Below are 125922 nucleotides of genomic sequence, written 5' to 3' on the forward strand. Positions count from 1 at the left end.
GTTCGTTATCTAACTGCTGCAGAACAGCCTCTACTTTCTGGGAAGGCTTTACAATAGATGTTGGAACATGCTGTGAGAAGGATTTGATTGTATTTTTGAGTCCCACCCGAGCATCTCTGAGGTCAGGTGGTGGTGTCGTAAGATCCAAATTAAAAGTTACCATTAAAAGTATTGGACGGAGCTCCATCACCACTCCAGAGAACACCGTTACGCTGCCTCGCGGCCTCCAATGCCTGTGGGCATGGTGGACTTAGGTGTCAGTGTCCCAGTCTATGGGTCAGTACTTTTCTACGGCTGTGGGTGGGCATTTGAAGACCAGTGTGATGCACTTGAAGCCTGGATCCAGATCTAGAATCATCATTCACAACTGCACAATCAATACCAATGAGTGCCAATCTGGATCCAATGGTTCCTGTCCAGGGTGGATCTACATATTAGGCAGCGAGCGAACAGTCAGTCAGCTCTTGAAGGTGATGAAGGTGATGAAGCAGGAAAAATGGGAAAGCATGAGAATCTGAGACACTTTGACAAGAACCAAACCTAGACGACTGGGCCAGAACAGCTCCAAGACATCAGGCAGGTCTTGTGGGGTGTTGCCGGTATGCAGTGGTCAGTACGTACCGAAAGTGCTAGTCCAAGGATCCAGGGTCATGAGCTGCTAACGTATTAAGGAGTCCAGATACCACAGGACTCTTGTGGAGTCCATCGCCCTCAACCGGTCAGATCTGTTGCAGTGGCACATGGGGGATCTACTCAATATTAGGCCGGCAGTACTAATGTAATGGCTGATCAGTGTGTATTTAAAACTAAAGGAATATATGACAATATATTGTCCGGTCTAGCTTTAATTCCAGGGAAGAACCCTGCACTCGGCACTGTAGGCCACTGTGGCCACAGTGGGACGTCCCAGGGAGCTCCACATTAGCGGTGCTGTTTGGTACACAAACTTAATCTGAGTCAAGAACGCGGCCAGACATCACTAATCAGGATGTGAAACGCGCCGAAGCTGAGACTTCGCTGCAGGACCAGGACGGACAGTAATCGTGGTAAATGTTATGTAACCGGCTTACACACGTATAAATGTTTATAGGACTCAGAGCACTGCTTACATTTCCAACCACTTCTGACACGGTGTGATTATCAGCCACCTTCACAGGCAGCACGGTCAGACTGGATGTCACTACTGGGACTAGTGGACATGACCGCTGAACCCTTATTAGATATGGACCGACCAGTCATAACATTAAAACAGGTGAAATGAAGAACATCGATTATCTGGTCCCAATGGCATCTGCCAAGGGATGGATATTCACAATATGGACAAATGTATTGGGACACACTTGTTGTTTCTTCTGAAATCAAGGGTATTGGAGTCTCTACTGTCCAGAGAAGAAGGCTTTCTACCAGATCTTTTGGAGGATGGAGCATTGCTGTGAGTCAGGATGTTGAATGATTGATTGCCATCTCACCTCATCATCCCCAACTCATCTGAAAAGTACTGGATGGAGCTCCACCACCATCATTACAGAGAACAGAGTTCTTCCACTGCTCCACAGCTTCTCAATGCTGGGGGGCTTCTCAATGTTTATCTGCTTCAGAGAGTCCTATTGTATTGGCAATATGTCTATGCAGGGACTAGATAAGCTGTGTGCAAGCATTTGCACATCTGTGTCAGCAATGGAGGCAGGCTTCAGTAGCTGAATGCAATCATTACAAGGGGTGTCCACAAATATTCAGACATATAGTGTATATTAGGCAGCAAGTGAACAGTCAGGTGAATGGGCAAGCGTAAGAATCTGAGAATCTGAAGGTAACAGGCACCCAAGTTCAGAGACGTTCATGGAGGAGCCACCCACCTCACAACGTACAGGACTCGGATCTCCTGTCCTGTCCAGTTGTGTGCAGTAGATAAGACGCGAGAGCGAGACTTTACCTCACTTTGCATAAAAATTCTCTTTGAGTAAAAACGGCTTCATTTGCATGTAAAACTAAAAAAAATAAAATAAATCTTCTTACAGCTGATATGATTGCGTAACATTTCTTGCCATAAGTTGCAGATTAACGTGAAAATCACATTGGCTGATGTTTAATTTTTACATAACACTGCAGGAAAAGCTCATTATAACTGGAAAAATAAAAAAATTAAAAAAAATAAATGAACGAAAGATGACCAACATCTGTCTCAGCGCTCTAATCTGATCAAAAAAAAATTACTGGAATTTTCAATTTTACTAACCTATGCAAAATAAGATTATCCTGCCTCGGTGTGATTTCCTGTGCAGACCACTCACACACAGGGAAACTAAATCACACCAGATTTAATATCCAAGACAGTGATCATGGCCTTAAGAGAGGCCAAATTCCCAGTCATTAAAAATGTCCCATTGCTTTGGAGATCATCCTGTTTACACTCGCTAAACAGACTCCATCAAGGCCACCACATGGAAAGTTCTGCTCACGCCCTTACACAATGGTGGTACAGTATATCCCAACCCATAACACTGCCTGGGGACGGCCTGAAGGAAACAAGATGGGGAAACACACCACAACACTGCTGCCAAACCCTTTTCCTGGAGAACCGCCACTCCTTTAGGACTTCAGTTAAACACGCATGGTCCGGTATTGGTATTCACGCTTTACTGGGGTCCCACTGATCCATTAATCTGAGAAACTTACCCTACACTCTTCAAGTGTATATTAAAGAGAAATGGATGCATGAGTGTAAAGAACCCAGTTAAACAGTTCTTCCCACTCACACAGTTCCACGACATACATGTGACCAGGTTCTCTATTAGGTAAAGTACTCTCATTGTCTGAGCAATCCCTCAAAGAACCATTTGTAGCACCTAGATTTTTAAGAGAGCTTCTATGACATCAGTCAACTGTATTAATGGTTCCTCTTTGCTGCAGGAACAGCCTCTACTCTTCTGGGAAGGCTTCACACCAGGTTCAAACATTGCTGTAAGGATTTCATTGCATTAAGCTTATCCCAAAGTGTACTAGAGGAGCTCCATCTCTCCAATTCTACTTCTAGCTTCTGATACCAGTCTTCCATGTCCAGCTGGCCACTGACCTTTCAAAGACTCATTTGTGGTGCCCATAATACGTCAGATTTTGGTCAAGTGCTATTTGAATCATTTAGGTCACTCCTTCAAACCTCAGGTCCAAGCCCTGACCTTCACACCCATGTGTTCATACAGGTCCTGACTAACTCCATGAGTGAAGGTGAGAAGGTGAAACCGCAGCACCCACATTTACATTATTCTGACACCACTCAAAGGATGGAAACCAAGGCCGAGGTTGTGTAAACGTTATCCAGCCGACGTAAATGGAACAAAGTCTGGCTGGAACAGATGGAACATTCCACCATTTCACACAAAACTGACAGCAGATGAAGACATTATGGAGAAAGCACCTTTGAGAGAAGCATTTCTGCTAATGTGGTCTCCAGGAACACTGCTCAACCCATCAGTGCGGACATACTGAGGTCAGGAAGTCAGCAGCCCTTACCATTCATCCATGAAAACACATGACTCTCTGTAGTTTAATCAGCCCATCATTAGAGAATGGTGCTGTAAGACCTCAAAGCCAGAAGTTATTTGGATTTTCTATTCATATTGAGAACAGATGAGGACCATACATAAAGGTCATGGGCAAATGTGCAGTGTTTACAGTGCATCCACTCAACATGCCGAAGAAGAAACCCTGGCTTTGTAGGCAAAACTCTAAAAGCTTGAGGAAACGCTATTAAGAAAACTTCTCCAATATATGCATCCAATACTTTTGAGAGGTGACCGTCAAACCCCCTGACCTTACTAATTCTCTGGTCATGGAATGCAATCAAATCCTCACAGCAATGCACCTCAAATCTAGCACAAAGTCTTCTTCTCTGGACAGTAGAGACAGCTACTCCAACAAAAGCAGGATCAACACTTTATTAACCTAGATTTCAGAAGAAACCATAAGAGAGGGTGTCCCAATACTTTTGTCATAAAATTAATGACCCACTTAAGTATAACTACACTATAAATTCACAAAAAAAAAAGGATTTGCACAACTAAAAATGTTAACAGCAGTATTCCCAGAAACCTTACCTAGCAAGCAACCTACCAAAACATAGCTAGCTACCTAGCTTGCTAGCTTAAAAAAGGAGAGAGCCACTATTAACCTGGTGTGAGTGGAAGATCCACACAAACTGAGGAGTTGCCCGGCCTGGGTGTCCAGGGTCATTAACCTAATAGCCCCGGCTGCTATTCACCTGGCACTCTTACCCCATTGAGCTTCCTCAGGACTGCTAGAAGCGCAGCTCTACTGGAGAGCCAGGATGGAGAACCACAGCTCCATGGCATCTCCCATGCACTGCAAAAGAGCATTGTGTGCAGCATCATACATGAGCATCACACAGCTAAACACATGCTCACACCTGAAACTGCCAGTTGAGACCTCCGTACATCTCAGCTGCTGTAATCTAGGCCCCATCAGGCGAGCTGCAGCATACAGCAACACAGCAGCTCCTGCCCTGGACCTGCAACACTGAGGCGCCTCAGGCCTGCTCTCCGCTGCTCTTCCAGGCCTTCCAGGAACACATGAAGAGCAGGCGAGAGCTGATCACCAGCTGCTCTCCTTTTTAAGAAGGGCTTAATTAGAGCAGGTTAACCAGGAGCCACGTTCAGACCTGTAACCACAGAGTAATCCAATCAAGAGTGATATAATTAGGAGCAATGGCTTCTTTCACACCCCCTCAACCCCTCTCTCGCGCCCAGGTGTGTCTCACAGGGATTGCAAGCCCCGCCTCCAACCTGACTTCATGATCAGGAACTGAGCCATGGACACAGAAAGTGACACGTTCATTGACTGGGACCAGTGATCTGCAGGTTTTGGGGTATAGCCACTGATCCAGTACCTGTGGGGCTTGTTAATTAGGCTAATTAGGCTAATTAATAGCCTGTTAATTAGTTAATGATGTAAGTCTGGTGGGCAAGATGAGTAGAAGGACGGAAATGCCCACAGTGTGGGGACACTTTTACAGTTCTCTCACCTACAGCACAGCCAAGCCACTAACAGCGCCACCTGGTGGACATTTCCCACAGTAGGATTAACCAAATTCTTACTGCTTAATGACATTTAAAATTAAATAACAACATTAGCTTGTAATCAGGTTCTTAAACTTTACTGTAAGAAATATTGTACTGCCCCCTGCTGGACATTAGTTGCTAATGCATTATTTATGCTCCATAATTCATCATATTTGCATCTGTTGAACATCACTTACTAGCAATATTAGTAAGCAAAGGCCATAGATGTTTTAGACACTAGATTAGACACTAAATGGACAAAAGTATTGGGACACCTGCTCATTCACTGTTTCTTCTAAAATCAAGGCTATTAAAAAAAGAGTTGATCCTGCTTTTGTTGGAGTAACTGTCTCTACTGTCTAGAGAAGAAGACCTTCTACTAGATTTAGAAGGATGAGCATTGCTGTGAGGATTTGACTGTATTCAGCAGCAAAAGTGTTAGTGAGGGCAGGATGCTGGATGATCACTACTTCACCTCATCATCCCCAACTCCTCCCAAATGTTTTAGTTTGCCTACTGCCAGCCATGGACTAGAGGGGTATACACCCCCCCAGCATTGAGGAGCTGTGGAGCAGTGGAAGAACTGTGTACTTTTGGGAAGACCTTACTAACTGAGATGTCGCTGCATGCAATCGAATCCTCACAGCAATGCTCCTCCTCCAAAATGTAGTAGAAAGCCTTTTTCTCTGGACAGTAGAGACAGTTACTCCAGCAGGAGAAACTCGTTTTAAAACCCTTGATTTTAGAAGAAACTGTGAAAGAGCAGTGTCCCAATACTTTTGTCCATGTTGTGTAATTCTCCTCTTTCATGAATTTTTCTCTGATCTGTAGAAACTGTTTGTCCAGTAGATGGCAACAGTGGACTGCAGCCTAAAGTTTTTTTTTTTAGCACACACACACACACACACACACACACACACACACGGTATTAAATAAGATGGTTTAGGTGAAGTGTATGATAGAAGGTGCGTTCCATAGAAGGTTCCACGCTGCAGGGGGCAGTAAGAAGCAAGGGTTTTGCCCTCAGAGCTCTTCTTCCTTTTCTTGCTGGACCTCCACAAGATCTATCAGAGGGGAAAATAGGCAAATATGTCTTATGCAAAAGTTTGAATACACAACTTTTGTTGTTTTTACATTGTGTCCAAATGTGGTTTGATATATACACTATATGGACAAAAGTATTTGGACATCGGCTCATTCTTCTGAAATCAAGGGTGTTAAAAGAGCTGATCCTGCTTCTGTTGGAGTAACTACTCTACTGAAGACTTTCTAGAATTAGCATTATTAGGCAGCATGGAGCCAATAGGGTCATGATGTTGATCTGCTCCAGAGAGTCCTATTCTATTGGCAGTACTTCTTCTCTACAGGGACTAGACAAGCTGTGTCTGTGTGTGCATTTGCACATCTGTGTCGGCAAAGTAGCTGAATGCATTCATCAGAAGGGGTGTCCGCAAACATTTGGACGTGTATAATGTGTATATAATCGACCGCATGTCAAGCCATGCAAAGCCCAGACTTTATCTGGGTCTCTGGCTCCATGCAGGGCCCTCCTTGACCACTGTACCGCTAATCAAATGAGTACAGCCTGTACTGACCGATCGACTGAGCTCAGACCTCTCTGATGAAACACACCTCCCCACCCACCCCTAACTGACCGAGAGAGAGAGAGAGAGAGAGAGAGAGAGAGAGAGAGAGAGAGAGAGAGAGTCTTCTGGAGATCAGGATTAAAGTTCAGGTTTGAAAGGTTAAAATAAAGGCTTCTCTAATCCTGCTTTTGACTCTCACAGTCACGGTGTGGTGGGAGCTGCTGGGCTCATATTGAGGCAGTAATCACGAGCTAGACGGCGCTTTCCTCAGAGCTCACAGGGAAAGCCAGAGGCTACACTGAGAAGCTGAGAGACAGCAGAAGTGGCACGGGATCATCTTCCGTCTACAGCTCCTCATCAGTCTGTTGAGCTCCTGACATTAAATATTCTCCCACAGATATTAGAATTTAGTGCAGAACTGACAGGTTAAGTGAACTCGGTGTGAAGAGGGAGAAAACACACCATCTTTCTCCAACAAACACCAGCTTTCTCAATCACCAACATTCTCCAACACCAACATTCTCCAACAACCATCAACTGTCTACAACAGACGCCAACTTTCTCCAACAGACACCAACGTTCTCCAACAGACACCAACGTTCTCCAACAGACGCCAACTTTCTCCAACAGACACCAACATTCTCCAACAGACTCCAGCTTTCTCCAACACCAACATTCTCCAACAACCATCAACTGTCTACAACAGACACCAGCTTACTCCAACAGACACCAGCTTTCTCCAACACCAACTTACGCCAGCTTTCTCCAACAGACACCAGCTTTGTCAATCATCAACATTCTCCAACACCACCATTTTTAACACCAGCTTACTCCAACAGACACCAGCTTACTCCAACAGACTCCAGCTTTCTCCAACACCAACATTCTCCAACAACCATCAACATTCTCCAACAGACTCCAGCTTTCTCTAACAGACGCCAACTTTCTCCAACAGACACCAACATTCTCCAACAGACGCCTACTTTCTCCAACAGACGCCAACTTTCTCCAACAGACACCAACATTCTCCAACAGACGCCTACTTTCTCCAACAGACACCAACGTTCTCCAACAGACGCCAACTTTCTCCAACAGACACCAACTTTCTCCAACAGACACCAACATTCTCCAACAGACACCAACGTTCTCCAACAGACGCCAACTTTCTCCAACAGACACCAACATTCTCCAACAGACGCCAACTTTCTCCAACAGACACCAACGTTCTCCAACAGACGCCAACGTTCTCCAACAGACGCCAACTTTCTCCAACAGACAACAGCTTTCTCCAACACCAACATTCTCCAACAGACCCCAACTTTCCCCCAACAAACACCAGCTTTTTCCAATGGACACCAGCTTTATTCAACAAACACCATCTTTCTCAATCACCAGCATTCTCCAACATTCTCCAACACCACCATTTTTAACACCAACTTTCCCCAACAAACACCAGCTTTTTCCAACATCAACATTCTCCATCAAACACCAGCTTTCTCAATTATATAGAGGTTATTTCAACTATACCAAAGGTTCCTTATCTCATTTTCAATCTACTGAAAGGTTTTCCATGGAAACTAAAGGTGGTTGTTTTGTGGCATCGCTCACCATAGCTCTTAATATTGGGTGCATGTGCAGTATAGACCTGTAGTTTATCATTTCTTTACAAACCGACCAATGAAGAAAGTATCCTATAATAGTCTTCCGTTAATCTTGTGCTAAGAAAAATAAGATCTCGTGCCTATATTCTGGAAGATTTCCCTCGGTCAGATAGTTAGGTTGGTCAGTTTTGCCACATTTTAGTGTAAAAGGTACAGAACAGCCTCATTCTGCATCCAGACAGCACAGATGAAAATGCTGCTGTGGCTGTTCTCCTGAAAATGCTAATGTTATCACACTGGTACACAGTCACTCCCACACAATGGAGAGAGAGTTATCCAATACGGAAGGATGCAAACACACAATGCTGTGGTTTCTCCGCCTCCGTCAGGTGCCGACGTCTGTGTTTATCTACAAGAGGAACATCTGCTATGACGGCAAACGAGCATTCAATGCGATTCTCCCGTTAGGCCGGAAGTTGCCATGTGAATGACTTTCTTTAATTAAATGTGAGTGTGGTTTTACAATCTGGTGAGTGTCGGCTCCGGGGACTGATGCAGAGCTGAAAATGTGACAAACTAGACGACATCTCATTTTGAGAAAGAGAGAGAGAGAGAGAGAGAGAGAGAGAGAGAGAGAGCAAAACACTCCATTAAAGAAGTCAATCCATGAAAATGAATGAGCTCTCCAGTGTGGGTCAGATGAAACAGCAACACAGAGGCAGTAATTGGGGTTATTACTGACCACCCACTGCTGCACCTCATTCAGCTCCACATTCACTATTTCCCTGGTGGGGAAAACCACTAAATGCTTCATCATAAAGGCCACTCGCTGGGGCTGTCCCAGCTGCAGCAGCATGGGCTCCTAACACACCCCCCAATATAATCACAGCTAGTGGCCTGAGGACAGAAAGCCTGGTGTTATGGACTGGACTATACAGTACCCTTTAAAAAACAGCCAACCAGTGAGCCGTGTAGCTCCACCGTGACCTCGCAGTGAGACTGACCTCCACCCCGTTGTCTGTCTACTGCCCCCTAAATGTGTTCGTTCATAACTACTGTACTGGAGCTATATTTACATTCTTAATTAATTCATATTCACCCTAATGAGAGACTGTAGCTCCGCCTCCTCAGTGTATATCACAATACCTACATTTAGAGCGTTATTAATTATTATTCACCCTAATGAGAGACTGTAGCTCCGCCTCCTCAGTGTATATCACAATACCTACATTTAGAGCATTATTAATATTCACCCTAATGAGAGACTGTAGCTCCGCCTCCTCAGTGTATATCACAATACCTACATTTAGAGCGTTATTAATTATTATTCACCCTAATGAGAGACTGTAGCTCCGCCTCCTCAGTGTATATCACAATACCTACATTCAGAGCGTTATTAATATTCACCCTAATGAGAGACTGTAGCTCCGCCTCCTCAGTGTATATCACAATACCTACATTTAGAGTGTTATTAATATTCACCCTAATGAGAGACTGTAGCTCCTCCTCCTCAGTGTATATCACAATACCTACATTTAGAGCGTTATTAATATTAATATTCACCCTAATGAGAGAGACTGTAGCTCCGCCTCCTCAGTGTATATCACAATACCTACATTTAGAGCGTTATTAATATTAATATTCACCCTAATGAGAGACTGTAGCTCCGCCTCCTCAGTGTATATCACAATACCTACATTTAGAGCCTTATTAATATTCACCCTAATGAGAGACTGTAGCTCCGCCTCCTCAGTGTATATCACAATACCTACATTTAGAGCGTTATTAATATTCACCCTAATTAGAGACTGTAGCTCCTCCTCCTCAGTGTATATCACAATACCTACATTTAGAGCATTATTAATATTCACCCTAATTAGAGACTGTAGCTCCTCCTCCTCAGTGTATATCACAATACCTACATTTAGAGCTTCATTAATATTCACCCTAATGAGAGACTGTAGCTCCGCCTCCTCAGTGTATATCACAATACCTACATTTAGAGCGTTATTAATATTCACCCTAATTAGAGACTGTAGCTCCTCCTCCTCAGTGTATATCACAATACCTACATTTAGAGCGTTATTAATATTCACCCTAATGAGAGACTGTAGCTCCGCCTCCTCAGTGTATATCACAATACCTACATTTAGAGTTATTAATATTCACCCTAATGAGAGACTGTAGCTCCGCCTCCTCAGTGTATATCACAATACCTACATTTAGAGTGTTATTAATATTCACCCTAATGAGAGACTGTAGCTCCTCCTCCTCAGTGTATATCACAATACCTACATTTAGAGCGTTATTAATATTCACCCTAATGAGAGACTGTAGCTCCGCCTCCTCAGTGTATATCACAATACCTACATTTACAATCAGTGGCGATTAAGTTATGTTAATGATATGCTAATGAGTAACCACGGCAGCGGAATTTTCAACAAAAGGAAGCATCAGAAGCTCAGAGAAGCCTCCCTTCTTTTTTCCTCACTTTAACCTCTTTTGACCTTTGGAGCAGCCGTTCCGCACTAATGAGGAAACGGAGGTTCGGGCTGCAGCGGGCCGAGACTCGGGCCATGGGGTCTGCTGCATTATTCAGTGTGGGAGATAAGGAGGGAGCGAGTGAAAGAGCAAGTGAGAGAGAGAGAGAGAGAGAGCTGCTTAACCTTCAGCAGTGAAGGCCAGAGTAGGTGTGAGTTTGGGGAACGAGGCTGTAACTCAGCCTGCTTTACTACAATAGAAGGCCAAAGCGGCCCTGGATGAATGTCAATAAGGGGGCATGCTGATAAAGTAATCCCTGAGATGTGTGTGTTTGTGTGTGATATGAAGAGAGAGAGAGAGAGAGAGAGAGAGAGAGAGCGAGAGAGAGAGAGAGAGAGAGAGAATGTTAAAGGGGTCCAGCAGGAAAAGGGAAACACTGGGGGGTTAAAAGACCACTCCGTACATTAAATAACAGCACAGTCACTGGTTCCCGGACTGGGGTACGTTCACCATCAAATGTAGGCCCAAGTGACATTCGGGGTTTTAAAAAAAAACACAATTGCCCTGTAAAGAACCTGGTGTCTAAAGTTTACAGTGTTAGTAACTGTGCTGCCTATCCCAACGTTCTAACTACATGTGCCCAATATAGTCAGAACTATTTTACAGAAGCTCATTTTAGATTCTTCTCCTTAGTAAACAGAAGGTGGCACTGTTGATGGCTAAGAATCAGTTATGTTCTTGATCCATAATTTTTACTATAGTACAGTTTCAGCTCTTTAATTGAGTTAGATTGGGATACAGTACCCATACTTTCACTATAGTACAGTTTCAGCTCTTTAATTGAGTTAGATTGGGGTACAGTACCATACTTTCACTATAGTACAGTTTCAGCTCTTTAATTGAGTTAGATTGGGATACAGTACCCATACTTTCACTATAGTACAGTTTCAGCTCTTTAATTGAGTTAGATTGGGATACAGTACCATACTTTCACTATAGTACAGTTTCAGCTCTTTAATTGAGTTAGATTGGGATACAGTACCCATACTTTCACTATAGTACAGTTTCAGCTCTTTAATTGAGTTAGATTGGGATACAGTACCATACTTTCACTATAGTACAGTTTCAGCTCTTTAATTGAGTTAGATTGGGATACAGTACCCATACTTTCACTATAGTACAGTTTCAGCTCTTTAATTGAGTTAGATTGGGGTACAGTACCATACTTTCACTATAGTACAGTTTCAGCTCTTTAATTGAGTTAGATTGGGGTACAGTACCATACTTTCACTATAGTACAGTTTCAGCTCTTTAATTGAGTTAGATTGAGATACAGTCCCATACTTTCACTATAGTACAGTTTCAGCTCTTTAATTGAGTTAGACTGGGGTACAGTACCATACTTCACTATAGTACAGTTTCAGCTCTTTAATTGAGTTAGACTGGGGTACAGTACCATACTTCACTATAGTACAGTTTCAGCTCTTTAATTGAGTTAGACTGGGGTACAGTACCATACTTCACTATAGTACAGTTTCAGCTCTTTAATTGAGTTAGATTGGGATACAGTACCGTACTTTCACTATAGTACAGTTTCAGCTCTTTAATTGAGTTAAGTACAAACAGAAATATGGTAGGGATTGACTCCCAGATTCTTCTTCTTTACCACATCTGTGGTATGATTTCACTCTAACGAATCCTTTAACACCTTAATTTTTGAGAATATGTCTGTGAGCGATATCGCACTGAGGCAATAACACCAGTCCTGATTGTGACTCTGATAAGTCACGCTACACGGTGACTCTATAAGCCATATCAGCACCAAAATGAGCTGTATATTGAATTACAGGGTAATCTCTGTGATCGCTATCAGCCTCATGGTGCAGTATTTCTTTAGACACCATGGAGGAAAGTAATGAGATGATGATGGGAAATTTGTGGCCCACAGGTGGCCTTTTTCTCCAGTTTTCCCGCAGTAGTTTGTCCGTATAAGAATAATTAGATTGGGCTTTTGTTTTCCTCAGTGCAGCAGGAGTGCACCAAGAGCAGCACTTTCCTTTAAACTTCTCAAATAACCCCCCCCCCCCCCCCCCGCCTCCCCCCCCATCAACCAAACTCTCTGCTGGGTCTTCTACAGAGGTGGATAAAAGGAGCAGCTGGTGGAAAGGCTTCATGATTTCTCCTCCATCCATGAGCCGTGAGCATGTGACCATGGACATTATACTGCAGGTGTAATTGCACAGACATTCCCTTAAACTTTAACTCGGTTCAAATTGCTGGCGGCTGAATTATATCTGGCACAGAGGAGGAAGAGATGTGCTGTCTGATTTTATTGCACCATTTACATTTTACTCTGCATAACTTCACCCTGCCTTTGGCAGACGATGATACTGCTGTTATGTGTGGCAACAGCATGAACTGTTTATAGTCATGATGAGGGTTATGCACTTGATTCAAATGAGTCACAACAAATCATTACTGCCTTTCAGCAACAATCTGTTTTATTTAGTCAAGAGAAGTAAAATCAGAACGGAACAGAAATAAACTCAGAATTAAATGAAAATATTTCTTATAAGTGAACAGAAATAAATTCAGAAATAAATTCAAAATTGAACAGCAATAAATTGAGAATTAAACAGAAATAAATTCAAAATTGAACAGAAATAAATTCAGAATTAAACAGAAATAAATTCAAAATTAAACAGAAATAAAGTCAGAATTAAACAGAAATAAATTCAGAATTAAACAGAAATAAATTCAAAATTAAACAGAAATAAAGTCAGAATTAAACAGAAATAAATTCAGAATTAAACAGAAATAAATTCAAAATTAAACAAAAATAAATTCAAAATTGAACAGAAATAAATTCAGAATTAAACAGAAATAAATTCAAAATTGAACAGAAATAAATTCAGAACAGAAATAAATTCAGAATTAAACAGAAATAAATTCAAAATTGAAAAGAAATAAATTCAGAACAGAAATAAATTCAGAATTAAAGAGAAATAAATTCAGAATTAAACAGAAATAAATTCAGAATTAAACAGAAATAAATTCAGAACAGAAATAAATTCAAAATTGAACAGAAATAAATTCAGAATTAAAGAGAAATAAATTCAAAATTGAACAGAAATAAATTCAGAATTGAACAGAAATAAATTCAGAATTGAACAGAAATAAATTCTGTTTTTGCACTCCGGCCAATTCAGAACTCAACAGAAATACATTTAGCATTGAAAAGATTTTTTTAGACCTGAACAGAAACTAATTTAGAAATAAATTAAAAATTGAGCAAAAATTAATTCAGAATAGAAATTAATTCATATTTGAACAGAAATAAATGTCAAATTGAACAGAAATGAATTCAGAACTGAACAGAAATAACTTTAAGGCAAGTCAGTCAAGTTCTCTGCACCTAGACGGATTGCATCAGAATTGATGGAGACACAACCTGTAACAGAAAACAACACGTAAACAAGTAAATCTGCATGATTAATAAATATGATATGATTTTGTGACTGCTCACTAAACTACGTTAGAGGTGCCACAGAATGGAAAACTGTATTTGATATCTCGTCATTGCTGAATAATAAGAGTTCAGTAGATGGACGTGACAAACCGTGAACCTCCACCACTGTTCCTGTTGTGTGAAGACTGTTCCATCACAGTCTTCACACATTGTATTTACACCCTACTACACCCTAATCTACACCCTACTAGAGAAAATCTTTTGAGGCTAAACGCAGGCTAGGCCAACTGGGTCCCAGTAACAATAAATGTACAAACTCACTCAGAGCCCACGCCCACCTGGAGCCCACGTTCCACTCGTGTGAGCCCCACATGAGACTGCTGGCTGGGTAAATGCATTGTAAGGCACCTTTAAACACATGATGCTGAACAAGAAACATTCACCTACATCAGTTACAGTAAACAGTAATTGGCATTCCGGCATTGACCATATGGTCATTGCAGCAGGTGGCCTTGCACACAAATGCAGACGTGCAGATGGAGATGATGAACTCAGCCACGGACAAAACCAGCAGCACTCCGGCCATCCCACACCAAAGACCCTACGAGTTTTATAAGAAAGATTTTAGAATAAAAATAACACAAAGGTCTCGCTACATGCCTGAAAAACAGCTGTACTAATCCCAAACATATACATAAAAAATGTAAAATTGATATTTATATCGAAACATGTCCAAGCTTGGCAAATCAACATTATGCATTGACTTCCATTCAAAGTTAAGAAGTTTTTTTTTTTTTTTTTGTGCAGATGCTACGTTTTTGCGCTGCAACAATTCACTGACGCTTCAATGTAGGTGCAAAATGTTGCTGAATATGTGATTCAGAAAATCATTAATATCAGAAATAGTAGTCTAGGACCCATACTTTCACTATAGTACAGTTTCAGCTCTTTAATTGAGTTAGATTGGGATACAGTACCATACTTTCACTATAGTACAGTTTCAGCTCTTTAATTGAGTTAGATTGAGATACAGTACCATACTTTCACTATAGTACAGTTTCAGCTCTTTAATTGAGTTAGATTGGGATACAGTACCATACTTTCACTATAGTACAGTTTCAGCTCTTTAATTGAGTTAGATTGGGATACAGTACCATAGCATACGTATGTGAGTCCCAACCATGATTATGGTAGTACATCTGAGTTCTAATCAGTACGACATCCACAGACAGCAGGATTATGGCTATTCCTGCAGCCACAGCACTGAACACGTTCATTATCAGGGAGCTTCTCACCTTCCAGAGAGGAGAAACAGAAAACACCAGCATGGTATCAGCAACGTCTGATAATACACACACTTACCTGACACTTTATTAGAAACGTTATTGTGACATTATTGTGACTTAGGGGTTGAGGCAGGCTGTATGTGCGGAGGGGACTTCATTAGGGCTAAAATAAAGGTCAGAAAACAGGCAGGCAGACTACTCTAGCTGCTGTTTGTTAACTGCTCTTGGTTGGCTTGACATTAACCAACAAATGGTGAATGTTGGTTGTTTTTGTCTCTGCATTTATGTTTACGTACCACACATAAATTAGCTCTCTTGCTTGAATGAACAGACAGAGCACCTGAGGTGATATACTGGCATAAAAAAGAATAAAAACATATTAAAATATTAAAGAACAGTAAAAAAAAAAGTATTTAAATATTAAAGAAGACTTTAAAACAAATTGAAAAAGTAGTGAACCCACCAAACATGCTCCCCAGAAGGTGATGCCGCTGAAGATGGACATACCAATACCAACATAGCTGGTATACAAAATGCCAAGCATGAACGTCATGACCCCGATCATGATCTGCACAGTCTGTAAAAAACAAGAGACAAGGATAAAATACCTTGCATAATAATAATAATAATAATAATAATAATAATAAAGCATAGCAGAGCTTCTTTACCCCCAGTGCTTTTGGATCTCCACTCAGTAGTTTTCTAACTGGGCCTTGAGAGATGGCTCCATACTCTGGGTCATTCTGTCCAGCGTCAGCTGGTATCACATGGGTCACGATGGTGAAGCCGTTTCTTGCGTTTTCAGTAGGTACAACACTAGTGGCCATTTTTAACACAAGCTGCTATGAACTGAAAAAAATGAAATGGGGCTAAGATAAGAATTCGAGTGATAGTTAAAGAAGGTAAAATGAATTTCCCAGCAGCGAAACCCAGAAATGTGGTCAAATATGAACACTGCAGTATTCGAACTTAATCCCAGAGGGTGTAAAAACATGAGGTCAGTGAACACAGCTCAAACACAGACAAAACTCTAGAATTAGAGATCTTACAGTTTCAGACGAATCGGATCAGCACATCTCTACTAATGAAGACTTATCTTCATTACAAATACATCAAATACACAAACACTATTATTCAATTTTTTTTTTTTTTACATAAAATCAGAACCAAACCAAAACTGAATAAGAAATAAGGAATAAGAAAAGAGATTTACCAGAAAAATAAACCTCCCTTTGCTGCGTGTTCACCACTCTTCATCGGTCTGAAAATATTTGAGGCTTTGAGATTGTGGCTTGTGCTCTTAACCACTGGATTTTTCCCCTTTGACTTTTACACGCCATGAAGACACCCACATGTTTGGACCCACCTATAATTAACTCTATATAACATTAGAATAAACCCAAATAAACATAAAATCAGTGGTCAGTGTGAGTGTCTACCTGTAATTAACTCTATATAACATTAGAATAAACCCAAATAAACATAGTCAGTGGTCAGAGAGAGTGTCTACCTGTAATTAACTCTATATAACATTAGAATAAACCCAAATAAATATAAAGTCAGTGGTCAGTGAGAGTGTCTACCTGTAATTAACTCTATATAACATTAGAATAAACCCAAATAAATATAAAGTCAGTGGTCAGTGAGAGCGTCTACCTGTAATTAACTCTATATAACATTAGAATAAACCCAAATAAACATAGTCAGTGGTCAGTGAGAGTGTCTACCTGTAATTAACTCTATATAACATTAGAATAAACCCAAATAAACATAAAGTCAGTGGTCAGTGAGAGTGTCTACCTGTAATTAACTCTATATAACATTAGAATAAACCCAAATAAACATAAAGTCAGTGGTCAGTGAGAGTGTCTACCTGTAATTAACTCTATATAACATTAGAATAAACCCAAATAAATATAAAGTCAGTGGTCAGTGAGAGCGTCTACCTGTAATTAACTCTATATAACATTAGAATTAACCCAAATAAACAAAAAGCCAGAGATCAGTGAGTGTCTACCTGTAACAAACTTAATATAACATTATAATTAGCCCAAATAAACATAAAGTCAGTGGTCATTGAGAGTGTCTACCTGTAAAGCTCTATATAACATTTAAATAAACCTAAATAAACATGAAGTCAGTGGTCAGTGAGAGTGTCTACTTGTAATTAACTCTATATAACATTAGAATAAACCCAAATAAACATAAAGTCAGTGGTCAGTGAGAGTGTCTACTTGTAAAATTCTATATAACATTAAAATTAACCTAAATAAACAAAGTCAGTGGTCGGTGAGAGTGTCTACTTGTAAAATTCTATATAACATTAGAATTAACCTAAATAAACAAAGTCAGTGGTCAGTGAGAGTGTCTACTTATAAAATTCTATATAACATTGGAATAAACCTAAATAAACAAAGTCAGTGGTCAGTAAGTGTATACCTGTAATTACCTCAAAATAACATTAGAATAAACCCAAATAAACATAGTCAATTGTCAGTGAGAGTGTCTACCTGTAATTAACTCTATATAACATTAGAATAAACCCAAATAAACATGAAGTCAGTGGTCAGTGAGAGTGTCTACCTGTAATTAACTCTATATAACTTCAGAATAAACCCAAATAAACATGAAGTCAGTGGTCAGTGAGAGTGTTTACCTGTAATTAACTCTATATAACATTAGAATAAACCCAAATAAACATAAAGTCAGTGGTCAGTGAGAGTGTCTACCTGTAATTAACTCTATATAACATTCAAATAAACCCAAATAAACATAACGTCAGTGGTCAGTGAGTGTCTACCTGTAATTAACTCTATATAACATCAGAATAACCCCAAATAAACATAAAGTCAATTGTCAGTGAGAATGTCTACCTGTAATTAACTCTATTTAACATTGGAATTAACACAAATAAACATAGTCAATTGTCAGCGAGAGTGTCTACCTGTAATTGACTCTATATAACTTTAGAATAAACCCAAATAAACATAAAGTCAGTGGTCAGTGAGAGTGTCTAACGGCAAAACTCAATATAACATTAGAATATACCAACATAAACATAGTCAGTGGTCAGTGAGAGTATTTATTTGTAAAATTCTATATAACATTAGAAATAACCCAAATAAACAGAAAGTCAGTGGTCAGTGTGTGTCTACCTGTAATTAACTCTATATAACATTAGAATAAACCTAAATAAACATGAAGTCAGTGGTCAGTGAGCATTTCCTCTGCTCTACTTTCTGACAGGAAGCTGCTGGAGGGTCTGTGCAGCTGCAGAGCAGATTTTGTGGTGAGCTGAGACTGACTTGGTTTTGCTCTGTCCTGACTTTACTGCTAGAAGTCTATTAATAACAAACGTGCAGTAAACTTCTGCACAAGTGATGTCTGGGCTGGCATTACAGGGGTACACTGGGGGAACACTGACTATTTGCGCAGATTAAGTGGTTCCCACCTCCACACGGCTGCTATGATGCTGATACATGGTCACTTGGGTGGAACAGTTTTTGCCAAGTGGTTGCTATGGTATACCTGATGGTTGCTATGGGGTTGCTAGGTAGTTACTGGGTGATTTTTAATTATGTTGCTAAGTGGTTGCTAGATGGGTGCAATAGTGTATATAATACTTGGTGGTTGCTATGGAATAGATTAGTTGTTGCTTGGGTTTTTTTGAAATGCACAACCATAATAACAGTGCAAGCTGAAGGCTATACTGGCACAAAGACGGGCGGCAATAATGACCATTTTTTAAAATGTATTTTTCATTTTTTTTGCAGTTACAAAACAGTACACAAGACACAGATATCATATTATTTTTCAAATTTGGCCAACTGTTTATTAATATGTCAATTTACAGAGCAAAACAATAATCTATATACAAGATATATAGATATAGGTTGCAAGAAAACTTTACAGATATAAAAATATAATTTATATACTAATTATACTAATTTCATGTTATTGATTCGCTAGTTTATAGTGGACTATCAAGAAATGAATAATAAGAGAAGCTCAATAACAAGAAGTGTATGTTTAATCATATTTTGGGGGGTTGCCTGCAGGTTGGGCAGTCGCAGTGGGGTTGCTGACCACCACCATCATCTGGAAAAAGAAAAACACTGTGCATTAAAGCCACACTGAGACCATCAGAACACTATCATGATCATATCAGTATACTCAGTGTTTACCATGGTGTAAAGCATGGTTCATACCATAGGTTCTGTGCAGCAGGTAGCTTTGCATCCAAAGGCTGAGATGGAGATGGAGATGCAGAACTGAAGCAGAGTGAGAATCAGCATCACTATGAGAAGCATATTGGAAGCCCGCTGAAACAAGACCCCAAATCATCAGTGTGTCATACTTATCATTCAGTTCTATTAATAGAGTTATCATAGGAGACGCAATCTTTAAATCTAGGCTAAAAACATACTATACACCCAAATGTTTGTGGACACCCTTTCTAATTAATGCATTCAGCTACTCTGACTTGCCGCCTACGCTGACACAGATATGCAAATGAAGTGGAACTGTGTTCTCTGGAATGATGGATTCTGCTCCATCCAATACTTTTGGGATTATTTGGAAAATTTGAGATGAAGTGGGGGGGTGATCATCTAACATACCGACCTCACTTATGCTCTTGTCACACATTCAATCAAAGTCTCACAGAAGTGCTGCTTCAAAACCTAGTAGAAAGTCTTCTGCCCTTTTAACACAACTGACTTCAGATGAATCAATAAATGAGCAGGTGTCCCATTACTTTTGTACATATATTGTATGTAGTCAAAGATGTGGTAATCCCTAATGGGTAAATCATGTGTTTGGAGTGTGTCTTATTCACTCAGGTTTATTGACTGTGGGATTAAGGGGTGTTCATGTTTTAGGTAGGGTCCATGTCTGTGCTACCTTCTGGCTCTTTCTTTAAAGCCAGGCTTTCATAGCTAAATGACATCCTCAACTCTTTTTGACAAATTGTTGTTGTTTTAGTGAGGTGTTAAGGCCACCATCAGCCACCAGATCAGATTTCCAGTTTTTCAGAGGAATTGAACATCAAGATATTCTGTCAATTGGTGTTTTGATGATGGCGATTGTCCAAAAGCTCTCATAGGTGTTGAAATGGGTTGAGATCTGCTGACTGCCAAGGCCACAACATACGGTTTAAATCGACTGGTTAAATGTTATTAGGTTTTTTGTCCTAATCTAATGCAGGTGAGGACCAAAGTCCAGCACAGTTTGTTGAGTTTCCTGCCGTAGCACACCAACCAAACCTGATGATTAGCTTATGAGTTAAAACCGGTGTGTCTTGAGTATGAAAGTCAAAAAATTGTGCAGGAATCTCAGGAAAGATCCCCACCCATGATCTAATGATTGTGTAAGAAGAGGAAAACATGCAATTGATTGATGATTGATTATCAGTTACACTGTAATATTACAGTAAAGTAAAAGTACATACAGGCGTGCAGTAGACACAGGGACTGTAATTGGATATGCGGAAATCCACCAAGGCTAAATCAGCGCTCAGAATAATAATAGTTATTGCTGCAATTACAGAGCTGACCACATTCATCCCCAGTGAGCCTTTTACCTTCATGAGAGGGACAACAGGGACAAAAAAACACAATTTACAAACAAGCAGTGGTTTATACTTCATTCTGTTCTGTACATATTCTTATTGTCACTTCAAAAAATTAAATTTTTCCATGTGAATGAACCACCTCACTGAATTTGAAATTAAAATTAGAAAAGAGCAATACACCAAATACACCAATCAGCCATAACATTAAAACCACCTGCCTAACATTGTGCAGGTCCCCCTCGTGCATTGTGGTATGTGGACACCTTCAGACATTAGAAGCAGATCCTGAAAGTTGTGAGGTTGGACCTCCATTAGCATCTATGAGCCTTGGGTGTCCATTGATTGATCCTTGATTGTCCTTCATTGGAGCACTTTGGTAGGTGCTGACCACTACATACCGGGAACCCTGCCTGGTATGAACCTGCCAACCTTGACAGATGCTGTTGAAACCAGAGCATCAATCTTATTCACTCCACCTGGCAGTGGTTTTAATGTTATGGCTGATCTATCTGTCTATCTATCTATCTATCTGTCTGTCTGTCTGTCTGTCTGCCCTGATGAAAGTGATATTTACATACCACACAGGGGTGAAGCTTGTTTCCTGCTGCAACCGCCAGAGAGCCAGCGCTGATGTGCTGAGGAAGGGAAGTCACTGCTGCTTTACATGGGTCACTCCAGTTGTTGGATATTATTTGTGGAGATGCTCACGTAAAAAAACGGTACTTACAATCAAAGCTCCCCAGAAAGCAATGCCGCTGTGCACGAAAGCAAATACATCATGGGTGAGTGCGATGCCTGACAGAATGACGAACACCCCGATCATTATTTCCACAGTCTGCAGGAGGACGAATGGTTAGATCAGGATTCAGAACCTCTGAACAGCAAACTTCTGCTCAGCTTTAGCCAGAACACATCACATCAGAAAACTCTGAACAAGAATCTTAGTCTTAGTCATAGTCTTAATCTAAAGTCTTAGTTCTAAGACTTAAGATTTAAGCTTAATCTTAATCTTAATCTAAAGTTTGGTTCTAAGATTTAAGACTTAATCTTAGTCTTAATCTAAAGTCTTAGTTCTAAGATTTAAGACTTAACCTTAATCTTAATCTAAAGTCTTGGTTCTAAGATTTAAGACTTAATTTTAATCTAAAGTCTTGGTTCTAAGACTTAAGACTTAATCTTAAGACTTAATCTTAGTCTTAGGCCTAATCTAAAGTCTTAATTCTGCTGATCTGCAGAATTGTTTCAAACTGTCAGTGTAAAACTGGAACTGCAGCAAAATTACTACATTTATTTTAATTTATTACTAAATGATTATTAAATATATGGAGATTGACTGGATAATTATGGCATATAAACCTTTACATATCTCTAATAAACATCTGCTAAATGATTAAATGCGAAACAATAATAATAATAATAATAATAATAATAATATTATTATTATTATTATTCTTATTAATAATAATAAAAACGATGATTTTACCCCCAGAGCTTTCGGCTCTCCTTTCAGAAATTTTCCAAGTACGCCTGAAATGAAGCTGGTCCCAACATTACTGGGGGGCACTGTTACCGCAGTGGTGAACCCTTGTCCAGCCACATTCTGCACCACTGAAGCTGGAATTTGCTGTGTGATCACATGAGTGACCATAGGACCTGGACCTGCGATGCTGGACATCCTGGAATGTCTGTGGAAATGCATAGAAATGTTGATCCTCCAGGCTATTCATTATAATGTCCAACAAAAGACAAAAGACCCCCCTCAGTGATATTTGGGGGAGGGGTAGATTACTTATTCTAATTAATAAAAATAGTGCTATTTAAAATTTTATAATTTCCTATTTGATTTTACTCATATTTAAAAAGCAGTGATAATGTTTTATTTAATGATCATTTTTCATAAATCAATAATTACAAATGAATAGTATTTAAATATTATATGAGGAATATTTTATAAATATGTAATAATATGCATATATTACATAAAACATTCAAAATATATTTGAATCAGTAATTAAGACTGACTAATATGATCAAATGTACAGTATTAATATAGCAATTTAAAAATACATGTAATCCATAAAATGATTTCTCTTTTAACCCATATATTACATATACTTATATTATGTTCGCTCATAATTCATATTCCATAAAGAAATGTAAAATATTTGACCTGATAAGAAGAAAACCGACGTGTTCTGGCTCTGTGTTCTGTGGCGTGACTGGTTTTCTGGTCCTGCTTTACATACCTTTTAAAAGCTGGCCCTGTGCCGGGCCACACGGAAGCAGGTGTTAATAACTGAGTCATTGTTTCTGTGCTTCCTTGTGATCCTGCAGGAGAAACTGGTTCTGAATTCTGTAGAACAGCGACCTGTATCACCTTCCACCTAAACCAGCAGCTTTAGAATCACACTGATGACGCAATGCCTGGGATAGGGAGTGTTAGCTACTGTACCCCCTGCTGCCCCCATCTACATTTAACCTCAAGTGGTCAAGTATACTTGATGTCAAGTATCACTTTACTGAACACCCTGAACACCCTGAACACCCTGAACATCCTGAACACCCTGAACATCCTGAACATCCTGAACACCCTGAACATCCTGAACACCCTGAACATCCTGAACATCCTGAACACCCTGAACATCCTGAACATCCTGAACACCCTGAACACCCTGAACATCCTGAACACCCTGAACTCCTGAACACTATTGACACTTTACTAATAACAATATATGCACATGTTGATTTAGTATCTATCTGTCTGTCTATCTGTCTATTTATCTATCTATCTATCTATCTATCTATCTATCTATCTATCTATCTATCTATCTGCCTACCTGTCTATCTGTCTGTCTATCTGTCTGTCTATCTGTCTATTTATCTATCTATCTGTCTATCTATCTATCTATCTATCTATCTGTCTGTCTATCTATCTATCTATCTATCTATCTATCTATCTATCTATCTGCCTACCTGTCTATCTGTCTGTCTATCTGTCTATTTATCTATCTATCTGTCTATCTATCTATCTATCTATCTATCTATCTGTCTGTCTATCTATCTATCTATCTATCTATCTATCTATCTATCTATCTATCAGTGTACAGAGCAGCTATAGGGTTAAAAAACTAGGGATACACAGATTCGATATTAGGAACTGATATTGGTCCCGATATTAACAAAATTAGCTGTATCGGATACTGGATAATTAGGCCGATCCATGGCTGAACCGATCCTTTCACTTTAATCTGTTGGTGTGAGACTGCACTGAATGTGCAAATAAATAAATAAATAAATAAATAAATAACAAATGAATGGCAATTTAGTAAATTGATATCTGTGTTTATTTATTATATTATATAAAGTAATGTTGAAGTCAATCCTGATGCTTTAAGTCTCTCCCACATGGTGAGGTATATGGTTTATAATTCAGCAATGGTATCGGACTGGTATCGGGTATCGACCGATATGTAAAGTTTATGTATCGGTATCGGAGCGGAAAAAGCCGGATCGGTGCTAAAAACTGGACAAAAATGGAGATACATGGTTTTTATAGCACAGCAGAGCTATACAAGACTTGTTAATAACTGTGTAACGACATATGAACTACCCTTTTAATAACAGTGTAACTACAGGGGCTGTATTCATTGTTACAGATGCATTCCAGTAGTGCAGTGTAACAGTGTTGTGTGGCTATAGATGTGTAATAAAGTGAGGATTACTGTGTTTATATAAACTGCTGCGTTTCCTGTTATAGTTCTGGAGAATTACACTCATGTATTTGCATTAATGGCAAAACTAGAAAGAAAGTTGATACACCCATGTGTTTATATAAGCTGGGATTATGTAATAGGACTACACTGACAGTAGTTACACTGTTATTACATAGGTTGTGTAATTACACAGTTATTACACACACTTTACAATCTGTCCGACATGCTGGTGCCCAGCTCACTCACTCTCGCCACCTCCTGGCCACTGGGAGGACGGTAGGCCCAGGTGGAGGGTGGAGCTCTCTGTCTAGCTCGTCTACCACCTGCACAGAAGCAATTCCGTGTGTGCTGATCAGGTCAGGAGGGTTAGGAGGATCGGTGGGTTTCTTCACACGCCTCAATCCACACACAGCTTGTCTAGTACCTGTAGAGAAGTACTTCCAATAGAATAAGACTCTCTGGAGCAGATCATCACTGATGACCCTATTGGCACCATGCTGCCTAATGCCAGGAGTGGGTTAGTAGAGGGGTATAAAGCCCCCCAGCATTGAGCTGTGTTCTCTGGAATGATGGTGGAGCTCCATCCAGTACTTTTGGGATGAGTTGGGGCTGATAGTTGGGGTGGTGATCATCATCCAACATCCTGACCTCACTAACTTTCTTGTTGCTGAATGCAATCAAATCCTCACAGCAATGCTCTGCTCCGAAATCTAGTAGAAAACATTCTTCTCTAGACAGTAGAGACAGTTACTCCAAACAAAGCTTGATTTCAGAAGAAACTATGAAAGAGCAGGTGTCCAAATACTTTTGTCCATGTAGTGTATACAGTACATATTACATGCAGTGGATGCATCGCAGCTGTAGTTCTGAAAGCTCAAACCTCAAGCACACATAAGACATAAATATAGGCTGGTCATAAAAAGCAGGCTGTGGCAGCAGTAGACTTTCACCGTGAGTGATAAAGGATACGGCATGAGATTACAGGTGAGTTTAGACACCATTAACATTGATTGCTGGGAAATCATGCATCATCATGTTTCCAAAGGTCATTAAAAAAAAAAAGGGATGGTCTGTATGGGAAAACTGGCCTAGATACTTCTAAGTATCTACTAAGAGCTCCTTAAAGAAGAAAGCTGAATTCTACAGCAGGTAAAAACCAAGCTCTCGGCTCTCGGCTCTTGGCTCTCGCTTGTTTTACTAAACGGATCTGTTGCCATGTCTGGGAATTATGAGAATTATGAGATAATCTGCAGTGGGATAGTACGATATTCATTCAGATACGATTTTCATTTGGCTAGTCCAATCTAACGGACAATGTAACTATAATTATTCAGTTAATAATTGCTGAATAAAGAGTATTTATGAAATATGGATAGAAGGCCTCTGACATCATGTAGTTTGGCGGTATATTCACGGATCCGGCTGTCTACTGTAAAATCATCGCCTGTCAATATTACAGCCTGGGATAGCATGTATTAAGTATTTACGTTGTTGTTTTATATATATATATATATATATATATATATATATATATATATATAGTAAGTATAACTCTTTGCTTGCTGTTAATTTGCTTAGGTTCAGTTCTACAAGCCTATTTACCACCCTGTTATTCTGAACCAGAACTGAACACCCTGATTTTCTTTTTTTGTTGGGTTAGTGAATAATTTGATAAGCTCTGCTCTAACTGGCTGGTTTATGGCATCTCGATGGCTCACACAGAAGTCCCATAGCATAGCATGGTTTTGTTTTTAGCACTGTAATAAGAACACTGTCACTGAGTCTAGCCAGATACGGTGCAGTTAGCTATCTGAAAAGATGCTAAAGCCGGGTTGACAGGGGTTAGCTTTTAGTCTAGCATGGATACCTCATCACGTCCCCAGCTTTCGCTTCCCCTGTGCTTGTAGAAGGAGGGTGAGGGCTTCTTCTGTGGACACTAACAGCCTAAAAGGTTTCCTTAGCAATCTGCATTCCTATACCTAGCTGTAGGCATAGGTATAAATATGGCAAGTCCAGACTGTGATGTAACAGTTTGGGGGTTTTGGATTTGGCCCGTTTTACAGCTCTGTTTTGGTTCTGCTGGATGTTCTTTTAAGGAGGAACAGGAAGTTCCCGGTTTGTCACGTCCATGTACTGAACTCTCATTATTCAACCATGACAAGATCAATACAGTTTTCCTTACTAGGGCTCCTAATAAATTGTGTGGACTCAGCATCAGCACTTCAGGTCTAAAGTGATGTTATTTACTTTACTTTAATTAAAGAGTTTGGTGCAGAATATGAAGACAAAAAACCACCACCCATACAAAGCGGTCCTTATATGAACAATAAGCTGTAAATCCAGACATCATTCTTCTAATGTCTCAAAAAACAATGCATTTCCATGAACGCTATACGTCCAAATATTTGTGGACACCAAAAACAAATACATTCAGCCACTTTAAGTTACACCCCTTGCTGACACAGATGTGCAAATGCACACACATACACACACAGCTTGTCTTGTGTAGAGAAGTACTGCCAATAGAATAGGACTACTCTCTGCAGCTGACTAACATGAAGCCATTGGCACCATGCTGCCTAATGCCAGCTAGAGGATGGAGGGGCATTGAGGAGCTGTGGAGCAGTGGAGGAACTGTGTTCTCTGGAATGATGGTGTTGGAGCTCCATCCAGTACTTTTGGGATGAGTTGGGAAGTTGGGGATGATGATCAGCATCCAACATCCTGAACACACTAAAGCTCATGTCAGTAAATGCAATCAAATCCTCACAGCAATGCTCCATCCTCCAAAATCTAGTAGAAAGTCTTCTTCTCTGGACAGTAGAGACAGATACTCCAACAAAAGCAGGAGAAACTCTTTTTAATATCCTTGATTTCAGAAGAAATGCAGAATGAGCAGGTGTCCCAATACTTTTGTCCACCTAGTAAAGTCTGTTCTGCCTACAGGAATTTAGCCCCACCTGTTCATGTGTGAATAAAGTATAAAAAAGACACAAAATGATTGTTGGAATATGGCCCAACGTAGGACGACCAATGAGAACAGAGGCCATTTACATATATCAGCTGTCATATATATATATAGAACTGTGTTAGCAAAGGAAGTATATTATTAAATATTACCTCAATAAAAAGGTGGGAGGGGGTCTCCTGTTTTAGATGAGAAAATGAATTAGTGCTTTATTTTAATTCGATTAATTTAATGAATTAATTAAGTCATTATTGAATTAATGTGATTAAGTGTAAAACAGCTGATTTACACAATTTGCATGTCGTCCCGAGACCAACACAATGGTGATGTGCTTTCTTACAGGTCAAGACATCGGCATCAAGGATGTCCACGACTGCTGTACTGGACAATGACCCAAGAAGCTTCATCACTGTGACCCAACTGATCCCAAATGTACAGAACGGAGCTGGGGCTCAGATCCCCGCCACTGAGGTCCATATTGTTGGACTCAATACTGTCGGGGTGCCCGTTGTTCCTCCAACGAGGAGCACTAACACGGAAACGTCAACTTCTGATATGCTTGGGAGATTCCTGAAAGTACAGCCAAAAGCACTGGGGGTGAGCTTTCACTGCTTTCACTGCTATATTTGCTTTCACTGCTATATCTGCTTTCACTGCTATCACTGCTTTCACTGCTATCACTGCTTTCACTGCTATCACTGCTTTCACTGCTTTCACTGCTTTCACTGCTTTCGCTGCTTTCACTGCTTTCGCTGCTATCACTGCTTTCACTGCTTTCACTGCTTTCACTGCTATCACTGCTTTCACTGCTATCACTGCTATCACTATCACTGCTATCACTGCTTTCACTGCTATCACTGCTTTCACTGCTATCACTGCTATCACTGCTATCACTATCACTGCTATCACTGCTATCACTGCTTTCACTGCTATCACTGCTATCACTGCTATCACTATCACTGCTATCACTGCTTTCACTACTTTCACTGCTATCACTGCTTTCACTGCTATCACTGCTATCACTATCACTGCTTTCACTGCTTTCACTGCTATCACTGCTATCGCTGCTATCACTGCTTTCACTGCTATCACTGCTATTGCTGCTATCACTGCTATCACTGCTTTAACTGCTATCACTGCTTCCGCTGCTATCACTGCTATCACTGCTTTCACTGCTATCGCTGCTTTCACTGCTATCACTATCACTGCTTTCATTGCTTTCACTGCAATCACTGCTATATCTGCTTTCACTGCTTTCACTGCTATCACTGCTATCACTATCACTGCTATCAATGCTTTCACTGCTATCACTATCACTGCTATCACTGCTTTCACTGCTATCACTATCACTGCTATCACTGCTTTCACTGCTATCACTGCTATCACTGCTTTCACTGCTATCACTGCTTTCACTGCTATCACTATCACTGCTATCACTGCTTTCACTGCTATCACTGCTTTCACTGCTATCACTGCTATCACTGCTTTCACTACTTTCACTGCTATCACTGCTTTCACTGCTATCACTGCTATCACTATCACTGCTTTCACTGCTATCACTGCTATCACTGCTTTCACTGCTATCACTGCTATCGCTGCTATCACTGCTATCACTGCTATCACTATCACTGCTATCACTGCTTTCACTGCTATCACTGCTTTCACTGCTATCACTGCTATCGCTGCTATCACTGCTATCACTGCTATCACTATCACTGCTATCACTGCTTTCACTGCTATCACTGCTATCACTATCACTGCTATCACTGCTTTCACTGCTATCACTGCTTTCACTGCTATCACTGCTATCGCTGCTATCACTGCTTTCACTGCTATCACTGCTATCACTGCTTTCACTGCTATCACTGTTTTCACTGCTATCACTATCACTGCTTTAACTGCTATCACTGCTTTAACTGCTATCACTGCTTTCACTGCTATCACTATCACTGCTTTAACTGCTATCACTGCTTTCACTGCTATCACTATCACTGCTTTCACTGCTATCACTGCTTTCACTGCTATCACTGCTTTCATTGCTTTCACTGCTATCACTATCACTGCTATCGCTGCTTCCACTGCTTCCACTGCTATCACTGCTTTCATTGCTTTCACTGCTATATCTGCTTTCACTGCTATCACTATCACTGCTATCACTGCTATCACTGCTTTCACTGCTATCACTGCTATCACTGCTATCACTGCTTTCACTGCTATCGCTGCTTTCACTGCTATCGCTGCTTTCACTGTCAACTTCAGCTGCCTTTAACTTGAGCAGCTTCGCTTGTGTCAGTCCTGGTTTGGCAAACCCAGACTGAAGTTGCTCTGGATAAGAGCGTCAGCTAAATGCAGTAAATGTAAACACTGAAGCTTCTGCTAATTGCCTTCAATGTAATGTAAATCTAAGCTGAGCTGAGTACGGGTGAACAGGGATTAAGGGTTTTACAACTATTCTAATCTGTATTTCATTTATATCACATCCAAATACGTCTCTGTTCTTCAAACAGGCTGTCCAGATCATCATGGGGCTGGTATCTTTGGCGTTTGGCATTGTTTTGGAAATATCTTCAGAGTATTCATCAGCTACTGCAAGGATGACCATTCTTTTATGGTGTTCTCCATTTGTACGTGCCGAGTTGATTTCTTTTATTATACCTGTAAGAATAAGCAGATCCAGTGTCTCCCAGGACTGAGCGCACATCGCTGGAACACACTGGAATGGATCGGTTCTTAAGGTTAAACTTTTCCAAATCCTTTCCACTCCTGCAGCACATCATCGCTGGCTCGGTGCTTCTCGCAGCAGGAATTAAACTCCGGCGCTGTTTGGTGAGTCAGAGTTTTACTCCCTTTTTACAACTCCCTTTTTAGAGTTTTACAGCCTGATCTGCTGGTGAAAACGCTGGTCCTCACTGGCCGCTTGTTATTGTCTTGTAAAACTGGACTCCTCTCAGGACGAAGAAAAGACTGCAGGTGACTCTTCTTAGAGACGACTCGTCAAAGCCAGCGTTACTGAAACCAAGCAAAAACTACAAATCTGTAAAATGCAATTTGATTACCTTAATCTACACCTTAATCTACCTAAACCTAACCTTAATCTACACCTTAGCCTAACCTTAATCTACACCTAAACCTAACCCTAAATCTACGTCTAAACCTAACCATAATCTACACCTTAATCTACGCCTAAACCTAACCTTAATCTACACCTAAACCTAACCTTAATCTATGCCTAAACCTAACCTTAATATTCACCTTAATCTACGCCTAAACATAACCTTAATCTACACCTTAATCTATCCCTAAACATAACCTTAATCTACATCTAAACCTAACCTTAACCTACGTCTAAACCTTACCATAATCTACACCTTAATCTACACCTAAACCTAACCTTAATCGTCACCTAAACCTAACCTTAATTTACACCTAAATCTTACCTTAACCTACATCTCAATTTACATCTAAACCTTAATCTACACCTTAATCTATGCCTAAAGCTAACCTTAATCTACACCTAAACCTAACCTTAATCTACATCTGAACCTAATTTTAATCTACAACTTAATGTACATCTAAAACCTCTTAATCCACACCTTATCCTAACTCTATAATCTTAACCTACATCTAAATCTAACCATAACACACACCTTAATCTACACCTAATCTTAACCTACATATTAATCTACAACTCAAATCAAATAATGTTTGTTGTTTTGTGAAATTAAAATTCTTGATCACTCCTTCCCCCTCTCTCGTAGGTGATCGGCTCACAGAGAATAAACGTGTCCAGCGCTATAACTGCAGCAGTAACAATCTATTTCCTATCGGAGGACCTGGCAGTAGAAAGTTACCCCCCCTGCAACTATCCTCAAAATAACGAGAAATGTGACGTGTACCGCAGATTTACGGTACGTGCTGGACTCTTCTTGTTGTTATCTAATACTGTAAGTGTAAATGACTCGAGTTGGATTCCAACACGGCTTCCAAAAGCTCTACTCAAGAATCCTGTTCTGTTACATTTATATTTACAGCATTTAGCAGAGCTCTTATCCAGAGCGACTTACAAAAGAGCTTCACTGTTTACTCAAAAAGAACCTCAACCTCATAATTCAAAGATCCTCCAATCTTAGACTATACTAAACACAAGTCAATATGGAGACCATAGTACTCTTCTCTTCGCCTGAGTACTCTCAGAAGAGGATGAGGGTCTTCAGTCTGGGTTTGAGGACAGCGAGCGTTGGACACCCAGGGGAAGTTCATTCCACCACTTCGGTGCAGGACAGAAAAAAGTTTGGACGCTCATCTTCTGTGGATCATAAAGGATGGCGGGTCGAGCCGAGCCGTACTTGAAGCTGGAAGGGCTGGTCCAGACTTGGCTTTGTAGATCAGAGTCAGGGGGTTGAATCTGATGACCTGGGCAGCAGCTACAGGAAGCCAGTGAAGAGAGAACCCAGCAGAGGAGGAGCTACATGAACATGGAGCTGAAGTTAGAAACGCTGAAGACGACCCGACCCGTGCCGCTGCGTTCTGGAGATGTTGCAGAGGCAGCTGCACAGAGGGAGACCAGCCAGAAGAGAGCTGCAGTAGTCAAGTCTTGAAGTGATGAGAGACTGAACGAGCACCTGGGCGACTCTCTAGAGAGGAACGGTCGAGTTCTCCGGATGTTGTACAGGAGAAATCTGCAGGACCGAGTTACGTTTGCAACATGACTTGAGAACGATAACTGATCATCCATGACTACACCAGCTTCTGTAGAAGGAGTGACCAGTGAGTTCTCAAAGGAGATGGCCAGATCGTTGTGAAGTCCAGCAGTTCTGTCTGGGATGTACAGCAGCTCTGTCTCGCTGGGGTTGAGTTTAAGGTGGTGAGCCACCATCCAAGCAAAGACGTCAGCGAGACATGCAAGCAAATGATCAGATATTCAGTGTCTGGATAATAAAGCCATTTCTTTAATTAGGCATTAATGAGAATCTACTTCTATTGTCTTTTGCACAACAGAATCAAGTCAATGGGATCAGTGGAGTGCTGATGCTTTTCTCCGCGTTCCAGTTCATCATCTCCAGCTGCATCATAGCGCTTTCATGCAATTCCACCTGCTGCACCAAACCAACGGTAGCAAAGACCTTCTTAATGTGCACTGCTTAACTGTGTCTGTTGTCCTGGTACATCTAACATCTCTCAGCACAGGAACTGAACTGTGTTAGGCTCGGGTTCTTCTTAGGATCCTCTCTTTGGATCCTTTTGGTCGGAAATAAAACACTGCAGTTCCAATGTGAGAGGAATTGGCTACAGTAAAGCAGTCCAGAAGATGAACCAGCACTAGAATTTCTTGACAATAGGTTCCTTTTTTGAAGGTTCCTTAATAAGGTTCCTCCAGTTTCAAATCGAAGAACCTCCACAACCTCCACTCACCTGTTTTATAGTGAACATGGAATCTACGTAAATCTACGTACACTGGTAAAAGTATAAGAAGCTTAAGGAATTTTTTGAAGCTTCTTAAATTTGAAACTGTGGAGGAACCTCTTAAGGTGCTGAATGTTCATTCAAATAACATCCAAGAAAATGTTTTTAGCAGATAGTTCATTCAAAGGACATCCAAAGGTTCCTCAAGGGTCTTGCATTTTTAACAGTGTAGATAGTGCACATCTGTTTTTCGGTAGGTAGAGCAGATCTATTAAAGTGCTATGAAAGTTTCCTTGAGCGATACCATAGGAGAACCACTTTTGGTTCCTTAAGAGACCTTGTTTGTAATGGGGATGTGATGAGATGAGTGTGAAGAATCTTTAAATTGGTTAAGAACCTGTACATCAAGGGTCCCAAAGTGGTTCTTCTATGGCTCAAGGACCTTTATTTTAAGAGAGCAATGCTGAACAGTATGCCAGTATGCTTAAACTCTCTCTCTCTCTCTCTCTCTCTCTCTCTATTTTAAAGGTATCTGTTGTAACTGAGCCTCCAAATTATGCAGCTTATTACGCAATGCCCAATTCATTCCAAACTTCCAGTGGCCAAGGGGTAAGAGCAATCTATGGGCTATCAGTGTGAGGGTCTACTTTGATGTTTGATGTTTCTAGGAAAATTCTTTCAATCAGAAATCACCAAAGATAGACTCTAAATCACTGCAGCCGTATGTATCACCTATCACTTTACTAGGATGGTCAGTTATAGATGCCCTGTACATGCATGCTCACCTCACATTCAGCTAACATTCAACTGAATGTCTAAAATTTAACTGAACTCTAAGTTGAATGGAAGTGACTGTCTGTTGAATGCAATCTAACACCTAACCCCAACCCTAATCTTACTCTGGAATCAACCCTACATTCTACACCTAACCCTAACCTAAAAGATAAATCTAATTCCAAAAGGTTAGGTTTAGGGATAGAATTAGGTTTAGATGTAAGGTTACGTTTAATAGACATAGTTGTTTAGATTCATCTTTAGGGTTCAGCTGCATTTAGACATTTAGTTGAATGTCCGAGCTGAATATCAGGTGAACATTTACGAGGCGTCTTAAATGGACCATCCAAGTAAAGTGTTATTAGCAAATACTTTTTTCTGTAAATGTAATTTAATAATTAAACAACTTGTGCTGGAATTGATTGACAATCAAATACACTATTTTATTAGACATGGACCTACAGAATGCAGCAGAATGAATGATGACTATCTGTATTTTCACAGAATGTGTTCTTCATCGCAAATCCTAGCGTGAATATGAACAACCCAACTTTGGAGGATCCTCCAGCATACAGCAGAACATTGTCATGAAAAGGATCTGGAGGAATAGAAAGTGGACAGAACCTTTACATCTACTGGATGTTCTTTAGACTTTAAATATTACAAAAGTGTCTTTATGGCTCTTTTAGTGGAACAGTAAATCTGTTTCGTATATTATTATTATGTTACTTAAATCTAGGTTTCCTTCATATTTGATCAAATACTGAAAATTTAACATGTCTGGAAATTTAACATTGAACTTTTGTACAGAACTGTACGACCAAGAACAACAATTTAATGAATATAATGAGTCACGCTTGTACAATGCTTTCTTTCAGGCTATGATCTTTTGCACACTGGTCATGTAAACCTGTGGAAATATTCAATAATAAGAACTGGAAGATTAGAATTTGATTGGAAAAGACTGAAAATTTCAGGAACTTTATTTATTTAAATTGCTTAAAGTGGGGTAAACTGGTGTTTTTTTTTTTTTTTTATGTGTTCTCTTTTATGTGTGAAGAAATGATCATATGTGTCGCTGCCTATGTTAGCCAGGACACAATTACAACAAAAAAAGGTTAAATAAGGTTTCTCAGTTACATGATAAGATGTAAATAAATATAATAAAACTATATAATGTTTAAGTTAAAAATCAACAACAAACAACATTGTTATCGTGAACTAATATTTTCACAAACCGGACATTTATGGCATTTAGCTGACGCGCTTATCCAGAGCGACTTACAAGGTAACTCGTATTACAACGGTGGGCCAATGTAGCGTTAGGAGTCTTGCCCAAGGACTCTTAATGGTGTGGCACAGCACAGTCACCCAGACTGGGAATTGAACCCCAGTCTCCCACAGGGTGTGGTACCAGCCGGTTGTAGTGTTACCTGTTGCGCCACATCAACCACAAACCTTAGTGCATTTAGTAAAGTGATCAGTCTGTCTACTTGTCTGTCGTCTCACCTGGAACCCAATGGGAGCCAGTGCTGCAGTGTTATGGCCAAAAAAAAAAAATCAGAATAGTTGTTTACTTGTTTTTACAGATTTTAACAGCCATTTGATGTCCTTCACAACCAGCATACAACGTTAGAAGAACTCTCTACAAGATGGCTTTAAGCTTTTCCACATTTGGAATCAGTCCATACTGTTATACTTTTGGAGGTTGTTCAATTGGAAACTGTGGAGGAACCTTTTCTTAAAGGTTCCTCAAAGCACCTTTCTCCACAGCTTCAAAATATAGAACCTCCAAAAGTTCCTCAATGAGTTCACCATGCCCCTCAAAGTCGTACTTTTAAATATCTCATCATTTCAATGCAATCAATACACCAACCAGCCACAACTTTACAACCACTTACTGGTGAATAACATTGATGGTCTGGACAAGTGTAAGAATTTGAGACACTTTGACAAGAATCAAACTGTGATGTTCTAGATAGACGACTGGGTCAGAACATCTCCACTAAAACATCAGCAAGTAGGTCTTGTGAGGTGATCCTGGTATGCAGTGGTGGTCAGTACCTACCAAAAGAGCTCCAACCAAGTATCATAGGCGCCCCAATGCTCACTGATGCTCATGGAGGTCCCGCCCACCTCACACTACTACCTTCAGAGGTCCCGCACAGTTAACGCCCTCCTGGGTCAGAGCTGTTTTGGCAGCGAGAGGGGGGCCTACTCAATATTAGGCCAGAGGTTTTATGTAATTTGTTACATAATGTTGATTGTATCCGGGACGTGAGTTAAATACAAGACTGGAGTGTGATTACTAGACCTTCATACTCCTCACACCCCTCTACCCTCTCCCCTACAGTTCCCTAATGGCTAAATGTGTCTGAAGGTCTTCTTGGGTCGGTGTGTTTCTGTGTCATTTAACAAAAGGCCTGATCAACATAATAAAGGTACATTTACATATTTTGTCATGGCAACAAGAGGCCTTGATGTCACCATGACTGTCACCATTCCCTGGACAGTAGAGACAGTTACTCCAACAAAAGCAGGAGAAACTCTTCTTAATTCTCTTAATTCCAGAAGAAACAATGAGGAATATGCAAGTGTCCCAATACTTTTGTCCATTATCTGCATAACATCAACTCTTACAACTTTTAATATCTATTTCTGTTTTCACCAGGTTGGAGAATAGAGTTTATTTATAAAGGGTTCTCAGCTGGAACAACGGCTGAATGTGGAGACAGATTTGGAGTTGAGGGCAGGGTTCGAGGGCGCGTCAGGTTCCGTTCAGAGTTAGGGAAAATGACAGCAGCCCTAATTGATGATCAGCTGAGTCTAAGCAAAGTGCAAGGTGAACGTCTACAAAGCTATCCATGCTATCCCAAGACGGCGTTACCAGATCACCATGCCAAGGTGACGCAGAGCAGAAGGCAGAGGGACTGCTTCAGCTTCAGATGGTAAAGAAGCTGCTGGTGAATAGGGTTGGTTGAGCAGGCCAAGACCTACAGTGCCCCCCAGAGGGCAACTGTGGTAGACGTGTGGTGAGCTCCATGTCTCCATGTTTGTGGTGGAGAGATTCAGCTGATGGGAGGAGGCTGATATAATTGTGGATGATTGGTTGACTGTGGGCTGGAGTTCATGTTGGAACTGGTATCTCATGCTCCAGAACCAGACGGCTGTGGACGTGGTGAGGAAGCACTCTGTGAATGCAGAACCGCAGAACCGAAACAGAGCAGTAAGTGTTCCTTTAATCTGTGTTTTTTGAGGAGGAAGAGGAAGAGGAAGAGGAGGGGGTCGTCTAGCCTTTGTTGAGCTTGTTTGGCTCTAAGGTCTTTCCTGGGGATTTACTGGAGGCTATTTTGCATATGTTAGTATCTACAATAAATGACGGTTATAGACACCTCATGATTGAATAACAGGAAGGGAGGGCTGATGTTTTGGACAGTTGAGCAAATAGATAGTGTCTGGGCAACAAGTGACCAGCCTGAAAACTGAAAAAAGCTTAAAATGACCAATAAATACATTTTAGGGGCAATAAAAATACATACATATATTTATATTCTAAATAATGGGAATCATACATATATATATATATATATGTTCTAGCAGGGCTGAATATCTGGTGCACCTGCTACAGTCGTGACATCTATGACAGCATGTGCTGGTGGTTCAATGTTGGGGCAAGCTGAGGAGCTGAGGAGCTGAGGTAGAGGGGGTGGTACGTGGAACACGGCGGACCACCTGAAATGAGGAAGTTGCCATAGGCGGCCGTTCTTCTCCACTGATGTGGGCAGATTTACTGCAGGCCGCAAGTTTATTTATTTATTTATTAATTCAGAATATATTCCGCTCTGTAGAGCTCTGCTGGGCCCGTCAGGACACGGGAAAGCTTGACCACGCATCTGCCCTGTGATCTATATGGGCCAGGCCAGATTTTCTGGAGAGTTTAGACCTCTTAGCTAACTGTTTATTTATTTGTATATTTACCCTTCTGCAGGGAGCATCCTCTGCGATGATACTATCAGCTTATCAGAAGATCCTACCCAGTGATTTACTGAGGCAGCTTTACCCATAAATCCAGAGCATGGTAGCTCGCATGCCTCAGCAAGGCAAGAAGCTCAGCTGTAATGCAGTACAGTGTGTAGCAGCAAACGTGCAAGACTTTGAGGCCTTGTCGTGCCGTGAGTGCAGTGGTGGCCATTCAGCTTTACTGTTAGTGACCGCTAATCCCATTTTCAGAGTAGTTTCAGTTCAGTTCCCGGCACTTTTGTGTGTGTGTGTGTGTGTGTGTTTAAGCTACAGCACACTGAAGACAAGCTGAACTTTTTTGCAGTGAGATTGGACTGAGTTGACGGTCAAGGCTGGTTGTCTGCTCAGATGTTGCGTCCAGACTAAGTGTGAGAGCCTTGGGTTGGGCTGCTGATGCTGGGGCTGAAAATCTGCCACTTGTGTGTGTCCCCTGCCACTCAGACGCATCTCACCAGTTAACGGGACGTAATCCTTCTGTACTGTTCTGGTTGTGCATTAAATATGAGACTGAGTACTTTTCTGCTCATAATTGACCAAGAATGAGGTTAAGATATCAAACTGCTAATAATAATAATAATAATAATATTTTATTCCCATTTACTTCATCTAGAACGAAGCAAGCATCAGAATAATCTCTATCTGAGTTGTATACTTTCCCTTAAGGCTCACATTTAGTGTTTATGCACTTCCATTTCCTCTGTAAACTTACCTTGGAGTGAGGGGCGTCTCACCTGTCCTGTCCTGTCCTGTCCTGTCCTGTCCTGATCTAAGGACGGGGGTGGGGGGAGTTAGGAAGTCTGGAAATAGACCCAGCATAGTTCAGGTTAGTTCAGGTGGTCACCGAGCCCACCTCACCTTACATGCTAGTAACTCACCTTTGAGGGGGCGGGGCTCGCACCCGTATCAAGCTATAACTTATATAAGCTGGGCGGGGGCAGGACACCCCCCCTCCCCCCTCCCCCGCGCCACACTGAATTGTATTGATTTAATACCTTTGTTGGAATCTCTTTATTTTTAAGTGTGTGTGTGTGTGTGTGTGTGTGTGTGTGTACGTGCGTCACGTGCCAGCCTCGCACGTCTGTTTCGTTTTTGTTTCTTCCTGATTCCGCTTTTCTCCCGCCGATGGTTTTCGTCTCCACCAATAGCCGCGCTCGCTGCGTGTGACGTATTCCTTCCCTCCGCCAGTGGACTGTGAGTGGGGGCGGGATCTGGGGCATGGCTCGCTCGGCGTGTGGTCGTCAGCGGTCTGCGAGCTTAATTGGGTGGTGTGAGACTGCACTGAATTTACATATTTGCAATTTTTTTGATCGATACTTGTATGATTGACCAAGTTACTTATTTATTCTCAGGTTTAGCTGCTAGATTTTATTTTGAATTACGCTAACTAAATATTAAAAAATAATATTGATGACTGTTTGTGTGTTTGACAAAGTGAAACTACTTATTTTTATATATTTTAATATATTAGCTTGACTTTTTTTGTTGTTGTGAATTTGAATGCTGTGTCCTGCACAGTTGTTTATGTTCGTGACAAATAAATAGCAATTTATATCATTATATCTTTATCATTAAGGATCTATATCATTGTAATTTACGTCACATTTATGTCTATGTGTTAATTTGTTATGTTTTGTTTTACAAAGTTAGTAATGTGAAGATTAAGTCAATCCTGATGCCTTTAGTCTCTCCCACATGGTGAGATATACCTTCTATTAATTCAGCATTGGTATCGGACTGGTATCGGGTATCGACCGATATGCAAAGTCGGTATTGATATCGGAACTGAAAACGCCGGATCGGTTCATCCCTAGTAGTGGGTGTCTTAGTCTCAGTCCAAAGAAAGTGACCAATAGCTGTGATCTCTGTTGAGCTCATTTGAATAGAGAGTTAAAGAGCTGGTTTAACAGAAGGGGTTTATGCTTGGGCTCTACTCAAAATGCTGTGTCCTAGTCCTGGACTAGGCTTAATTCCTGTCTGGAAAACATACCCAAAGTGAAATGACAAGGTCTTGTCTGTTCCTTCTGAGGTTGTCAGTACAGTTCACTGTAGCCTCCCAAAATTTCATCTGGATAAAATTGAATTGTATTTTAATTAAAACTTGAAAGCCCTTTATAGTTTAGGAGCTAGTTCTGATCCTAATCGTCTCCTCGCTGTATTTTGTGCTTTTCAGAGAGATCTTTGGATTTTATTATAGCTGCTGTTTTTCCACAGGTTAATAAATCTTCATTAAGGATGTCCACCGCTGCTGCATGGGGCAATAACCCAGCAAATGGCTTAAACCAAGGATTTCCAGTGGCTCCAACAGGGCAGCCCACAGCTGGAGCTTGGCATGCTGGGTACCCTACTGCTGGGGTGCCTGGTGGTGGGGTCACTGTCATAGTCGACTCGGCAGGTTTGAGACGTCGGATGCTGCCACCAAAAGCAATCGGGGTGAGCCATTTCATTCCCTCAACGATGGCATCCAACAGAAATTCTCGAAATGACAGAATAATAAAGTGGACGTTTGCGAGGACCCCTAATGGACCCCCCCTGGCATGACTGTTGCTAGCAGGTTAAAGAAACCCTGCAGTTAAGATGTCCAGAAATCTGTGAATTAGCTGAATTTAAAAATGTCTGCTTCTTAAATAACACTTTTCTTATGAAATGTTTTTTAATGTATTTAAATAAATGTTTCATTTAAAAATGTTAAAAATGCGAGTGTACTTACTAAAAGTTGGTTATAAAAAATCTAATTACCAAGTTAAATCAGATTTTAAGTAAAGTAACCTGTTATTAATCATCTGAATTTTAGGATCAAATGTTTAAACTTCATTTCTGTCTAAAAATACTTTCTAAAAAGAAAGAAAATTCCGTAAAAAGTCAGTTTGTCCATCAGTAATTAATAGTGCTTAAGAAAACGATATTAGTCTATAGTATTGTTGTAACAGTATGATATAAATGTTAAGTTTTAACTAAAATAGTAAAAATATAGAAAAAAATAACTATGACATATATATGTCTATATATGTATATATATATATATATATATATATATATATATATATATATATATATATATATATGTGTGTGTGTATGTGTGTATATATATATATATACACACACACACACACACACACACACATTTACAACTACTTCAGTGTTGAACTACATAAGTGAACTATAATATCTGGATGTTTCTTTTTTCCTCAGACTATACACCTGGTGTTTGGGGTGATATATCTGGTCTTTGTCACCGTGTTCGTAGTGTCCGCTCCAGTTCCTCTCTATATTGGATTTGTTCTCCTCACCGCTGTGGCCGTAAGCTCTGAGTTTATTTATCACATGTGCACGAGGTTTAAGCAGACCCAGTGTTCCTCAGACCTGCTCTCTGAGAAGCCTGTCGTACTTCAGCTCATTGCGACGCTCCTGCCTGAGGATTGAACTGTTGGGCCCTGGGGCTCTAGAATGTGCAGGACGGGAATTTCAGGTGCACGGCTGGGAATGGGTGGTTTTGTTCCATGTATTTATTTTTTGTTTTGTTTTTTCAGCACCTCGTCGCCGGCGGTCTGACTGTTGCCTCACCACTGAACAATCCCAGTTCCTCTTTGGTATGTCAGTGTCTGTATTCATTACAGTGCTGTTAGTTTTTAGACACTTCTTAACCATTGGTGGGGATGTTTTGTGAATCCGTTGTTCTTGAAGCTTCTAAATGCTCTTATTATTAAAGCGACGACTTAGCAATATTTTATCAAAATAAACAAATTTTAAAAGCTCAGTTTTCAACTTTTTTGAAAAAAAAATTAATCACTTAGCTTAATCAACCAGTCTACACAATGACCAATAAATTAATCAAGAGGGGTACAATTTTACTCTGCCTTTTTAAGCAAGTAAGATTTGTACAACTTTAATACTTGACATTACTTAACCTTTTCTAAACAATTTAAACAGGTTTTAGCTTTAGTACATTTTTAATTTTTAATAAAATGTAATAATAATCCCAATCCAAATTTCTCTTTGGTATGTCATCATCTCTATTCCTTATAGTGTTGTTCATGTATTTAAACTGCTGCTGGCAAAAGCAAGAGAACATTATTTTTTGATTATTTATTGGCAATAAATTTGACATTTATTATATAGTATAAACTTGTGAATTGAATTCTGGATTGAACTGAATGTAACTTTTTGCATGGTTATATATAGGGTACTATATATAAGTAAATAACTTCTTAAGTAAAGGACAGTCTTCAAGCACAGTCTAAAGTCAAGGGTTAAAACTTTACATCAATTTTTAAGTAAGTAATATTTGGACTCTTGGCAACGAAGTATACAAACTGCTTTAACTTCAATAGATTATCATTCAAAATGTAATAATTCCTAGAAATCAGGATTTCTAGGGAATCTGGATCACAAACATGATTCATTTTATATACTAGATTTTTGTGCTTGGTCATTTAATACTCTAGAAGTTTAATTTCAGGCAAGAACATTTAATTTTCATTATTTGAAAACATTTATGAGAGAAAATGACACAAATGACTGGAACTCTGAATATAATGTAAAATCTATACTTAACAAAACTGTATAAATCCATTCTGATCGACTTCTCCATCTCTTCCAGGTGAAATACTCTCTGTGGGCTAGTGTAGCCAGTATTGCAGCTACAGGAATACTCATTATTATACTGGTTTTTGGCTTTGTCAGTGGTCTGTCAAACAAATCTTGCAGCAAATGGGATTCCTTTGATTGCATTAGCGCTAAGGTACGTGCTTGTTGCATGAAGTCACAGAGTTTAAATAGTTTTGAGCGGCGTTTAGCTTGATACGAACCTCCCGCAGTGTGAAACTGTGTGTTCCTGTTGACAAAAGACCGTCTGAGATCTTCAGACATTGCAATCTTGATATGAATGGGAATTCATTTGTGTTTTGATGTCCCACTGTCCCTCAGCATCAGTTCACAGCGATCCTAGGATTCCTGATGGTGTTTTCGCTCTTCGTCGTCTTCAGCTCCATGATGTTTACTGCGTTGAGATGCAAAGGCTGCTGCCCTGAACCAATGGTGAGAATCCCAGTACCTGAGAAACCTGAATTCCGGTGCCCTATGTTTCTTGTGGCAGTGACTGCAGAAAACCCACTCATCGGTTGTTCATGTGGCTCACTGTTTTGGGCAAATCTGTGTACATGCATCACAAAGCTATGTTATTACTACTACCTCTAATGCAACTCCTACTACTGCCATTATCACAAATACTACTGTTGCTACTGTAACTATCATTTGTACTATTTCTGCTACTCATGCTGATGCTACTGCTACAGTAATTCCTGCTACTGCTATTACTATTATCAAAATGCTACTATTACTACTACTGCATATGCTGATGCTACTTCTACGGTAATTACTTCTACTACTTTTACGGTAATTAATGCTACTACTTCTGCTGCTACGGTAATTACTACTACTACTACTTCTGCTGCTACGGTAATTACTACTTTTACTGCTACGGTTATTACTACTTCTGCTGCTACGGTAATTACTACTACTACTTCTGCTACGGTAATTACTACGTCTACTGCTATGGTAATTACTACTACTTTTACTTTCTACAGTAATTACTACTTCTACTGCTATGGTAATTACTGCTACGGTAATTACGGCTACTACTTCTACTGCAACGGTAATTACTACTACTACTTCTGCTGCTATGGTAATAACTGCTACTACTTCCACTGCTACAGGAATTACTACTTTCTACTGCTACATAAATTACTGCTACAGTAATTATTGCTACTACTTCTACTGCTATGGCAATTACTTCTACGGTAATTACTGCTACGGTTATTACTGCTACTGCTACTGATCCATGATGATCTGTCTTTCTCTCTCCGTTTTAAAGGGACCTTTTATCACTGTGCCGGCAGCAGGCGGCCCTCCAATGCCCTCTTCATTTCAAGGTCATGCTGGTCAACAGGTAAAAGATCACTGTGCTCTTTCAGTATTAGGGTCCACTTCTTTACCAAATGAGAACTTTGTATATCTAAGTATAGAATTAAATAAATACTGAAAGCAGCAGCATCCTAGTTATAGTCGTAGAAAGGGAAACCCAGAGTAGCATGAGTAACTGGTATCCATCATTTCACAGAATTTTTACGCCGATAATTCCGACGTCAGCATATTCAACACATTCCAAACCCACCACGACCAGGAGGTAAAACAAGGCTGTGGGTCTACTCCGTCACAGCAGAAGAGCTTTTCTTTATGTTGATTCTTTGACACATTTCTTTGACTCGACAAATAAATCTAGAAGCTAAGCTAATTCACTGTGTATCTAATAATGTAATTAAATAAATACTTATGACTGCACAACCAGCTGCATCTCAGCTCTATTCAGGAAACCCAGGACTAGTAACAAATATTCTCTTGAATTTTTTTTAAAGGGCTCGTTTGGCAGCAATAATCCCAGTGAGAGTGTGGACAACGCCTCTACAGACGATCCTCCGTCGTACAGCTCCTGCGTCCTCAAATCGGACATTTGATCATGGCAGAAATCGACCTGGAAGAGAGCTAGACGTATTAAGATGCTGTCATGATGCTTTTTTTCAGCTTCTAATGTTTACAGCTGTTGTAATGCTGTAGATGTTCGTCACTGCTGTCACATCGAAACCTTGAATGAATGTTATTTTTCATTTTGGAAGACAAATGGACCAGCAGGGTTGGTTGGGATGTACCACTGGTGGTGGTACTGCTTTATTTTAAGTGGTCGTTTGTAGATGATTAATTAACTCTGGATCGAATTAACAGAGTATCAGTAACACATCAACAGAAGATCAGTGCAAGAGCAGCAGTGAAGCTTCTGAATCCACTGAGGTAAATACTTAACCTAACCCTGGCCCTAACCTTAATCTCAACCCAAAACCTAATCCTAACCATCATTCTGATCCTTATCCTAACCTCAACCCAAAACTTAATCCCAACCATAACCTCAACCCAAAACCTAATCCTAACCATCATTCTGATCCTAATCCTAACCTCAACCCAAAACTTAATCCCAACCATAACCTCCACCCAAAACCTAATCCTAACCATCATTCTGATCCTAATCCTAACCTCCACCCAAAACCTAATCCTAACATCATTCTGATCCTAATCCTAACCTCAACCCAAAACCTAGCCCCTACCCTCATCCCTAATCCTAACCTTAACCTCAACCCAAAACCTAATCCTAACCATAACCTCAACCCAAAACCTAGTCCTTACCTCAACCCAAAACCTAATCCTAACCTCAACCCAAAACCTAATCCTAACCTCAACCCAAAACCTAATACTAACATCAACCCAAAACCTAGTCCTTACCCTCATCCCTAATCCTAACCTTAACCTCAACCCAAAACCTAATCCTAACCATCATTCTGGCCCTAATCCTAGTTCTAAACTCATTCTAACCATCATTCTAGTCCTAACCCTCACCGTAACCTCAACCCAAAACCTCATCCTAACCATCATCATAGATCCTTAATCCCAGTCTAATCCAGTTTAGATCCAGTTCCAGACTGGTGTCAGCAGCAGGTCTTGAGATGGTCAGTATTAGAGCTGATGATTGATGGATTGGACACTGGTTCATTCTACTGCTCTACTGAATGTATTCAGAGGCTTCACTGCTGCTCCATCACAGAGATGTTACTGATCAGAGTCTGATCAGAGTCTGATCAGAGTTTGATGAAGTATCACCCAGGAGTTAATTATACAAAACAAATTGAGTAAAAATAATAATAAATACATTAATAAACAATCTGAGACTGTGAGCACCTGAACACACATTCACAGCAGCTCTTCTGCATACTGAAGCTACAAAATGTGGAAAAACGTGAACCAATCCGCTCTTTCCTGAAGTGCCTTTAGCATCAATACAATGAGCTCTAACTGTCAGCAGGTTTATGTGCCGTCTGTATGTTTACGTGCCTTTACTGCTTATTTTGGGGATGGGGGTTCTGTATTCATGAAAGTACTAGCGCCCCCTAGTACTGGCGAGCAACTGAATGCAAGAGATCCACCCACTCATAGTGCCTATATATATATATATATATATATATATATATATATATATATATATGTGTGTGTGTGTGTGTGTGTGTGTGTGTGTGTGTGTGTTGGTGTATGTGTATGTTAAAATTTTCCCTTTTTCTCCCAATTCAGTTCTGCCAATTAACCCACCAGATCGTAGCTCCCTGTAGTGCTGCCACACTAGGACTTAAAGACTTCCAGCCATCGCCTCTTTTTGAGCTGCTGCATCACCAGGCTCAGAGGAAAGTATTGGGTCCTCAGCTGCAGCATGCCAGCAAACAGACACCTCTGCCGGCTAACATCTCTTTAACAGTGATGAGGGGAGAGAGCACGGCCAATTGTGCTCTCTCCGACTCCGGCTGCTGATGGCAAAGTGACATGGCCCGGGATTCGAACCCTTGACCCCCTGGCCCATAGCGCCTGTGACCGCTGAGCCACTCTGAGCCCCAGATTCAGCCTTTTAAACGTCAAGTAGAGTAGAGTTCTCGAGTTTGGGCAAGGTCAAAACTGAAACAGAACCTCTGACTCGAATTACGCAGCTGCTTAGGGCCCCAACGCCACCAGGGGGCCCCCAAGAGCACCAAGATACCATGATAAAAAAATATCTATTTTATATATTTTGAATATTGAAAGAAAATATTATTACACAGGTCAAATCAATTTTTATATTAATTTTAATGAATAAATAAATGAAAAAATGAAATGAAATGAAAATCTGCTTAGGACCCCATAAAGGCATACTTTTTGCACGTTTTTGCACCTTATGTATATACACACACACACACACACACACACACACACTCTGCCTGTTTTGGTGGATGTGGTGGTGTATTTACTGTTTCTGTGTTGTAAATGATTTCTGTGTGGATTGAGGCTTTAATAAACTCAAACTTGAAAGTCTTGCTCCAAAAAGGACTTTTATTTTGGAAAGCCAATGGCAGTCTCAGGAAGCTTCACTGAGTGTGCGTACTAGGAATTGGGAGGTGTGTTTAGAAACCACGGCCAATTGTGCTCTCCCTGACTCGGGCGGTTGATGGTGACCCCGGGCCGTGGTGGAAGCACATGAACTTGATCTTCCTCATAAAGAACTTTTATTTTGGAAAGTCAATGGCAGTCTCAGGAAGCCTTGATAACTGTGCACTGGCTGATAATTGTGAGGTGTGTTTAGAACTGATTCCAAAGGTCATGAACATCCAGCTAGGCCAAGAAACAAAACACGGGAAAAAACATCTAACGACTCTTTGAGATCTCCACCTTCTACCAGGACGGATTTCAACTCAGGTAATAAACAGTTATGGTAGTAAAAGTAGGTCGAGGACGAGCTTTTATGTCTTTTTACATGTTGTCAAAACTAGATGCGAATTGTCTTCCTACGGCTGATACACAATACGTCTGATTTATAACCGACCAACAAGTTTCTTTATTGAGATATTGAGTCTTCTACCAGTTCTCCAGTCCAGACACAGAAATTTTAAGTTGTAGTTTGATGTGTAAATAGTAAGTCTACTGTCCACTAAATGGACAAAAGTATTGGGACACCTGCTTATTCATTGTTTCTTCTGAGATCAACGGGATTAAAAGAGTTTCTCCTGCTTTTGTTGGAGTAACTGTCTCTACTGTCCAGGGGAGAAGGCTTTCTACTAGATTATGGAGGAAAATTGCTGTGAGGATTTGATTACATTCAGTGATGTGAGCGTTAGTGACGTCAGGATGTTGGATGATGATGATCACCACCCCACCTCATCATTCCCAACTCCCCAACTCATCCCAAAAGTACTGAATGGAGCTCCACCACCATCCATCATTCCAGAGAACACAGTTCTTCCACTGCTCCACAGCTCCTCAATGCTGGGGGGCTTTATACCCCTCTAACCCACACCTGGCATTATTAGGCAGCATGGTGCCAATAGGTTCATGATGATTGGCTGTACTTCTCCTCAGGGACTAGACAAGCAAAATTTTCCACCCTGTTATATCGCCTCTACACTAAGTACACTAAGAAAGGCCTACAACCCCATATTGTCCGGAGGTATCTTTGATTGGGGGATTTGTCTAATGGGTGGGCTTTATGGAAATGTTGAGTCAGGACTGTAATACAGTTCGACATTCTAGTAATTATTGCCATTTGTTCTGATAATAAGGTGAAACTGCCGGTTTCTCACAGGTGTATACATCTCCACTGAGGATGTCCCCTACTGCTGGACCGGACAACAACCCAAGAAATGGCTTCATGCTGGTAACCCATGTCATCCCACCCACTGCAACAGGGCAAAATGGAGCTGGGCCTGCTGTCGGATTCCCAACTGCTGGAATCTCTACCATTGAGGTTCCTAATTCCACGGGCCCTAGTGTCACGCCAGGCGTCATACGAGTAACGGCCCCTCCAGGCCAACTTGTGAAATTTCTGAGAGCCCAGCCAAAAGCAGTTGGGGTAAGAGATTTTACTTTATTGGATGGAGCACCACCATCCATCATTCCAGAGAACACAGTTCTTCCTCTACTCCACGCCTAGGTTTAGGCAACCTATTTCTCACCTTAACCTCAGCCTCAATCCAACCCCAGTCTAAATCCAGGACTAACCCTCACCCGGCAGAGATTCAACACTTGTTTAGAAGCTGAACATCTGTAGATAACTGAGGAGGCCTCCTAATAAGGTGTCAGCAGCGTGTCTACAGCAGTTGGTTAAGTGTTTGGAGATCTGAAACCAGAGATATTGACCACAATTACAGCTAATATCATATCTTTCCTATGTTTTAATGACAACAAATAAAAATGTACCTATATCTTTTTCTGTTTCTCCTTAGGCGGCTCAGATAATGATCGGGATCATTACTTTTATGTTTGGCATCGTGTTGACGGTCTCCGCCCCTTCAGTTTCAGCCTACAGTGGAATTTTTTACTGGGGATCTTTAATTGTAAGCTCTGAGTTTATTAATTATTATTAACATACATAAGCAAAGGTGTCAAAGGTGTTCACATTCATTCCTCAGGTAGAAGTGAGTGGAGATACGAGGGTTTAAAAGACTTCTATAGAAGCTGAAGTATCAACTGAAGCTTTTTACTCCAGTAAAAGTGTAAAAGTACTGGTTTCAGAACCACTTCAAGTAGAAAAGTAAAAGTAATGGAAGGAAAACAAAGGCCGAAAGCTTAGGCCGAGCCACAGGGGTCTATAGTGCACTACCCCCCCCTAAAAGCCATAATGAGGAGAATGATCTATTAAAATGTTGATGTTAAAAATGTTGGGCTGCACTAGGCTCCTGTTTCAGCTGCAGATCTGCCCATTGAAAATGAAGCATTTCAGTAATATCAGCTCTATTAAAGGAGCGTCTCTGTGCTCTACTGAGCATCAACATGAGCTTCATGGAGGAAAATATGAGGAGTCGTTGTCTAGAAGTTTTGTAAAGCTGCAGAAAGTCAGACTTCAGAGGCGTGTGATCAATAAGCTCTACTGGAGTGTAAATGTGGGGTGCAGGTGCAGGACTGGGATATACTGGAATACATCATTTATGCAATTAATGCAGCTAAATGTGACGTTCCTCCACCCCTTCAGTACATCGTCACTGGCTCTCTGACTGTTGGAGCAGAGAACAACCTCAGCTTCGGTTTGGTACGTGAACATGTTCAGAAGAAGCTGTTGCTGCTCACAATACATCAAAAATGATCTATGAAATAAATGTTTACCTAGCCACACCGTAGTAACCACCTAGCGACTACCTATCCACCTCATAGAAACCACCTGGTATACCATAGCAACCACTGTCACCAGCCCTCTGTCCTGTAGGTGAAAGGCTCCCTGGGAATGAACACTTTCAGTGCCGTAACTGCGGGAACAACCGCCGTTCTACTGTCAGCGGACTTTACAGTAGGTCTCGGATACAGACCATGCTATGGCTCCTGGGGTTTCTATGACTGCGAGTCTTTTAAGGTATGTGTTCATCATGCTATTAAACCAGTTATTCATATTCAGACCGGCCCGAAAACTACACTATATGGACAAAAGTATTGGGACACATGCTCATTCACGGTTTCTTCCGAAATCAGCGCTTTTGTAACTGTCGCTACTAGATCTTGGAGGAGGAGCATTGCTGTGAGGATTTGATTACATTCAGCGATAGAGAGCGTAAGTTAGTGAGGTCAGGATGTTGGATGATGATCAGCACCCCACCCCACCTCATCTCATCATCCCCATCCCCCATTATCCCATCCAAAAGTACTGGATGGAGCTCCACCACCATCCATCATTCCAGAGAACACAGTTCTACCACTGCTCCACAGCTCCTCAATGCTGGGGGGCTTTATACCCCTCTACCCCACTAGCCCCTCTAAAATAGTCCTGTTCTATTGGCAGTACAAGCTGTGTGTGTACATTTGCACATCTGTTTCAGCAATGGGTGCAACTTAAAGTAGCTAAATGCATTCATTAGAAGGGGTGTCCACAAATATGTGGACGTATAGTATTTCTGTTAATCCCATGCTTTAAAGCAAATCAGAGAAATAAACCCAGGTTTTTTATTAATCCTGTGCAGCGATGACCTTCCAAACGTCCCATCTGACTGTTTGTACATACTGGTAGTTGATTGTATGCGCTTGGATTGGTTCATGCTCTCCTCCAGTACAAGTACTTTCGCCTACAATTAGAATACATTAAGAATCTACAGAGTTACATGTTCAGTGTTTTGCTGCTAGGATGTCTTAATTAATATTACCTAAAATGTATTTATTACATAAATTTCTTATTTCTATTACATCAGATCCAGACTGCTGGGATCACTGGAGTGCTGCTGGGCCTTTCTGTGCTTCAGTTCATCCTCTGCCTGTGTATCTTACTGTTTGGATACAAAGCCACCCACTCCACTGAACCGCCGGTGAGCATCACTGTCTGTCCTTTAAAATCAGCAACTTTCAACACATTCAGACAATGATAGAGATTGTGACGGACACACACACACACACACACACACACTAGTGAAACACACACAGTGGACAATGAGCACACGCAGTGAGCAGCCATTGCTGCATTGTCCAGGGAGCAGAGAGGGTGAAGGGCCTTGCTCAAGGGCCCAACAGTGGCAGCTTGCCGAGCCCGAGTATTGAACCCATCCAGTCGACATCTGAATCAACTTCATATTGCTTATTTTACAGGGCCTGGAGGCCCTTTGAAGCATTGATAGGGGCACATCCACTGGTTACTATATACCCATACCAGGTTCTACGCCACGTAGGACGTATGCTAGGATGGTTCTAAGGGCCTGTGAGTGAAAGGGGCTCCTAACAATTGAGCATTTTGGTTCGTGGAGCCCAGGAAAAGATCTTTACATGGGGCCCAAAATCACTGGCAGTGCCCCCTGCCCTACCATAGAACCAATTTCAGGCCCCTAAAAATGTTTCAATGTTTGTTTGGTTGCTTATTTATTTATTTATTTATTTATTTATGTAAATTAGATGTAAAAGAGTATGGAAAGTGTTTTGGATCTCAGAGGTGAAGATGTGAAGTGCGGTCAGAAAGGACCCGTCCATTATGAACTCTGTCCATCTCCATTTTTAAAAGGGCCCTGTTGCCAGTGCACCTCCAACCCAAGCGGGCGACTCTTCGGTGCCCACTTTCCAGTTCCAACCTCACACCGGTCAACAGGTAAAGGATGGATGACTTTAGCCTTGTAGCATGAGATTTTACAGCATTGTGTTTATGTGACGACACCATATGGTCAAATGTTTGTGGACACCCCTTCTAGTGAATGCATTCAGCTACTTTAAGTTTCACCCATTGCTGACACAGATGTGCAAATGCACACAAACAGCTTGTATATAGCTTATAGAATGGGATTCTATTCTGGAGCAGATGAACATCATGATTCTATTGGCTCCATGCTGCCTAATAATGCCAGGCGTGGGCTAGAGGGGTATAAAGCCCCCCAGCATTGAGGAGCTGTGGAGCAGTGGAAGAACTGTGTTCTCTGGAATGATGGTGGTGGAGCTCCATCTAGTACCTTTAAGATGAATTAAGGAGTTGGGGATGATGAGGTGGGGTGGTGATCGTCATCATCCAGTATCCTGACAGTGCTCTTGACGCTGAATGCAATCAAATTCTCACAGCAATGCTTTGCTCCAAAATCTAGTAGATAGTCTTCTTCTCTGGACAGTAGAGACAGTTACTCCAGCAAAGGCAGGAGACACTCTTTTTTTTAATACCCTTAATTTCAGAAGCAGGTGTCCCAAAACTTTTGGCTATGTAGTTAAATAAATACCAATAACTAATCATGCAGCATCCTATTGATCGTCACCAAAAGGAGACCCAGAAAAAGTAATTATCCATCTTTTCACAGAACTTATTTTACGCCAATCATTCCAGTGTGATCATGAGCAACACACCCACAGAAGATCCTCCACCATACAGCAAATGCGTCCCCAAACCAGAAGACTCGCAATGACGGGAGACATCGAGCTGGACAAGAGCTAAAAGTTCATTTCTGATTTTTTTTTTCAGCTTCTAATCTTTAGAGTTTTGTATATCTATAAATATTCATCACTGCAGTCTCATCGAAACCGTGAATGTCCAGTATTATAATAATATAAACGTTATATGATAAATAAAAATTATATGAATGCCCATTGTTTATTATTTATGAATTCATTGACCAATTCATTCAGTAAATTATTTCTTATAAACTGTGCTTAGCTTTATTTTTTAAAGGGGGTTCAGGCATAATACTGTACCAACTGTTAAACATGGTGGTGGTACTATCAAACCCCAGTGTTCTCAAAATCCCAGCTTTCCAGTCTTTTGTGGGATGGACTGTGCTTAAAAGCCCGGTCCGAACCAGAACCCCAACACATGTAATAGCATTTGAGCAGTTCCACCAAGAAGAGGGGTCAGATATCCAATCAGATCTCTGCTGGAAATGATAGATGTGCTGAATTTGTAGTTTTATAGATTTGACCCTGTGTTGAATTCAGAAAATAAAAAAAGAAACCCTTCTGTATCAAATTCTTGTTTTTATTTATCATTATTTCTTTTTTTATTTTATTAGTGTACACTGATCAGCCATAACATTAGTACCATCTGCCTAATATTGAGTCTGTCCCCCTTGTGCCACCACAACAGATCTAACCTTAAAAGCATGGACTCCACAAGACCTCTGAAGGTGTCCTGCTGTGGTATCTGGCACCGAGACCAACATTAGCAGCAGATCCTTTAAGTTCTGTAAGTTGCGAGGTGGGCGGGGCCTCCATGACTCATCAGCTGTCCTTTGTCAGAGCACTTTTGGTAGGTACTGACCACTGCATACTGGAAAAGAACACCCCACAAGACCTGCCTGATGTTCAGGAGATGTTCTGACCCAGTCATCAAGTTTTTCAGATTCTTGCGCTCGTCCATTTTTCCTGCCTCAACACCTTCATCACTGACCGTTCACTTGCTGACTCATATGTCCACCCATTGACAGGAGCCACTGTAGATAACTATAATCAATGTTTTTCACTTCTCCTGGCAGTGAGTGGTACTAATGTTATGGCTGATCTGTGAATGTTGTCACTCATTCTGCCCCAGAAGAAGATTATTGAAAGCCCAACATTGCCTTGAGATTCATGTCCATGGTGAGTGTATGTCACAGAGTGTATGTGGATCTGATAACAGTACATTTACCAGCAGTGATGATCGATGTCCTGTAATAGCTGTGAGGTGTGTTTAGAAGCTATTCACATACATTATGATTCCAAAGGTCACACTAACAGAGCAGCTTACATAACTAGGCCAACAGAACTAAACAGAAGAGAAGACGCCACACAGCTCCCCGAGATCTCCACCACAGAGAAAGACCAAATTCATCCCAGGTAAAAAATGGAAAAACCCTTATGTGGCTCTCATTTTTTCATAAATTATATTTATTGTTAATGTTATCTGTATGTTATCTGTATATCCTGTATGTGTAAGATTTCGTCCTATACCTAATGTATATGATTTATTACAGATCATAAAGGCTATTCTTAAACATGCATAGTCTTAAAGCAGGGCTATTTTTTAATCATAAAATGTATTATTTTTTTTATTATAAAATGTATTCAATTATTTTAAATATTTTTTAATCATACTGATTTTCTTTGTTTTAAATATTAGATTTTAATAAAACAAAAATTAAAATGTTACATTAAAATGTTATAACAAAAATGTTATATTTAATATATTTTATGGGTGTCATATCACTGCTGTCACGCAAAAACCTTTATATCTCCATATTTCCATTTTTTTATTTTTTCTATAATGTGAATGTGGCAATTGTTCTATACATTGTTCATCAAGTTTATGATGAATGGACCAATAGAAATGCTCCAAAATGACTTGGAATAAAATCTTTTTACACTGACTTCCATTGAAAGTTAGACATTTTTTGTCCTTTGACTGTAAAGTTGCTGTTTTAGGGATGCAAGGTTTTTGTGTGACAGTGGTGATATTTATGTATTTATTTTTAAAATCATAAATACATTTCGATTATGGATGCTGTGAAAGGGTAAACATATTAGAACATAGGTTTGTAGCTTTTAAAATGTAAAAAAAGCATTTGCTCTCCTATTTTAATTTACTTATTAATAGTATTCTCCATCCTACCAGTTCATCCAAAACATCCTGATTTTTTTTTAACGTAATGATGACTAATCCTTTATTAGGGTAAATCTAGCCCAATGGTCAATATTACAAAAGAACAACCCTGTCAGTGAGCATCTGTCAGCAGTAAAGCTCTGTAAGGAAGCAGTAACAGGTGCTACAGTTCAATATTCAATATGAAAAAGACCAAAATAAACAGTCAAATATGAATATGTCTTGATAGTTAGCCCCAAAACATTGTTTTAATAGAATGTGACATCAGTGATATCAGTGATATCAGTGATTTGAGCTGAAACTGATGTTTCCTTACAGGTGAATACATCTCCATTAAAGATGTCCGCTGCTGTACCGGACAACGACCCAAGAAATGGCTTCATGGTGGTCACCCATGTCATCCCACCAACTGCAACCGGGCAAAGTGGAGCTGGGCCTGCTCCAGCTGTCACATTCCCAACTGTGTCTACTGTTGGGGTCCCTAATTTCATGGGCCCTGGTGTCGTGCCAGGCGTGTATTTGAACAGAGTGACGGCCCCTCCAGGCAAACTTGAGAAATTTCTGAAAACCCATCCAAAAGTAGTCGGGGTAAGAGATTTTACTCACATGTGGCGTCTTCCAGAGTATAGTGGCCTGTACTGTAAATGTGCAGCTGTTTATTCGCTGTATTTACTGAATATCAAATTAATAGTTTATATTTATGGCATTTATTCAGAGAGACTTATGAAAAAGCTTAACTGTTTACTGAAGAAGAACTTCAGCTAGTTTAAATAGACTAAAATTCAGAGATCCTCTAATCTTAGACTCTACTAAACACAAGTCAATATGGAGACCATTGTACTCTTCTCTTCGTCTGAGTACTCTCAGAAGAGGAGGGTCTTCAGTCTGGGTTTGAAGACAGCGAGCGTTGGACTCCGAGTGGTTCCACCACTTTGGTGCAGGACAGAAAAAAGTCTGGACGTTCGTCTTCCTGGATCTTAAGGGATGGCGGGTCGAGCCGAGCCGTACTTGAAGCTGGAAGAGCTCTTGGTGCAGATCGGCTTTTGACCATCGCCATCAAGTACGGAGGGGCTGGCTGGTCCAGTCTTGGCTTTGTAGACCAGAGTCAGAGGTCTGAATCTGATGACCTGGGCAGCAGCTACAGGAAGCCAGTGAAGAGAGAACGCAGCAGAGGAGGAGCTGAACATGGAGCTGAACTTAGAGTTTAATAATTAAGGAATCTTGAAGGGATAATTTAAGCCAGCAGGTCAATAAAACCAAGACTCCCACAGCATTAAGAGTCAAGAGCCAGTGAACTAGATACCGGTACCCTAATAAACAAGTTGATAAGATTTGCTGTCATATGGGAATCATACGGTCGCCACGATACGATTAGTTGACCACAAACTGAGCTGTTTGTTAGAAGCTGCCATAAAGATTCGAGTTATAGTATGAACCTTAATTTGATTTCTATTTAGATATAAAAATATAATGTGACTTTATTTTTTTACATTCTTATTTATTTACTGAATTTAACATAAAATTCAACTTACAGGATTAAAGTGCCCTTGCTTTCACAAAATACACATTTACTGTCAAAATTCTCAGTTAAATTTCACTAGGAAACTTTATAAGTTGAACATCTGTAGATAACATTAAGAGACATCCCAAATAAGGTATCAACAGCATGTCTGTACCAGTTTGTTGAACAGTTTGAGACGTGAAACCAGTGATAATGACCATCATAAAGGCTTAAATTCTAGATTTCATAACATTGCTGTCACACAAAAGCCTTGCATCTACTATTTTGTCATTTTCAATTTTTGACAGAATCTGAATCTGAACGTTGTTTTTTTTATTGTCAGAATTTCATGATATATTGACTTTTATTAAAAGTTAAATCATAGAGATACAAGGTTTTCGCATGACGGCAATGATATAACAGATTAAACTATACAATCTATTTTCTTTTTTTCTCCACAGGCAGTTCAGATAATGATTGGGATCATAAACTTTCTTTTTGGCATCGTGCTGACGGTCTCCACCACTGTAGTTTCGGTCTACAGTGGAATCTTTTATTGGGGCTCTGTGATCGTGAGTTTATTACAATACTACATCCAGTGTTCCTCAGTCCTGCTCTCTGAGAACCCCGAAGAAGCTCAGAATGGGTCTCATTCACCAGTATCTTTCTACCAATCTTCTTCAATTTGTTCTTGAAAGTCCTAACAGAAAGCCGGGACCAGGCCGCTGCTTTGAGGCGTCACCCAGGTTTCACCTGCAAAAATACCAGCAAACATAGAACAACTAAATCAGCTCGTTTTAATCATTTAATTACTGTTAAATTCTCACATTCAAATGGTCACAGCACACCTCAGACCTAAAGCTCGGCCTACTTGATATTAGATCATTAATCTCGAATTATAAGTGATCAGAAATGAGATGTTTTCTGCCTGACTGAAACCTGGATTAGACCGGATCAATATTTAGCACTGAATGAAGCCAGATTATCAGACAGAGGAGGTGGAGTAAGCATAATCTACCAGAATACACCAGATATTATTCAAAAGCACTGTAACACTGTCACTTCGCTCGAGATTCTCTACATTAATACACCCAATCCGGTCACGAATAAGAATGCATTCACTCTAATTAATATTTATAGGCCTCCAGGGCCCTACTCAGATTTTTAAGAAACTAGTGATTTCACTGCAGAATTGGCAGTGTGCAAACCTAGTTTTAAGTTTTAATAAAAACATTTAATGAAAAAGTTATAATAGTAGGAAACTTGAATATTCATGCAACTGAACTGAATTCCAAATAAAAACAGAAAACTGCATTTGAAAAAAGTGTTTTAAGAAACATCATATGTATTAAGATACATTAAAATTATTAAAATGTGCAGGAGTAGAATTCCATATGGAAAACTGATGCATTACCATGAATTATGCATATGTTTTAAAATATATTTACATATATATTGTATTCATAAATGTAAGTATCATGTATTGGATGCATATGCATAACATATGAATTATACATCTATTTTTGATTGGTAGATAAATGCATACATATAAATACATGTATTGAACATACAAATAAATATCAATCATAGCATATACATATAGCAGTTAATCGTAATGTTTTGTCCCCTTCAGTACATCATCGCCGGCTCTCTGACTGTTGCAGCAGAGAACAACCTCAACTCCTGTTTGGTATGTGAAGCCGTTACTGCAGGCAATGAGGATGTTATTGCTCACAATATGTTAAATATAATCTAGATAATGATATTTATTTAATATTTAGTTAACATCTGACCACGTTTGAGTTTGAAGATGAAATATTTGACTATGATTTTAATTATAGCCATTTCAGCCACCTAGCAAGAGCATAGCAACCACCTAGGATAGCAAAGCAACCATCTAGCAACATCATAGAAACTGTCTAGCAACAAATAGCAAATCTGCTTGGTATATCATAGCAACCACCTACCTAGCCTAACAACTGCCCCAAAAAAAATCATATAGCAACACATTAGCAAACAAATAGCAAATATGTGTGGCATACCATATCAACCACTTAACCTAGCTTAGTAGCTGCCTAGAAAAATTAATTTAGCAACCATTTAGAAACAGTATAGCACAAAGCTAAAAACACCATAGCAACCACATAACCTAGCCTAGCAACTGCCTAGAAACAATAATAATGTGGCAACACATTAGCAACCACTTTGGAAGTATAGCACAAATCTAGCAACACCATAGCAACCACCTAGCAACACCATAGCAAACACCTGGGACAGCAAAGCAACCATCTAGCAACATTGTAGAAACTGTCTAGCAACACATTAGCAAACAAATAGCAAATCCGTGTGGTGTAGCATAGCAACCACCTAACCTAGCCCAGCAACTGCCTAGAAAAATTCATTTAGCAACACATTAGCAACCATTTAGAAACAGTATAGCACAAAGCTAGCAGCACCATAGCAACCACTTAGCAACACATTTAGCTATAGCTCTCTCTGTCCTGTAGGTGAAAGGCTCCCTGGCAATGAACGTGGTCAGCGCTGTAATTACGCTACCAGCCATCATTTTGCTGGCACTGGATGCAATTCTGAATGAGCCGTGCTATCAAAACTATGACTACTATTTCTGCATTAATTTTCAGGTATGTATTTAATATATTCTAATATTTCTATGTTCGGTTTCTATGCGTTGTGTTATTTAATATTTAATGTTTATTTAATTGTTTGATGTTTATTGTTGCAACATGAGTCTGAGAGTAGCACAGTTTCAATATCGTGTACATATCGCAGTTTTGACAATAATAAAATATAAATTTTGACTTTGATATGAATTTTAAATTCCTTCAAGCTCTTAAAGAGGAGGTACTGAATGAGTCTATGGTTTTTATGGTGCAGCCACTTCTGCCTGCTACTTTATGAACATGCATTATCTCCAGAAATGTTCCCTTCAGAAGGTCTCCAGGCCCAAACCTGTGTCCGTGAACTGATTGGATGTTTCTGTTTGGATTCTGCGCTGTTTAACAGAGCCAGATTGCTGGGGTCTGTGGAGTGCTGCTGGTTTTGTCTCTGCTTCAGTCCGTCATCTCCATCTGCATCTCAGCGTTCGCATGCAAAGCCATCTGCTGCACGGAACCATCGGTGAGTTTCGCTGTACCGCTCTATTTCGGAATCTGTGTGTTTTCGGGAATGACGGGAGTTCATGAACACATCCGAACACAGTTCCGTATTTATTCAGGTGAGGCAGGCAGCCTTTGGGTTTCAGCCATGTGACAAAAATGATGACTAATTTTAATTTAAAACGTTGTAGGTTGTAGTAAAAAAAAAGTATCAGGTGGTTGCTATGCTGTTCTTGGGTGGTTGCCATGGTGTTGCTTCAGTGGCAGCTATGAAGTTGCTTAGTGGTTGCTAGATGGTAGCTATGGTATCCCAGATGGGTGCTATGCTGTTGCTAGGTGGTCGCTATGCTGTTGCTTAGTGGTTGCTAGATGGTTGCTATGGTATCCCAGATGGGTGCTATGCTGTTGCTAGGTGGTCGCTATGCTGTTGCTTAGTGGTTGCTAGATGGTTGCTATGGTATTTCAGGTGGGTGCTATGCTGTTGCTAGGTGGTTGCCATGGTGTTGCTTCAGTGGCAGCTATGAAGTTGCTTAGTGGTTGCTAGATGGTTGCTATGGTATTTCAGGTGGTTGCTATGCTGTTGCTAGGTGATTGCCATGGTGTTGCTTTGTGGTGACTATGAAGTTGCTTAGTGGTTGCTAGATGTTTGCTATGGTATTTCAGGTGGGTGCTATACTGTTGCTAGGTGGTTGCTATGCTGTTGCTAGGTGGTGGCTATAAAGTTGCTTGGTGGTTGCTAGAAATTTGCTATGGTATCTCAGGGGTTAGCTATCCTGTTGCTATGCTGTTGCTTAGTGGTGGCTATAAAGTTGCTTAGTGGTTGCTAGATAGTTGCTATGGTATCCCAGGGGTTAGCTATCCTGTTGCTAGGTGGTCGCTATGCTGCTGCTTAGTGGTGGCTATGGAGTTGCTCAGCAGTTGTCTCTGCTGTCCAGGAAAAGCTTTCTACTAGATTTTGGAGAAGCATTGCTGTGAGGATTTGATTGCATTCAGTGACGAGAGCATTAGTGAGGCTAATAAACTGAGTGAATTAGTAGTTACGTCATTTCTCTGTGTTTTTAAGGTGCCTGCTGTAACCATGCCTCCGACCCATGCAGTGTGCTGTTCAATTCCCAACCCATTCCAAACCAACATCGGCCAGCAGGTGAGAGAAGCCTGGGGGAAATCAGTATGAGGGGCTCTTTCATGATATTAAACCCAACAGAAGTAAAGTGTGTGTGTGTGTGTGTGGGGGGGGGGGGTTAAAATCAACACTTGTATTATTTCCTTCATGTTAACGATGGGTTCTCATCAAAACTAGTGGGGTGGGGAGGGGGGGAGGGATCTAATCTTAATCCGATCATAATGTGTAATGCATCCTTGCGTGTGCTAGCTAGCTTGTCATGCAGACACTGAAAATCCGATCCGAGCTGTTAATGGCAGGTGTGATGTGAATGTCAGAGTGATGGATATCTGATCAATGCATTTTTTTACAGGATGGGTTTTACGTGAATTCCAGCGTGAATCTGAACAACCCGCCCAACAGCCTGCCTACAGTGAGTCCTCCAGCGTACAGCCCGAGCGCAGTCAAACCAGATGACTAAGAGAATAAGAAAATAAGGGAAAAAAGACCTGGAGAAGATCTGGAGACGTTCTAACTCCCTGCTTCTGAAAACTGTAAATGGATATAATTAAAAAAATAGGTCGATGTATAATGAATTACAATGCATACATTTTTTAACATTATTTGATGAATTTTTGATGAAAAATAAAGTCTTCCTCATTAAAGTTGAGAACATTTGGATTTCTTATATCAGTAAAGTCATTTTTCACACTAATAGGAAGCTGCTGAATGAAGAAGTGCTCCTCCTGTACTCTCCACGCCATTATCTAATGTTACTAATGTGGTGAAGCTGCACTACAGAACTTTTCCCTATGGTCTAGGTCCATAATTAACCTTTTAGGTCCATAATTAACCATAATTTTCATGATGAAGAGATGTGGCACATGCTCAGTTAAAAAAGTCTGTCGGTTCTGATTCTGACTCCGTCAATCAGATGTAGACCACTACTATGCTTGAGACCATTATGAGGTTGGTCACTAACACTCTTGTCATTGTATGCAATCAAATACAATTCCTCACAGCAATGCTCCATCCTCCAGAATCTAGCAGAAAGCTGTCTTCTCTGGACAGTAGAGACAGTTACTCCAACAAAACCAGGATCAGCTCTTTTAATCCCCTTGATTTCAGAAGAATGAGCAATGAATAAGCAGGTGTCCCAATACTTTTGTCTCTATGATGTATGATAAAGACAATATTTACCTTCATATCCAATCAAACTCCACAAAGTAATGATCTCAAGCATAGTGATTATGTAGCCCCAGAAAAGGTTCCACTATTGTCAGCCAGGAGTCTCGTGGTTTCTCTAAATCACGTACAGCCAGTGCAGAAAGCAGCAGTCTGAGAGCTCACCAGAGTCCCGGCCCATTTCCGTCTATGCTGGCTTCCTGTGTAGCTTCAATCTGATGAGCAGATATTGCTGATGACATTTAAAGCCCCTAATGGCAGAGCTCTGTCCTGTCTCACTGATCAGCTCACAGCCTGTCCAGACCACTTTTGCTGGGGTCAATTGTTCTTCCTATCCAAGGAAACCCCCCTGCAGATGACCTGCTTTAAATAGCACCATGTTGCTGAACCCTTTAGAGGTGCTAATCAGGCTGGGTGAACTCACTGAACATTGATAATCAATGTTATAGCCAATAATAAATGAATATAAGTAAATAAAGTTGGTGAGTAAACATAGCACTTCTTTATTTTAACAATCGGAGAATCCACTCTTTACAAAAAGAGTTCCACATAGAACTGAAAAAAGGTTCTTTGAAGGATGTCCTGATGATAGGGGGTCGATCCAGGCATATTTGAATGGATTTTAAGGCCGGATCCTTAGTTTTTACCGCTGTGTTCTAGTACAGCACTCTCTGGTGTACTCTAAGTGCCATTAACAGACATTTTTCCAGCCTGTAGTTGTGAGAAATGTTGTCCGAAGGTAACGGAACAGATTAGAGCCTACAGGGTGGAACATGATGAATAAATAAAAACTTAAGCTTGCTGGCTAGTGCTAGCTAAACATGACTACTGTCTGCTACGAGAGCAAAGCCACAGTAGCTTTTGGTAGCTGTGTTCGCCCACAAGCTCTTCCCATATTTTTTTATCCTCTGTTTATTTTTGGGAAAGCTGTGAAGATTAATATCAGTTTATCGTAATAACAGCAACGCAGAAATGTGTAGAATTAAAGCAATATTTCTGAGATAAATAAACTATTATATGTGGGGTTTTTTTTACATGACTTTTAGAATTGAGAGTAATTCCACCATATATGGGCTTACAAGTGTTCCCAGCCAGGGTTCCTTTTAACACTCCAACCACTCTTCAGCTTCAGCACTTTCAGATGCTGACATCTGATTTTCTCTTCCACCTTCCTCTCCACCACTTCCAGTTTGGTCCAGTCCCAGGAGTTGCCCAGAGGGTGAGCTCTACTTCTGCCATCAATCTATGTCAAGATCTGCAAGGGCCCAGATGATACCAAACCTGAGCCGACAGCAGGGCCTACACCTGTGACTTTAACTCCTATAATATGTGTATAAACCGTTTAAGAGTCATCTTTGTGGTAAGATGCTGTTGAGAACCCAGGCCCAGACTTATCCCAGACCCAGCTCAGATTTAGCCTAGACTCAGCCCAGACTCAGGCCAGACCCAGGCCAAATTTAGCCTAGACAGCCCAGATTTAACCCAGACTCAGGCCAGATTTAGCCCATACTTAGCCTAGACTCAGCCTAGACTTAGCCCAGACTAAGCCTAAACTCAGCTAAGACTCAGCCCAGACCCAGCCCAGACTCAGTCCCGATTTAGCCCATACTTACCCTAGACTCAGCCCAGACCCGGCCCAGACTCAGTCCAGACTTAACCCAAATTTAGCCCAGAGTTAACCTAGACTCAGACCAGACTCAGTCCAGACTTAACCCAAATTTAGCCCAGAGTTAACCTAGACTCAGACCAGACTCAGCCCAGACTCAGCCCAGACTCAGCCCAGAGTTAACCTAGACTCAGTCCAGATTCAGCCCAGACTCAGCCTCAACTCAGCTAAGACTCAGCCCAGACTCAGCCCAGACCCAGGCCAGATTTAGCCTAGACAGCCCAGATTTAGCCCAGACTCAGGCCAGACTCAGGCCAGACTCAGTACAGACTCAGCCCATACCTAGCCTAGACTCAGACCAGACTCAGCTCAGACTCAGCCTAGACTTAGCCCATACTTAGCCTAGACTCAGTCCAGACTCAACCCAAATTTAGCCCAGAGTTAACCTAGACTCAGGCCAGACCTAGCCCAGAGTTAACCTAGACTCAGCCCAGACTCAGCTCAGACTCAGCCCAGACTCAACCCAAATTTAAGCCAGAGTTAACCTAGACTCAGCCCAGACTCAGCTTAGACTCAGCCCAGACCTAGCCCAGAGTTAGCCTAGACTCAGCCCATACCTAGCCCAGAGTTAGCCTAGACTCAGACCAGACTCAGCTCAGACTCAGCCCAGACTTAGCCCAGACTCAACCCAAATTTAAGCCAGAGTTAACCTAGACTCAGCCCAGACTCAGCTTAGACTCAGCCCAGACCTAGCCCAGAGTTAGCCTAGACTCAGACCAGACTCAGCTCAGTCTTCTACAGCAGTCTGAAGAGAATACTGAAGAGAACAGTAAAGCAGGCCTTCAGAAGCCGTGGCAATTTTCACATCATATGATCTGTCAGGTGAGTCTGGAACGCATTTACTATTATTTGCATTATGATTCCAAAGGTTACAAAAATCTTGAAGTTATAAAAGAGCCAAGAGGACAAACAAGAATATGTAGAACGTAGCAGCAGCACCATCCTATCTCCACTAAGAAGAAAGCTTAGAAGACTTCTACTTCAGGTAAAAAAAAGAAGATTTCTCGTCCTGTTTCATTGAATCCACTTCCTGTTGGGACTGCAGATGAGAATATTCACCCTCTACACTGTAAGCAGAGAGGGGTTCTTCGACCCAAGAATGGTAACGATAGTGGAACCACTATCTAGGGTCCAGATTGGATTATTAGATGGACTCACATTACAGATCAAAAGGATTTACTCAAACCTTCTGTGTTTATTATTAACTGATGGTTTCTCTAGGAAGGATGTCCACTGATGACGTACAGCACAGTAACCCAAAAAATGGCTTCAGGGTGGTGACCCATGTAATCCCACCTACTGCAACAGGGCAAAATGAAGCCGTCCCTGCTGTTGGTGTCCCTACGGTCGGAGTCTCGAATGTTGGAGTCCCTGCTGTGGTTGTCCCTACTGTCGGACTTGAGAAATTTCTAAAAATACAGCCAAAAGCATTGGGGGTAAGAAATTCCATTCACACAGTGATGGTATCCATCACATAGGACAAGTTTTACACTGTCTTTAGTCCACAAATAGCTTTTTATGTGCTGTAAAACAGACTAAACACTGAACAAATGCCGCAGTGAAACCAATCCAAAATCCAAATAGTCCTTTTTTTAAACTAGACATCCGTAGCCCACCAAATCCTTTCCATAGACACAGGCCTACAGAGTTCTCTCAACTGACGACAACCACGTCCAGGTCTTCTTCAAGGTCCCACAGACTTGACAATGTAATTTCGTACACAGTAGATTTTACAGCGAACTATAAACACGAACAAAACACCTCCGTAGACGTCGGAGCGCTAGCACCTGTACTCACGACTGTCACATTTAAGGAGGAATCTATCCTGAGAAAGCCCAGGTAACCAAATTCTCAAGTCTGTGCCACCTTAACAAACACCAGGATGTGATTTGGTAGTGGATTGAGAGACGTTCTGAGATGTTCAGCCATGCATTCATGCTTTAGCATTTGAGTGATCATTGACTTCTATTGTTTCTGGTGTTAGCAATGTTAGCACCAAGCAATCAACATTTTTGGCACCGAACATGACTTGGCTGATCAACTACATATCAGGTCAGTGGAAAATAGGGCAAAGCTATCAGCCATCATGCAAAGTGACCTATATATATACTAGGACAGTAATAGACATGGTACTAAACAACTGCAATGAGGAAATGAGAGAATTGCTAGGAAGTATTTACTGTACTTAACACTGCATGATTTTACTGTACAGAGAATCAGAGAATTCTACCTGGGGCATAGTTGCAATAATAATAACAATAATAAAAACAACAACAACAATAATAATAAAGAAAGGGAACATAAGAGGCCTACTTCCTGGGTTTCCAATAAATAAACCTACACTTATAAAGGGCTTACCTTTTACAATATGTGTATTAATGACTTACAAATCATTATTAAGCATAAATATAATAAACCATTTGAGAAAAAAAAGAGCAATAGTGTTGCTGTCTAAACAATGACCTACATCCTTCCATACTGTTAAAGAAGGGCGCTCAACGCATGTATTTATATACCGCAGTGGTGTAAACGTGGGCTACACTCCCCACCTGTAGGGGGAGCCCACAAACCAAAATGACCAATCTCTCATAATACTGCTTTAACATCAATATTTTTCTCCCACAGACCATCCAAATAATGAACGGGCTGATAACTCTGGCGTTTGCCATCGTGCACACTGTGGTCCTCCCAACGTTTTCCAGCTACACTGGAGTTTGTTTCTGGGCCTTTCTGATGGTAGGCTTTTACTGTTTATAGTTCAATAGATTCTGTAGATCCAGTGAGTTCCAGTCCTGCTCACCTCCCCGAGATTAAAATACACTATACATGGATGGAGCTCCACCACCATCATTCCAGAGAACACAGTTCTTCCACTGCTCCACAGCTCCTCAATGCTGGGGGCTTTGTACCCCTCTATACCCCACGCCTGGCATTAGGCGGCATGGTGCCAATAGGTTTATATGTTTATAGAGAGTCTTATTCTAAATCACGTACAGCCAGTGCAGAAAGCAGCAGTCCGAGAGCTCATCAGAGTCCCGGCCCATTTCCGTCTATGCTGGCTTCCTGTGTAGCTTCAATCTGATGAGCAGATATTGCTGATGACATTTAAAGCCCCTAATGGCAGAGCTCTGTCCTGTCTCACTGATCAGTTTACAGCCTGTCCAGACCACTGTGCAGAAGTGCTTCTTTTGCCAGGGTCAATTGTTCTTCCTATCCAAGGAACCCCCCCTGTAGATGATCCTTTAAAGACCTGCTTTAAATAGCACCACGTTGCTGAACCCTTTAGAGGTGCTTCAGAGAGTCCTATTCTATTGGCAGTATACAAGCAAGCTGTGTGTGTGCATTGCCACATTGTATTTATTAGAAGGGCTAAATTTGGACGTGGGGGAGGGGCTTTAAGATGCATTAATATCTTAATTATTTCTGTAAATATTTGCAATTAATTGTCAGTGTTGTTCCCTGTTTAGTACATCAGTGCTGGCTCTCTGTGTGTTGCTGCAGAGAAGAACCTGAATAATTGTACGGTACGTCAGTGTCTGTATTTCTTACGGGTCAGTCCTAGAAGTCGCTGTTGCTGCCGTAATTAGGCAAACATTACATACACAGTTACATAATTACATATTGTCACTATCACGCTTCTCCATTTGTGCAGTTTTGCACTTTTTTGACATAATATCAATCTGGCAGTTGTTCTTTACAGTGTATCAGAATTTGATGATCAATAGAAATGCTCTAAAATCACCTGGAATAAAATCTTTCTACACTGACTTCCATTGAAGAGTAGGACGTTTTTTTTCTTTCCCTGTGAAGTTGATACTGTAGCGACTTGACGTAGATCCAGTAGCCATGCAGTATCTGTAAAATGTGCTCCTCACACTGGCAAACACCTGCTGATACCATATGCATCACAATACAGGAGTTTTACAGGATTACTCAAAGTCTGAGTAAAACTCTCTCAGCAGTGAGAGGGTTTATACAGCAGAAGCTCCAGATCTCATCAGATCAGATAAAGCAGCTGAACATAAATCCAGTAAAAAGGAGAAACAAGAGCTTCTCATTCTGAAGAAAGAAAGCAGTGAGATCTTGTCGGTGAGCTAGTCTGACGAACAGAGCTCGGTTCCTCCAGGGTTCTCCTGGACGCCCCCCAGTCCAGCCAGGACAGCGTGAGGGATGTGTTCACCTCCATCAGCAGCAGCAGCAGCAGCAGCTCACCTGATTTACCATCATTAAGCCCTGATTTACCACCAAACCAGGTGTTGATCTGAGGAGAACTCTAAATAATACTAGACTCCATGAGGAGAACTTTGGAGATGTTCTAATGATGAACACAGTGATGGAGAACCACCACCACTTACTGTAGGAGTGTTGCAGAAATGGTGATGCTGTAATTCTGTAAACCCACTCTGCTCTGTAGGTGAAGGCCTCACTCATAATGAACGTCTTCAGTGCTGTAGCTGCGGGAGTAGCCATCAGTCTACTGTCACTGGACTTGTCACTGGTGCATACAGGAGATGACCCTTGCTACGGCCCCGACACCAAAGATAAATGCAGGGATTACCTTCAGCTTATGGTGTGTTGGATTCTTTCTGTTGTCATAATTCACACATTTAATTGATTCCGACTGGACTGGACCGGACCATGGCCAATGTAATTAATGTGTTTATCCAGATTCTGTTGCTAATAAGAATTTCTGTTTTGACGTCTCCCACTGAATACCAGAGTCGGTCAAAGGGCATCAGTGGAGTGATGCTGCTTTTCTCTGTGCTTGAGTTCTTCGTCTCCATTTGCATCTCAGTGTTTGGATGCCGAGCCACCTGCTGTGGTGACCCAGCGGTAAGTATGCTAGCACCAAGACTATGAACTTTGGTCCCCTAAAGAACCAAAGAATCCTTTTAAACTTCACAACCTCCACTACACTATATGGAAGTAAAGTATTGGGACACCTCCTCACTCACACTACCATTTACATTCATAGCCAGTGATGTATCTAGAACCTACAAAAGACCTTGAGTGATTTCTTTCACCTCATATAATTGGTCCCACCCACTGTCAATCAGAATGTAATGATGTAAATGTGTGTTTAATCTCCACCTCTTTCTGTACTGAAGGGCTCTGTTGTAGCTGCGGTTCCAAGTCAGGCAGCAAGCTATTCATTGGCCAATCCGTTGTATCCACAGAGCGCTCAGCAGGTAAGAGAATCCTTTCAGCATGAGGGCCTACTTAACCCTGAGAACCCTAAGAACCCTAAGACTGTGAGATAGCACATAAGTCATTTGATGTTCTTTACAGGAGGCCAGCAGTGCTTGGAGGAACCTCTTAAGGTGCTTTGAGGAATCTTTAAGGAACCCTTTTCTTGAAAGTTCTTTAAGAGGTTCCTTCACAATTCCAAATTAAAAAACCTTTCAAAATTCTGAAGAAACTTATACTTTTAAGAATGTAGGCTACACTCTTAAATATAAGGGTTCTACAAAGAGTTCTTAGAAGGGTGCTATAGAAGAGCCATTTTTGGCACCATAAATAACTGTCTTTCTAAAGGACATGATTAAGAGTGAAGAGACCGGTTGTCTGCAGGACCTGCATGGCGCCCCCTCTCTGTTCAGTACATGGAGGAGCTGAGTTGTAGAGGAACTTCCATGAGCTGCACTTTTACTGCTGGAGCGTCCACTTACTGGACAGACTGGGAATCCAGGGAAATCCGCTCTGCGTCTATGCTGGAAGCTCAATGAAGACGGTCTGAGATACTAAGGCTCGGTCTGGGTGAAGAGGGCGGGTCTACCGAACGAGCAGGAGAGTCTGGCTCCAGCCTCTGGTTGCAAATTCGACAACATGACGGACAGTTTTGGTTTAATTTCTATAGAACGGAAGGGAACGGACCCAACGGCGTCCATGTTTCCTGCAGTCGTTATGGTAGCTCGCATTTCTTGTTAGATGTTTTGCTGCGTTTTCTCTTCACTGGCTTCCTGTAGCTGCTGCCCAGGTCATCAGATTCAAACCCCCTCTTCTGAGAGTACTCAGGCGAAGAGAAGAGTATTATGGTCTCCATATTGACTTGTGTTTAGTAGAGTCTAAGATTAGAGGATCTTTGAAGTCGCTCTGAAGAAGAGTGTCTGCTAAGGAATCATGATGTAGATTCATGTTGGCTTATTATAAAATAAATGATTAGAATAGACTGACTTTAACTTTCTTCCTGTCTTCTGATTTCTGATCTTGCTGAACGCTACAACTTTGACAACCGGCCTTTTTTAAAATTTGCCTTAGAGTTCTTTTGTATGAGCCATAGATACTGTTATTAGTATCATGTACATTATTATCAACAAAACTATTATTGTTTATTATCAAAATATGGCTCAAAAAGAACTTAATGATAATGTAACACCATTGTCATGCTAAATGTTGTCACACAAAGCTTCTCCTAACAGATCGTGGATGTCCTCGGTCAACTTCCTGAGGAAATGTTAACATGTGACTTGTGTTATTGTTTCTTAGGGTGTGTTTAACATGGAAAATCCCAACTCAAGCGTGAACAGCCCACCTCCAGCTTACAGCACAAGACCTGACAAACCAGATAACTGAGAATGATGGAAGAAGAAGGCCTAGAGAAGAGTCAGAAGGTCGAACATGCTGTTAAAGGATGCAGAATTTCTCTTTGTAATCTTTGAAGTAATTTCTTTTTACCTTTTATCTGCATTACTTTAATTGTTATTATTTTTAAAATATTTTTTAAGCATTTCTCTCAAGTTTTCAAAAGAATGGACCAATATAAATGTTCCAGTGTTGCTTGAAATAAAATAACATCACATTAAAGGTACATTTCGATGATAAAGCGTCCATTTCTGAAATGACAGCAAGGCTGCAACGATCAGCCATAACATTAGTACCACTACAGTGTCTTCGGATTTTGATTATTATTATTATTTTTCTACATAAGAGACCTCTGGTTATACAACTGCAGGTCATAACGAGAATGCTTGGTGCATAATTAATACACCAGCCGTCTAAATCAGGCTTTACTTTACATTGTTTACAACTGTTTAAAGTGTTTCCCTAAACACAGTGTGACTGAATGTAGTCTAACAACGTCTAATAATGACCTGCATATAACTGAATAAACCCCCAGCACTCGTAAACACACACTGTGTGTGAGGTCATGAGAGCTTACTGAGAACAGGCCTTCCTGGAAAGTGAGCCCCCCCCCCCCTCCCCCCCTCCCATCACCACTCATGTTCCAAGGAAAGCTGAGGCCACTCCTCTTGGTGGATTCAGTAACCATGACCAAGCTATTAAGCTATTACTGTCATAGCAACACTGAAGCTCTGTGTACGCACACACACACACACACACACACACACACACACATACTGCCGTCCTGGAGTCTGAGCTGCATGGACAGCCTCTTCAACATTTCACAATAGCCGTCTGAAAAACATCCTCTCTGAAACTCCCCCAGAAGAAGAAGAGAACAGCTCACACAGTGAGGAGATCTCCGAGAAGAACACACCAGCCTCATTTCAGGTAGCCTAACACTGAGTTCACTGGGTTTGGTCAGTTTGTTGGGCCTTTATAGTTTTTAGGCAGTTTGTCTGCTGAGTCTTTTCTTGGGCTATTTCTGTAATACCCCTTAGGAGGAGCGAGAAACAACGACTGATGATTCGACACACAAACCTCACCCTGGTACTCTGTTCTCTTTCTTATTCGTTGGGTTATGTTCATTGAGTGGGGGCAGAGTTGGGCAGTTTGTGGAGCTTTAGCTGCAGTGTTGGTGTATTTTGTTGGGTCATGTACACTGTGTGGGGTACAGTTGGGTAGTTTGGGGAGCTTTAGCTGCAGTGTTGGTGTATTTTGTTGGGTCATGTACACTGTGTGGGGTACAGTTGGGTAGTTTGTGGAGCTTTAGCTGCAGTGTTGGTGTATTTTGTTGGGTCATGTACACTGTGTGGGGTACAGTTGGGTAGTTTGGGGAGCTTTAGCTGCAGTGTTGGTGTATTTTGTTGGGTCATGTACACTGTGTGGGGTACAGTTGGTTAGTTTTGGTAGCTTTAGCTGCAGTGTTGGTGTATTTTGTTGGGTCATGTACACTGTGTGGGGTACAGTTGGGTAGTTTTGGTAGCTTTAGCTGCAGTGTTGGTGTCTTTTGTTGGGTTATGTCCACTGTGTGGGGTACAATTGGGTAGTTTTGGTAGCTTTAGCTTTAGATGTTTATATCACATCAATTACTTGACAGTCTAGAAGTTCCAAGCTGTCAAACAGTGATGAATTTCGCAACAGCGTGATTTTCAGTGTTTCTCCACAGGCTTTGTTCATCTTTACAACACAATGAGAAAGGAAGACGGCGTCACATACAGTGCAACACATTTAGCCTTTGAAGACCCATGCAAACCAAGACAGTATTAAAAGAAATGATCAACCTGTCATGTGACATTTAATTTAGAAAAGGACATTCACTTGCTAATGTATTAATGGAGGTGTGAAAGTAAGGAGTGAGAAACTTACTATACTTGGTCTCCTGATGTCAAATCTAAACCCAGCCAGTATCTTTCAGTTGTTGGTTTCATGGTCAGTATTTTCAGAACAGGACACTAATGCAGTTGTGTTGTGTTCTGTTGTGGATGTTCTCTAGCACTGACAGAATCCAGCTTGCTTTCAAGATGTCTGGCACGGCTATACCTCTCTCCAACATGGGGAATGGCTACACCATCGTGACCCACGTGATCCCCCCAGCAACCGGCAACTCCACTGCAACAGTGCAAAATGTCTCCAGTGGTGGCTCACTTCAGAAATTTCTGAAAGGAGAGCCAAAAGCACTGGGGGTAAGACACCAATCACAGTACACATACGTATATGTAGATCTGCATCTATTTCCATATTGTCTTACATATTTTTTAAAATAATATTTTTATATATGTTAAAATAACAAAAATGAACCTCATATCTGCAGACGGTGTTTGGCATTACTGTCAGCACCAAACTTATGTTTAATTTATGTTCAAGCTTATGTTCATTTTTTTACTTTTTCACTCTTTTCTGTGTCCATTTATAATGTATCAAACATATGTAACCAATAGAAATGCTCCACTGACTTCCATTTGAACATAAAAAAGTTCCTTCTGTAAAGTAAAGCTACAGGTCTGGACATACAGACGATGGGAAACTGTGTTTGTCTTGATAACCAACACATTTACTGCACCGTTTTTTTCCTTGAATGAAGCAAAATGTAGAGTAGCCAATCAGAACAGAGCTCATTTACATACCACACATCAAAACCAAAAGTACAACAACATAAACACCCTGTTGGGAAGTTGGGAAATGCCCTTTGTGGGGTTGTGAAATGTTCGAATTTTGGAAGGAGGAACTTCCCTGAAGCCCCTCCTCTTCTCAGACTAACGTCTTTGAAATTCCATCTCTGTCAAAGTTCCCACCACCACCCACGCCTCCACCTTTTAACCCAGCCAAGCCAGTTAAAAGGATCCAGCTGTGCTTATCAGAGGGGACCCAGCCCGTTTTCTAGCTTTCTAGATTTGGAGCTTTCCTCCCCTTCATGGCCCAAATTCTCTAACTATGTAATAACCTGGTAACAGTGTGGTACAAGCTCTGCTCACTTATCCTTTTAACTCATTCATCTTCCATCAAACGGAACCTCTGTGAGCAGGTGGAGGCCTGTTTTTAACTAACCGCCTTTTTTCTGGCTTTTCAGTCATCTTGATAAGCATAAGATCAACATGTTCAGGCATTTCCTGCCGCTGGCCGTCTGTTTTTGGCAGAGACTAGTCACTGACTGTAAATATGATTTCCAGGAATCTAGGGATCTAGGGATCCAGGAATTTATTATTAACTGTAAACTACCTCATCTCTTTTCTTCAGTGGACGTTGATGTTACCAGAATTATTTCCAAGCCATTTTGGAGCATTTCTTTTGGTCCATTATTATGAAATAATAAATTTATGTCCTAGTCACATATTCCCCCCACCCCATAACATGCAATGCTCCCGACACTAGGAGGGTGAAGACTGACACACACCTCCTCAGACACATACACAGCCAGACGTCGTCTCTTTTTTTTGACAATAACTGTCGCCGATGCGACGTCACCGGGCAACCAAGGAAAGCTCTGTGTACACGACTCTGATGCATCGACCAGCAGACGCCCATGCTGGCCGGTATTGCACTGGAGTGATGTGAGGAGAAAGTGCCACCTATCTATTCTGGAGAGAGCAAGGCCAGATGCAGTCTCTCAGGGCCTCGGCTTCTGATGGCTAGCAGACTTACAAAAAGGGCTTCATCGTTTACTCTGTTGGAAAAACTCTTAGCTAGTTCATAGAGGCCAGAATCCAGGAGATCCCTCTAAGCTTAGATACTACTAAATACAGAAGTCAGTATGGAGACCATAATACTCTAATAGACTCTAATACACTAGACTTCGCCCAAGTACTCTTAAAAGAGGATGGTATTCGGTCAGCGTTTGAAGACAGCGAGCGACTCGGACACCCAGAGGTCTTCCATGGATCTTAACCTCTGGAGACCCTGCATCCTCATATGGGGACATTACATTTCTGCCTCTCTACACAGTGATATTTAATTTTTTTCAACTTTGACCTTTTGACCTCATATGACGACATTGTTTTTTGTAAAAACGTAGTCTTAGTCTTTCTGTACAAAGACTAAGTTTAGATTTTATACTTGTTAGGTCCTACTAATCCCAAAAACTGGTCTCAGGAGGGTAAAGGATGGCCGGTCAAGCCGAGCCCCAAGCTGGAAGGGCTCTTGGTTTTGGCTTTTGACCATTACCATCAAGTACGGAGGGGCTGGCTGGTCCATCTTGGCTTTGTAGGCCAGCGTCAGGACTTAAATCTGATGACCTGGGCCTGGGCAGCTGCTACAGGAAGCCAGTGAAGAGAGTTACATGGCTGAACATCCATCTGTTTCCTCCACAGACCGTCCAGATAATGACTGGTTTGTTGATGGTCCTGATTGGTATCGTGATTTCCATCCTCGCCCATCCCCCCATTGTAGTCTACAGTGGCATTTCTTTCTGGGGGGGTTTGCTGGTAAGCTCTATCTATTTGTTTTTGTTAATCCACCTGATGGAAATACTAAAAGAATTATCTCTCATTGCCAATTTAACACACACTGACCTTTTCCCTTCCATGCAGTACATCACCGCCGGCTCTCTCAGCGTTTCAGCTAGCAACAAGCTTAATCGCTGCGTGGTACGTAAACACATCCACAGTCTTAGCCTTCTCCTACTGGCCTTCTTCTTTGTGGAAAGGTGTGCAGCAGGACTTCAGAACTTCAGATACACTCGCAAGACACACCATATGTCCAAATGTTTGAGGACACCCTTTGTAGTGATGCATTCAGCTACTTAGAGGGGCATTAAGCTGTGGAGCTGTGGAAGAGCTGTGTTCTCTGGAATGATGGTGGTGGAGCTCCAGTCAGTACTTTTGGGCTGGGATGAGTTGGGGAGCTAAGGATGAGGTGGGGTGGTGATCATCCGCTGTCTAAAGGCCTCGGCTGAACTGAGAAGAAGAAAAAATGCTGGAAATTTAATATCTACTCTGGCTAAACATGCTAACTCAGCACTAGCATTAGCCTGCTAGCCAGCGAGGAGTAGAGCGAGGATAGCAGCAGGATCATCGTGGACTCGAGCAGGTGACGCAAATCGTGTAGCGACAGGAGGTACTTTACAGCATGAAATCCTTTTCCAGTAGTCATAAAAAAAAAAGCATAAAATGTCACAGCGCCACCTGCAGTACCGGAGCCCACATACGCCACAGGTTAAACTAAACTACAGACAGTATGTGAAATTGTAAGCTCACAGAGGTGCCTTTCCTACAACGAGGAGTGTATGGTTTACAGAAATTGGATAAAAGCCAGGGTGGAGCTAGAGCAGGGAAGGGATAAACAGCAGCATCGTAAATATAAAAAATGATTTCTATTAAAGCAAAGTTTCATAACGTTAGCTGGCAAGCCTCAGTACTCAGATACAGTGGCTGGATTGTCCCCACTGATCACACAAGCAATCATTTTATTTTTATTATCATTTTATTGTTTTAGTCGCCCATTTTAATTCAGCATGACTGATTAAACGCAATTAAAGTAGTCTATTATCTGTAAAAATCACAAATCTCCACTTTGTGTCCCACATTAGTGGGTCAGTGGTGGCTCACTGGTTAGAGCACTGTGTTTTTGATAAGAAGGTTCCTCTGATGTTTCTGATGTTCTTCTGTTTTCTGTGTCTTTTAGGTTAAAGGCTCTTTGACAATGAATATCATCAGCACGATGGCTGCAGCAATAGCCATCATCATGTTTTCCATTGATTTGGCAATAATGTCACCGATGTGCTATTATAGCGACTACAACTACTACTCGCAAAGCTCCTGCACCTCCAGGGTAATATTGTTGATTTTTTGATTTTTTGTCATATTCTTCATATTCACATGAAAATCACTTAGAACTTAAGTGTGAGGAAAAATAAAATCCTGCAGATTTCTGGGGAAACACTGAAATCGAGTCTCCTGAACAGAGATGCTGGACGCTACAGTAAAGGAAATGGTGCAACATCTGATGTTAGACTCAGTTGTTGCGGCGTCTGGGTCGTGTTCTCCTACGGCTATTTAGACTGGAGATCGAACGTAGAGTGGTCTCCTAGACTAAAGTGTTCTAGATACCAGCTAGAAGTTTTTGCCATGAGAGACTCATAACAGAAAACTGTTCATTTCTGTCAAACTGTTAAAACAGTAGTAGTATGTTTTGGATGTTAGAGATTCCACTGTTCTGACTACATTAAATATAAACATTTTCAGATTTTCAGATTTTATGCATGTAGTGGTTTGTTTTTTATACTATGACAGTTGACCTAAAATTAGATTAAACAATCGGAAAATATCGCCTTGCTTAAAGTATCACAGTATATCGCAATATATCGAATCGTAACCCCTGTATTGTAATACATATTGTATCGCCAGATCCTTGTCAATACACAGCCCTGGTGGTGATCATCTGCTGTCTAAAGGCCTCGTTTGAACTGAGAGGAAGAAAGCTAGAAGTTTTTGCCATGAGAGACTCAAAGGATGTTGCAAGCTGCAAAAACCCCCCCCCAAAATTTTACAGTTTGAGATCAGATTGTGAGAGATTAGAGATTAGAGATTAGAGATTCCACTGTTCTGACGACATGAAAAGTAAACATTTTCACTCAGATTTTATGCATGTAGTGGTTTGTTTTTTATACTATGACAGTTGACCTAAAATTAGATTAAACAATCGGAAAATATCGTCTTGCTTAAAGTATCACAGTATATCGCAATATATTGATACATATTGTATCGCCAGATCCTTGCCAATACCCAGCCCTAATGGTGATCATCCGCCGTCTAAAGGCCTTGTTTGAACTGAGAAGAAGAAAGCTAGAAGTTTTTGCCATGAGAGACTCAAAGGGTGATGCAAGCTGCAAAAACAAAATTACAGAGATCAGATTGTGATCAAACTGTTTGTATTTCAGAACACTGCCAAAGGCACTGTCGGGGTGCTGCTGGTTTTCTCTATACTTCAGTTCTTCATCTCCATCTGCATTTCAGCGTTTTCCTGTAAAGCCGTCTGCAACAGTGAACCTGTGGTGGGTATCAGAACTGAAGACGCTTTCACTGATGCAGCATAATGTAATTGATTGAACTGCTGTTATGGTCAATGAACACAGTACGCACATGTTGCCTATCTGCTGTAGTCACCCTGTACACAATTTGTAACATGTGAAGTTGTGCATGTCTGTAGGTGAATATCACTGTGGTTCCAAACCAGGAGGCAAACTGTTCAGTGGTCAATCCTTTCCCTGCTCAGAACACCCAACAGGTAAGACAAGCATTTGTTACACACTTTCAAAGGTTTTAAAAGGTTCCTTAAAAAAACACAATTGGTTCTTCTGCAGCATCACTCAAAGAACTCTTTGTAGCACCTCTATTTTTAACGGTGTAGGTGGAGTTTGGATTTTACAGTATAATAATAAACTTTTCATACAGAACAAGTTCGCAAAGTTCACAATGTCATGGGTTTAAGACCCAAGACTAAGTCAGTACTCAGTCTTGTGCCCTAGCAATAAAGTGTTGCTTTCAGTCAATTGACTAAATGGTCCTTAAACTGAAAATACTGTTTCAAAGTTGTTAGAACAAAAAAGGAGAGGAAAGTTGATAAATTTTTTGAGTGGAAAACCACAGAACCACAGCCTGACAAGTATTAAAACAGCCTATGGTCCAGCCAGCGGGCCAAAAGCATTATTACAAACTTCTCTTATCAAAGAATAGCCCGACTAGTTTGTACAGAAGTCCCTGTAGTTACTAAGTAATACACCTTAGTGTGTAATAAGCCTTTCTGCATTAAGGGTTAAAGGGTTAAACCCTTACATGTTACAGTCATCACCTCTAATAATAAAAGCTATCACTAGAGATGAAAATCAAACATTGGCTACTTGCTTGTAGACATGCTTGGCGCTACCCGGTTTGCGGTTTATGACGCTGTCCGAAATATGGAACAACAGTGTGTGTTTAGTTTAGTCAAGCACTGGAATTCACAGCTCTCTTAGCTTCTGCTTGGAGCTCCACACTGTTTTAAATGTGGTCAATTCCAGAAGTAAAGGATATGTCATCTTGAGAGGCGATGCAGAATCGTGACCTTGGTTAATCTGGTTAACGCAGCATCCAGCCCCACCCTCTATCAGTAACAGTATGAGGAACAAAAACACTGATTGGGCCATCTCTAGTTATCACTCTAGAAAAACTTTTACTTAAAATATTTTTAAAAACCCTGTTGCATTAAAACGTGAGCACACAAATGGGGAGTTTACTACTCAAATAGATTTTGGGGCTTCAGGTCAATGACACTGCGTGTTCTTGCTTGTCTAGAGCATGTATTTTTGAGAGCGCTTCTATAAGGAATCTTTTGGGCAGCATCATTTTTAATAGTGTATTGCATTGAAATAAAAGGGAGTAATTAGTGTAAGGTAATATTTACCGTTTGTGGATGTTCTTTGTTTTCCAGTGGATGTACGGAGTCAGTGGTGCCGCTATGAGCGCTCCACCAATGGAAAGTCCTCCAGAGTACACAGAGACAAAATGCTTCCCAGACAACTGAGGCTAAACAGCTTTCTCAGAAGATAAAACCTCCGTAGCACTTACACATATATACACACACACACACATATATATGTGCATTTCAAGTTCCCTAATGCAGAGGATGTTTTCGATATCTTTTCTATAATCATACTTTTTTTTTCTCTTTTATTTCCTGCGTATGCTGCTTCAGCACATCACATGACATGTGCAGTGTCAGCTGTGATGGCTTGTTTGATGGTAATACAGATAAAAGTTTATATGTTCTATAACTTGTGGACTGCTCTGACGTAAAAGTGCACCAATTCTGAAAATTCTGAAAATTTCTATGCTTTATTTTTTTAAGTAGATCAATGTTTTGTTTTTTGTTTTTTAAATCTTTCTTATAGCATATAAAGTATATTTCTATCCACAATATTGCTGTGTGGAATCATTTCTTAGTAAATCAGGTATATTTGTGTTATATACTGTATAGTAAATAATCAGCAATCCACAAAACAATGAAACTAATAAAAAAAACTTTTCCATAGATAACAAATGAGCTAGTTAGCTTTCCACATATCGCCAAAACCAGCTGGAGAGAAATAAGCCATTTAATTTCAGAATTATAGAAAATATAAATATACTGTGATATGACTTTTCATGTTAGTTTAATAAGGATAAGGCTAAGAGTTATCTTTACCTCAGAAAGCCGAATAAAACAAGACAAAAGCTAACAGATTAGCTAGTTAGCAATTTATGAATTATAATGGAAAGTATAGTGGAATATGAATTATGCCATGTTGCTTTAAAAACAGTTATCTTTACCTCAGGTAGCCGAGACCTCAACATAACAGGACACCTAGCTGACAGATTAGCTTGCTAGCTATGTATGGCCAAATCAAGCTAGAGAGGACACATAAGTCATATAATTTCTGAATTATAATAGAAAATATAAGGTAATATGACATATTATGTCAAGAGTGTATTCGAGCATTGCATTTGGCCAGCCATTTGTTCTGACCATTTACTTCCAGTCTCTCTCATTACGGTAGTTTTGCGTACCGAACAGCTGCTCTCGGGCTGTTGTTGTTTACCACCGTTCCCTGTAAACCCCAGAGAACGTCTTACATACAACACCCTGGAGGCAAGCTGTTTGCCTGGAACAAATCTCACCTGGCTTTAACAATTACACCAGAGTTCATTCCCAGCCTAACGTTGGTGTCATAGCACCTCTACCCCCCAACCCGGTCCCAAAGACAGGAGGAACAGTATAACTACTTTAATGAGCAAGTTTTAATTATTGCTGTTTTAGAATCTATAGAATCATAATATACATATTCACTTTAGTTATTGACAGAAAAATGTTCCAAATATCTACTTTTAGATATGAATATATATATATATAGAATTTAACATATATACTTATATATAGTATATATACATATATATCATCGAATATACGAATATATATATATATATATATATATATATATATATATATATATATATATATAGTCTAACAGGTGCAATCACATGTTAGGCAAATACACAGGGTCAGCTGGAAGAGCATGAAGCCATATATTCATAAACTCATTTAGTTCCTAAAACCCCACCCGTATTTTATCCAGACACTTTACTGCTACAGAGCTGATGTTTGCTTTGGTTGTAGAAAGGAGCCTCTAGTGTCGCCACATCTGTGTTTATAATTATAACTATGTGCTTTTTTAACTATTTAAGTTAAGTACAAGTCCTGTAACTACTGAGTGCTTTTGTTCTATCTGATTTCTTCTTATTTCTGACCAAAAGATTGGTCGGCTCATTTTTATTCATTTATTCATATTCCCTGGATTTGTCTCATAAAAATAGTTAAAAAATATTGTAAACACCACAAGCATTTACACGTTAATTCCCAGATCAATAAAAATCTCAAGCTATTTATTCATCATATATAAATATACACATATAGTCATAACGGGAAAAACTTCCGTTCTCCATTTTTGCCGCGTTTCACTTTTCTTCATAATGTGAAAAATTTAGTTGTTCTTTATACTGTCTCAGAATTTAATTATGAACAAACCAATAGAAATGCTCCAAAATTACTTGGAATAAAATCGACTAACATTGACTTCTGTTTAAAGTTAAGAAGGTTTTTTCTTCTCCCGTAAAGCTGCTTTTTTGGAGATACAATTTTTTTTTGAGGTGGAGTAACAGAGCTGTCAGTCCATTGTTTCTAAATACCACTGCATGACTATTACCAACACATTTGGGCAGCATTGCATGGCCAGTTGGAGTCCACTCCATGTAATCTATGCAGCTGCAACACATCCAGATGTTTTCGTGGGGCTTCATGGCTGGAACTGAGGCTCAATCTCGTTGTACGGCGGAGGACCCGCCGGCAGGGAGTTGTGTATGTTGGGATTGCTGATGACAAACACGTCCTGGAAAAGGAAGACCGTTTAATGATGATATTTGCAACCATCTAGCAACACCCTAGCAACCCCTCTGCAAAACCCATTGCAACCACATGGCGACATCATAGTAACCATAACAATATAGCAACCACCAAGCAATATCATAGCAGTCACTTAACAATACCATAGAAACCACCTAGCAATCACTTAATAACATTATAGTAACCATTCTTTAAATCATAGCAACTACTAAGCAACATCTTAGCAACCTCATTATAACCACCCAGTATACCTTCAATCACCTTGCAACACCATAGAAACCACCTAGCAGCCATTTAGCGACCCCCTAGTAACCACCTGCCATATCATAGCAACATCTTACCAATCACCTAGCAACATCATAGAAATCACCTAGCGGCCACTTAGCGAGCCCATAGTATCCACCTGTTATACCACACCAACCACCTAACAACATCATAGCAATTACCTAGCAACCCCTTAGTGATCCCATAGTAACAACCTGGTATTTCATAAGAACCACCTAACAACATCATAGCAATCACCTAGCAACCCCTTAGTGATCCCATAGTAACAACCTGGTATTTCATAAGAACCACCTTGCAACATCATTGCAATCACTTTGTAAATCCCATAGTAACCATGGCAACCACCTAAGCTTAGAAACTGCCTGGACTGAGAACACCTTAAGTTACCAACCATTCCGTGTTTCCTTCAGGAAATGCCAGTTTTTCCAGTTTTATCTGGTTTGTTGATCTGTCGCCCCCTGTAGGTTCAGTGTGGCATTTATATTTACTATGTACAGCAGGAAGCTCATCTTCAATAAGAAATGAATGAATAGCAAGTCCACAACAAAGCTAAGTTCACTCACACCCTGAACCCATGTGCAATGTAGAGTATTATACGCTACCTCTTCGTTATTGTGCACATGGAAGGGGTTGTTTAGCGAACAGCATGCCTGACGACCTGGAAACCCGCTGCCAGAGCACACCTATAATGGTACAGATGATTCTCACAGTTACAAGAGTTTTCCTGGCTGCTGCATTTAATCAACAGCTGTGTGAGATGGTTGAATACCGTTGGTTCAGCACAGTAGGTAACATCTAAGCCAAACAGCAACATGCAGATGGAGATGATGAACTGAAGCAGGGAGAAAAACAGGAGCACTCCACTGATCCCATCGATCTGACTCTGAAACAGATTAGTGAGCATACGCTTACTGGACCTTATTAGAAACTCCCACCTAACATTAGTTTCCCCCAGAAATTGGTCAAAAAATTTTTTGCAAGGTGGTAGTAACTTTAGGCTCCTGCAGATGGCGCTGCACGAGGATGGTTAGGCAATAAATACCAATAAATACGGGTGTCTGATGGGATTCATAGATTGAGAGGAGGTGGTGCGGTGCAGGGAGTTTCGAGTTGGATGTGTGGAAAATGGGTCGCAAGGCAGATACAGTTAATGATTGGCTAAAAGGAGGGACTGCATTTGGGCATGGCCAATCACCATAGTGTGAAGGAAGGAGCTGAATCTGCAGGTATATGGAAGCTTACGGTCATACGGGTCTACCAGCAGTTGCAGGAATCCCAATTTTGGCTGAATTGTGGCTGAAAGATGAAACTGATGGACAGGGACCGCCGGCAGCTTCACCGCTTGTGAATGAAAACAGTTCCCTGAGAAATCGCTTGAGTAGAACCTGCGTTGACTTCTAGAAGCATGCCGTGAAACAGTCCAGCGGTCCCTGTCCATCAATTTCCACAATTCTTATGAGGAACATCCTGTAGACTGGGATTTCTGCCACTGCTGGTAGACCCGTATGACCGTACGCTTCCATACACCTGCAGATTCAGCTACGTCCTTCACACTTTGGCCACGCCCAAATGCAGTCACTCCTTTTAGCCAATCATTAACTGTAGCTGCTTTGCGACCCATTTTCCAACCAGACACACACAGCACTGTTCCACCATTTCTCTCCACCTATGAATCCCATCACACCCCCTGCAGGTATTTATAGCCTCATGCAAGGTGACTAATTTATTGTCCAGGGATCTTATATGTGAGTCATATGGAAACAGTGTACACAGAAGATGTTGAAACGTCTAAGGTTACAAGCTCTGTGCTCTGTGCTGTAGTCCAACACACACCTGCAGCCATGCTGTGTTGACAGACCCGTATGCTATGTCCAGGGAATGTAGAACGATGGCTGTTCCTGCGGTCACTGCACTGAAGGCGTTCACTACCAGCAAGGCTTTCGCCTGGGAGAAACACAGAGTATGAGGTCAAATCCACACACATTAACTCCTGGGTGTTTAGGTGGGTGAGGGTGTGGTGTGGTTTGTCCATAGAGTTCCATTGTAGTGCTGATTGAGGTGAGGTGTGTGGGGGGCAATGTAATGCTACACTGTGCTGCTGGCTGTGTATCTATATACAAACCGGATTCCAAAAAAGTTGGGACACTAAACAAATTGTGAATAAAAACTGAATGCAATGATGTGGAGATGGCAAATGTCAATATTTTATTCGTAATAGAACATAGATGACAGATCAAAAGTTTAATCTGAGTAAATGTAACATTTTAAAGGAGAAATATGTTGATTCAAAATTTCACAGTGTCAACAAATCCCAAAAAAGTTGGGACAAGTAGCAATAAGTGGCTGGAAAAAGGAAATTGAGCATATAACGAACAACTGGAAGACCAATTAACACTAACTAGGTCAATTGACAACATGATTGGGTATAAAAAGAGCTTCTCAGAGTGTCAGTGTCTCTCTGAAGCCAAGATGGTAAGAGGATCACCAATTCCACCATTGTTGCGCAGAAAGATAGTACAGCAACACCAGAATGGTGTTACCCAGCGTAAAATAGCAAAGACTTTTAAGTTATCATCATCAACCGTGCTTAACATCATCAAAAGATTCAGAGAATCTGGAACAATCGCTGTGCGTAAGGGTCAAGGCCGTAAAACTCTACTGGATGCTCGTGATCTCCGGGCCCTTAAATGTCACTGCACCTCAAACAGGAATGCCACTGTCAAGGAAATAACAGAATGGGCTCAGGAATACTTCCAGAAATCATTGTCAGTGAACACAATCCACCATGCCGTCCGCCGTTGCCAGCTGAAACTCTACAGTGCAAAGAGGAAGCCGTTTCTAAGCAAGCTCCACAAGCTCAGACGTTTGCACTGGGCCAGGGGTCTTTTAAAATGGAGTGTGGCAAAATGGAAGACTGTTCTGTGGTCAGATGAGTCACGATTTGAAGTTCTTTATGGAACACTGGGACACCATGTCATCCGGACCAGAGAGGACAAGGATAACCCAAGTTGTTATCAACGCTCCGTTCAGAAGCCTGCATCACTGATGGTATGGGGTTGCATGAGTGCTTGTGGCATGGGCAGCTTGCATGTCTGGAAAGGCACCATTAATGCAGAGAACTATGTTCAGGTTCTAGAACAACATCTGCTCCCATCTAGACGTTATCTCTTTCAGGGAAGACCAGACCACATTCTGCAGCAATCACAACATCATGGCTACGTAGGAGAAGGATCCGAGTACTAAAATGGCCAGCCTGCAGTCCAGATCTTTCACCTATAGAGAACATTTGGCGCATCATAAGGAGGAAGGTGCGACAAAGAAGGCCCAAGACATTGAACACTTAGAGGCCTGTATTAGACATAAATAGGAGAGCATTCCTATTTCTAAACTTGAGAAACTGGTCTCCTCTGTACCCAGACGTCTGTTGAGTGTTGTAAGAAGAAGGGGGAATGCCACACAGTGGTAAAAATGGCCTTGTCCCAACTTTTTTGGGATTTGTTGACGCCATGAAATTTTGAATCAACATATTTCTCCCTTAAAATGTTACATTTACTCAGATTAAACTTTTGATCTGTCATGTATGTTCTATTACGAATAAAATATTGACATTTGCCATCTCCACATCATTGCATTCAGTTTTTATTCACAATTTGTTTAGTGTCCCAGATAGATAGATAGATAGGTATATATATATATATATATATATATATATATATATATATATATATATATATATATATATATATATAGATATAGATATGTATATTTATGTATATGTAACCAAACCAGTATATCAGTATATATGTAGTATGTAGCATGTAGATGATGATGATGGTCTATACATCAATCACTATTATCCAATGACAATCAATTCGATCAAGTAATAAAGGTTAGTAAGATTTTATGAGATTATTAAAACTTACGTACCAAATGGGGATGAAATTTATTCCCAGCCGCCACAGACAGAGTGCCAGCAGTGATGTACTGGGGGGGGGGTGTTGGGAATAAGGGTATGAAAAGGGTACCAGTCAACACTTACTAATCTCACTCTACATAAATAAATACATAAATAAGAGAAAACTGGACGAAACTTACGATTATGGCCCCCCAGTAGCTGAGTAAACTCTGTGTGAACAACAGCATGCTGTTGTTCTGGGTTAGGACGATGCAGAGCAAAAATATCATCCCCCCAGTCATGATTTGCACCGTCTGTGGGAGGAAAAACGGCATGTTGACTCCTCAGGCAAAATCAGATCGGCTCAGTTATTCACATGCTTATAGTTATAGTCATTCTGCATTCAACGTATTGGCCCGGCTACGTCAGTGTACTTTAAATAAAGGTCGATTGATTAGTTGATTGATTGATTGGACATCCAAAGAGAGGACATGTCCAGGATAATGAGGACACATGGCCACCCTATTTTACACATTTGCTTTTATGGCATTTAGCATTATAACTGACGTGCTTGGGTCAATGTGGTGTTGGTAGTCGGGCCTAAGGACTCTCACTGGTGTAGCGCAGCATAGTCACTCAGACTGAGAATTGAAGCCCAGTCTCTCACATGGTGTGGTAGCTCCACACCAACCACACAGGAATCAGTATGTAGACTTGGGAGTCATGCCCAAGGAATTGAACCTCAGTCTGCCACAGGGAAGGCGGTGTTGTTACCCAGCAACTCAGAAGCAGAAACATCTTACCCCCAGCACTTTTGGTTCTCTCTTTAGACAACTGCTGGATAGGTCTGGGGTGGACTGGTCTTGTTGATGTCCCAAGGTTCTCCGCAGCATCCCGTTGAAGAATCCTGCTCCTGGCCCTGGTCCACTCGGTGCCGTCCCAGATGGAGCTGGCTGCTCTGGGATCACATGGGTCACAATGATGAAGCCATTTTCCATGCTGTTGGTGGGTACCAGTGTGGTGGACATCCTTCAGTTCAGCTGTGTGCTGGACAAAATGGAATTAATGTAGTACTGGAGAACGGTCACCCAATTTGGTGCTATGTACAATCATTCCCACCCTCTAAAATCTGCTATTTACAAAATTGCACTAAAACACAATGAAAGCTGGTTGAGTTACAACTAAGCTACACTATATGTCCAAATGTTTGTGGACACCCCTTTCTAATGAATACATTCAGCTACTTTAAGGTGCATCCATTGCTGACACAGATGTGCAAATGCACACAAACAGCTTTCCTAGTCCTGGTAGAGAAGTACAGCCAATAGAATAGGACCCTAAGGAGCTGATAAACATCATAAACATATTGGCATCATGCTGCCTAATGCCAGGAGTGGGTTAGAGGGGTATAAAGCCCCCCCCCCCAGCATTGTTCTTTGGAATGATGGATGGTGCTCCATCCAGTGGTTTTGGGATGAGTTGGGGATGAGGTGAGATGGTGATAATCCAACATCCTGACCTCACTAATGTTCTCCTTGCTGAATGCAATCAAATCCTCACAGCAATGCTGCTCCAAACTCAGGTAGAAAGCTTGTCAAGATAGCGACTCTTTTTAATATCCTTCATTTCAGAAGATACAATGAATAAACAGGTGTCCCAATACTTTTATCCATATGGTGCATATAGGAGTGAAGAAAGCAAGCCTTGGAACCGCAGTCGGTTCTGTGTTGTAGATCATATAGTTGCTGTTACACAACCTAATATTTTATTATAATATTTTATTATTATTTTGGAGCATTTCCATTGGTCCGTTTATCATGAAATTTGATTTTGACACAATATAAACAACTGCAAGATTTACATTATGTCAAAAAATGAAACCTTGGAGAAAGAAATGGAGATATGAGGTCATAGCGATGATATACAAGATCCATTCATGCATTAAAATTCTTATTACAGAGGAATATACTACAGCTTATTGATAAAAACACCCCTGTATTAAACCAAGCCTAATTTTTGAGGCTTTACCTGCTTTCCCCCTCGTTTTCGTCTCTGCCGTTGTGAACGGTATTCCTGTCTTCCTCCTCCTTTGAGTGATCAGCAATGTCACTCCCTTTTTCATCCAGGAAGTTTGAGTTGTTTTTGTGACCTTTGGAATGACACAAACCCAACAGGTATTGAAGCAGGGAGCTGTCTGTGCGGTCACTACATGCATGGCCACCACAGGGACGTAGACGACCCTCTTGTTCAGATTCAAGTCTGAATCCCTATTCCTCTTAGTAATTGTAGATATAAATTTTTAAACAGTGATGGATACGATGTGGATTAGAACAGTGCTGGACAGAGTACTAAATAAACCCCCTCTATTTATAGTTCTTCTTGGGTTAAAGTCGAAAATTTCTCCCCTTCAAATCGACTTAGCTTTAAAAAGTAAAAGGACTGGGGCTGTCGAGTGGGACTGGAACAAGAAGAAAGGAAGGAAGTGAGGCAGGAAGGTAGAACCATCAATCACGGTTTGTGTTGCACACATAGGAACTTGAGCTCTGGCTTCTGTAATCATCAGCTCCATAGACCCTAGAATAGAACCCTGTGGGATGCCACAAGATATGCTAAACCAAACGCTTGCCAAATCATTTATAGTATCTGCATTATAATAATAAAATACCCAATCATAAACCTAGGGTTCAAAAGGTCAGCCCACTCATTCAGGGAGGACAGTGAGACAGTGAGAACTGGCTAGCCCTAGCAGAAGCACCTGGGAAGCACTTGGGCATGAAGGTTGAGTGTCTTGCTTATGGGCACTGCAAGGGATCAAACCAGCAATCACTTTTCTAACCTTCGGCAGAGACTAGAATTCAAAGCTCCTCTAATCTTAGACTCAAGTCAATATGGAGACCATAATACTCTTCTCTTCACCTGAGTATTCTCAAAAGAGGAGGGTCTTCAGTCTGGGTTTGAGGACAGCGAGCGTTGGACTCTGCTGTTTGGACACCCAGGGGAAGTTCGTTCCACCACTTCGGTGCAGGACAGTAAAAAGTAAACAGGACAGTGGATCTTAAAGGATGGCGGGTCGAGCCGAGCCGTACTTGAAGCTGGAAGGGCTCTTGGTGCAGATCGGCTTTTGACCATTGCCATCAAGTACGGAGGGGCTGGCTGGTCCAGTCTTGGCTTTGTAGACCAGAGTCAGGGGTCTGAATCTGATGACCTGGGCAGCAACTACAGGAAGCTACAGTGAAGAGAGAACGCAGCAGAGGAGGAGCTGAACATGGCTGAACGTAGAAACGTTGAAGATGCAAAGGAAGACCAGCCAGAAGAGAGTTGCAGTGGTCAAGTCTTGAAGTGCCGAGACACTGAAGAAGCCCCTGGGTGGCCTCCCTGGAGAGGAAGGGTCGAGTTCTCCAGACGTTGTACAGGAGAAATCTGCATGACCGAGTTACGTTTGCAACATGACCTGAGAACGATAACTGATCATCCATGACTACACCAAGACTTTGAGATACAGGCCGCTAGACATTCCCCATGGCTCTTCCTGGCTATTCTCTCTTCCTGTGCAATTCTCTCTCTGAACTTTGCACCTGAAAGCTGAAATGCAGATGGAGAAGAACTGATCAGCAGCTCTCCACTGACACCAAACGTCCAGTTCTGAAACATCTCATCGTACTAGATTGGAGAGAACTGCTGTGTCAACTCTGCTGGATGAACTTCCTCACCAGGTGAAGATCAACAGCAGAGACGAGTGAATCATTAGGAGATAGTTAGGCTGTTCCATCCTTCCCATGAATTTATGTAGGTCACTACAGGGGGCTGTTGATGACAGGGTTATGGGTTCGATACCCAGGCTCAGCAAGCTGCCACTGTTCACCCACTCTGCGACCTGAGTTGGCTGCCCACCGCTCTGGGTGTGTGTATGCTCCCTGCTTCTAGCTCACTAGTGTGTGTGTGTGTGTGTGTGTGTGTGTGTGTGTGTGTTTGCCACAACGGCTGGGTTAAATGCCAGAGGACACATCTTGCTGTACGTAGTACAGTGACAAATCCTTGCACTTTTATTTATTTACCTTTAAATGATCCAAAATAACAGAATATGAAATATGTAAACACATTTGTAATATTATAGAATATAAAAACTAGACGTTACAATAGAAAAGGATATTTTAGACGTACACTTTACAAAATAAATTTTTCTGAGTCATTTTAGAAGTGGTGGCTCAGCGGTTAGAGTGCCGGGCTATTGATTACAGGGTTGTGGGTTTGATTCCCGGGCTTGGCAAGCTGCCACTGTTGGGCCCTTGAGCAAGGCCCTTTACCCTCTCTGCTCCCCGGGTGCTGGAGTTGGCTGCCCACCGCTCTGGGTGTGTGTACTGACTGCCCCTAGTTCACTAGTGTGTGTGTGTGTGTGTGTGTGTGTTCACTACCACAGATGGGTTAAATGCGGAGGACACATTTCGCTGTACAGTGGCAAATACGTGCACCTTTACCTTTTTAGAATAATCCACAAAATCATGCTGGATTGTTTTAGTTATTTTTAATTGTATTTTTTTTCTTTTAATAATTATTCCATATGTGTGATGTTGTGCAGAATGAACTTAATAGAGTAATTAATTTTAGTTTTCATAGTTTACCATTTACAATAAAAAAAAATTGATTTCCAATGGATTCCAAACTTTTGACGGGTGGTGATGTAGCCATGTACATATTTTAGGTTCATCCAGCACTTTGGATGGAAAATGACTGATAATTATTGACCTGCTCACAAGACTGAGCAGGAGGAAGATTTTTATATGAGGCAGATATGATTCTGAATTACCCCGACAGAAGCACGTAGCTGCTGTAGCCAAGCATCTGCATGGAGCCGCACCTGAAAAACAGTATTATATAAGCCTCCTATAATAAGATGACTTTAACAACACGCAGTAAGGGACGGCAGGGCGCGGCGTCTGCACTGTCACACTATCAGTCAATCATTATCACTGCCTCGCTCTGTCTCTGCAACCAGACATGAGTCACGGCTTCAAGTGAACTACTGTGGTACTCACAGCGTGGCTCACTGACCTGCAAAAAGCTCCTGAATGGCTTACCCCCTGCATTCACTAAATGTCCAAATGTTTGTGGACACCCCTTCAGCCAATATAAGTTGCACCTATTGCTGTGAGAGTGTTAGTGAAGTCAGGATGTTGGATGATGATGATGATCACCAGCCCACCTCTTCATCCCCAACTCATCCCAAAAGTACTGGATGGAGCTCCACCACCATCATTCCAGAGAACACAGCTCTTCCACTGCTCCACAGCTCCTCAATGCTGGGGGGCTTTATACCCCTCATCTAGCCCACGCCTGGCATTAGGCAGCATGGTGCCAATAGAGTCATGATGTTTATCCGCTCCAGAGAGTCCTATTCTATTGGCAGTACTTCTCTACATGTTGAGAGTAGGCTCTCTCCCATAATTAGGTTTATATATATATAACATAATATAACTTCAGAATTATATTTATTGTAAATACATAATATAATAATATATTTATAAGAATGCACAAAAAGTATCGACTATGTACCTGCCGTGAAAATACAGACCAAAAACATGAAAATCCACATTCATCAATAGTGAAAAAGTGCACAAAAACTCAAACTAAAAACGCACTATAAAGGGTTAAAACGCACAAAAAATATGCCACACCACATGCATAAAATAATAATAATAATAATAATAATAATGATAATTTATTTTTAATTTGACCCCCTTTTCTACCCAATTTGGGAGGACAATTATGACCGACATCACACTAGGAGTGATGTGGGAAGGGAGTGCCATCAACCCAGAGAGGAAGATCAGCTGTGCTCTCTCTGACTCCGGCTGCTGATGGCAAGCAGCACGACTTGGGATTTCCGAACCATTCAAAATATATTTTAGTCAGGTTTTGGTCAATTAAATGATTTATTATTTACTATTATTATATTATTTATTATATTATTATTATAAATTAAGAAGGTTTAGACATCATATTTATTTTCAGAACACATTAACATCAAAGGAATATGACATCATTTTTCTTCAAATGCTTTTGCATTTATTTAACTTTACAATTCGGGCAATTTCTCTGACAGGGTGTTTGTGCAGGTAGGCAGATACAGTGCAGTGTGGACATACCATCTGATTTCACCATGACTGAGGGGGCTTTGAAGGTGCTTTGCCAAGATTAATATTTTTATTGATTTTAAGGATTTGGCTCAGTAAAGTTCTTTTGTGCCCCTCTTAGGTTTCAAGACTTTATCAACAGACAGAAGTGAAGAAGTGAAAAGTGCCGGGTGGGTCTGAGAAGGCTTTTTCGTCCAGGTTATTAAGGGGGAGCAGCCCTAAACGTCTATAAGGGGCAGCTGTGGCCTAAAGGTCAGGCTTTCTCAGACTGGTCTATGTTGAGATGTCTCATGATGTCAACATCTGGTGATGTTCTAGATCGCTAAAGGAAACATCTGGAGTGTGTTAATCTCCTAGACTCAGAAGCTCTGGAACCTCCAGCATCAGTTTTGGATCTGTGTGTTTTGTGGAGGGCTGTCTGCAGGTGGGGTTTCCAGGTTTGTGTTCACAGCCACCACCTGCAGGGAGAAGAAAACCTCATTAGAAACACCTACCCTCCACTCACTGGCCACTATATTAGAAACACCAGCCTTCAGCTTTCACTCACTGGCCACTTTATTAGAAACACCTGCCTTCAGCTTTCGCTCACTGGCCACTTTATTAGAAACACCAGCCTTCAGCTTTCACTCACTGGCCACTTTATTAGAAACACCAGCCTTGTACTTCAACTGACTGACCTCAGCTTTGGTAACAAGAGCTGAAGTGAGCATTCAGTCCTCAATGCTGAAGTGTAAGGACTTGAGCAAGCTGATGTTCTAGACGTCTGGGTCTCTGGTCAGTTCCTACCAAAAGTGCCCCAAGGAAGGACAAGCAGTGAACCGGCGACAGGGTCATGGAGGCCCCGCCCACCTCACAACTTACAGGCCTTAAAGTCTGCTGCTAACGTTAATCTTGGAGCCAGACACCACAGGACACCATCAGAGGTCTTGTGGAGTCCATCCCTGGACGGGTCAGAGCTGTTGTGGCGGCACGAGGGGACCTACTCAATATTAGGCAGGTGGTACTAATGTTATGGCTGATATATTCCACTAAAAAGAGACAGTATTCCTCTAAGATTGGAGTTCTAATCCTGAGACTTACCACCGTCACAAACTGGAGCTTGTGGAAGCTGGCGATGATGAAAAAACACGTGAAGATATGAAGGCACAGGAACAGCACCAGCACTACAGTGACGGCAAGGTCCAGGCTCTGCAACACAGTCCCACATTAGCCTCCGTGGTAGCATGAGGACTATTATTCAGTAACTACTGAACTACTGAAAGACGTTCTTTAAAGGTTCTTCAGTAACAGCAATGGCTCTGTGGAACCATAAGAACTAAAAGAACAATTTGAATGCGTTGAAAGGGTTCTTTGCAGGGTCAAACGGTTCTTCATATACACAGAACACCTGACGTAGATGGTTCTTCACTATTGTTACAAGGGAGGGCCCCCAATTTTGTACCATATAGAACCCATTTTGCCTGCTAAAAAAGGTTCTCCACACTGGTGATGGTTCTTTACACAACCTTTAAAAAAGGTTTGTAGATGTTTCTTTATAGAACCTTCAAAGAAAAGGTTTCCACTATTGTTATAAGTGAAGGAACCCTTTTTTTGTACCACATAGAACCCATTTTGCCTGATAAAAAAGATGCTCAGCACTGTTGGTGGTTCTTCGTAAAACCTTTAAAGAAAAGGTTTACACTCTCGTTATAAGTGAAGGAACCCTTTTCTGTACTATACAGAACCCATTTTGCCTCATTTTGCTGAGACAGAATTTCCACACTGTTGGTGGTTCTTCATAGAACCTTTAAAGAAAAGGTTTCCAGTATTGTCACACTTTGCCTGCTGGAAAGGTTCTCCACACTGGCGATACAAAAGGTATTACCCAATCCAAATAAGAAGGGAGAACCAGTCAAGCACAGTGGTGGTTCTCGGATTCGTCAGGCTAATAGAACGTACCTGGAGCATTTCTGTGAACTCAGAGGGACAGTCAGGGATATCTGGGTAGCAGCTCGTGTCGTTCAGGGGCAGATCTAATATCATCAGAAAGATGGAAGCAAACACCACTACATAACCCGATGTAGCTGCTGCAACACACACCTTCTTCTACAGGAACACAAACAACCACTGTACACTTATACGCACACACACACACACACACACACACTATATATATATATATATATATATATATATATATACACACACACACAGTGTGACAAAAGTATTGGGACATCTGCTCATTTACTGTTTCTCCTGAAATCAGGGGTATTGAAAAGAGCTGATTCTGCTATGGTGGAGTAACTGTCTCTACATTCTAGTACTATTTGGAGGAAGACCATTGCTGTGAGGATTTGATTGCATTCAGTGACAAAAGCGTTAGTGAGGTCAGGATGTTGGATGATGATGATCACCACCCCACCTCATCATCCTCAACTCATCCCAAAAGTACTAGATGGAGCTCCTCCACCATCATTCCAGAGAACACAGTTCTCCCACTGCTCCACAGCTCCTCAATGCTGGGGGGCTTTATACCCCTCCTCTAGCCCACTCCTGGCGTTAGGCAGCATGGTGTCCACAAATATTTGGACATAGTTTGTGTATATATATATATATATATATCATAAGTCACAAAAAACTAAACATCATAGGATTTATGTACTCTGTCTTTTGTTCATGGTGTTTCCATTATTTTGTCCATCTCAGGTATGTTTTTAATAAGTGTAAAAAGTGTGTTTTACGAACCGCCCAGGGATTGGGTTTATTCCCCACGGCTACTGTGAGAGAACCAGTGGTGATGCACTGCAGAGGAGGGAAGCAGCATTGACTTGTCACTTACACGCCTCGCTTTGAAGTGAAGTTAAAAGAAATCCTGATCATAAACAATCATAGAAAATATTAATATTAATGCTTACGAGCAGCGGCATCCAGTAGAGCAGGCCGCTGTAGACGCTGATGTTATTGCTCTTACTGGAGAACACGATGCCGAACGCGAGTATCAATAAACCAACCATTATCTGGACTATCTGTGGAGGAAAATAGACACTTACATTCATACACACACACACACACACACACACACACACACACACACACACACACACTAAATGGACAAAAGTATTGGGACACCTGCTCATTACGGTTTCTTCTAAAATAAAGGATATTAAAAAGAGCTGATCCTGCTTTTGTTGGAGTAACTGTCTCTACTGTCCAGAGAAGAAGACTTTCTACTAGACTTTGGAGGAGCATTGCTGTGAGAATGTGATTGATTGCATTCAGCGACTAGAGTGTTAGTTGCTGAATGCAATTAAAGTTTGGGTTTAGGTTAGAATTAGGTTTAGGTTTAGTAGGTAAAGTTTGGGTTTAGGTTAGAATTAGGTTTAGGATTAGTGGGTAAAGTTTGGGTTTAGGTTAGAATTAGGTTTAGGTTTAGTGGGTAAAGTTTGGGTTTAGGTTAGAATTAGGTTTAGGCTTAGTGGGTAAAGTTTGGGTTTAGGTTAGAATTAGGTTTAGGTTTAGTAGGTAAAGTTTGGGTTTAGGTTAGAATTAGGCTTAGTAGGTAAAGTTTGGGTTTAGGTTAGAATTAGGTTTAGGTTTAGTAGGTAAAGTTTAGATTTAGGTTAGAATTAGGTTTAGGTTTAGTAGGTAAAGTTTAGATTTAGGTTAGAATTAGGTTTAGGTTTAGTAGGTAAAGTTTAGATTTAGGTTAGAATTAGGTAATGTCAGGAAGCAGTGAACCCCAGTATTCTACAGCAGGCATCAGGTGCGACTTACCCCCAATGTCTTCCTCTCTCTCCTCACAAACATTTTCAATGAGTGAGAACTAATGAGGCCATCGTGGTCTAATTCTTCTGTGATTGATGGGCTTAAGTGGGTGACGCTGTATCCCACATTTGGTGCTGGAGTTGGCGTGCTCATCCTCAGAGGTGTGCTGTTCTCCTGTGCAGAAAAGCATCCGGTACAATCAGTGCTCAAACAGAACTCGAACCCAAAGGGGCCTCTGCGGACGAGTGCCATACAGACCCAGAAAGACCTGGAAAGTCTGAGAACTGGGGAAATTCCTGACGTTACCTGGAATCTCAGCTGTCTTCTTGGTCTTGAACTTTCCACTGAGCGGTCAGTTGAGTGAGCTCGCCTGAATTTAAGTCCAACCTGAAAGTCAGAGGGTTCTGCATGTCTGATGACCTTTGGAGTTATAACAAAGCAGTTCAGGCAGACTGTGAGGAGACACAGGACTGCAGAGTAACAGAGTCATTTCTGGAGCTCATAAAGTTAAAAGTTTATACGGGTTTATAACTTTATATTTGTAGAAATATGCTGGAAATGTGCTGTACAGCAGTTCTCTCACTGACCGACCCAGGTCCAACAACAACAGCTCAGAGTAAAACCCCATGAGTTTAGGTTAGAATTGAGAATTGTGTAGTGGGTAAAGTTTGGGTTTGGGTTAGAATTAGGTTTAGGTGAAGAGGGTTAAGTTTGGGTTTAGGTTAGAATTAGGTTTAGGTGTAGTGGGTTAAGTTTAGGTTTAGGCTGAGGTTAGAATTAGGTTTAGGTGTAGAGGGTAACATTTGGGTTTGGGTTAGAATTAGGTTTAGGTGAAGAGGGTTAAGTTTGGGTTTAGGTTAGAATTAGGTTTAGGTGTAGTGGGTTAAGTTTAGGTTTAGGCTGAGGTTAGAATTAGGTTTAGGTGTAGAGGGTAACATTTGGGTTTGGGTTAGAATTAGGTTTAGGTGAAGTGGGTTAAGTTTGGGTTTAGGTTAGAATTAGGTTTAGGTGTAGTGGGTTAAGTTTAGGTTTAGGCTGAGGTTAGAATTAGGTTTAGGTGTAGAGGGTAAAGTTTGGGTTGGGTTAGAATTAGGTTTAGGTGTAGTGGGTTAAGTTTAGGTTTAGGCTGAGGTTAGAATTAGGTTTAGGTGTAGAGGGTAACATTTGGGTTTGGGTTAGAATTAGGTTTAAGTGTAGTGGGTTAAGTTTAGGTTTAGGTTAGAATTAGGTTTAGGTGTAGTGGGTTAAGTTTAGGTTTAGGCTGAGGTTAGAATTAGGTTTAGGTGTAGAGGGTAAAGTTTGGGTTGGGTTAGAATTAGGTTTAGGTGTAGTGGGTTAAGTTTAGGTTTAGGCTGAGGTTAGAATTAGGTTTAGGTGTAGAGGGTAACGTTTGGGTTTGGGTTAGAATTGGGTTTAGGTGTAGTGGGTTAAGTTTAGGTTTAGGCTGAGGTTAGAATTAGGTTTAGGTGTAGTGTGCAAAGTTTGGGTTGGGTTAGAATTAGGTTTAGGCTTAGTGGGTAAAGTTTAGGTTTAGGCTGAGGTTAGAATTAGGTTTAGGTGTAGAGGGTAACGTTTGGGTTTGGGTTAGAATTAGGTTTAGGTGTAGTGGGTTAAGTTTAGGTTTAGGTTAGAATTAGGTTTAGGTGTAGTAGGTTACATTTAGGTTTAGGAAAATGACATTTCTATTAATTCCATTATATAAATTAAGTTTATATAATTACAGACGTTTCTTCAGGTGTGTGAGTTTAGTTAGATTACCTCCATCTCTCAGTCTTGATCACATGAAGATCAAATCTCCAGATATTGGAAATGTTAAAAAAGGCAAAGGTTTTTATGGGGTGTTTAAATTAAGCAAAAAAAGTCATATTTGTGATTTGGATTTGTCAAGGACACAGTTACAACTGGGGTGACCTGCCACTAGAGGGCGCTCATCCAGCACATATTTGTAAACCAGCATGTAGTTGGTGGTCACACAGATGTTGGAGTAACATTGGGGACCAGGGAAGGCCTTCAGTGCCAAAAGCTTTAGTGAAGTCAGGATGTTGACCGATGATCACCACCACACCATCAACTCCATCATCATCATCAACTCCCCAACTCAAAAGTACTGGATGGAGCTCCACCACCATCCATCATTCCAGAGAACACAGTTCTTCCACTGCTCCACAGCTCCTCAATGCTGGGGGGCTTCATACCCTTCCTCTAGCCCACGCCTGGCATTAGGCAGCATGGAGCCATTAGGGTCATGATGTTTATCTGATCCAGGGAGTCCTATTCTATTGGCAGTACTTCTTCTCTATAGGGAGTGGACAAGCTGTGTGTGTGCATTTGCACATCTATGTTAACAATCGGTGTAAATTCATTATGAAGGGTGTCCACAAACGTTTGCTTGTCTAGCGTGTGGGACACTGACCGATGTGTTTTGATTAGAGCCTGGTCAGGGATTCCACATAAGCTGTAAACCCAGACCCGAGAAAGAAAAAAAAGATATTTGGAAGTTGGGGAGGGATATTATGGAATGTATTATGGGAGCCAGTGTAACTGTGGTGCTTTTTTTGGGGGGAACAGGAGAGAACCTAGCAGCTGGATGTTCTCAGCATCCTGAAGAGAGTGGGTGGTTTTTGTGCTTTACTGAGAATGGAAGGTAAAGATGTGAACACAGCGCCCTCGAGCTGCCCAGGAAGATACTGCAGTGTGCCCACTGAGGTAGACGAGCATAAACTCATTTAAATAATCTTATAAAATCATATTAAAAGGGTCTTAATGACCGTGCAGACAGTGCAGACAGTGCAGACAGAGGTCCAGGTGTGCAGACAGGCCAGAAATGAACACACAGATGATGCTGTTATGTGCTATGTGGTTACTATGGTACTGCTTGCTAATTGCTATGGCATTGCTAAGTGGTTGCTACGGTGATGTGAAGTGGTTGCTAGGTCATGTTATGTTATGGTATTCCACTCGGTTGCTGTGGTGTTGCAAAGTAGTGGCTAGCTGATTGCTATGGTATACAAGGTGGTTGCTATGGTGGTATACAGTCTTAAAGTTTCCAGGAAGATTTATTGGCGTAATGCCATAGACAAACCTCACAGTGGATGAGATCCTTTTAAAAAAATGAAGTGTGTGAATGGAAATGAGGTGTGTGTGTGTGTGTGTGTGTGTGTGTGCAGGGCATCCTCATATGTAAAGGTTCTTTACACTCACTCACTACATGGTTCCTTAGGGTCGGTGGTTTTTCAACTGGGCCTCAGGGACCCCCTTAGATGGTCCAAGTCTTTGCTGACATCTGGTTTGAGAACCATTGTCTTAGGGAACCCACCTGGTGTGATGAATCAGGTGGGATTGAGGTGGAAACACACCAAGCCGAGGAGGAATTCTGCCCCTAGAGCCAAAATTCTTAAGATGTTTCATCAGTTTTGATGAATGGGATTATTTTTTTATGAAATCTGGGTCTCAGAGAAGCCAGGATATTACTTTAATAAATGTATGCCATGCTATTTGATTTATATGTATATATAGGAGGTCTGACGCTCTTAACCAGAGCAACTTCCAGGGTTACTCATATTACAGAGGTGGGCCTATGTAGTGTTAGGAGTCTTGCCCAAGGACTCTTATTGGTGTAGTGCAGCATATCCATCCAGACTGGGAATCGAAACCCCATCTCCCACATGGTGTAATAGCTCACTGGCAGGCTGTGGTGTTATCTGTTGGGCCACACCACCAGATTACAGTGGGGCTTTGACAGAAAAACCTAGACTGTACCGTACCCAAACAAAAGCCTCAGGTCCGAGGCCTTATTTATTGATGATTTAGTAATTGCTTTTACTGAAGAACCCTTAAAGAACCGTTCTTCTTTAAAAGAAGGTGTATTTCAGAGATTTCCATTCATATTTTCTATCCCTTGTGCAGTGAGCGCTTTATAATTTGATTTGAATGATTTATGGATGCATAAATAAATAAATAAATAAAATCATAAAATCATCAGTGTACTAATGGTGCTCGTGAAAGACCATACATCAAACCCTACTTGGAAAAAAAACCTTTGAAATCACAAAAAACACTGAATGAGCAGGTGTCCCAATACTTTTGCCACTTTCCTGCATCTATATCAGCACTCACGATGCTTTTGGTTCTTCATAAGAGTGCTGCTTCTCTTCAGTGAGACTTTTTTTGGGCGTTTTTCTCAGCTTCTCTTCAGGCCCGGGGTGTGTACACTGACGGCAGATGAACACGTTTTGGCCTTTAACCCCAGCTAGACGAACTGAGAGCTTGCCTGCTTTTTCAAGGAGCTCTGGGACTTCAGAGCAGATTTCAGTCCAGCAGCTAATCCCAAAGTCCCCTCATGGGGCAGCGGATCAGCGGTGGCTTAAATCGCTATTCATTTCGCTGAGATAAATTATTAAAGCAGGAAAATGGAGACCTGGGGAGAGGCACAGCTTCAGTCAATAATCACTCCCGTGGTATTACACAGTCTCTCTCTCTCTCTCTCTCTCTCTCTCTCGCACACACCCTTCTGTCAGAGAGAGAAATGATCTATCTGTAAGCTCCATCAGGTATTCACACACAGGCGACCTTTGGGGAACCATCAGTCTCTATTCCATCCCCCCAGGGCTCAACAGAGGCATCTGGGTGTGGGACCCTCTTAAAACTACATCTTTTCTTTTTATGTGATACTTGAAATTTTAACCATAGTATGTTGTCCTTTAGACTCTTTCTGCAGGCCCACAAATGACCCCCATATCTGCCATGTCTTTATTAATTGTCATGAAAGGAAATTAATAGAAATATCAGAAGTGAGAAGAATGAAAAAAACAAAACAATCATAAGCTCTGACTGATCCAAACTCTGCTCTAAATTAGCTTGAACTCAATCAGGGAAAAAATACAGCGCATCCAACAAGACCAAACGCCTCATCTTTTATACAGCCATAAACAAAAGCATGGTAACGATACTGCTCGCTGATCTATTACACTAAGTGCAGCATCAACCAGTGTGTAAACCAGTAAACAAATATTTAACCAGTTGTTTTCCAGTCTGCCTGCAAAATGGCCACTAGAGGGCAACAGAAAGAGGTTAACATGTACATGATCACCTACAAAATTACAACCCTGTAATCAAGATATTAAAGAAGAATCAGATATTAGCAGCATTCAGCATTTTTCAGAACTTCAGTGTTAATTCAACAAATGTCCAAATGTTTGTGGACACCTCTTTTAGTGAAATGAATGTGTACAGCTACGTTAAGTTGCACCCACTGCTGACACGAAGATCACACACAAAGGGCGTTGTCTAATCCCTGTAGATATGCATTGCCAATAGAATAGGACTCTCTGGAGCAGATAAACATCAACATATTGGCACCATGTCAAATGCCAGGCATGGGCTAGAGGGGTATAAAGCCCCCCAGCAATGCTCCATCCTCCAAAATCTAGTAGAAAGCCTTCTTCCCTGGACAGTAAAGCAGGGTCAACTCTTTTAATACTTTTGATGGTTTCAGAAAAAACAATAAATTAGCAGGTGTACCAATACTTTTGTCCATTTAGATTTGTTTTGGTGTACTATTAGAACTATACTTGAGTGGGCAGCAGGGCTCTGAGACACAGCGATGGCTTATAGTATACAAATGTACTCCTGATAAGATTTTAACTGCATGCTTTTAGACTTGTAGGCTAAAATGTCTCTAATTAGTCTGATTGAAATCAGATTGCCATGCGACATGAAATATGCAAATTAGCTCCTATATAGCAAACAAGTGTCTTTGCTCCTTTTGTTTTAGTTTCACAGCTCTATTTAAAAGATGGCTGCCACCTCAAAAATGACAATTTTATCCGCAGCTGTTAATTTGATTAAGTTTACGAGCAGACGGCTGGGAAGAATATTCCACACTAATTAAAGTCACATTCAATGTTTTGCAGGAACAAAAGCAATGAGGCAAAGTAAAGGTTAAACAAACCGGCACTTCATTAGTACCAGAGAATTGCTAAGGTGGTATACCAGTGTTTATAAACCCTGGTCCTGGAGCCACCCTGCCCCAAAGGTGTTAAAAGTATTGATATGCATTCCTCAGGTAGAAGTGATTGGAGATACTAGGGTTTAAAAAGGTTTCAGAACGACTTCAAGTAGAAAAGTAAAAGTAATGGAAGGAAAACAAAGACCGAAAGCTTAGGCCGCACCACAGGGGTCTATAGTGCACTACCCCCCCCTCCCCGAAAACCCATTTCTCTAAAAGTCATAATGAGGAGAATGTTCTATTAAAATGTTGATGTTGAAAAATGTTGGGCTGCACTACACTGTGATCAATAAGCTTTATTGGAATGTAAATGTGAACTGTGCAGCAGTGGAAGAACTGTGTTCTCTGGAATGATGGTGGTGGAGCTCTATCCAATACTTTTGGGATGCTCTGAACTCTTGTAGAAATGCCTCTCTGCTATTATTTAGAACTGTAGAAATAACTAACATGCCCTGGTTGTAGTGGCATATTGCTATAATAATAATAATTATAATATTAATAATAATAATAATAATAATAATAATGCTTTTTAATCATTCATAAACATTTAAATACATTTCTGGACAGCTGAGAACATCCTTCAGCCAATCCGATTTCAGAATCTGAACAATGATATTAATTCATTATAACACATTTTTTGGTTTTTCAGCCGAAACAGTAAATAGTACAAATAAATATTATATATTTGACTGAGTCAAATCAATGTTTTCAAGGTTCGAGATTGGTAGCATTTAGCATGCACAACAGGCGAGCTAAAGCTAAATGCCACAGTAAATTCCACCTGCTCACGTGTCTCCAACATGGAAACGTTGACTCCAGCATTCCCGAGCAGAAAGTTCAGACAATGCTATGACTAGAAATCAAGGCTGTGGGCTAATCCAAGGGTCTGAGACAGAGCTGTGAGTAATGAGGGAGGAGATCAGGGCTGACAACAGCATGGCTATTCTGTGACTCTCTCCAAACACAGCCCTTCTACAGTCCAGAAGAGACAGACATCACAGTCCAACTGGCCGATTATTCAGGACTGTATACAGAGCCCAACTGTACAGAACAGAAATGAAAAAGGAACAGGGTGTAGGAGCTCATTTGTAGACAGAAATCAACTATTCATCATATTCAAAGGACAGATGTTCGAAACTTTAGCATGCCACTTTTAGTGACGACTGCAGTCTCAGATCAGAGCCCCTCATATAAGTATGCATTTGCAAATCAGGTGTTAATGTGTTAAGGTGTTAGAGGTAAAACACATCATATAGTGTCCAAAAAGTTCAGAGAAGAGATCGCTGCCTTTACAAGCAAAAAAAAAAAGGATCCAGAAAGAAAGCAAGAAAGCACTGGATGTTCCTAGAAAGTTCCTAGACAGCTGATAGCATAGTTCCCTAGTTCAGACTTTAAGAGAACACTGGCTACACTACCTGGACATGGCAGAATGGCAGGTGGTCAAAAGCCCTGGAGTGACTGCAAAAGGCCTGTAGCAAGATTTTAGTGGCAGCTGGCACTGAGGTTATCCAGTTTGCACAGTAAGACACATGCTAAACACTGAAGGTATTCTACTCCGTACACCTCTACTGACCCAACACCACATGAAAAGTCGGATCCAGTGTGTTAAGAACCCAAAAAACAAATAGCCGGACCTTTTCGGGCCTATGGATCAGCGGTATATATACGTCTGGAGGAGGAAGAATGAAGCATACACCGAAAGGAACACCCTGCCTACAGTGAAGCCTGACGGTGGCTCGGTGATGTTCTGGGGCTGCTTTGCTTCCTCTGGACATGGAAACCTGCAGCATGTGGAAAAAGCAAGGCAAGATGGATCCAAACATCATTGATGAAGGTATTTATTGGAGCCCCAGCACAGATCTGCTGCCCTAAGGTCAACGTTTGGTCTGGTTGAGACAGGGGTTTCTAATAAAGTGGCCAGGTAATGTGTGGATGGAAGATATTATGTGCTTCCTCCCCTTAAAGCCTCAAGCAGATGCTCAGCAGTTTCTGGTGGAGTAGTTGACTTAAATAGACAAATGAGTGATGCACTGGATACATCAGTAAAGACATAGAACCACAAAAGACGGCGGAACCACAGGAGGACGATTGAGTGGGGAATTTAATACGCTGGTCGTTTAATCCCAGTCTCTCTGTTTGAGCTCCATCACAAACATTCTTCCATCAAATCAATCACAGCATTCAGCTTGCAGCTCTTTTAGCAGGCTGAAATGAAGCAAGTCCAACAGCCGCCCGCTTTGTATCAACCCCATCTCTCACTCCTTCTTCTTCTCCTCTGCTACTTCTCTCCTTCATTCACCCTCCTTCTCCATCACTGTCGCTACAGTGAGATTGGGCTTGTCTGTTCTGGAATGGGAGCCCGAGATCTCCTGTGGTGTTTCAGAGCAGAGGACCAAACTAATCTCTTGAAAACAAAAGTGTCTCAGAAAGAACTCTTTGGAGAACCTGAAGAACCTTTTGAAAGCATGCTAATAAAAAAAAACAGCATAGCCCAAAAACCAGCATGAATTATGACCTGGATGCTGATCGGCTGGTCAACCAGTACCAGACCATCGCTAGACCATCACAATCCCAGCAAAGACCAACTTTGCACTTGTTGTGTTTTTAGCACTGGCATGCAGGCCAACTAGCATTAGACCAGCATAAACCAGCATTTGTAGGGTATTGAACACTGGTATACTGGTCAATGAGTGTCACACCAGCATAAACCAGCATTTGTAGGGTTTTGAACACTGGTATACTGGTCAACCAGTGCCACACCTGTATCAGACCAACATTTGTAGTGTTTTGAACACTGGTATACTGGTATACTGGTATATCAGTGGTGTCACACCAGCATAAACCAGCATTTACTGTGTTTTAAACACTGGTATACTGGTCAACCAGTGCCACACCAGCATAAACCAGCATTTGTAGTGTTTTGAACACTGGTATACTGGTCAACCAGTGTCACACCAGTATCAGACCAGCATAAACCAGCATTTGCTGTGTGTTGAACACTAGTATACTGGTCAACCAGTGTCACACCAGCATAAACCAGCATTTGTAGTGTTTTGAACACTGATATACTGGTCAACCAGTACCACACCAGCATAAACCAGCATTTGCTGTGTTTTGAACACTGGTATACTGGTCAACCAGTGTCACACCAGTATCAAGCACCCAGCATAAACCAGCAATTTCAGTGTTTTGTTGTTATGGAAAAGAAGCTAAAAGACCATGTATTCTCTTCTGCTCAGGCTGGACATTGAGGATAACCAAAGAGCTGCTCGTTAGCCTGGTTCCAGCCTGATTACTGTAACTGCAGGATCTCTCTCTCTCTCTCTCTCTCTCTCAAGACAAGAATAAACAGTAATAAACAGAAGTAATTAACCTTTTGTGCTGCTCGGGCTCGGCCGCTGTGATAATTGTTGCTGGTCTGTTGGAGCTTCATTTGCTGCTTTTTGGGAGACAGCAGCACAAAGAGGCTGCATTAAATTGTAATTAATTAATCACTGAATGTAAATATTAATATCTTTCAGATCCAAACGCACAGTGACACTGATGTGGAAGCACAAGGCAAGGGTCTCCAATAAGGTGGCCAGTGAGAAAGCATAAGGTAGGTGTTTCTAATAAAGTGGCCAGTGAGTGGATGCAATGTAACAGTAAGAAATAATAAGAAATTTAGAAATGAAAACATTTATTATCGTTAGGAATGACATTTATACAGCAACGTCAACTAGCTCAGTGTGTGGGCCGGGACTGATTTTATGATACACAACGTACCTCTGACACTCACCCACTCACTGACTCCCTCACACACACACACACACACACACACACACACACACACACACACATATTCGAAGGGTTATTGCTGCATTTGCATACATTCAAATATTAAGCTTTCCTCCTCGGCCGTTTCTTGACTGTGCTGAAGGTTCTCAATCTCATGGCTCGGTAGGTTTGCAGCCCTCAGTCCACTCCAATATATTTGACTTCATCAAGCGCTGCTCGGGCAGAACCTGTTCAAATATTGCGGCCACTGGAGTGGGCTGGGCTGGGCTAGCAAACAGAGGCCCAAAACAGTGGAAATCACAACCGCTAGGAACACCGTGATGGTGCGTTTCCTGAGCCTATGTTAAACCTGGTCCTGTGCTAACTGTGCTAACTGTGCTATCTGTGCTTCCTGCTTAAACACTAAACATCTGTCTATAGGCCCTCACATTAATTCTTCATTCTCAAAACTGCAGAATGTACCAAATAAGTTCCACAGTGAATACTGAATAATTCATAGTGGAAAGAAATATGGTAGATAATTGGATTCAAAGTCCATACCAAATAATTCATAATGGGTATGGCATAGTTCAAAGTGGATAGTGAAAAATCCATAGTAGAGACCGAATAATTCATAGTGGATACTGTAGAATTCATAGTGGATACAGAATAATTCACATTAGATACTGAATAATTCATAGTAGATATTGAATAATTCATACTGTATACTAAATAATTCATAGTAGATATTGAATAATTTATAGTGGATACTAAATAATTCATAGTAGATATTGAATAATTCATAGTAGATATTGAATAATTAATAGTGGATACTAAATAATTCATAGTAGATATTGAATAATTCATAGTGGATACTAAATAATTCATAGTAGATATTGAATAATTCATAGTAGATACTGAATAATTCATAGTAGACATTGAATAATTAATAGTAGATACTGAATAATTCATACTGGATATTGAATAATTCATAGTAGATACTGAATAATTCATAGTAGACACTGAATAATTAATAGTAGAGACCGAATAATTCATACTCGATATTGAATAATTTATAGTGGATACTAAATAATTCATAGTAGATATTGAATAATTCATAGTAGATATTGAATAATTAATAGTGGATACTAAATAATTCATAGTAGATATTGAATAATTCATAGTGGATACTAAATAATTCATAGTAGATATTGAATAATTCATAGTGGATACTAAATAATTCATAGTAGATATTGAATAATTCATAGCTGTGGAAACTGACTAACAAATAGTAGATTCTATTGTTTATAATAGTAGATACTGATTACTGCATGCATTAATCAGTAGCTTCTAGGAATTTTAAGTTTCCACTATGAATTATTTGAACAAATCATATTACATACTGAATGATTGATAGTACATTATTTGTAGTGGATACCAAATCATTTAAATTATTTACTGAATCATCAGTAGTGGATATTGAATAATTCATAGTGGATACTGTTTGCATGATACTGTTTGTTGAGTCTATCAAAACAATAATAGGCTTTTAATGGCTGCAAACATTTTAAATCAATAAAGTTGTGGTGATTGACCTCTGAGGTCATTCTGATCATGTGCTCATCTGGATGAGATAAGGCCATCACAGGTTAAGACAGAACAGGAGCAGCAGAACTGTGATCACTCAGGATCTGATCCTGATCCCATGATGAAATCAATAAACCCATCCATCACTCGTGCATGCATGCCCTGAGACTGACTGACCGATCAATCACAGGCTATTAAATAAGCAAAGAATCCAGATCACTGATTAATCCAAAAACCAGTGTCGCTCAGACTGATTCATAGGTTTATTGATTGACATAAAAAAACATTAACTGTTCATGTTTAAATGATTAATTAGCCAAAGGAGGAGGGGGAGGTGTGTGTGTGGGGGGGGGTTCTCCTGTTAAACACTGTAATTCGATCTGATGTGGGACACTGGATGAAGCAGCAGAAACGCTCAGCATGTGACCTACTGTGAAACGCTGTTCCTCCAGGTTGCCAAGGTAACTGTCACTGCACCGCAGAAGGTGGTGACATCCAGTAAAGAGGCCCGAACACTCAATTCACACCTCCCAGCTGACTGAGCTCTTTACTGGGCCTCACCTACAAGACACAAGCTGGACCAGTCTCTGGAGCTCGAGCATGAGGAAGAGCGGCACGTATGAAAATCTCATACACTACGTGTCCAAATGTTTGTGGACACCCCTTCTAATACAGCTTTTGCTGACATTACTACAGCCAATAGAATAGGACTATCTGGAGCAGATAAACATCATGAACCTATCAGCACCATGCTGCTGCCTAATGTCAGGAGTGGGCTAGAGGAGGGGTATAAAGCCCCCCAGCATTGAGGAGCTGTGGAGCAGTGGAAAAACTGTGTTGTCTGGAATGATGGATGGTGCTCTGGGATGAGCTGGGGAGTTGGGGATGAGGTGGGGTGGTCTCTGAAACCCCCTGAATCATGATTCCCCACTAGATATGTGGTTGTCATCAGGTGTTTTGTTCATCATTCACACAAATAAATGCAAATACACACACTCTATCTCTCTGATCTTGACACACACACACACACCAGGAGCTTATTTTTTTAGATATGACGGGCTTGGGAGTATTGTAAACAGATAACGCTCACTTTCCCTAATTGAGGTCATTAACCTTCCTCGATTGCGAGGCAGAGATTAATCCCTGTTTACGTCTACGTCGCTTCGGAACACTGGTAAATCGGCCATTACAGGGGCAAGATGGAAGAGGGGCTTCTTACACCTTTTTTCAGGGGTGCTTTAGCCTAGAACCCAGAACCCTGAGAGATGGTAGTGAGCTTAACCCTTAAAGGAATCTGCCTTTCCTTTCTAATGAAGTGAACCTGGCCCCTCAGGGTCCCCAGTGGAAATGTGGATATGTCTTATGAAGACCTTCTCAAACTCTAATAAAGGTCTGCTGTATTTCACCAAATTGAGTGGGCGGGTCAGGCTTACGCCAGCTTACGAACCAATCACAATGCTGACATGGCTCAGCCCTCGCTTTGAGTATGAGCAACATGAAGAGCTAAAGCTAAACCTTGGTGAGCTTTGACTGAAGTTGGGTGTCGGTGGCACGCTGGGCTGGGATGGGCAGAAGGTCCGGAGGGATCTCGACTGTTCCATTGGTTAAAATCGCATGTGATTAATTGCCCATCTTCACGTGTCTATCGTACTTATTTGCCAGATTAAAATGTATTGAAATATATTTACTGAGATTTTTTTATCTTAATAAAGTGTTTAACTTTATTTATTCAATTAAATCAAGTATTTAGTAAACACTTATTAGCAAGTCGAACGATATAATGTTGTTGTTACTACACTGGCATATAAAGCTGATACCATATGCTCAGACTTGCCTGAAATGCGATCGGGAGGCCAAATCTGCCAGACTGACAACCAGGGCTTAAATCCCATAGTTTAACTCTGGCTTTAAGGGTCAAAAATGAGCCGCCACCATGTTTAACAGCAGATTATCTTTTTTCAGCTTTTTTCAGCTCCTCTCTCTCTCTCTCTCTCTCTTCCTCTCTCGTCTATCTCTCTTCTCTATCAGTCTATCCTGTCTTTCTTGCTCTCTCTCTCCCTCCCTCTCTCTCTCTCTCTCTCTCTCTCTCTCTCTCTCTTTCTCTCTCGTCTATCTCTCTTCTCTATCAGTCTATCCTTTCTCTCTTGCTCTTCCTCTATCTTTATCTCTGGCTATCTCTCTTACTCAGTCTCACTTCCTCTCTCTCTCTCTCTCTCTCTCTCTCTCTCTCTCTCTTTCTCTCTCTTTCGTCTATCTCTCTTCTCTGTCAGCCTATCCTTTCTCTCTCTCTCTCTCTTTCTCTCTCTCTCTCTCTTTCTCTCTCGTCTATCTCTCTTCTCTATCAGTCTATCCTTTCTCTCTTGCTCTCTCTATAGCTCCTCCTCTTCTCTCTCTCTCTCGATCCTTCTCTCTCTCTCTCTCTTTCTCTCTTGCTCTCTCTCTTTCTCTCTCTTTCGTCTATCTCTCTTCTCTGTCAGCCTATCCTTTCTCTCTCTCTCTCTCTTTCTCTCTCTCTCTCTCTTTCTCTCTCGTCTATCTCTCTTCTCTATCAGTCTATCCTCTCTCTCTCTCTCTCTCTCTCTCTTTCGTCTATCTCTCTTCTCTATCAGCCTATCCTTTCTCTCTCTCTCTCTCTCTGTTTCTCTCTCTCTGTCTCTCTCTCTCTCTCTCTCTCTCTCTCTCTCTCTGTCTCGTCTATCTCTCTTCTCTATCAGCCTATCCTTTCTCTCTCTCTCTCTCTCTCTCTCTCTTGTCTATCTCTCTTCTCTATCAGTCTATCCTTTCTCTCTTGCTCTCTCTATAGCTCCTCCTCTTCTCTCTCTCTCTCGTTCTCAAGGGAGCACACCTCTCTCTCTTCTCCACAAAGCTATCTCACCTCATTAAGTCCTCTTTGTGAGCAGAGACTGGTCCAGATTACCTATTGTCCAAACCTGTCTATCAAACTCCGTCTCCGACTCACATTAAAATGAAGACTTCCTCGAGTCTCGAGTTTAGCCGAGGAATTTATTAATTTATTTTATTTTTTAAATGGGGACATTTTACACAGCAGAACCAGAGCGGGGCATAAAAGAGCGGTGCACAATAGAGGTATTTATTTCAGTTATGGTGATATTCAGTGATATTTGGGAAAATGACTTAATAGTTCAGGCAGGAGTTGACTGTGACTGGAGAGAGAGAGAGAGTGTGTGAGCGAGAGAGCATTGAGTAAACAGCAAAAAAAAGCAAGAAGCCTTTAATACTCAGTCTAGGTTTATATAAAAAGACGTCTTTGGTGAAATAAACAGAAAACCAAACGGTGGCGACGAGCTAAAATATTCATAGCTGTCACCAGTCCAGTGAATTCCGCCGTCTTTGCTTTCTGCTCTAGTATGCCTGCAATCCAAGTGTCCCAAGACAGAAATGGAATGATGTGTTAAAATAGTGAAGTTTAGCTCCAACACCCTGAAAAAACCCTCCTCCTGGCTACCCATGGTTCCGAAAACTCTCATCATACATTCTGTTCAATTATCTCAATAACTTGTAATTAATCACATACCACTGATTATGGCATCTGGTTTTGATGGCATCTGTCAAGGGGTGGATCTACATTTAGATTTACATTTAAGGCATTTAGCAGACACTCTTACTCAAGAAGAACCTCAGATAGTTTAAATAGACTAGAATTCAAAGCTCCTCTAATCTTAGACTCTACTAAACTCAAGTCAATAAGGAGACTCTTCTATATAATAAGATAGTACTCTTCTCTTCGCCTGAGTACTCTCAAAAGAGGAGGGTCTTCAGTCTGGGTTTGAGGACAACGAGTGTTGGACTCTGCTGTTTGGACACCCAGGGGAAGTTTGTTCCACCACTTCGGTGCAGGACAGAAAAAAGCCTGGACGCTCATCTTCCGTGGATCTTAAAGGATGGCGGGTCGAGCCGAGCTGTACTTGAAGCTGGAAAGGCTCTTGGTGCAGATCGGCTGTTGACCATCACCATCAAGTACAGAGGGGCCGGCTGGTCTAGTCTTGGCTTTGTAGACCAGCGTCAGGGGGTTAAATCTGATGACCTGGGCAGCAGCTACAGGAAACCATCTTCCTTCCATCAGGAAGGTGATCTACATATCAGGCAGCCAGCGAGTGAACAAGAGAGATACTTTAACAAGAACCAAACTGTGATGTTCTAGACGACTGGGTCAGAAGACCAGTGTTCCCGGTATGCAGTGGTCAGTACCTCCCAAACGGCTCTCATGAAGATCCCACCTCACAACTTACAGGACTTGCTGCTAATGACACCTTCTTTAGAAGGATCGGTGTATATAAATTTTATATATTTTAGTGCTGTCTTCTTCTGCTGAGGTCTGTAACAGTCTGAGCAGCGTGGGGAACTTGCTGTACCCCGAGGAGCCATAACCCATTGGCAGGAGTCCTGGAATGTGTCGTTCTGAAGGCTTATAGATATAGATTCATGAAAAGTGTCTGAATTTGGAACGTTGTGTTCCCAAAAAATGTGATGTTTGAGCTCTGTGAAAATATTAATTCGAAGGATTTTGGGAGAAAAGTGCCCAAAGCAGAGAGCAGAGCATGGACGTGGCATCTTCTCAAGGCAATATTACATTCTGTACCAGCATTAAAATAGTGAAAACCTACAGTGAAGGGTCTTATACTTGGGGTCACACACACAGGGCCCAGCCCGATTCTAATCACCCACTACATTACAACCTCTTCACAGGGCTAATTAGCTTAGCACTTTCCTTCGTCAGTGCTCCATTAGGTTGAGCCCACCTCAACCACCAAATAGTCCACTCCGTAATGATGCTGTGAGCAGAACACAGTGTGATACTGGCCAGAAGCACAGTGTAACACTATGTTTATGGTCCACTGTCTCTGTCTCCCGAGTAGTCAGACTAAATGAAGCCCACGACACCTCCAGAAGGCCCAACAGTGAGCTCTGGCATCCCCGATTACTCGGATATAACCAACAGCATGTTGCAGTATGTAGCGTATCCCACCCAACTACACCTCCAAACACACACTATCCTTCCCCGTCCAACCTCAGCCCTTCTTCCTCTCCACAAATCACTGCCAAGACGACGGGCCGACAGTGATAGAGAAAAAGGCTCATCCCGGTGATCATTAATGGTGCAGAAGCTGTGTCTGGTGGGCTAATGGTCATCGTGTGAGCTGTTTGTTTCTGCAGGGGTGCGATCTGTCTGCTCAGCTTTGACACACCACTCAATGCTAATCACACTGATTTACTCTCATGCCTACACAGAACCCGGCACAGCTCAGTATGCGGGGTGAGTTTGCTACATGGACCAAAGTATTGGGACACCTAATCAATTATTGCTTCTTCTGAAATCAAGGGTATTAAAAAAAGAGCTGGAGTAACTGTCTCTACTGTCCAGAGGAGAAGGATTTCTACTAGATTTTAGAGGATGGAGCATTGCTGTGAGGATTTGATTGCATTCAGAGATGAGAGTTAGTGAGGTATCATCCTTAACTCCTCAAAGTAAAAGTACTGGATGGAGCTCCACCACCATCCATCATTCCAGAGAACACAGTTCTTCCACTGCTCCACAGCTCCTCAATGCTGGGGGTCTTTATTTCTGTCATTTCATGGGATCTAAGCAGCAACCTTCTGATCACAAGGCCACTTTGTTAACCTTCAGGCCACGGCTGCCCCTGAAGGACGATTCTGGACAAGCTGAGAGATGCAGAAGCAGCATCTGAAGGTAGAGAAGTAAACATTTTACACTAATATGACTGGGGATACGCCTCACAGCAGGACGGATGTGGGGAGGAAGTGCCATCAACCCACCCCTGAGAAAGCAAGGCCAATCGTGCTCTCTTAAACTCTGGCTGCTAATGGCAATCAGCATGACCCGGGATTTGAACCAGCGATAGTGGCAGCGCCTTTCAGTCCGTCATTCACTGGACCATTCGGAGGCCAGTGGAGCTATGATGTGGTTTTAGGTTTGTCTTTCATTTGGGAAAATCTGTTTATTAACCTGAGCTCATTAGACCAGTCCCAAACCAGCAGGTGGTCCACCATTAGAAACCAAACCCATTCCTTTGGACTAGCCAGTGCTAAGTACTTACGTACGTAACGTAGCTGAGCAACTGGGCCAATACCTGAGCTGGAGAGTTAAAGAGGTCTGGTCCTGCACTTTCCTTTACTCCAGTCTTCAGAAAGGCCACAACAGGACCCAGGGCTTAGCTCCAGCTCTGGGGAAAAGACCTAAAGGTCATATTTTTAATGAGCCGTTTAAAAATTCCCATCCTTGCTGTAGCAAGTTCCTTTTGACATTGAGAAAATCCACCTGCGACCTGTTACCCATAAACGTAGGGTCCTGTAGTATGAAAGTATCGGATCCCTTGTGTCATAAAGGTTAGTCTCCTGATCTGATCCACATCCCACAAATCTTAAGAACTCCTCAGATGTGTCTGCTTTGGTCTGTCGGTTACGTGAATGCTAAGAAGACTGCAACTGCAGCCGGACCTGACAGAGATATCTAGGGAGTAGAGAGCGTCCCGGAGACTGAGGTTGAAAAAAGTGGGGCATGATAACGATCGAATGCTGTCTCCAGCCCAATTAACCTGCTTCAGTCAGAACCTCATGGGCCAGCAGAGAGCACTGTAGATGAAAGGATGCTGTGGATCATTCAGAACTACTGACCACAGATCAATATGATCCACACGGAACTAATAAGGCTATTCATCAAGATCACATAGAATGACAGACCACAGATCCCTACAGACCACATCAAACGAGGGTTAAGGTTAAGGGTTACAGACCACAAAGAACTAAAGACTATTCTTCGAAAGAAGGCTACCAATCAGTATCACTACAGAACACACAGACCTACTGACCACAGACCATCACAGACCACCTCAAACGAGACTTGCTTTCTTGTAAGACTACTATCTAAAATAGGGACAGCAAACAGAGAGCTACTGACCACAGACAAAACCTACTGACCACAAACCACTTGCTATGACTATCCAGGATCAACAGACGGCACAGAACTATTGACTACAAACTACAGACCTCATAAGTACTGGTCACGCATGAATGTAGACCACAGATCACCACACTAAACTACTGACCACACATCCCTACAGACCACACAAAACTAAAGACCACAAATCTGCACAGACCACACAAAATGACTGACCACAGAACACTACAGACCATGGATTACTACAGACCACGCACAACTACTGACCACAGATGACTGTAGACGACACAAAATATTGACCCCACATCCCTACAGATCACACAAAACTACAGACCACACACAACTACTGACCATGGATGACTGTAGACCACACAAAATATTAATTCTACTTCCCTACAGACCACACAAAATTACTGACTACAGATCACTGTAGACCACCCAAACGACTGACCACACATCCCTACAGACCACACACAACTACAGACCACAGATTCCTACAGATCTCAAACAACTAGTGCCCATGGATCCCAACAAACCACACACAATCACTGGCCACAGATCAGTGTATACCACTGACTAAGGAAAACTACAGACTACAGAAAACTAATGACCACCAATCCACACAGATAATGCGTAATTATTGACCACAGATCAAACTGCAGATTGCCAGTAATTACTGACCACAAACCACACAGAAATACTACTGAAGACCACAAAGAAATACTGACTACATACTACCCAGTGACCAAGATCATTACAGCTCATACAAAACTACTGACCACAGAACTTATAAAATGACTGACCCAGTACTCACCATACAGAGCACACAGTTAAAGACAACTGGGTGAGGATGTGGACACAAAGGACTTTTTTGGCAACAGACCATGGCGAGCTGCAGTCTACTTAGAAATACAGACGTCAGAATGCCACACCTCCCTACAGACCACACAAAACTAAAGACCACAGATCTGCACAGACCACACACAACTACTGACCATGGGTGACCTTACAAAAGATTGACCCCACATCCCTACAGACCACACAAAACTACTGACTACAGATCACTGTAGACCACCCAAACGAATGGCCTCTTCTTAAATGTACATATTCCATGTAACGTCTGTGGTGGTGCAGACTGGTGCAACCAATCAGACTGGGAATGCTCAGTTTCACTGGGAAATTGCTCTGTACCCAGACCTCATGATTATAGACCTCACGGCAGCAGGGGCCCACAGGCGATTGACCTTCACAGATGAGTGGGTCTCTCAGGCCTGACCTTGAGCTGGATGAGGGGCTATACACATTGCCCACTCCTCCTATCAATACAATGGAACAGAACTCAGGAACAGATAATCACTGCTAGGCTAAGAGGCTCTTCAATGTTTGGGACTTCGGGGTCATCTTCACCAGCCGTCAGTCGAAGATCAGAGGATGCTCTGGTTAATCAGAGATGGGTTCCTGACCTTTTCTGATTGCATCTTTGTGATTGTGCAACAAAGCCACAAACAAGCTGCAACTTAAGCACTCTTGAGAAGCGGGGCGGCCGTGTGCCTCTCCATTCCTATTTGCTGGTGTTGAAAATTGCAGTCATCCACCCAGTAAATTGTTGCTTTTCGGCCAGCGCAGAATTCTGTAAGCTTGTTTTTTTACTGTACAGAAGCACAGCATGAAGACAGTGCTGTAATTTTGGATGAGTGGCAATTAGGGTCATCTACGTGTGGAAACTGATGAGGTTCGAAATGTTGTTGATGTGTAAAATATTACATTTCATCAAACCTGGAGACTCTCGCAAGACTGTAGTAACTAAGGGTCAGGAACTCTTTGTGATCTATAGTAATTTCCCTCTGTAGTTCTGTGGGGTCAGTAGTTCTATATGGTATGTGGTGATCCTGGTCGGTGGTTTTATGTACTGATCTGTGGCCAGCAGTTTTATGTGGCTTGTAGTAATCTGTGGTCAGTAGTGTTATGTACTGATCTGTGGTCAGTAGTGTTATGTACTGATCTGTGGTCAGTAGTTTTATGTAACCTGTAGTAATCTGTGGTCAGTAGTATTATGTAACTTGCAGTAATTTGTGGTCAGTAGTATTATGTAACTTGCAGTGATCTGTGGTCAGTAGTTTTACATAACTTGTAGTAATCTGTGGTCAGTAGTTTTATGTACTGATCTGTGGTCAGCAGTTTTATGTGGCTTGTAGTGATCTGTGGTCAGTAGTTTTATGTACTGATCTGTGGTCAGTAGCTTTGTGTACTGATCCGTGGTCAGCGGTTTTATTTGGCTTGTAGTAATCTGTGTTCAGTAGTGTTATGTAACTTGCAGTGATCTGTGGTCAGTAGTTTTACATAACTTGTAGTAATCTGTGGTCCATGGTTTTATGTACTGATCTGTGGTCAGTAGTTCTATGTAACGTTTAATGATCTTTGGTCAGTAGTTTCATGTGTCTTCTAGTGATCTGTGGTCAGTAGTTGCATTTGGCTTGTAGCGATCTTTGGTCCATAGTTTTATGTACTGATCTGTGGTCAGTAGTTTGTTGTGTCTTGTAGTGGTCATTGGTCAGTAGTTTTATGTAACTGTAGTAATTTTGGTCAGTAGTTTGATTTGGCTAATAGCCATCTCTGGTCAGTGGTCTTACGTGGCTTGTAGTAAGTTGTAGTTAGTAGTTTTAGGTACGTAACCAGGTTTCCTTAAAAAGTCAGCCAGTCTTTCTGCAAACGAATCATTAAGACTATAGTGCTGAGGTCTAAAATCATATCATGGTCATATCATATCATAAGTCAAAGATCATTCTGTCAAATATTGATCAGAAATGACCACAGTTTGATCTCACCCTCATATCCGCCGTCCCATAACCACAGACATTGCTTAGCAGGCTGCAGTACAGCAATAATTTCATACTGTGAACTTTTCCATGAACTTTTAATCTCTACCCCCCTCCCCCCCTCCTCTTATTCAGGTTATGAGTTTTTTAGGGAGGATGATGAATATGGCCCCAAGCTCAGCGCTCATAACTATGAGTCACCGGCACATCAATGTCCTCCCGCTCATTTGGTAGATAGGCGCATGGTTAATTTTATGTCAAGTGAAAAAATTGAGGCTACTGATATTCAAGCAGAGGGAGACTCGTGGGGGAGCTGATTACCTTTATTTTTATTGCTATTTTTTGATTATGTCTTTAATGAACTACTCCAGGCCATGTTCTATCAAATATCAAAAGTTCAATAATAACAGGAAATATGTCTGGGTGGTCTCCTGTAATTACTAACAGGAAATATGCTTACTGACAAAACCAGCACTGATCAATTAAAAGCCAGACACCAGGACCACCCAGGGACCACCCTTTGAAACAGGCTCTTGGAAGTCATATGGGGGTTTTGATTTGCCCACAGATTACAAGTTTTCTTGGTCGTCCAGAACTCATCTTGACTTCCACAGTTCCCCTGAACTGCCATTTCTTAATGACACTGCAATAATCATTGACAGATGATCAAAGTGGCTGCGACTTACCACTCAGAGCCCACCTGGGAGGAACGTTTTATGCAAATGAAGGCTGTTAGGATGTGTTGTTGTTCAGTAGAAATAGTAATAATGGTCCTGCACCTACGAAAGCACGAATTAGAGTCCCTGACATCGTGACATAAGTTTTTGGACAGTGCAATAACCTCTTATCTGTCCACAAACTTATGTCAGGATGTCAGAGCCCACCTGGGAGGAACGTTTTATGCAAATGAAGGCTGTTAGGACTGTGTTGTTGTTCAGTAGATATAGTAATAATAGTCCTTCACCTACGAAAGCACGAATGAGAGTCCCTGACATCCTGACATAAGTTTGTGGACAGTGCTATAACTTCTTATCTGTCCACAAACTTATGTCAGGATGTCAGAGCCCACCTGGGAGGAACGTTTTATGCAAATGAAGGCTGTTAGGATGTGTTGTTGTTCAGTAGAAATAGTAATAATGGTCCTGCACCTACGAAAGCACGAATTAGAGTCCCTGACATCGTGACATAAGTTTTTGGACAGTGCAATAACCTCTTATCTGTCCACAAACTTATGTCAGGATGTCAGAGCCCACCTGGGAGGAACGTTTTATGCAAATGAAGGCTGTTAGGACTGTGTTGTTGTTCAGTAGATATAGTAATAATAGTCCTTCACCTATGAAAGCACGAATGAGAGTCCCTGACATCCTGACATAAGTTTGTGGACAGATAAGAGGCTATTTCACTGTCACTGTCAATTCCTGCAGTAGAATTGAGAGTTTTATTGCTATGTGTTTACGTGGAATCAGAGGCCTTTTTCAGTTTGTTCTCATGGGATCCAACATCACAGTTTTCATGTCTTCCGATGATTCTGAGGACGTTTAGACCTCCCAAAGAGAGTAAAGCTAAGTTACACACTCACTCACACACACACACACACACCCGCAGACGTGAGGAGTCTTCCTCCTGTTAAACGCTGAATTTTATTCACCTCTCTCTCTCTCTCTCTCCTCGGCTGCTGTGCATCTGGCAGCTCTGTTCTAATTAAAGCGTCTCCCATCGGCAGGGTGAGAGCACATCACACCAGCTGCACTACACACACACACACACACACCTACACACCTACACACACACACACACCGCTGTGTTTAACATCATCAGAGTGCTTCCCCCTGCCCTGTTTCCTCTAATCTCTGCTACAGCAGCGCAAACACTCTTACTTATTAATGCTGGAAAGGCCAGAGGTGGAAGCAACAGGGGGCTGGAGAACAGGAACGAGATGGAGGCTCAGGTAGAGCACAGCTTCTCCTCACACTGAGCCAGGTTGTGGTTTAAGGGAGCCTAAAATATCCAGCACACTTTTCCCTCTTCACTTTCACACCGGAGCTACGAGGCTAACGTAGATGCATATGTCCAAAAGTTTGTGGACACCCCTTCTAATGAATGTCTTCAGCTTCTTTAAGCTACGCTCATTGCTTAAACAGACTCACACAGCCGGTCATCGTCCTGACCTCACTGACCTCATTAACGCTCTTGTCACTGCATGCAATCAAATCCTCACAGCAATGCTTCATTCTCCAAAATCCCGTAGAAAGCATTCCTCCCGGGAACAATAGCAGGATCAGCTCTTTTTTTTAATACCCTTGAATGAAATAATGAATGAGCAGTGTCCCAATACTTTTGACCACATAGTGTAGATATGTATATTTTGTGTGTGTGTGTGTGTGTGAATGTATTAAATACTGACCGAGGGCATGTCAGAAAAGATGGACCATGTTTGAAAGAGATGAAAAAGAAAGATCAGAGAGAGCGAGAGGGCGAGAGAGAGAGAGAGAGAGAGAGAGAGAGAGAGAGAGAGGAAGAGAGAGAGAGACAGAGAGAGAGAGAGAGGAAGAGAGAGAGAGAGAGAGAGGAGAGAGAGGGAGAGAGAGAGAGAGAGAGAGAGAGAGAGAGGGAGAGAGAGAGAGGGAGGGAGGGAGTGAGAGAGAGAGAAAGAGAGAGAGAGAGGAAGAGAGAGAGAGAGGGAGGGAGAGAGGGAGGGAGAGAGAGAGAGGGAGGGAGAGAGAGAGTGATAGCTCTGTGAAAGCTTGGCTGTGTACCCCGACAGAAACATGATTTGACGTCTTGCGCTGTTTCCTTACCATCTGTGCTTAATGCTTATGGCAACAACATGCACTCGGTCGATGTTTAACATGAGCCTGCCACACACACACACACACATACACACACACACACACACACACACACACACACATAGGAAAACACAGCATACAATACACTAGGGAGACTCTGCTCTCCACAGCCTGTTTTTACAAAGACATGAGAAGCATTACATTCGACCCCCTTCTGACGCACCGGCTCAGTGAACGCAGCTCTACACATCTCTGCTGAAGCTTCTGTGCAGAGAAACATGGATAACAATGAAAGATGCATTAACGTTGGTTCATGCCGAAGTCGTTAAACACGGCCATGCGAAGCGCACAGTCCTGTAAGCCCCTCTTCAGCCCCTCCAGTCCCTCAGTAAGAGCCAATCGCATTCAACATGATCATAAACTAATGCATATTAATGACCAACACACTCAGCTCATCGAATTACCACAACTGCACTACTGACAAAAGTATTGGGACACCTGCTCATTCTCATTCAGTCTCTGCGTCTGTCACTATTATCCAAGGAAGAAGGCTTTCTGCTAGATATTGCAGGATGGAGCACTGCCGTGAGGATTTGATTGCATTTAGCAAATGTTCAGGATGTTGGATGATGATGATGATGATGATGATGATGACGACGATGATGATGATGATGATGATGATCAACACCCCACTTCATTATCATCCCCAACTCCACATCTCATCCCATTCAAAAGTACTGGATGGAGCTCCACCATTATCCATCATTTCAGAGAACACAGTACTTCTACTGCTCCACAGTTCCTCAATGCTGGGGGGCTTTATACCCCTCTACTAGCCCACGCCTGGCATTATTAGGCAGCATGGTGCCGATAGATCATCTACTCTAGAGAGTAGCGATAAAGCTGTTGGTCAAGGAAAGCGAGCTAGCCAGCTTCTTGAGACGGGCCGAGGTACCAGGCACACGGCATCGCAGCCGGATGGGAAGTCACCGTGAGGGGTGTGGCAGCTCAGAAAAGCCTGGGGAGAGGAAGTGGTGGCTGGTTGGGGAAGAGTACTAGAAAGTGGGTTTGGTTAATTAAAAATAAATAAAGAAATAAATACATAAATAAATAAATAATTGCTTTCTTTGGAATATTTAAGTGGCTACTGCTAAGAATGGGAGCTATTTGGTCATATTTGAGCTGTCAATCATGAAAGAGCAGCAGAATTGTGTCATATAATATATATAATATTATAATATAAAATATATTATATATATATTGTTATAATATATTATTAATATATATTATATAATATATATTAACCCATACTAGCTTCTTACCAGCACTGGTTGTACTGGTGGTATTTTTATGGGTCAGTGTTCTGTGATGAAATATGCAAATGAGAGAAATGAGTCCCACATAGTCCCATATATCACATTAAAGCTAAATCAGGCCTGTTAATATTCATTTACCAATATGCAAATAGTTACCGGGATGCTATGTGCTCTTTCCACCACAATGCATCTGACGGGGCATTTCCGCGATTCTGTTCCAGTATCTCTTCTGCGTAAATGCAGTAATTCAGACACCAGGCCTCAAGCATTTGCATGGTTCCTGCGGTGGTAAACACTGCCCCAGCACCTGCGACCGTGCCAGATCGATTTGCCTCACTCGGAACACATTCCCAGTCTCTTCAGGTTCGAGAATCTCAACCCCAACGAAATGGTGCATAAGGGAGTTTCCACGCACTCGCACGTATCTTCAGAACACTGCACCCTGGAGCTCAGGCCGGGCCTGGAGAGTGGACAAAAGCCCTCAATCCTTCACGGCGTGGTGCCTGGCCTGCATCTCCCGCTCGCTCCCGAGTGTGACTAATCCACCTCAGCGACTCCGTGACAAACAGCGGTGCGGACGCTGCGCTACGTACGTGCTAATCTGAGCAGAAACGCGGCAGAGCGGAAATAGCCCATTATCACCCCCGCGTTCAACAGCCCAGGCTAATGTGATCAGTTCCAGATTCGGCGGAGATGGAGGTCTAGGAAGTTCGGGTCACTTGGGCAGAAGTTGGCAAGGCAGTGAGGAAAGTCTGGCTGCATGTGGCACATGTTGGAACTCGTTTGTTTAGGCCTGGTCTAACGTGTAGCATTTTGTAGCAATTAGCTTGAATCTCAAGAGAGTTATTTAGCCAAGATAATTAAAAAGAACTTTGATTTCTGTGGTTTATTTAACGCACCTCTATTGTTACTATACCTGCGTCAGAACAGCTGCCACCTACCAGTCTGACCAGCAGGCCCCCCACCCACCACCACCCATACCAGACCAGCGGCTCACCCTACCACTACCACTGTTACCTGTCTAATGATTATGTTCAAACCTAAATGGACTCTTAACTATCTGCACTATTAATATCACCACTATTAATTATCTACACCATGATTATTATATTATGATTGTGATCAGAGCAGTTCAACAGTATAGATGGTTTGTTTTATCAATAACTTTTTTTTATCAATAATTTATTAATAGTTCTGATCAGAGGAGGACGGGTCGGGTACCCCTTGTGAGTCTTGGTTCCTCCCAAGGTTTCCTCATCCAGCTCTGAGGGAGGTTCTCCTGCCACTGTCGCCGATGGCTACTCACCGGGGGGTCTTTGATCCTTCATGTCTTTTTGCATTATTTTTTTTTCTCTGTCTTTTATTAATTACTAATTATGTAAAGCTGCTTTGTGACGACAACAGTTGTAAAAAGCTATACGAATAAATTTGACTGTACAGTACTGTAAAATCCTTCCTGGATATGCTACGATGCCTCTAGAGAGGGGGTTAAGGGCCTTGCTCAAGAGCCCAACAATAGCAGCCTAGTGATAATAATAATAGGGCGTGATAATAGGGTACCGGGCAAAGAGTGGTGGCATCTCCCATTTAGGAAGCCCAACTGGATCCCAGTAAAATCGCATGTAAAACCCACTTAGAGCTCATGCCAACCTGGAGCCCATCCAGCCCAAGTTTTACCCATGTGAGCCCCACATGAGCATGTTAGCATTGCCGTCATGTGCCAGCTTCATGAACAGCTCCATCCTCAACACCCACGCGGGTTTTGGCTCGGCCTGGATGCCACATGCCGCTTTTGACGGACTAAAAAGCTCACCGTGTCTCAGCTGATCTGAAGGCATCAACGGTTCCTGGACAAGTTTGCGGGTGCAGTTGTTTGAGTAAACAATCCCTCACTTCTGAACTTCAACAACTCAAACAGTGGCACCCACACGCTCCCCGAAGAGACGATTCCTTCAAGTCTTCCCACACGTTCAGCATCAGTCAGGCATCCAGGTGATTCAGCAGAGAACACATCGCACCACCTTCCGCGGAAGGCGCTCAGCCAAGCCATGTCATCTTCAAAGCTCCTTTCTCACGTCCCTTTCTCCAGCTGTCTCCTCGACTGACGGCGGCGTCTTCAGAACAAGTGTTCTCCATCAGAAGGCGAGATCAAAGCCTCGCTCCTTCTGAAACACTACAAATCCCCAGAGATCCATTCCCTGACAGCGCTTCTGCCTACAGGAGAGAAGAAAAAAGCCTAAAAGCCAGCATTCAGCATTCAGCATTCTCACTATAATTAGGCCTCCGGTCTATTTGCGTGCGGTTATTTTCGACTCAGTAAATCTTAATAACGGCATCCGGCCTTCGGCGGCGCGAAGGAAAAAGCCAGAGCTGGCGTACCTGTCTTTTCTGAGCGAAGTCTGGCGGTTGACTTGTGTTTTCATCCCGAACTAAATCTACCGTGTCGAGCTTGACTGCTTGAAATCTTGCTGTTTGACGGCTGCTCAGTGAGTGACAATAGACTGCAGAGTGAATGGAAGGCAGACAGTGGTTAGATTAGCTTAGAGTGCTGGGTCGTTGATCACAGGGGTGTGGGTTCTATACCCAGGTCTGCTTAACTGCTCCTGTTGGGCCCCTCCAGTGTGGCTAACCCTGCTAAGCTGGAATATGCAAAAAGAAGGGTTTGGTGTATTGCACAGTATCTATCACAGTCACCATCACAGTCATATCAGAACATTATGACCACCAGTCAGTTGTAGTGGTTGTTGGTATTAGCCAACCACGGAAAGCCTGGGTCAGAGCGCAGGTCAACCACGCTACAGGACCAGCATACAAGGCCTAGACGGAAGCCAGGAGAGATTAAGGCCGTGCCCATTTGGGAAGCCCAACTGGATCCCTGTAAAAACGTGCTTATGCCAAAGAGCTCATGCCAACCTGGAACCCATCCAGCCCTATATCTATCACAGTCACTATCACAGTCATATCAGAACATTATGACCACCAGTCAGTTGTAGCAAAGTTGAGTGCAAACCACTGTGGAGCAGCTGACCTCTATAATCAACACCTTCCATCTCCCGTATCCAGTCCATGCCATGATGGCCATATCTTGCTAGTGTCATCCGAGCGAAGGGTGGCTATTCCCACTATTAGGACGTACGTTCGGACGTAAAAACAAGAACGCTACTAGAGCTACAACCCATGTAGGAGATGCTCAACTGTAGTAATACTGAGGTGACACACTACACTTCATCATCAAAGGGTTCTTTGAGCAGTAAAGCCTCGTATATGCTTCTGGCAATTCCACATTTTGCTAGAGCTATGAGCTATTTCACGTGGAATTGCATTGCATGCTATCTGGGGTCATATAGCGATTTCATGCCCACAAGTCAATCAACTACCCTTTGTGAGGAGGTCCCCATCGCCAACCGTAATTTCCCATCAGATCTTTTGAAGCATGGAGCTGAATGCTTAGCAGAGTCTACATGAATAACTTATGGCCTACAATAGCAGCTGTCTGCTAGCAACGATCATTTGCTAGCTGTGACTATTGTGTCCTTGAGTGAGTCACTTAACTCCAGATAATGCTTCTTTTCTTGCTGTTCCTGCAGAGGTTGAATACGAATCATTTAAAGCCAGATTACTTAGCCCTAAATGACTAAACGCCACGAACGCGATGTTCTGCTACTAGCGCCTTCGCTTTAGCTGTACTCCCAGGCCCTGGAAAATGCTCCCAGCCAATGTCCAGCCTCGGTGAAAGAGAGGAAGGGGGAGTAAAGTCGCCCCGGCCTCTTTACCCCCCCATCACCATCACCACCCACATGGGCCGTTTCCTCATCGGCAGCCAGGTGTATGGGTCATTGGAAGTCATTGCAAACATCCATTATCACTGAATTACGGCCCCATCCTTCACCTCCCTCTCCTCGCCTCTCTGTCCTTTTCTTTCCTGCCCTCCTCCTTTTGTGCGGGATGAGCGATGGAGGCGGGTTCAAGGTTGATACAGATGTCAGTGGCTGAGAGGGATGAGTAAAGAGAGAGCAACGCACATTTATCTGAATCAGTGGATCTCTTCATCTTCCCCGCGACCAGACTGGACTCTGGAGGAAGAGCTCTGGAGGTTCGTAACAGGGGTTTATAGCAAAAAAGCCAGCTCCCGCCAGTCACTTCCCGCGAGTCCTCGTCCATGCTGGATTTACAGCTGGCGCTCTGCCGGCTGTGATGTGAGGGCTGTCAAAGTGAACATGCTAATTATCTCATTCTACGAACATGTTCGGTGTCTAAAACAGAACTTGCTGAATGCAATCAAATCCTCACAGCAATGTTCCTCAAGAACTATCAGTGTAATATTTAAGTTATGTGAACATACACAGCGACGGATGGCGCCCGATTTTTGTTTTACAGGAGTGCGGAGCTAAGGGTGCTTACACTATATGTAGCTTACACTATATGGACAAAAGTATTGGGACACTGTTCATTCACTGTTTCTTCTGAAATCAAGGGTATTTAAAGAGCTGATCCTGCTTTTGTTGGAGTAACTGTCTCTACTGTCCAGAGAAGAAGGCTTTCTACTAGATTCTGGAGGAGGAGCATTGCTGTGAGGATTTGATTGCATTCAGCAACAAGAGCATTAGCGAGGCAAGGATGTTGAATGGATGATCACCACCCCACCTCATCATCCACACCTCATCTTCTCCAACTCCTCAACTCATCCCATCCAAAGTACTGGATGGAGCTCCACCACCACCACCATCATTCCAGAGAACACAGCTTTTCCACTGCTCCACAGCTCCTCAATATTCTGGCTACTGCGCCTGCTCAGATCTCCACATGGAGAGGGAACTTGCAAGCTGATTGGCTCATTGTGTTGAAAGGCGGGACCATAGCAATTCATATTCCCATTCATATTTTAACCATATTTCAATTATTTATGGATGTTGATGTCTTTATACCCCTCTATAGCCCACGCCTGGCATTATTAGGCAGCATGGTGCCAATAGGGTCATGATGTTGATCTGCTCCAGAGAGTCCTATTCTATTGGCAGTACTTCTCTACAGGGACTAGACCAGCTGTGTGTGTGCATTTGCACATCATTTATTTATATATATATATCAATGTAAAAACCTTTTGTTTCAAGACAGCGAGAATCATCTGGTCTTTGATATTACGGACCGTTATAGAAGGCACAGCGGACACAGCAGGTAACGGACGTCCCATCAGCACTGCTGCATGTTTCCGTAGCTTAAAGACAAAGGTTCAACCCCAGCGGGATACCCTGAACAAAAGGCCGGTTTTGGAGCCAAATCTGGAGGATTATAATGCGATACAAGGCTCCTCTACTGGATGGCAAGTTAATCAAAGGCAAACGGCCCATTCTGGCTCGGCTGTGGGTCAGAATCAGCGAAAAGCCGCACAGTGGGCAGTCTGAAGGCTTTTCAGAGGCGAGCAGATGTTTGACAGAGTTAACAGTGATGGAGATTTTACACAGAGAAGCATCTGAAATGTGGCTAAGGACTGAACTGATGCTCCTGTTTTGCCATAGAATGCAATAATTAGATGGAAAATTGAGGTCCAGAAAGTATGCATGCACACTACTTGGACAAAAGTATTGGGACACCTGCTCATTCCTATTTTCTTCCGCAGTCAAGGGTATTAAACAGTATTACTGTCCAGGAAGGCGTTGGGCTAGGTGGGTTTTGGAGGAGCATTGTTACCAACCAGGCAGTGCTGGGGACTTTTGAATCAGAAGGCCCATGAGAAGGCCTACTTGGGGCCACTTAATAATACACCAATCAGCCATGACATTCATTTGTTTGGCTTGAGGCAAGGAGGAGAACTCGAGAAATTTGGACTGGAGTTCTGGGGGGCTCTGAGCTGATGGGACCTGAAGCCAGACCGCCCTTGCCGGGCAGAGGATGGATAAAAATGGGACCATCGGGAGGAGCAGGGGTGGTGGAGGGGTAGCGCGTAGTGATGAAGAGGAGGACTTGGGGCGTGGTCCTTCTCCCAAA

General features: G+C 41.6%; 9 protein-coding genes across 9 annotated transcripts; 6 read left to right on the plus strand and 3 right to left on the minus strand.

Annotated features, from left to right (window-relative positions):
- Positions 1-14152: 14152 nt before the first annotated feature.
- Positions 14153-16335, minus strand: LOC140559368 (membrane-spanning 4-domains subfamily A member 4A-like). The gene is made up of 6 exons (XM_072682858.1): positions 16167-16335; positions 15962-16075; positions 15795-15851; positions 15367-15507; positions 14700-14813; positions 14153-14194 (listed from the first exon to the last, which is right to left on the minus strand). The coding sequence occupies exons 1-6, from the start codon at positions 16323-16325 to the stop codon at positions 14159-14161; spliced, it is 621 nt and encodes a 206-aa protein (XP_072538959.1). The 5' UTR covers positions 16326-16335; the 3' UTR covers positions 14153-14158.
- A 3137-nt stretch (positions 16336-19472) lies between these two features.
- Positions 19473-22745, minus strand: LOC140559778 (membrane-spanning 4-domains subfamily A member 4A-like). Its single transcript, XM_072683396.1, has 6 exons — positions 22554-22745; positions 21798-21905; positions 21649-21705; positions 20948-21079; positions 19707-19820; positions 19473-19596 (listed from the first exon to the last, which is right to left on the minus strand). Exons 1-6 carry the CDS (start codon positions 22743-22745, stop codon positions 19528-19530), a joined length of 672 nt encoding a protein of 223 aa, XP_072539497.1. The 3' UTR covers positions 19473-19527.
- Positions 22746-28114: 5369 nt separating this feature from the next.
- Positions 28115-34519, plus strand: LOC140559372 (membrane-spanning 4-domains subfamily A member 4A-like). Its single transcript, XM_072682862.1, has 7 exons — positions 28115-28348; positions 30259-30375; positions 30521-30577; positions 31510-31659; positions 32750-32863; positions 33683-33763; positions 34433-34519. The coding sequence occupies exons 1-7, from the start codon at positions 28115-28117 to the stop codon at positions 34517-34519; spliced, it is 840 nt and encodes a 279-aa protein (XP_072538963.1).
- Positions 34520-37073: 2554 nt separating this feature from the next.
- On the plus strand, positions 37074-46879 carry LOC140559775 (uncharacterized). Its single transcript, XM_072683392.1, has 9 exons — positions 37074-37154; positions 40160-40378; positions 41138-41245; positions 41476-41535; positions 42546-42686; positions 42872-42982; positions 43818-43892; positions 44064-44129; positions 44359-46879. The coding sequence occupies exons 1-9, from the start codon at positions 37077-37079 to the stop codon at positions 44455-44457; spliced, it is 957 nt and encodes a 318-aa protein (XP_072539493.1). The 5' UTR covers positions 37074-37076; the 3' UTR covers positions 44458-46879.
- A 1288-nt stretch (positions 46880-48167) lies between these two features.
- Positions 48168-51629, plus strand: LOC140559376 (membrane-spanning 4-domains subfamily A member 4A-like). Its single transcript, XM_072682867.1, has 6 exons — positions 48168-48413; positions 48787-48897; positions 49533-49589; positions 49764-49907; positions 50734-50847; positions 51531-51629. Exons 1-6 carry the CDS (start codon positions 48168-48170, stop codon positions 51627-51629), a joined length of 771 nt encoding a protein of 256 aa, XP_072538968.1.
- Positions 51630-53749: 2120 nt separating this feature from the next.
- LOC140559779 (membrane-spanning 4-domains subfamily A member 4A-like) lies at positions 53750-60811 on the plus strand. The gene is made up of 8 exons (XM_072683397.1): positions 53750-53812; positions 54894-55163; positions 56538-56648; positions 57710-57766; positions 58584-58718; positions 59101-59214; positions 60256-60336; positions 60668-60811. Exons 2-8 carry the CDS (start codon positions 54915-54917, stop codon positions 60773-60775), a joined length of 855 nt encoding a protein of 284 aa, XP_072539498.1. The 5' UTR covers positions 53750-53812; positions 54894-54914; the 3' UTR covers positions 60776-60811.
- Positions 60812-64371: 3560 nt separating this feature from the next.
- On the plus strand, positions 64372-69718 carry LOC140559379 (membrane-spanning 4-domains subfamily A member 4A-like). The gene is made up of 6 exons (XM_072682870.1): positions 64372-64581; positions 65771-65881; positions 67560-67715; positions 67865-67978; positions 68254-68334; positions 69632-69718. The coding sequence occupies exons 1-6, from the start codon at positions 64372-64374 to the stop codon at positions 69716-69718; spliced, it is 759 nt and encodes a 252-aa protein (XP_072538971.1).
- Positions 69719-70471: 753 nt separating this feature from the next.
- On the plus strand, positions 70472-78655 carry LOC140559777 (membrane-spanning 4-domains subfamily A member 4A-like). Its single transcript, XM_072683395.1, has 8 exons — positions 70472-70657; positions 71763-71952; positions 74074-74187; positions 74293-74349; positions 75386-75532; positions 76641-76754; positions 76910-76987; positions 78170-78655. The coding sequence occupies exons 2-8, from the start codon at positions 71791-71793 to the stop codon at positions 78260-78262; spliced, it is 765 nt and encodes a 254-aa protein (XP_072539496.1). The 5' UTR covers positions 70472-70657; positions 71763-71790; the 3' UTR covers positions 78263-78655.
- A 1481-nt stretch (positions 78656-80136) lies between these two features.
- LOC140559776 (membrane-spanning 4-domains subfamily A member 4D-like) lies at positions 80137-86980 on the minus strand. Its single transcript, XM_072683394.1, has 8 exons — positions 86883-86980; positions 85658-85901; positions 85055-85168; positions 84887-84943; positions 82793-82903; positions 81729-81842; positions 81562-81642; positions 80137-80660 (listed from the first exon to the last, which is right to left on the minus strand). Exons 2-8 carry the CDS (start codon positions 85880-85882, stop codon positions 80568-80570), a joined length of 795 nt encoding a protein of 264 aa, XP_072539495.1. The 5' UTR covers positions 85883-85901; positions 86883-86980; the 3' UTR covers positions 80137-80567.
- Between the last annotated feature and the right edge of the window lie 38942 nt (positions 86981-125922).

The sequence above is a fragment of the Salminus brasiliensis genome, chromosome 7, assembly GCF_030463535.1.
Source record: "Salminus brasiliensis chromosome 7, fSalBra1.hap2, whole genome shotgun sequence".
Classification (NCBI taxonomy): Eukaryota; Metazoa; Chordata; class Actinopteri; order Characiformes; family Bryconidae; genus Salminus; species Salminus brasiliensis.

Coding starts and splice junctions, on each gene's coding strand:
- LOC140559368 (XM_072682858.1), bottom strand. CDS start 16,325: ATGGCCACTAGTGTTGTACCTACTGAAAACGCAAGAAACGGCTTCACC. Junction 16,076..16,166: donor GAGATCCAAAAGCACTGGGG/GTAAAGAAGCTC, acceptor TGTTTTTTACAG/ACTGTGCAGATCATGATCGG. Junction 14,195..14,699: donor CCTGCTGCAATGACCATATG/GTCAATGCCGGA, acceptor TTTCTGTTACAG/GTTGTGTCTCCATCAATTCT.
- LOC140559778 (XM_072683396.1), bottom strand. CDS start 22,745: ATGTCCAGCATCGCAGGTCCAGGTCCTATGGTCACTCATGTGATCACA. Junction 21,906..22,553: donor GAGAGCCGAAAGCTCTGGGG/GTAAAATCATCG, acceptor GTCCTCCTGCAG/ACTGTGGAAATAATGATCGG. Junction 19,597..19,706: donor CCTGCTGCACAGAACCTATG/GTATGAACCATG, acceptor TTCTTTTTCCAG/ATGATGGTGGTGGTCAGCAA.
- LOC140559372 (XM_072682862.1), top strand. CDS start 28,115: ATGTCCACGACTGCTGTACTGGACAATGACCCAAGAAGCTTCATCACT. Junction 28,349..30,258: donor TACAGCCAAAAGCACTGGGG/GTGAGCTTTCAC, acceptor TTCTTCAAACAG/GCTGTCCAGATCATCATGGG. Junction 33,764..34,432: donor AAACTTCCAGTGGCCAAGGG/GTAAGAGCAATC, acceptor GTATTTTCACAG/AATGTGTTCTTCATCGCAAA.
- LOC140559775 (XM_072683392.1), top strand. CDS start 37,077: ATGCTCCAGAACCAGACGGCTGTGGACGTGGTGAGGAAGCACTCTGTG. Junction 41,536..42,545: donor ACAATCCCAGTTCCTCTTTG/GTATGTCAGTGT, acceptor CATCTCTTCCAG/GTGAAATACTCTCTGTGGGC. Junction 42,687..42,871: donor TTGATTGCATTAGCGCTAAG/GTACGTGCTTGT, acceptor ACTGTCCCTCAG/CATCAGTTCACAGCGATCCT.
- LOC140559376 (XM_072682867.1), top strand. CDS start 48,168: ATGTCCCCTACTGCTGGACCGGACAACAACCCAAGAAATGGCTTCATG. Junction 48,414..48,786: donor CCCAGCCAAAAGCAGTTGGG/GTAAGAGATTTT, acceptor GTTTCTCCTTAG/GCGGCTCAGATAATGATCGG. Junction 49,590..49,763: donor ACAACCTCAGCTTCGGTTTG/GTACGTGAACAT, acceptor TCTGTCCTGTAG/GTGAAAGGCTCCCTGGGAAT.
- LOC140559779 (XM_072683397.1), top strand. CDS start 54,915: ATGTCCGCTGCTGTACCGGACAACGACCCAAGAAATGGCTTCATGGTG. Junction 57,767..58,583: donor ACAACCTCAACTCCTGTTTG/GTATGTGAAGCC, acceptor TCTGTCCTGTAG/GTGAAAGGCTCCCTGGCAAT. Junction 58,719..59,100: donor ATTTCTGCATTAATTTTCAG/GTATGTATTTAA, acceptor GCTGTTTAACAG/AGCCAGATTGCTGGGGTCTG.
- LOC140559379 (XM_072682870.1), top strand. CDS start 64,372: ATGTCCACTGATGACGTACAGCACAGTAACCCAAAAAATGGCTTCAGG. Junction 67,979..68,253: donor CCTGCTGTGGTGACCCAGCG/GTAAGTATGCTA, acceptor TCTGTACTGAAG/GGCTCTGTTGTAGCTGCGGT. Junction 68,335..69,631: donor ATCCACAGAGCGCTCAGCAG/GTAAGAGAATCC, acceptor ATTGTTTCTTAG/GGTGTGTTTAACATGGAAAA.
- LOC140559777 (XM_072683395.1), top strand. CDS start 71,791: ATGTCTGGCACGGCTATACCTCTCTCCAACATGGGGAATGGCTACACC. Junction 71,953..74,073: donor GAGAGCCAAAAGCACTGGGG/GTAAGACACCAA, acceptor TTTCCTCCACAG/ACCGTCCAGATAATGACTGG. Junction 75,533..76,640: donor AAAGCTCCTGCACCTCCAGG/GTAATATTGTTG, acceptor TTTGTATTTCAG/AACACTGCCAAAGGCACTGT.
- LOC140559776 (XM_072683394.1), bottom strand. CDS start 85,882: ATGTCCACCACACTGGTACCCACCAACAGCATGGAAAATGGCTTCATC. Junction 84,944..85,054: donor GCTACTGGGGGGCCATAATC/GTAAGTTTCGTC, acceptor CCCCCCCCCCAG/TACATCACTGCTGGCACTCT. Junction 81,843..82,792: donor TCAACACAGCATGGCTGCAG/GTGTGTGTTGGA, acceptor AATCTGTTTCAG/AGTCAGATCGATGGGATCAG.